The sequence below is a fragment of the Zosterops lateralis genome (genome assembly GCF_965231275.1).
Source record: "Zosterops lateralis genome assembly, chromosome: 13".
NCBI classification, from domain to species: Eukaryota; Metazoa; Chordata; class Aves; order Passeriformes; family Zosteropidae; genus Zosterops; species Zosterops lateralis.
Window position 1 is genome coordinate 4,069,774 of NC_139773.1, and position 144,179 is coordinate 4,213,952.

The 144,179-nt window shown below is 38.7% G+C and overlaps 1 protein-coding gene across 1 annotated transcript; it reads left to right on the forward strand.

The window, feature by feature from the left end:
• The first annotated feature begins 5,449 nt into the window (after positions 1–5,449).
• Positions 5,450–84,424, forward strand: VPS13C (vacuolar protein sorting 13 homolog C). Its single transcript, XM_083871025.1, has 83 exons — positions 5,450–5,671; positions 6,985–7,028; positions 8,019–8,061; positions 8,863–8,958; positions 9,685–9,786; positions 15,405–15,514; positions 16,353–16,412; positions 16,977–17,036; positions 17,788–17,868; positions 18,493–18,550; positions 18,847–18,974; positions 19,859–19,965; positions 20,609–20,780; positions 21,273–21,335; positions 21,911–22,046; positions 22,618–22,712; positions 23,329–23,471; positions 24,647–24,839; positions 24,986–25,100; positions 25,428–25,564; positions 26,282–26,408; positions 27,035–27,152; positions 27,494–27,623; positions 27,912–27,990; positions 28,685–28,824; positions 29,383–29,536; positions 29,944–30,020; positions 30,197–30,256; positions 31,603–31,756; positions 31,912–32,028; positions 32,946–33,049; positions 33,350–33,517; positions 34,239–34,543; positions 34,793–34,940; positions 35,626–35,734; positions 36,183–36,316; positions 36,625–36,781; positions 37,495–37,574; positions 38,378–38,437; positions 39,516–39,681; positions 40,678–40,794; positions 41,306–41,409; positions 41,789–41,956; positions 42,360–42,664; positions 43,020–43,164; positions 44,255–44,411; positions 45,266–45,393; positions 46,306–46,475; positions 47,054–47,292; positions 47,508–47,737; positions 48,491–48,583; positions 49,064–49,429; positions 50,068–50,157; positions 50,568–50,723; positions 51,763–52,027; positions 52,862–53,019; positions 53,904–54,025; positions 54,252–54,546; positions 55,916–56,305; positions 62,001–62,105; positions 62,647–62,811; positions 63,162–63,290; positions 63,858–63,991; positions 64,225–64,351; positions 65,291–65,526; positions 65,850–66,000; positions 67,059–67,199; positions 68,229–68,310; positions 68,394–68,463; positions 68,892–69,003; positions 69,307–69,420; positions 69,873–70,009; positions 70,283–70,364; positions 70,574–70,687; positions 70,931–71,006; positions 71,563–71,726; positions 72,247–72,292; positions 73,194–73,317; positions 73,997–74,111; positions 79,868–79,959; positions 80,934–81,057; positions 81,318–81,404; positions 82,771–84,424. The coding sequence occupies exons 1-83, from the start codon at positions 5,572–5,574 to the stop codon at positions 82,858–82,860; spliced, it is 11,145 nt and encodes a 3,714-aa protein (XP_083727151.1). The 5' UTR covers positions 5,450–5,571; the 3' UTR covers positions 82,861–84,424.
• Positions 84,425–144,179: the final 59,755 nt, after the last annotated feature.

Sequence of the window (144,179 nt, forward strand, 5' to 3'; positions counted from 1 at the left end):
TTCACCTTTGAATAGCAGATTTTGTACCCCTTGAAGCACCTAGACAGTGTACAAGAGGGTAAAGAAGAAAAAGAACACATTTGCATTAAAAACCTGCTCAGAAGACTATAATTCTCTGATTATGACTTAGTGGGTTATGCTGGAGTACTCTTCCAATGTCCAAGTGAATGTTTAAAAACCTGAAATTTCTAGGAAGGGCAATGGCTTGGCTTTGGATTAATAGATGTTTATGTGCGCTTTCACAATGAATAAATTCAAGTCCTTATCCATGAATGAATTTACACTTATAATTTAAAATAAATACGTTTGATGTAGACTAGACTACTATTGCTTCCTTCCCCACTTAAAGGCAGCATACTCATTAAAATAAGCACATTTTTATTTCAAGCAATTTTCTATCTTACTAGTGGCATTTTTGTCTTCACAGCATATCACTGAAACAAAAGCTATGACTCAAAAATTCTGTCCGATAAAGCCCTCATGAAAAATTAATGGGGATAGAACATGATAGAACTTAGCTGTTTTTTGAAGGTTCCCTGGCTAAGGATAAAATAGAGCAATATAATTTATAATCCAAACTTCAGCTGGTATGACACACACATGATCAATACTGATAAGATAAACTAAGCCTCATGGCCTAGGAATTTAATGCAGAAATGCAGATTCTATAATAAAACTTTCAGATGCCAATAAGGTGCAGTAGATAAAGGAAATGATTCTTCAGACTCCCTTGAAAGCCACCTGTCACAGTCGGATTGGCCATGGAGCTGTCCTCATCTGTGGATACAGCATTATTTCATACCGTGTGGTATTTACACTCTGCTGCCTTTGTTTTTTCTAATCACATGAAAGCTGTAAAGATCTTTGGGTCTAGGCTTTTAACTAAGGTTGGGAATTCCAATTTTTTAAATCTAGATTTCTCTGAAAACATATTATAGAAGCCAGTGAGGATAATTTTATGCAAGGTTTTTCTTGGAGGATAATGGGTACATATGTATTTATTTATTTATTTAGAAGCAGATGTGGCATTTTATAGAAAGAAAAAGATAATCATTGTGTTAGGATTTAGACAACATGTCTGGTTTAAAGTTATTCTGAGAAACACAGCTGGGGTTTCTACAGATGATTGAAGTTATTTTTATGAGTAAGACAGGCTTCTATTTGCATAGCATTTAGTTCTTACATATTTGTGCATGGCAAAGTCTTTTATATTTTATTGTTTCATCACAGAGGGAAAGGACACACAGTGAAACTATCACAGCTTTTTGCAGATGTCAGTTCTCCACTGAGAGCTGAGACTCTCCAGCTGTTACAAGGGAAAAGGGAAAGCAGATTGCTATGTGGCATCTTCTTAGTGCATCAGACATCTTAATAGATCTTAATCTGTTGGGTTTTCTTACTGCTAATAAGATTAGGTAATGCAAAAATTTCTAAGAAATGTCTTAATTGTTAGCAGTGTTCTAAATAGAATCAGTTGTTTTAACTATTTTGCTACTCTAGTTCTTCTAATTGAGGTGTTTATTCTAGTATTTGACAAAATTGTTTAAGCACCTTTTGCTTTCACTTATTGTCTATAAGTGCATTCGGTGCAATGAAATCTCCTGTGTGTTACTTGTAAAAAGATTAAAAACAGTGCAAAATGAAGTAAAAAAAAAAAAATTAAAGCAAAAGATAAATAAGGCTAACCCCAGTATCAAATACTACTATTTAACAGTATACTCAACATTTCTTTAAAAAAGACAAATTGGCAAGGTCATGAATATTGATCTTTTCCATCTGTTAGGTCCAAAAATATGTGCTTTAAGTATACAGTTACTTCTGCGACTGTAACAATCCAAAATTGTGACAAGGGAAATCCTCAGTAGCTGCAAGGAATGAAACATCCCTCATAATCAGAGTTGACAAGGAAGTGGCTGCTCAGAGAGGTTGTGGCATAACTGGTTTTTTGAGATTTTCTAATGTTGTCCTAACACTTTTGGCCAACCTGATCTAACTCACCACAAAGTCCTCTTATCTCTGTAGACTTTGTGATGAGAGCTGATGCAACATTACCTGGCTGATTTCCCAACTGCTAATAGGCATACATTCTGTTTAGTGAGGTACAGTGGATGAAATTTACCATCTGTTCACTTGCCAACAGTCAGAGGGTAGGAGCTGAGACTTTATAATATTAATGCAGTAAAATAGGAGAAGAAAGCTTGGCTATTGAGCTATCAACCCATGTACCCACCTCAGATAAGAACTGCTGTGGCCATTATTTATTTATGTATGCGAGATTGTGTAACAGGCAACTCTAAACAAATACTTGGTTGTTGCAGTTATTCAGAAAACTGAAGCTCTAACTGATGCTTTCAATGCAGATTTCTTGTCTTTTTTTAGGCTTCATATTTTTGGTAAAGGTTTCCCTAAGAAGTTTGCTCAAATCTTGCCACATAAAATAGCACACCCACAAAGTTAAGTGTCACAATTTTGTATTTATATTTTATTTTTAGTAAATTAGTACAGTGATGTAATCATCAGATCCTGTTATTTAACAAAGTGCTGCAATAATATAAAAGAAACTTTTATACTGCAACTAAAACATGTTTTTGATGACTTTCAGCTGAGTGCAACTAATTATTCAATTCATATTTATCAAACAATCATTAGGAAAAGGCGAGCAGAGTGCCTGGGGTTTTCCCCAGGGCTAATGAACATTATCTGTGTAATCAATGAATGGTGGGCAAATACCAATATTTCTGTTTGTCCTGGATCTGCTCTCCTAGATACAGAATTCATAGGTCATATAATTGCAGATGAGGGGGTTTGGGGGTTCTTTCCCTCCTCCCCAGCCCCTTTTGGACTGTTTACCTTTCTCATTGAGAACATACAAGGAATGGCACCTACCTACAGACAGAGAAGCAAAAAAATACTATTTTTGAGTGGTATCCTATCTGCAAGGGAGGCTCAGGCAGATTAACAAAGGACTGTTGGTAATAGGGATGCAATAATATGTGTCTTTTATTTTCAAGTAATATTGCAGGATTTAAACCACACATATGGTTGATAAAGTATTTAATAAATCTACTCACAGGTTTTCCATTCTTAATTCTATTTTATTTTCCTTTTATTTTTAAAAATCTATGTAGGATTTACTGAAATGGGGTGTCTGACACAAATGTGACTGGCTGGTGATTGCTTTCAGGTTAAATCACACTCCTTTGGGAGCATTTTTTGATTCACTAGATCTTATGCTAATGTTTTCTGGGAAAGCATAGAATTATTTAGGTTGGGAAGGATCTTTATGACTGAGTCAAACCTTTTGCCCTGCACTGCCCAAGCCACCACTAAACCATGTCCTTAAGAGCCACATCCAGAGGTGTTTTGAATATCCCCAAGAATGGATCCTCCACCCCCTCCCTGAGCAGCCTATTCCAATGCTTGGTAACCTTTTGGTGAAGAATTTTTTTCTAATATCCAACTTAAGCCTCTCCTAGGGCTACTTGAGGCCATTTCCTCAAACAAAATGATTTTGTAAATTAATGGAGTTCTTTAGAACAACACTTTAGTCAATCAGGATGTTATTTAACATAAAACCTACTTTTTGTGGTTTTCAACACCCTTTATAGTAGTGATTACTTTTTTTTTTTTCCTGTGCAGAAATGATGACCATTATGAAAAATGAAGTAGAAAATGGATATATCATCCTGGTTATATTGTATAATTATTAGAGAGAAAATTTACTACCATTGATATGCACAATTGTTCTTAAATTGACATACAACTGCCCATTACTTTTGCTTAAGCTTTAGTTATTCAGCTGTGCCTTGTAAATACAGAAATTAAAATCTTTCAAAGCTTCATTTTTAAAAATCACAAATGAAAATTCATTACCTGATAGAATGGCAGCAGGAGATTTCTTCACAATTTTGTGACATGTTTTCTTCCATTGTCTCTTTGCTATGATGGGAAAAGCCAAGACCCTACAAAACAATAAAACAAATAAATTGAACATAAAGGTACTATATATATATATATATATATATATATATATGAGGTACAGATACGGCCTTTGCCTCTTAACACTGTGTGAAAAGGTGATAAAACCTTTTGTGCTGCTTGCATGGCCTGCACTCTATGGTTTACCACATATGGTTTGACACATGCATTTTGATGAGCCTGAGTGTCCACAAGTCAAATAAAGTCAAAACAGTTCCTAGCAAAGCTCTCTGGATTTACCTTAACTGCAGCCAGAGGGAGCTTGCAAGCCTGAAACACAGGCTGTAACAGGAGCAGAGTGGTTAAAATTGCTGATGGACCTTTCCTTTGTCAAATATTTTCCTTCAACTTTGTGGTTTTGTAAAATCTTCCGGCACTAAGCTCCACAATGTTTTTGAACGCTGTTGAAAGCAATGTTTATCTCACTGTGATTATATTTATGGGGTGTTGACGTATTATCACATACTTTTGAGGTTGAATTCTATTGCTAATAGTGTTTTCTGCTCTCTGGAGTACATTTTTAGAATGAATGTGCCATTTTGAGCCACCAAGTGCCGTGCTTCCATGAATAATTGAGCTCCTGTGAGTTCAGAATGACTTTACAGAACCAGTTTGAGATTAGTACCAAAATTTGTTCCGGGGCTGACACTGCTACCAGCAGGTTCACCACACGGAGTGGCGTGTTCTTACCGACCTTCTCTGCAGTGCCGTTACCTCTAAAAAACCTTTGAGATTTTTTTCTCATTTCTGTTTACTTCCTCTGTGAGCTTCCTGAGCTGCTCGATTAGCTGTTTAAACAGTTCAATTAACACTTTTAAAGTAATAAATAGTTTTCTAAGGCACTGTTAGCACACCCAAGTCCTGTCAATCGCGGATGAACTGACGTGAACAATTAATTCTCCCCGGGACGGGCTCAGCACGGGCAGGGCCCCAGGGCGGCCCCGCGGCCCCTCAGGGGCGGGCGGGCGGGAACGGCCTGAGGGGGAGCCCAGGACCGCCGCACCGGGAGCCTTTCCGCAGCCCCGCCAGCCTCCAGCCCGGCCCGCACGGCTCCCCTGGGCTGCTCAGGAGCCGGGGCGGCGGTGCCGGGACCGTGCCCGCGGGTGAGGAGCCGGGACGGTGCCCGTGGCTGATGTGAGGAGCCGGGGCGCCGTGACGGGACGGTTCCCGCGGGTGATGTGCGGCGCCCTCAGCCGCTCCTCCCTCAGGCGGTCTCTCGGCCCCGCGAAGCGCCGGGGGAGCCGTGGCTGCGGTGGCGGTCCCGCGCCGCACGGGGGCGCGCTGTGCCGCCGCGTCCACCCCACCCCACCCCGCCCGCGCGCCCGCTCGGCCCCGCGGCTCGGAGCGCCGGCGGCGGGCTCGGGGTGCCCCGCTCCAGCCCGCTCTGCCCGTGCCCGGCGCCGCCGCCGCTCCGCCGCCCCGAGCCGCCCCCGCGCCCCGCGCTCGGCACCCCGGCAGGCGCTGTGCTGCGCCCCGCCCCGTCAGCTGACTGCCGGGGGCGCGCCCGCGCCGGGTCACGCCGCGCTCGCCGCCCCCTCCCCGGCGTTCCGCTCCCCTCCCAGGCGGGGGCCGCGGTGACGGGCCGCCCGCGCCATGGTGCTGGAGTCAGTGGTGGCGGATCTGCTCAACCGCTTCCTGGGCGACTATGTGGAGAACCTGAACAAGTCTCAGCTCAAGCTGGGCATATGGGGGGGTAAGGAGCCCCTTCCCTCCGCCGCTCCGTGTCCGCCGGGCCGCCGGAGCCTCCGCGGGCAGGGAGCGGGTGTCGCTGGCGGCGGTTGCCCCGTGAGGGGTTTGCGGGCCGCGGAACCGCCGCCCCTCTGAGGGAGCCGGGCGTTTGCGGCCCCCCGGGAGCGGCGGGCGAGTTCCGGGGCCGCGGCCCGCGGTGAGGACGGTGGGTGTGTGGCCGCACACGTCCCCGCTCCCCGCAGGACCGCCGGGCGCTAGTTGTGTGCCCTGGTCCCCGGCACCCCGCCTGTCCTGCCCTGGGCCGGGAACAGGGGCGCACGGCGCTGGCTCGGAGCGCTTCGGGCGAGGAAAGCCGACAGCGATGAAGCCCCTGTTTGTGCTCCTGTTCCTTGTCTCGGGAGAAGGGTGGAAGCACGATGGTGCTGTTGGCTCTGTGGGCGGGCTGATGGCGCAGTGCCCGGCTGGCGGGAGCGCTGGGTGCCGGTGCGGCTGATGGTGCGCTGGGGAGCCCTGTATTCATTCCCCTTATCCGTGTAAATAATGTGTGCTAAACAACCAGCATAGTGCAGGGACGTGGAGTAGCTGTCCTCGGTGAATGTATCAAAACATTTCCATTCGCCTCTGTGTAGTCATGCAGAAACCAGCTGAAGTACCGCCTAGGGAGGCTGGCTGCTTTAGGTGCCTGCCCTAGGTAGGTCATCACCTTGTTTTTGCTCTTGTCGTGGTGGTACGTATTTTAACATTTATGCAGTATTAATGCCTATACTTCAAATAGAATATAGCTCGAAGGAATCTGGCCTTAAAGCACTAAGGTATATTACATGGGCTTTCCTCGGGTATAATTCTGTGCCAGTGTTTCATTTAGAAATCCTGTTCTGTTGTCTGCGTCAGGAAGAGTTAATGTGTTTGTGAAAATAGGTATGTGTTTGTGTGCCTCTGTGATTCATGATTTTTCTTCTATGTGAAATCATGAAAAGCAAGATACCATTTTCCAGGTCTGCCCTATGTTGATAAGACTGTAGTTGTCATTCACACTAAGTGAATAGTAAGAAAGGCTTCCTATTATTGTGGATGTATTTAATAGAGCAGAAACATATAGACATCTAAGTTGATGATGTTTTTATCATCTCTTCCAACTGAAATTTTGTCTATAACCCATGTTTAGTGGCTCTTACAAATTACACATTTCTTGTGCTATTCTGTAACTGGAATAAGAGATTTTATTCATAAGTACTTGGGAGGATTGTGGTTGTGTTCCTTTTTCTAACGTAAGTAGTACTTGAAGTAATTTTTTCTGTACTTCTCTCTTCTAAACAGGTAATGTGGCCCTTGACAATTTACAGATAAAGGAGAATGCATTAGTAAGTATCCTAATAACTTCAGTTTGGTTTTATGGGTCTAAAGACTGAGACTTAAGATAAAATGTTGCTCACCGTAGTCTCATAAAAGGATACACTGTGTTCTTTTTTACTGGTTATTGGAAGTAAGTTCTTGCTTAACTGCTTCTAATTTTGCTCATTTTACTGGGACAGAGAAAGAAAAGCTGTGGTTGAAAAACAAGAAGTAACTTGCATTAAGTTCCTATACTCTTGTCTAGAAAAACAGATGACTTGGCTTGTTTTCATGTTCTTTAATTTTGCTACTGAACATCTATACTACTGAGAGAATCTTGCTCCAGAATTAAGTGTCTTAGTTTCAACTTCCCTAAAGAGAACTGTTACTCTTCTGTGTGTTGAAAACACATTGGGTCTTTATACAACTTGATCACTGGCTTCTCTTTGTTATTCTACAGTTTCATATTTTACTTGTCCATTTAATCCATTCCTGACAGCTTTGTTGTACTTCAAATCTATTGCTACAAATATCTTCCTATCTAGTAGATAAAAAGGAAGGAAGTCTTTCTTTGTATACACCTTTCCTTCTTATGGGGATTGATTCAGATACCAGCAGTTGTGACGTAGAAAAATGCAAAGTCATGTATGTGGCTGACCAGAGCTGAGACCAAGTCAAGAATGTAAAATAAGGGATGGTTCTGACAGCCCTACAATTACAATGTGTTAGATTTCCATGCAGAAGTAATTGAAGGGAGGCCAGTGTTGAGCACCACTGTAGAGAAGTAGCCTACGCTTTCTTGAAAAAGAAGGGATCAAAGGAATATGATATGGTTCACTTCTTCTCTTTTTTCCACTAGTTTGCCTGCCTGCTGTGTCTTATTTTCCTTCTAGGGTTTTCCACTAGAAAAGAACTGGCTTTTCATTTCTGTATGTAAATACGGTATTTTGCAAAGGTAATTTAAATTTATTTATTTTTACTACTTCTTCTCTTTAATACTTTATTTTTGTCATTTACAGAGTGAACTGGATGTACCTTTTAGAATAAAAGTTGGTCAGATAGGTAAGTTTTAGTTACAATGCAACTATTACAATGGACATTTTAACATAAGCTGTAAGGTCAATCTTGCCCCTGAATTTCTTTTATCAAGCTTCTTAAGTGTTGGAACCAGCATAGATATTCAGCATGACTGCCATCGATGTTATCTGGCAAACCCTGTTTGTCTAACTTTGCAGACTGGTATGAAAAACACATCTGAGAGGTTCTTCCTGGAGGCATGAATGATCAAGGGAGCTGTTTAGTGTAGGCAGAATATGTGTCATTCTTTAAAGGACTGACTAGGACTATGAAGAATTTAAGTTAAATTCCTGGAACTGACAAATATCCAAAGGTTTAGGAACTCTTTTTTTTTTTTTTTTTTTTTTTTTTTTTTTTTTTTTTTTTTTTTTTTTTTAATTTTTATTTTTATTTTATTTTTTTTTTAATTTTCTTTCCCTGGTGGTCAGCATTGCTTTTTCACATGAAACATTTGTAGTATATGTGTTGTATGTTTTCTTCTACTTCCTGGGAAAATCATATTTATCCCAGTGAATTGAACTTTGGTCATGATCTCAGGTTTTGATTTGAAGTACTCTGACTCAGACTGTGACTTTTTGCTTGAAACTATGTCTTATGTTTCTTCTGCATGCATTTTATCACTTCAAGGGCTTTATAAAATGTTCATGCCCATATGGTTTCTCCTGACCTCCTGAGGTGTTTAGGACATCAAGATATAGGACTAGTGCTCCTTCATGCCAGAGACGTTCTTTGGTCTAAGAGCAGTGGAGATGTTTCTTTTGATGTAACTGTATCTGCTTTGTTTAGATAAACTCACTCTGAAGATTCCCTGGAAGAATCTCTATGGGGAGGCAGTTGTTGCAACTCTAGAAGGCTTGTATCTTCTGATAGTTCCTGGAGCAAGTATGTAAACTTCTCAGCAACAGTTAAATAATGGAAGAGAAAAATACCTAAGGGTACCATGTAAATGAGTGTAGTTCATGTAAGCTACAATTTTTACATTCTGCTCTCTCAGGGAAGTTTCTAGACAAATGCTGGCAAGTTAGTAGAAGAAAGGTGAGAGAAAATGGCACCTGTTGCTTTTATGGAGGTCCTTGGCTGTATCCATTCCAAGTTCAATTCAACAGCCAAGTTTCCTCTAAAACATGCTTCTCCTGAATCCAGCTTTGTGGCATGGTTTAGATATTTAGTTGTTTATCTGCTTCTAAATGGTAACAGTCAAAGGTAATAATTCCATTAGTAGTGTTTGTAGGGAGAGGGAAGAGGTCAAAGAACTTCATTAGTTTTCTCTGAAATGAGAACCTCTGGTATGATGAGAAAACTTGCAAGTTGCTAGAGCATGAAATAAATGTATAGAAGAACTTAAAAATCTGTCTTATGTTGCACAGACCACTCTTAGGAGTCTGAATTTCCATGGAAAAATTCTCCTGTGAAATAATGCATCATGTTTAAAAACAACAGTTTTGGAGGCTGGCTGAAGTGTTCAGCAATGAAAAAAGAATTCAAAAAAACACTTTTGTCTCAAACAAGTTGTTTTGCATCATGGTGTTGTATATGGTATACATTGTTTGATAATGCATTTATGTAACTTGAGATTTAGGATTAATGCTCTCCCAACTTGGCTTACAGGTGTTAAATATGATGCAGAGAAGGAAGAAAAATACTTGCAGGATAGTAAACAAAAGGAACTGGCAAGAATTGAGGAAGCCTTGCAGAAAGCAGCAGAAAAAGGTACTGAGTTAATGATGCAAATCTCCATTGGAATTTGAGGACTTTGGCTGTGCTGTGACAGAAAAGTCCTGCTTTCTAATAGACTTAATAAATTTTGTTTTTTCAAGTATCTAGCTAATCTTTGAAAAGCTTTTTTACTCTAAAGCTTGAAAGAAATATTATTTGTTTGTTTACCATTCATTTATCCAGTCAGCTTCCATGGGAAATGGAAATTTATTCATTTGGTATGTTGGGTGGTTTTTTTTTTTTTTTTTTTTTTTTTTTTTTTTTTTTTTTTTTTTTTTTTTTTTTCCCTTGGTGCTCTAGGGGAACAGGACCATACAGAACAATAGAAAGTCTATTGTGTGAGGGGAATGTTACCTTGCTTTAGCACCTTGATAATAGATGTTTAACTGTGTGTTTTAGAGGTGCATGTGATAGGTTGTTCTTTGCTGAAAGGAATCTTTAAGGGGAACGGTAAGGCTTGTAAAGTTTTACTTCAGTGATAGTGCTTTTGTTTCAGTTTCTGCTGCACTTTTGTGATGTACTGAGTTTGAGCTGGTTTGGGGAAATGAGACTCTTGTGAGCAGGAAATAATTCATGACTCAACAAAACAATTGAGCATGAACAAAGGAGCCTTAAACTTTTGCTCTAGGTAATAAAAAGTGTTAAGCTCTCAATTATATCCTGCTAACTTGTTTTCTGGTGGTGATTTTTTTTTTCTGTTTGCTCATATTGTAGTAACTAATATCTTTAATAAAATTATGGTATTGGTTAGACTTGTTTGGACAGAAACCAAGCTCAGAACCAATGGCAGGTAACCTACATGTGTTGGAGGAAAAAGTTATACTGAAGTTTTTATCCGAATTGAGACCTTTAAGTTGGCTTGCGTAAAGGTTCTTAAGATGCTTTTCTACAATACTTGTAATGCTGCAACTCATGGAAGAGTTACTGAGAAAGAGATTATGCTTTCAACACTTGGATAAAAGATAGTTTGGTTGTAATCTCTTTGGTCATTTAATTTCTTTCAAACAGCAATCTGACAGTCTGGCTGCAAGGAAGAAAGCGGCTTTGTTTTATTTCTTGTCTTTATTATGCCAGAACATTTATGAGGACTAAGACAACTTCAGTGAATGTATTTTGCAGCCATTACTTGATATTGTAGTGAAGGAATGTTGGCTGAGATTTAACCTCAGCTATGTAGCACTTGGATCCTGTACAGCAGCAATGTTTCACCCAATGCTCTTTGCACCAGTAACAGTAGGATGAAAGGATAGTGTAATAAGGTGAACTTAACCTTATGGGTACTGCTTGAGGAATTCCAGTTCTGGAGCTTCATGTGTTTAATAGTGAGTCTGTGCATCTCTGGCAGTTTTCTTTTTCAGCAAAATCTTAGTACATCCAGTGTTTGTAATACTTTTGGAAAAAAAGTCATCATAGAAAAAGGGTACCTTAGTAGCTCAACTGTTTATATAAAGAGCAAGAATTAGATTTAGTCATGTTTTGCTGTTTTAAACTTTAAGCCTTGAGAAGGAAAAGCAAGAGGAACATTTAAATTGGATTATTTTCTACTCTAACTTGAGAAGTTCTGTTATCCTATGATCATATTTCAGTAGTAGCCGTTTGTGTTTGTGGTGCTGTACTAGAATATTGGACTCAAGAGGACTTGAGTGATCCTTTGCTTTTCCTAGACACAGAATTCTTGGAGCCCATGTTGCCCTACTGAACCATAAAATTCTAAGAAATTCAGCTCTCTAGGCTTTTAAGAGCACACAATAACTGCTGAAAATCTAGGTAATATATATTGAATAGCAACTTGTCAGGCTCATGAATTCTCAGCTGTATTTTCTTTTCTGATTAATACTTGATTTATATTAATGTGTTTAGAATCTTGTTTGGGTTTATGAGTTTAAATAGATCTGGAGGTATTTTCTTATGCTGTGCTATTCAGAAACTGAGCAAAATGGTCATGGCACTGTGTTGGTAGGATAGTGTGAGGGGGAAGTGGAAACTGCTGACACAAACTGATTAAACTGTTCTCTTTTTTCTAAGCTGTCACAATCTCTCTCTATCAAACCTCATATAGGGAGACCAGAGGCTGCAGGTCTTTTACTGGTTACAAGAAAAAATGTAAATTGCATGGTTTTCCTCTGTAGGTAATCACTGAAATTAGATATTCTGAAGTGGCTTATGCTGTCAGATACTGTTATGGTAATACTGCTGTGTCATACATTTGGTGAACTTAATATTAAATCGTGAGTTGATTTTCTTTTTTTAAACCAAATGCATTTTTTTGGTTACTTGCTGCCATGTGGACCAAGGCACACACTCACAAGATTCCTTGTATGGGTTGGAAAGTCTGGTTTACAAGGACACCAAGCCTGGTGGGTATGCATGGTTAGTTACATTTTATACATGCATGATGAGCAGGAAGTTTGGGTTTTTAGAAGTCCCCCTCTCCAAAATAGCCAAATGTTGAAGTGAGAAAACAATATTTGTTTGGTAAACATTAACATATTGGTGGTTGTAGAAATAAGATTCTAATGAGTGTGGATTCGAGTGGATTTTTGCAATGACTTAGTCCTCTTTTAATTGAGTGGCTGCTTCAGAAGATAAGGAGACCGCTTAGATTTCCATCAGTCATGTTGAGCTCAAGAATGTTATAAAATTCTGTCAATATTCTACTATAATTTTAGCTCTTTGGAGTGTAATTATCCTTTACTTAATGTGTCTGGGCTTAAGATAGTGGAAGTTCAGGCTGTCTTGAAACTATGGACAGACAAAGAGAACTCTAGCAGATTGAGGGCGTTTGCATGCTTTCCCCTGCTTCTCTTTATTTGCATTGCTCTCAAGTTAGACAAGGAAACAGCTGCCCTTGAAATTCAGAGGAACTGTTGTTATGTTGTACATGGTACATGCTTTATTTTTAACTTCTGAAACCTCATTTTCAGAAATTTACACTTGGTCAAAATTTCTTGCTTGAGCTGTTATCTGAGCACAGGTTTAAAGTGAGCTTAAAAACCACATATTTAGTTTCCCCATAGTAGGGGATGTGGGTGAAAAGGAGGAATATCCTGTTTCCTTAGTTTTGTCATACATGGGAGTGAAAACCTGAGACCTACAAGTTCAATAGTAAGTGAAAAGTAACCCTTTAAAGTAACCTTGATAAATGATTACTTGTACTGTTAAAAGGAACTATCCCATATAAAATGTTTCTGTTTGTCTAGTTTTTCCTTTTTATTATTTATATAGTGAGCACCCCGTCACCGTACCTGCAAGACAGGTTGAAATCTTGGCAGGCAATTTCCCTCCTTTGTTTGAACAGGCCTACAAATGATACCAAGTTGTTCCCCAGGGTTAGGTTAGTAGTGTTGTACTTGCTTCCTTCTTGTTTTAGTGGGATACACCCTTCTCGTGCTCCAACCCCATAAAGATAAGCACAGGCAACACTATTGCTGAGTTATTTTTACTTGGGTGGCCAGAGGGGGAAAAAAACAAGGGAACTCACCAAACTGGTTTTCTTCAGAATTGTGGGAAAGTATGAGCATCATTTAATTACTGAAATGGTTGTGATTGTGTGGGTTGCAATATGTGTGTAAATAATGGAATTTAATTTCATGTAAGGCTTTTAGAATCATCATTTTTGTATGTTTTTTTTGTGGTGACTGGATTTGTTTTTTCAGAGTGCTTTCGTATCATACTGTTGATTATCATGAGAATCCTATTGAAAAGTGCTCTTTGGGTTTCCCATATACATCTGTATCTTAAATTGAAAGTTATGTCCTTATATGGTGGAAGCCTCTTCTGGATTTGTATCTTATGCTATGAAAAGCAGTTCATTGTTTGCTTAACACAGCTGCAATTCTTGAAAAGCTTTTAATGAGACCTTCTAAGCCATTATACTTTAAGACAAGCTAAACCTTCCATATTTTCTTATGCTTTCCTACATTTCTACTTTACTAACTTGACTTTTATCCTTTTTCCAAAACATTGCTTGCATTGCAAAAGGACGTAAGCGTAAAAAGTACAAAAAGCATTTTAAGAGACCCTTTAAAGGTCGTGATCACTCAAAAGGTGGGTAAGAGTTACAGCTTTTAACTTTAAGGCTTCTTTTTGCTTTCTGTTTGGTTTAGTTTTTCATATTCTTGGCTGTCCATCCCGTGAGATTTTTTCCTACTGTTTGAAAGAGAGGATATCAATTGGAAAGAGCTCTTTTTGCTGTTGTTCTCTGGGTTCAGTGAGGCTGAAGAGAGTCCTTGTGTCTCTATTTGGATAGTTGTGCCTATTCCTTCAGTCTGAGCTCTCTGTAGCATTTACAGCAGAACTGTAAACTAGTGGCACTTCACTGTGACTGTTTGAAAAACTGCATGTCGGGTTACATCTGTTTGTCTGGTTTTTGTCAGATTGCGGTAACAGATAAAGGAAACCTGGAACTGATGCTGTAGCAATAAAGAGTCTTTTGTCATCACCTTTTAGCTCTCTGTTCTAAAGAATTGATTTAGTGCTATGACATATTTAAACAGGAATGAAATTGATGTTGTTCCCCAAGAGGATGATCAGTGTTTATAAACACCAAACTGTGCAGGTTTTCAGCATTAGCACATGTCTAAGAGTGGGTTGCTGTGTCCCATGCAGTTGTGTTGTTATGTATTTGGTCTTGGAGGAAGCTGCAGCTGCACACAGACTTGCAGTTGGAGGGAAAACCTTGGGGGACCCGAGATAAGCTTTGCAAAATAGCACACAAATTGCTGCTGGTGGCTGCAAAAATGTTAATGGTTCCTTGCACTTAAAGGTCATGAAGCTTTGATAAGGACTTATGCCTTTTTTTTTAATCAGTTAGTAGGAGAAAATGCGTGTTGCATGTAAAAGTGATACAATGTTTCTGTTTCTTCCGAGTTCCTGACTAATTTTTTCAATTGAAATCAAATGTTCTCTTGACTACAACTGTGTTATATCATGTTCACTAGTGAAGTCTTCTCATTTTTAAGCAGATTTCCTGAACCTCTGAGGGCTTTTAAAGAAAATCTCTTATTCTTTTAGCAAGATGTACAAAGTTAGATACCTGTGTTGTTCACTGTGCATTGCATATGTCAAAAGTTAAAAACAGTTAAATAAGCTAAGTCAAAACCTCTAGTCCTTGTTTTTCTCTATAGACATGACTATTTCTTCAACTTGAGCGATCTGTAGCATTTCCATCAAAAATGTATGGAGGGATTGTAAATATTCCTCCTTGCCTTTGCATGTATTATTCAAGAGTATTTTGTGCTAAATTACTCTGTCTTACTCATTTGCTTCTTGAAACCCCTCACTGAGGGACTTTAAAGAGAGAACCTTTTACCTTGGAAGGAGTAGGCAGGAGTATATTAATCCAGAACTTGCTGTGCACTAAACTCTTTTAACTGAAATTTAGACATGTGTTTTCTTGTGGTTAAGTTGTGCGCAGGCAGGTAATATCACATCTTCAGAATATGGATGTACAGAAAAGGAAAAAAAAATACAAACGTATAATCTAGATAAGTGAAAACTGAAATGTTATTTTAGAGGAAATTTTGAATTTAAATTGCTGTAGTTGTTGGTGTAATGAAATGCAAGATGCAATTATTACACTAAACACTGACTTTTTAAAATTCTTGTTCTAGACAAACCAAAGGAGGAGAAGAAGGATACTTTCTTAGAAAAGCTTGCAACTCAAGTTATAAAAAATGTGCAAGTCAAAATCACAGGCATTCACGTTAAATATGAAGATGATGTAAGTAACTGGGACATGTTGTCTTCATTTTAAATTGGACTTCAGTGCAGTTCTGATCCTCTAGTCCATAGAGAAACTGTATTTGCCACCTTGAAAAAGTTGCTGTGGTTTCTTCTGCACCTCTTGAAATAACTTGCCCCAGATATGACTGAATGCCAGAAATATGGAGATGTGAAACAGATGTTCTCTTTCCCCTTGTCCAGTGCTGCCTTGCTCACTAAATGTGGGCAGTGTCTGTTCTCACACATTGCTGCTTGCAGTGGACGTCCAGAGTTTTTCAGGGTCCTGGGAGAGTCCAGAATGGCAGAAGCTGATGGGTTTACAGATGGGTCTGAAGGCAAACTGTTAAAAACACTTAGTTGATAAACAAGAATGTTGGTTTATGTGAACCAAACTGGTATTTCTTACTTTACCTTCCTTTAGGAAAACAAATAAACAGTTTGTTATGAGACAATTGAATTGAAAAAAAAAAAGCACTGATAATAGGGTAATTCTCAAACCTTTCTTGGGACTGTTTTCAGAGACACTAAAGTTAAAGAGATCATAAAAGTGCATATGATAAAGTGTTGTAGCTGACTGAGACATGGTACTCTTAATTTTTTTTTTCCTGCATGATGATGTTAGAATCCAAAAGAAGATTTTCAGTTTGAATTGAAGTCCTAAGTCTCTAGTTAGTGGGTTCCTAAGTCTCTCTGTTAGTGGGTTCCAGTAATATTTCAGTTAGATTAACCAAGCAAAGGAAGTTGCTCAGAACAGTTCAGGATTTCAGTCAGCTTTAAAGGATACACCTGTCTCCAGCAAGAGAAAGAAATACCTGTTATTTTGTCTCTTTTTGTAGATCACAGACCCCCAGTGTCCGATTTCCTTGGGAATGACGTTGGGAGAGCTCAGTTTACTGGTAATGTGTGTGTGAATGTGTGTTCTGGTGTGTTCAGTTTGCTTGTCTTTGGAGTAGCACAAAGGAAAAGGAACATAGTAAGAAGATACAGTGACAGTGTGCATACAGCTGGAAGTGAAGACAATCTTTTATTCATGAAAATAGTACTGGCAGTTTGAGCAGGCAGAAGGAAGAGGATCGAGGAACATCACACTTTCTGAGACTTGGTGATTTGTTCTAATGGACTGAGTGACCTTTGAAACTGGGCAGTTTATGTCCAGGTGTAATAAATGAGGGCAAACATTGCATCATGATGATCAGGAATTTGGTATTTTGCCAGTCTTTTTGAGAAAGGAGAGAAAATTTCAGTTAACCTCGCTTTGCCTTAGCTATTAAGCATTTTCTGGGTAGGATGAGGAGTTGAATATCAAAGTATGAAAGTAAACTGACATATTTTGTATATGTTATCTTGATGTGTGTGTATGCAGAGAAACTGGATGCATTTGTTGCTTGGAAGCATAGGATAAACCCACAAATGTGTTAGCTAAGATGCACAAAATTGCTTTTATCACTTTGAACTTTTAGACAACAAACGAGAACTGGACACCTTCTATTCTGAATGAAGCTGCAAAAATAATATACAAGGTAATGTGTTTTGAGTTTTTTTCCTACACAAGTGAAAAAAGCAACTTATCTTTGAGACTAGTAAACCTGAGGCTTTAAATAAAGTTGGAAAAATAGTTTGCTTTTTGAATTTTCCTGTTTGTCTTTATTTTTGATGTATGTTTAAGCACAACTAGAGCACAAAAAACTGTTTTTATGTAAGGCATAAACTTAAACAAACTCCATAGTTTAAATAATTTCTCTTAAATATGATTGCTGATCCCCTTGTTCAGTGCATTATACAGCAAGCCTGCGTGGAAACTGTGATTTCAAAGAGGTTGTCAAATTGCCATTTCCTAATCTAATTTGTATTCCTAGGGTAATTGGGATTCTGGGAGCTAAGCAGTCTCTCTGTTCTCCTTGCCCACCTTCTGAACCACCCTCTGAGCCTGTGCAGAAGGGAGTACGCAGAGATCTAAGGAATTATAGAAACAATATGAGAAGGGTTTAATAGTCCTGGCTTCTTTATTAGGCCAAGTACCAGTTTTGTGCACCCTCACCCCTGTAACCCAGGGTCATGTTTAACAGATGTGCATGAACATGTGCTTAAAGAACTTGTAATTCAATTATTTCAAAATACTATTGTCAGATTAAATACATCTCAATGCTAATGCTTCATTTGCTGTCTAGTCTGCGTTCATATATTTTCTGTTTACACAAATGGAAAGCTAAGTTCATAGAATGAGTTGAATACAGAGTATGCAGTTTGTTGCATGTTTTCTTTCCTGTGCAGCTTTTGTGCCTGGACAGCCTCAGTGCTTATTGGAACATAAACAGCAAAATGTATTACCATGGCTCCCGTGAACAAATACTGGTAATGTAGAAGAAAATGCATTAATTACTATATTTTCTGGCTCTTGTAGTATTCAAAACTACACCACACTAATTTCTGCCCTACTCCTCACACTTATGGTCACTGTATTCAGGGTCATATGTTAATCCATTGCACTGCTGTCAGTAATATTTTGTGAACCTTATTTGTTGTCAACACCTCTAGGGTTTAGACATTATATATTTTTGACCCATTATAAAGGTGTTCTGTGTGTCCTTGTACAGTACTGCTTGTTTTCCTTTTTCTTTTATGCTCATCTTTGATGGATACCTTTATTTATTTATTTTGCCCTTAACAAAATATGTACTTAACCCGGTGAGCTTGGTTATGATATCAAAGACTGAACCAAAACTGTGAAGTGCTTAAAACCATCCAGTTATTAAGAAAAGCCAAGTTCATTTAGCATTGCCTGTCTGTGGATGTTTTCTTATTTTTTCTCTGAATTTCAGTCTGAAGTGAAAACACAAATTAATACACAGCTTGAATTGACAGCTGCAAAAGTCTGCAAAATACACATGAACTTAAGTTGGTCTACTCAAAATTTTAAGAGGTCTAAACAACTAATGCTCTTCAGCAATTGTTAGACAGTATTGTATTCCTTTACAGGATCAGCTGAAAAGAGGAATTCCCTGTAATGGTAACCAGCCTGAAGACTACCAGTACAGTAAGTAAGCTAGGAATGAGTGAATCTTAACTGTTCTGAGCATGTCAGTGTACAGCAGCCTGACCTGATCCTGCAGGCATGGCCATACTATCTTCATTTTAGAAAAAACATAATATAATAGAACATATTAGGGCTTGTATGCTTGTTGACTATTGTGGGGCTGTCTTAATTGTTGTTGGTAAGAATTGCATCCTGATGCTGTGGGGATTGAGCAGGAACGTTATCTATCGATGTGTTTCATCTATTACTTGTTATATTTAAGTAAAAGATCCATCTCAATTTTTTTTGTCTTCAAGTTTTCAGACCAGTGTCAGCCTCTGCAAGACTCTATATCAATCCATATGCAGAAGTAGAACTGAAAACTCCTAAGATTGATTGTAATGTAGAAGTACAGAGAATTGTCATTGAATTCACTAAGCCACAGGCAAGTTGGTTTGGTATTTATCACCCATTTCAGATTGTGATGAACTATAGTGTTTTTTCACTGGAAAACATTCTTCTTAGGGATTTGTGTGCTTATATGGCTGTAGAATTTCTAAACTGTTTAGCAGTACTGTGGGAAAAAAAATGCAGGATCTTTTCCCCTCTGTGTAGCAATCACTTCCTGGTAATTCTTAGACACTCTTATCTGTGGGCCCTCTGGGAACCACTTGATCTGTATTCAGCCCTTCCAGTGGCATTCTTTTCACCTAGAGAATGCAATCATGAGTAGCCCTTATCTTATTAAACTGTAATCCAGTGTTACAACTGCAGAGTTGCCAAAGAACAGACAAGGGTGGGAATGAATGGAGTATGCTGGCTTTGGCAACAAAGCCTGCTGAAGTATCAAGGAACTAATTTAGTTGACTCCTCAGCAATTCTGTGTTCTCATTTATTCAGAGATGCTTGCAATTAGTTGGCTAAAGAACCTTTTAGACATCTGATCATTGTCTAAACATATATATGTGTGTGTGTGTGTATATATATATATGATTCAGGACTGTACCACTAATGTAAAGGTATCTCTAAAATGAGGGAAACTGCATTGACAAATGAATATGGTTGGTTTGAGAAAGCCTGACAGGCTTTGTGCTGAGCAGGCTGGTAAAACTTCAAATTGTTGTTCTTGGGGGGACACAGAGGTTCCAGGTGGTGTCCTTTGAGAATAAGGGGTGCAGTTGGTCCACTTTCAGATTTGATGAAAATGCATGGACTTACATTTCTGTGTAGTTTGAGGAATACTGAAGGCCATGGTATACGTGCAGTTTGAGCACTGCCTTGCAAACAAAACCTGAACCTGTGCTAAGAAACTTATTTTCCTGTGTTTAGTACCTCAGCATGATAGACCTGCTGGAGTCCATAGATTACATGGTTCGCAATGCGCCCTACAGAAGATTTAGGCCAAATGTGTGTCTCCATAAACATGCCAGGGAATGGTAAGCTGTGTACATTCATGCATTCTTTGGAGTCTTCTCCAGTCTTTTCATTCTCCTTTGTGGTTAAAAGTAGTTTTAAAACTAGATCACATGCTGATAGAACTTTCACAGAGCTTTGATTAGCCCTTAGATTCAAGTAATAAAAGATGCAGTTGATGAAAATCTCACTTGCTAAGGTCAAGTCCCCAAAATCTGAAACAAAATGCCAATGCTCTCACTAGAGGTTAAAATGCAATTTTAGAAAGGCTAAAGAAAAGACTTGGCAAATGTTATGCAAGGGAAACATATATGTCAACTATAGGTTTTAAAGATTTGAACTGATAATGCATTTGGTTGGCTTTTTTCAAAGTACTAACTGATATTGATTATCAAAGTGCTTAAGTGCACTTAATGCTGAAACAGCTCAAATTTGCAAACATGCAGAAGTCAATAGTGTGAAGGTTTGTAGTTCTTCAGGCACTAAATGTAAGCCCTCTGTCCACTTTTCAAAAGTGATGTTGAAAACATTAAAATTTTTATAAGCCAAGTTACTCAAATCACAAGTGGTGGACAAAGTGTTTGCATACTCATAAACATCTACAACCTGTAAGTTGTAATGCACAAATGAAATGGGAAATTGTTCACAAGTGTGGAATTATTGTAGGTGGAAATATGCAGGTAACAGTGTTCTTGAAGTTCACATCAGAAGACATAGTCGAATGTGGTCATGGAGTAACATAAAAGAGCACAGGCAGCTCCTGAAGAGTTACAAAAATGTGTACAAGAACAAACTAACACAGAGTAAACTGTCAGAAGAAACACAGAAGCAAATCCAGGTATGAGTCTTTTTTCTTTGGAGGAATTGTATTTTGGTCCCTCTATAAAATAATTCTTTAGGTATAATTGAGAGTAATCCAGGTTGATGGTTTTACAAGGGCATAAGAGGTCTGTGAAAATACCTTTTCAATCTGAAGTTCTGTGTAACCTGTTGGGGAAAACAAAATAAAATACTAGTAAAGGGCCATTTAAACCAATCTATCTTAGGTTGAGGATTAATGAGCATGGATGCATTTAATGAAGTGCAAGAGTAATGTAGTTAAGAAAAAAACCCAAAAAACCCAAAAAACCCAAAAAAACTAGACTGCCTAACATCAGCTTTATCTACTAGTGAACTTCGCAGCTGGGGGTGGGATATACCTGTGATAGAAATGAGCAGAGCTAGAAATCAGTTGGAGGGTAAATATGAAGGAACTGGTAGAAAATTTATAGTGAAGAGAATTTCCTAAGTATGTTTTATCTGCAAATAATTTGATCGTACATTTTTGTAGGAGCTGGAAAGAAAACTTGATGTCTTCAATACAGTCTTAGCAAGACAGCAAGCACAAGTTGAGGTAAGGAGTAATTTTTTTTTTCAGTAATGGTGTAGCACGTCAAATAGGATGCTTTTGTCATGATGGTATTTTAAAAAAAATTGTGCTGATGGGTATGATAGGATAGGTAGGTTGGAAGACAAGTTTCCTGTCCTTCCAGGACAAGAATAAGTTGATTTCCAAACTGGAAACCAGTTCAAAAAAAAGTTCAAAAGTTTTACATGATACAGGATTGGTCCTCAGGTTTGTTACTACTAGGTTAAGGAATCTGCTAGATTTAAGGAATGTCATTGCTTTTTGTACTCTTTAAATGCTGATTTTTTGTATGGTTCCTACCTCTTTTAGTCTAAATGCTGGTGAAATGTCTAGAAAAAACTGTCTAAAATAAACGCATGCACAGATAAACAGAGACATGTCCCTCACCCTGGTCCTCTTTTTGCCTCTGTCTAGTGAGTCAAAAAGTTCTTAATTCCTTGTTGCTGTCCCTCAGTTAAATGCATGTTTAACATGCATACATACGTGGATTATTTACAGAAAAAAAAGTCATACTATAAATAATGTATTTTGTCCAATTTGTTTTCATTTCTTGTTTGTAGACAATAAGATCAGGACAAAAATTACTGAAGAAGAAAAGCACTGAAGCAGAAAAGAAAAGTGGAGGATGGTTTAGTAGTTTCTGGGGTAAAAGAGAATCTAGGGTTAAAGAAGATGAAGAATCACTTGTACCTGAAAGTAAGTGTAGATTGTAATGCACTAATGTCTAGAGAGATTTTATGTCTTCTTACATATTAAAAAGAAAGTGACTGTATTTTTGCTTCCTACTATGCAGGAGAGGGTATGGCATAGGCAGTGCAATGCAGTATTGATCATTTTGTGTCACCTCTTACTGAATCTTGAGCTGGCAAATAAGGCATTATTTTAAATTGGCCATAAGGTTTTCAGAACCTTGGTAAGGAGAATATGGCCATTATAGCTGTAGTGATAATTAGCAACAATATGGATACTGTTTGTGGTGATTTCCTGTCTGGATCAGAGGTTTGGTTTACTAAAATTCCTGAAATCTATTTTCATCCTGAGGAGCTATGGATACTTTTGTAATAGAAATTATATTGATTTCTGTGCCACATATGTATCAGCATATATGAAGACGCTTGTGTGAATTATTTTACAATGTGGAATTTAGTGCAATATGAAGAATCCAATGGAATGTATCAGCACAGCTTAAGTAGTGGGAGGCAAATGTGAGGAAAAGTGGTAATTGTTATTTATGAAGGTGCAAATTGTATGGGTTTTTGTTTTTTAGCTATTGATGAACTAATGACACCGGAGGAGAAAGCAAAACTTTTTACTGCTATTGGATACAGTGACAGCTCCCATCATCTTTCATTACCAAAGCAGGTAAGCTACCTATGGGATGGTTAAAAAAAACAAACCACACAGCAAATTAAGTGTAAAAATGCCTTCAGCTCTCCTATTATCCTGAGGAAAGATGAAATCTTCAAATTCAGGTAGGAAATATTCTTTGATTCTTTTGAAGTTGCTGATTGATGCAGTCATAAAATGGTACATATATTGGGAAATCAGAACCCTCTCTTGGCAAGGCCAAGACTTGACATTTAGCAGTAAGAACAACAAGGACATACAAGCTATATCTTTTAAAATGTAGTTATTTAATGGGATTATAATGCTTTTGGTTGATCAAGTGAGTCTTCTATTGAGTGTAGTTTAGCTATTCTTGCTTCAGGGTTTAAAAAAATTTCCTTAATGCTGAAAAGAGTGAGACTATATTTGCTTTGCATTTGTTGAACTACACTATTTTATGTTAAAGAAATTACTGGAAAACATTGAATGAAGTAAAGACTCTGTACTTTGCTTTCTGCATAGAGATGAATTTCTAATCTTAGTTGACTGGAAAAACTTAGAAAGACACACTTGAGTTTGTTAAAATGAGGAGTTCTGAAAAATGATTCTTATTGAGATGACTAATTTCAGTTTCCTCTGTTCTTCTCACTAGTATGTTGCCCATGTTGTGACGCTGAAGCTGTTAAGCACTTCTCTTACAATTAAAGAAGACCAGAACGTGGCAGAAATTCTAAAAGTACAGATAATTGATCTGAGTACCAAAATATCACAGCGCCCAGGAGCACAAGCCATTAAGTAAATGGATTGGTATTTTCTTTTTGTAGAAACATCTCTGCCCCTCCTCACCCCCCCTCCCCAGCTTCTTAGCTTTTCTTGGGTAGTGCTTCTTGTATATTGCCTTGTAAATTTACATTCTGTAACTGTACTCTCTTGTAAATAATATAATTTGGTAGATAACGTAGAATGGAAGGAAGCAGGGAATGCTGTCTGCTAGTTTCCATGAACAATGGCAACCTCTTTCTTGAATATGTGTCAAACTGCTGAATATGACTTTTGGGAAGTGAAAGCTAAGCCATGTGAAATGGTGTGGCCAACACACTCCAGCCAAGCTAGTGAATGTGTTACTCACTGCTTCCAGAAATAAAAAAATTATGTGTTTGTGCTGAGATCAGCCAGAGGATAAGATACTGAGACCTTCCTGTGTTCTAAGATTTTAAGAGAGGGCACACCAGAAATATTGAACAAAAATTATTGGATTACAGAGTCAATGAATAAGAGTTTTGGTGTCTGGAAAATGAATTTGTGCACTTTTTGCTTTCATTTGCAGTTCCTTCAGTTCAGGTTTCATACGTAAGATCACCAGCTCAGTCACTGACTCCTGAAATATTTTTACTAAAAAAACCATTCTGAGGAATTTTCAAGGTGCAGCTTGAATGCTGCACAGAAACAAAAAGAGCTTTGACATTATTTTACATAAATGCATGCCATATAATTTAGTTTGCAAGACTGAAGCAGTAGAACAGATAATCTTGCAAGTGTCATGTTTCTGAAAAAAAATGTAGTTCAGTTATCTCAATAGAGTCAGGCATATGACATTGATTATGGCCAAATATGTTGTCTCCCAAAATCAGGGATTTCAGTGGTGGGAGGCACAGGACCTGAAAATCAATTTCTTATGTAATAGGGGCTTCTAAGGATGAGTGAAGCTGATGTGGTTTGGTGGTGTTCAGTGTCTTTCTTCAAAAGTGTTTTCCTACAGACTCCTCTTAACACTATTGTCAGGGCAGTTCTCAGTACAGAATTCTCATTTGCACCAACAGAAATTTGTAACTGCTTTTTAAATCCATACACAAGAGTGAACATTCCTACACTTTTAATCTATGTAACATAAATATTCTGCCTTTCTTTTCTCTTGCAACTGATTCTAACCTTTGTCCAATTAAGTGTTTGTAACTATTCATCTTCCTTAGGGTTGAAGCAAAGCTTGAAAACTGGTATGTTACAGGCCTGAGACAAGAAAACATCGTACCATCTCTCGTGGCTTCCATAGGGGATAGCAGATCTTCTCTGCTGAAGATTGAGTTTGATATTAACCCAGAGGACAGTACAGCTGACCAGAGCCTTATTATTGAATCACAGCCTGTGGAAATAAAATATGATGCAGTGAGTAGTAACCAAAACTCTCTGGTATTTCTGAGTCCTATTTCTCTGCTTTTACTCTCTTGGCTCTGTCCAGATCTGATTTTTGAGTTTTTGTTGAGTGACTTATATGTATAATGCTAATTCTTTTCTTTTCTTTTTTTTTTAAGAGAACAATAAATGCAATGGTAGAATTCTTTCAGACAAGTAAGGGAATGGATCTTGAAAGATTAACAACTGCCACATTAATGAAACTGGAAGAAATCAAGGAAAGAACTGCTACAGGTAAGACAGTAACAAATCTCAGTGAAGGTGAACCCTTAAAATGTATCCATATGATTACTCAAATGCTTGGCTTATGTTTTGATTGATGACCAAATGGTAGGATTGGGATTTTTCCTTGAGTTGGTGCCCTCATTTCTGCTGGGATAGAGGTTTAGTGAATGTTTTGTGGGAAGAAGCATTGAGTTTGGTAAGAAATCAGTAGAATGCGATGAAAGTTTTGATTCAAGAGGCTTTATCTTTCATATAACATCTTTTTGTATGCTGACTGTCACCATTGTTTCACTTGTGAATAGCATTTACATTTCCATGTCCTTTCCTTTCTTTAAGGATTAGTTCATATTATTGAAATGCGGAAAGTCCTTGACCTGAAGATTAATCTGAAACCTTCCTACCTTGTGATTCCACAGACTGGTTTCTACCATGAAAATTCAGATTTGCTGATTTTGGACTTTGGTACATTTCAGGTATATAAATGACTTCTCTTATCAGCTCAGGGGAAGCAAATATTCTCTTTTAACATAGCTGTTGTCTGAAACCATCTTGCTTTCAGAAGGCAGAGTGATCATCTGTGTCAAAGTATTTTTAACTTACCGTATTTCTGACAAAATAGATTTGGGTCAGCAGTTTGATCAGGGTATCTTTGACATCCTCGTACTAGTTAACCCTCCCCAGGAAGCATGTTCATGGTATAATCATGATTATAATACTTCATCATTTAATATCTTTCATTTCCTCAGCAGAATACATGAACTTTTGTTTCCTTTTTTGTAAAATGATGATGTTTTATTAATAAAAGAGAATATAATTTTTTCTCTGAAGTTTGAAAATTAATTCCCTTGTTTCTATAAAATGGAAAGATTGCAATAATTTAACTTGATTTAATGACTGATTAAATACTTATTTTAGTTGTAGTCCATAAGTAAAATTATAGACTAATGTCTTATGTCCTACTGAAAATTTTTTTTCCATAGCTTGAATTAAGTGGAATGATAGAAGTAACAACAACAAAAAAAATCTACTTAGCAAGAATAAGTGAACTGTGAAGCAATTTAATGTATTTTCTCTCTAAGAGTCCAAATGTCAATTATTAACCCCTATGAATCATCTTTTCATCTTCACTAGAATGAATAGCACATGTTTGTTTTAAAGACTTAACTTTGTTTTGTTTGTTATGTGTTCAGCTGAACAGCATAAATCAAGGGAGTAGTGAAGCTTCTAACTTCTCATCTTTAGAGGAGATCATGGACAAAGCCTATGACAAATTTGATGTGAAAATTAAAAATGTCCAACTTCTTTTTGGAAGAACAGGTAACAAAACAACATAGATGGTGTTTATGCAAAAGATTGTCAAAGGCTACCTACCTGTAATACATAAATATGTTTTTCAAAGAAAAAAAGACAAACTAAAATCAGTAGTTAATGAACAGATAGGCTATAATACACATGGGGTGCCAAACTTTGAAAAAAATGGCTTACTTTCTCTTCAAACAGCTGCTCACTTTTTGTTTGGTCTTGTGCATCACTTTGATGGTAGCAATGAATGTAAATGAATAGAACTATTATGTTTGCCATCATATGCAGGAAAAGCACACCTAAGATTTACCTTCATTCTTCATTTAAGTTTAAGTTTGTGTAATCAACAGAATGTTAGGTTGCTGTTCTCTCTTTTATCTGTTTATCCATTTGTTTTTCTAGGAGCCAGTGTAGATACATCTTCTAGGGTAGGACTGGCTTTAGTGCTGCTAAGGCAGTAGTGTTCACAAATGGGATTAAAAGCTCTTAAAATACTTGACCTAAGTTATTTTAGGTTTATTTTGTTGGTGAGTGGGTATTTTTACCATTGTAGTGATGCCATTTGATTATTTTAATGATGCCTTAATTAAAGCAATTAGCGAGTGATGGTTTTTTCATCTTAATTTACTGGCCATTTTCAGGTGAAGACTGGAAGAAGGCTCGTTTTCAACATCCATCAACTTTGCACATTCTGCAGCCAATGGATATTCATGTACAGTTGGCAAAATCAATGGTGGAAAGAGATTCCAGGATGGCAAGGTAATATATTAATGTTGAAAAGACTCGTTTAGAATTACTTTGTAGTTAGAGAAAAGAAGTCTGTGTTTTACCTGAAGGTTCAGTTGCAGTTTGTAATTTGAAGGTATTAACTGAGAAACCAAAATAGGTTACTGCTGTTGGCAAAACCTTTTTTGGGTAGTGGTTCCCTGAACCCTTTGCTGGTTACTAAGTACTGCTTAAGTCCAAGCCCTGTTTTACTGCAGAATCCCTGGCTTCACTGTGATGTAGACTTTATATAGGAGTATCCATATTGGTAAGATTTAAATGAGGAATTGGTACCTTTTTGTATAGGAGTTTAATAAGTTGTTTTTTTAAAAAAGGTTTAAAGTGTCAGGGGGACTTCCTTTGGTGCATGTCAGACTCTCTGACCAGAAAATCAAGGCAATCTTTGATCTGATTGAGAGCATTCCACTGCCTCAGAAGTCATCCACATCACTTCCAAGCACAAAGGTAAGCTGACTACAACTAAAAACATGTGAAAAAACCCCAAACAAGCAAAATAACATTACTAGTGTCTTCATTGACTTAGCATCAGAACATTCTGGGCTTCCTCAAAGCACTGGTGGAGCCTTTGTCATTGTCCTGCTGGTTTCAATAAAAGTATTGGCAGAGCTGACCTTGCCAAAGAATGTGGGGGAGGCATTGTGGAACATTCATCATCAGTAAAAAACGTGAACATACCAAGTTATATAAACTTTAACATACTGTGTTGGTTATTTTTCTCTTCTTTCCCTCCAGGTACCAGCTATTCCCAAAATTCCCGGGGTTGGTAAAGGGTTACTTAACACACCCCAGTTGTTAGCAGAAATAGTGTCAGGTAAGAAGCTACAGATGTGTCTTTGTAAAGGTAGCAGGCCATAACTTAAGGAATAGCTAATATTTTCCTGCTGTTACTGATGTTAAAACATGTAGGGACAACAGAGATGAGCATGATGGGTCGTATCTACCCTCAAGTGCATAAGGAGATTTGATTAAGATGCTAATGTTACCTCAGAATAACAAACTTGCTTTTTCTAAGAAGCAAACCTGTTTTTTTTTATTATTATGCATAAGCAACCTCTTCAAATTAGTGAACTGTAAATACCAACTATATTAAGTTGTTCTGACTCTTTTGCATTAGCAAAGCTCTCCTTTTTCTGAGAAGGCAGAACTAGAATAACATTACTGAGAAATTACTGACACTCAATTTGAGTACACTGTTCTAGAGAAAAAATTCCTGTAGTAAAACCTGGAAACTTGTTTCCTGGAGCTTCTCTTATTTTTACTTTCTTATGTGTCCCTGAATGTCTAATGATGCCTTTAGACTCTAGTGCTGTCCTTAATAGGGCTTTAGTTTTATTCACTTCTCATCCAGTGGGTAAATGAGCAGTATAGAGCTAAAGTGTATTTTGTCAGGTTAGATTTAAAGTGATCATGCTGTTAAAAATGCAATTGGAATGGGAAAGGGAGGGTGGGATATTTAGTCCTGTTTCTGGAAAAAGTTTACTGAGGCAGTAATTTCACTTCTGTAGACTCTGAAGATGAATATTTCGATTTTGAGGAAAGCTCTGAACCAACTGAAAGTTCAGTAATTAAAGGAGAAGAAATAAGAAAAGAGGAGCCTGCTCAGGAGGAACTGATAAATCTTCAGCTGAAGTTTGAAATTAAACAAGTATGTTTGTAATTCTATTTTCCCCTACCCAAAGAATACTTTAAAAAGAATCCAATATTCCTTTACCCACTGTTCTCCAGATTAGTGCATGCAGGAACATGATCAGCAAGCAAAAAAACTGTCACATATACACATACCTATTTCTATGCATATGAGATATTTCTTGTCTGTTTGTGATGCATATAAATAAAACATGATGCATACTCACTGATGTATTTAAAAAAAAAAGAAGTCCCTTACTGGAGTATTTTTAGTAGATAAAATTAGTACCAACTCATAATTAGAGGGTAGGGAGTGGAAATTTTGCACTGGAGAAACAAAGTCAGTACCCAGGCAGGTCTCTTGCAAAAAGAAAATCCCCAAATATTTTTTGTATTTATATCTTTCACCATCAAACAGTCATTTCTTCTTTCTATTTTATACTCTCATATCTGTAAAAAAAGCAATGCTTCCAACAAAGCAGGAAGGGCATTCATCTTGCACATTTTTGTTGTTGGTTTAAATGGTGAGAATACTGCATGTGAAAGGATGGCATAACTCTATTTCTTGTTCATCCAGGTTTTAGTAGAACTCACCAGACAAAAGAAAATTGAGGAAACAGTACTTGTATTTGATGTAATGCATCTTGGGACAGAAGCTACTGACAAAACCTATAATTTATCAGCTGTATCTTACTTGAAGAAAATAAGCTTGGATTACTATGGAATTGGAGGTAATAAGCAATGGCAGAGAAGTGGGTTTGTGTGTGTTTGTGTAGCGATTAGTGAGAGCTCTCCTGTGCCTTGTGCTCACTGAAATGTAAATGTTGTTCCAGTTTCCCAGTTAATGTGCAGCTGTCCCCTGGCAGTGCTTGTGCCACTGATAACAGCTGATAAGCTCTGGACTCTCACCATAATTCTTCTGGGATAAATAAATGGCTTAGAGCTCAGTCTTTGGATGGAGAAGGGCTTTGCCGTTTTCGATTTGGCAAAGAGAAACCAGTGACTCATATTTGGTGGTGCAATGTATTTTAGCAAATGGTACTGAAAGTTAATCCCTACCTTCAAGGCACAAATTCTTTGGTTCTCTGAAAGAACAGAAATATCCTAATTCTTGTTTATCTCATGTGGTGTTTTACAGGTAAAAAAGCACCCATTCATCTAATTAGTTCCTCAGACAAGCCTGGCCTAGACCTTCTGAAGGTGGACTATGTCAAGGTATACGCAAAGCTTTTTAAAATTATTTTTAAAGCATTTCTACATATTCTTAATATATAGTCTATATATAGTCCTAAACCTACTATTCAGAGCTGGTTGAATTATTTTGTATCTTCTGGAGAGGACAGTGACTGGTTGGAATTAATATTAACATTCATGCAAATCATTATTTTCAGGCTGACAGAAATGGGCCACAGTTTCAGACAATTTTTGACAACACTGAACAGATGATCCAAGTGAGTGTTTGCAGATTTTATTGCTTATTTCCTCTTGATTTGCTTGCTCAGAACAGAGGAGTTATGAAGAGTTGTTTTGCTTTCTTGTTTTTCTGCCTTCCAGCAGGAGTTTTCATTAGTTGAAATGTCCTTGAAAATTTTTATACCACTTAAGAGCAGAATGTTTGTCTGTAGAACTGCTGATAAAGTGTCTGTGTAGCTCATGTAGGTGAAATTCAAACTGCTGTAAGAATGCACCTTCTCGTGCATCAGGGATCATGACATTCAGGGGCCCAGTATGGGAAACTGTAGTGGAGTCAAACAAGTCTTTCCCTTTCGTGTAAAGTAATCTGTATTGTGAGTGCCATGTATTCAGAACTCTGTTGGCTATCTTTTATAAGGAGTCTAAATCCATGTCTGAATATGTGTGGTGGTTGTTTTTTTTTTTTTTTTTTTTTTTTTTTTACTAATGGTGTATTTTTGAGTCAGATTTTAGTCTAAGGAAAAAGACTGACTTGAGGCATTCATGAAATAAAGTGCAAAGGATGGTGTTTTCTGTGATAGGTCCTTTCTCCTCTTTATACCTTTAGGACATTATTTTGCCTGCCTTATTTTAGTGTGAAGACTGAAATATTTCACTTATTACTTAATAGTTCTAGAACATCTATAGATTTAATCTTAGGGCTTTAGTTACTGAAATCTTTTTTGCCAAAAAGCAGTTCCTGAAGCTGCAGCAGGAGATGAGAGTTCTAAAACTCCAGTGCTACTGAGTTAACTGTCTTCATACTATGGGCTAGTACTAATGTTAAGAGAACCCAATTTTATGTCCATCAGCTAGAGTTGCTGTTGCCTTGCAGCTCTTCAGTGGGACTTCTGTGCCTGGAAGAATTACATTTGGGCTCTAGTTCCAGCTTTAAGTACATTCAAGTGGACAACTTTTATTAAACTACACAGCAGGCACTTACTTAGCTTTTGGACTCCGTAGTGGATTTATTGAGGAATACCCAAATTCTAAATATTTACATGTCAGCCACCTGCCATTTACCTGTGCTGGTAGTGCTGTTACTGCAGGAGTGTTCAAGCCCAAGGCTGTGTTTGACAAAATTAATTTTGTATCACTGTGCTTGTACTGAAGAAGATATAGGTTTGCAGTTACAGATGTAAGAGCTGGGTTGTTGCTAGGTTTCCTTATTTTCTAAGCTTAACTTCTTTCTACTTTACAGAAACCTTTTTTCTTTATGATCTGTTGCTGGCCACACATGCAGCTTCTCTGTTTCTAAGGAATGGTTCTGTTGCACTGGGTGCTTTTGCACCTCTTACACTTGTAAGTTACTGTTTGATCATGTGGAGTCTCATGTTTTCAACAGGTAACTTTTTCGTCATTGAACCTCCTGTTGCACACAGAGGCCCTTATGTCTGCTGTCAGTTTTCTAACAGCCGTTAGTCCATCAGGCGGTGAAAGAAGTGGGGAAATACCATCCAAAGAAGAAAAGCAAGAAGATGACTCTAGATTGAAGAAAGGTACAGTTGTGATTATCCAAATGATGTTTCTAGGAGCATGCATTATATGCTGGCAAAGCAAATCCAGAGAAACATGATTAACTTTTAGAAATAAAGGTAAAGATGAAAATATGACTCATAGGTACCTTGAAAATCCCACCTTCTCTTATTTCTAGTGTCTAAACCTTCTAAGGATAAGGATGTGTTTGACTTCAAGCTTTTTGCCAAGCTGGATGCCTTCTGTTTAAATATTTGTGACGAAAAAAAGAACATTGCAGAGATCAAGATACAAGGTATTGAATTCTTTATTAGAAGTAACTGCTCTGGTACTTTAGTTTCAAAGCAACTACTATTAATTGGACTAAAAATAAGGTGCAAACATGCAGCATCTGGTTTTATGTATTTGTTTGTTTACTAGTTTTGTCTGTGCAAAAATGGCTTGTAGTCTTGTTTTCAAAGTCAGCCTTAAGTCTGTCATAATGTTTTGGCCTCCAGCTAGAAAGATGTGCTATGTTATTACTCAGATAATTAGGTTCATCCTTTGAAGGAGTTTGATTATGGGTGGCTTTTCATGTACGAAGTGTTGGATATTTTTATGGTACACCATAAAATTATTTAGGATAAATAATAACGTTGGATAAAAAAAAAGCCTTCAAAACATTTTCTTTAGTTTTTAACCCTCAGGGTTTGTTTTGGTTCCTTGTTTTGGTTTTGTGTTCTTGGTTGCTTTTACCCCTCGTAAGGGCTATTAATAATTCATTGAGAGAGTTTCACTTCTGACTGACTTTAGCTGCCATCCTCAGCATTCTTATGAATATTTAAGAATGTGTGATATGCAAGATTAGTACTGCAGTTCATCAAGTCTTTTGCTTGTGCCCATCTATAAATCATAGAATATATTCACACGAGATTATGTATTGTATTCAAGTAGTTCAGTATAGTAACACCTTTTCTGATAGAAAATTTCAATGCACTCACTCAGTAGCTTACTTGACTATTTTTCTATGAATAGTAGCTCAGTTGTTTCCAGAGATGGTTGCTACTGAGATAATATCCATCTTAGAAGTATTTCTATTTTGTTTTGGTTGAATCTGTGGTACAGTCATTCTTAAAGCTTTGTAACTTTTCCTCACTTCCTCTGCTGGTGTCCCCACCCTGAAATAACTGTTACTTCTGCTGTGCAAGACTGTTTCTATTTTTTACTTTGCAGGTCTTGACTCATCTCTTTGCCTTCAGCCAAGTCACACTGTATTCTTTGCCCGACTTAAAGACATAGTTGTCACAGATGTTGATTCAAGGACCCTCCATAAAAAAGTACTCAACTACAAGATTTTAACTTTTACTTGATTCTTGGTTAGTTTGATGTGTATAAAAGTGAAATGTTATACACATTCCACTCCTGTAAAAGTATTTGATTTGTCATGAATAAGTATTTTCAAATAAGATGCATCATAAAGAATAATTCTCATATTACAAGAATGGATGTCTGAAAGGATTAGAAAAAGTAGTAATCTAACTTGTAATCTGATAGGCTGATGGTATCTTTAGTTCTTTGTTTTAAGTGCCTTTGTAGAAGCTGCTGATGGCTGGTGGGTGTTGTTTCTATCTTTCTAGGCTGTGTCTATAGTGGGAGATGAAGTTTTCAGTTTCAATCTGACGTTGAATCCTCATGCTACTGAGGGAGAAGCCTACACTGACATGTCAAAAGTGGATGGTACTGTATGTTTGAAAGTGGGCTGCATCCAGCTGGTGTACCTTCACAAATTTCTCATGTCTCCCCTGGTGAGTCTTATTTCCCTTTGGATGTTTCTGCAGCATTCTCAGATCAGTCTTCTGGGCTGTGCCCTCAGTACAAGTGGTAGTTTCAGTTTCTGAAAGAGAAAGGATGGCTTTAATTTTTTCTGTGTACTATTAAAAACTTTGGTAAATAACTGGTTTAAATTTCATTTGGGTCACTTCCCACCCTCAGCTTTGGAAATAGAGAAAAACTTGGTGCTGTTGAGGTAGTTTGTGGGGTTTATGTTTGCTGCCCTTTCCACCCTAGCAAAATTCTGAGGTCATTGCAAACATATCAGAGCTGACACTAGAGGCAAACCTTTCTGCAAGATAGGTGTCATGATGCCTGCAAATTAACCATTGTAAATGTCAGTGTGTTTGAGTACCTTAAGGATAACTTTTTCAGTAAAGCACCAGTGAGCTTTCTCTCATTCAATAGGTTCTTTAATAGGAATTCAGTAGTATCCAAAGAGGGCAAGAGGGGCTCTCAAAATTGTGTCCCTAAAAGCTAATGAGCTAAGGAGTCTTGTAGCTAAGGAAAGAAGGAAAAATAGAGAGGAATTTAAAATTAGTGGATTGCACTGGTTAGTACTTTTTTGACTCTTTACTAGCGGTCATGACAGAAGGTCCTCAATTGTCTTGGTGGATGATGATGTAAAATGAGAAAGTAACCTAGAGTAAAAACTGTTTACAGACATTTCTCCTTTCTCTTCAACTGCTTTTCTAGACCTTCTTGAACAACTTCCAGACAGCCAAGGAGACCCTGAGTGCAGCTACAGTCCAGGCTGCAGAGAAGGCTGCGACCAGTGTGAAAGACCTGGCCCAGAGGAGTTTCCGCCTGGCCATGGACATACACTTGAAAGCACCAGTTATAGTTATCCCCCAGTCCTCCATTTCCCCCAATGCAATAGTCATAGATCTTGGCTTGATTAAGGTTCAGAACCAGTTTGTCTTGGTGTCCTCAGAAGGCAGTTCACTCCCTCCAGTCATTGACAAGATGGATGTGCAGCTGACAAAGCTGAAACTATCGAGGTACAGTGACTAATACTCTGTAGAACATTAATGTTCTTGCCTAGAAGTCATGGTTGGTACTAGTGTCAATGTTTGATATTAAAATGCTAGCCTTTGTCTTAGAGCAATTAGATCAGTAATAAGATCAGAAACTCTTCTACTTAGGAAGGTGTTTGGTGCTATATTTGAGATTTTAAGATTTTTGAAAATCAAACATGTGACTTCCAACTTCCCAACTGTTTTCTTTTTTTTTCTTTTCTGTGTTTCAAGGATCACTTTGGAGACAGATTTGTCACATCCAGATATCCAGATACTTCACCCTATTAATTTAAGCCTGTCTGTGAAACGAAATCTCTCTGCAGCTTGGTTTCAGAAGTTACCAGTGTTGGAGGTCACAGGGTATCTGGATACAATGAATGTAAGTCTTGTGGAAAGGTGGTGATGATACTTACTGTGAGAGCAGCCCTTAATGTTATTTCTGGACACAAAGGACACAAGCTGCAGATTTTTAGTGGGTGTGGAGTGGATTTCAGCAATGTAACAGTATTTAACCCCACCTAGATGAATGCAGTGGTTTGAAAGGATCACATAAATGGGTCTGTTACCAGTTCTCTGGGCAAGAATTCTTTAAAGTGTTTTAGGTTTTTTTCTTTAAAAATGGATTCTTCTTGAGAGGAGTTTAAATTAATCCAAATATTTGCTTTATTAACTCCCTACTTTCCCATCTCCCTTGAGTGGGGTAGTTGTTTTTTGTGGTATTTTATGTACATTGAAAGAAAGTACCAGGGACATCTTGGGTGAAACTGAAATTAAAATATCATGAAGGGGCATATCATTGACAGGAATGTATTACAAGCATAGGTACATTAAATGCTGCAGTGTTTATTGATACAGCACTGGAGGTCAAAACCTTTAATCTCCTCAGACTTTTAAAATAAGTGGTTAAAAGAATTTCATTTTCTTACTGAAGGGATGATTCTGCTGACAGAATAGCTGTAAATAAGCACTCTTCTTGCCAGGAAACATTGTTCTGCTTTGTTAGCAGGTGATAAGTTCAAGGAACAATGTGTTTTTCCTGAGAATTGTGATCTGCAACTTTTCAGGTTGTGTTAAGTCAAGAGGATTTGAATGTCTTTCTCAAAGTGTTGACAGAAAACCTGGGTGAAGCAGAAGAAACTCAAACGGATGCCAAATCAGTGATGCAAAAGGAAGGTCAGAGATGGAATTTGTTTGTCGTGAATATTAATTGTGTTTGCTTTCAGAAGTAAGGAAAAGCATTTATTATCTGGAAAACAAGTTTAGGTCTGAGAGTATGGTGATAAGCTGAGTGTAAGTGATAAACTCTTAATTTTGCAAGGACAGTGTTCATATTTTGATACTTAAAAAAAATTGGAAACGTTACAAGACAAAATTTGGTAACTGTGTTAGCTGAGTTGTCAAGGAACTAGCAAGGTATTGAGATATCAGAGTCATCTTGTTGCCAAAACATGCTTCTATTTCCTTTTCATGCTCTGAAGTTTAAGGCTCTGCTTATGGTAATGTTGCTAGCTTATCTTAGGTGAATGTAATCCATCTAAATGAATAAAAGAATTGGATGTGTTTCTTGAGCTAAACTAATGGTGGCAATTTCAAAGGTTAAGCAATATATTGAATTTTCCAGGTAAAATGAAAGAACTGGAGAGATCGGTTTTGATACAGGATAAGAGTGTTCCAGAAGGAATGCTCTCTGAAAAGAGAAAAATAACAGGAAATGAAGATGTAATCAATATGCTACTTAATTTTGAAATCAAAGAGGTATGTATCCATCCATTATTCTATCTGAACCCAGTACTCATCTATTTCTTAGAAATTATGGGCTATAAAGTCCATTTTAACAGTTTAGCTTGCCAACAAAAAGAAAACAAACAGGAGGAACAGAGCAGGGGCCAGGGGAATCTGTAGCAAATTGGTTGTATAGGGTCTTTTTATAAAAATGCAAAATGTCTAGATTAATATTATGTTTCACATTTAACTGAGGAGATAATGCCTGCTTATAACTGCCTGCCATATCTGAACAGCTTCACTGAAATGCTGAACTTATTTTTTCCCTTTCCATATTCAAGGTTGTAGTAACCTTGATGAAGCAGGTTCAGAAGGAGAGATATCCATTACATATTCTAACTGTGCTACAGCTTGGAACCAAAACCAAAATTAGAAATCATGAACTGGCTGCAGCAGCATATCTGAAAAAAATCACAATGAGATGCACTGAAATTAATGGTAAGTCTTCTAGACAGCTGATACAGTCAGTAGAGTGTGTGCAATTGGATTTATAGCCAGAGGATAACATGTCCTAATGAGAGAGGGGGGAAAAATTAATTTAGATAGAATTAATCTGTTTTACCTGATACCAAGTTTTACTGTCATTGTTAGAGTTAATGTATTTGAGTGAGTTGCATACTTTGAGGAGGAATGGTGTTCCTGAGAAGTATTCCAGCTGTTTAGTGTGTTTTGATGAGCTTCTGATTCTGTGCTTTATGACCAGTCCTGGCAGCATGGGAAATGCTGCCTTGGTTGGTCAGGTAACAATTCAAACTGACAGTGAAGGCAGAACTGAAATAGCCATTTATCCAAGGTACAGAAGTAAAGCTTTGAGTGTGAAAACATGAAGGTAGGAATGCAAAGAACTTCCAATTTTGATCTTGTTTCAATAGCTAGATAAGTTATTTTTTGTTAGTTTTATTTAAAATAAAGTGATTATAACACTTAACAAGATAATGTTATGTACAGCTTAATGCAGGATGATGATGCACAAGATAATGCTTATGTGCAGTACTTTTTCTCAGTAAAAAAAAAGAAGCTGTTTACTTTCACTCTTTCAGCAAGAATAGTGTCTAATTAGTATGTAATAGAGAATTAGCATGGAGACATTGCATAGGTGGAGTAAAACTTGTGAGTGGAAACACTTCACATTCTTATTTCTTTATTTGCAGACTCAAAAGGAGATCCTCTTTGCATTCTTAATTCCTCAAGTGAGACAGATGAACATCTTTTGAAAATGGAATATATTAAGGTTTCAATACATTTTCAGTAAAATTGCATGGGGAGTAAAGTAAAGCTTCCATACTTAGCCTGTAGATTTGTATCTAAAACTTACCCAGGCCTTCTCCCAAATACCTGGTTTTCAATTTGGCATTTAATTTAATTCCATACAGTGCTTGCTTCATAAGTCAATGCTGTCACTGAAATCTGTGTGGCAAGACAAACATTAGTTTGTGTTCTGTGTGTACAGGAAAAGTGAGGACCTTTGTGACACTTAACAGGTGTGATGGTCTTTGCCTGTGTAGGTCAAGAGTGACTCTGCAGGTGATAAAACTCACATTTGAAGAGTGATGTGTTGGTAGCTCAAAAAAGGCCTTCAAAAATTGCATGAATGCTTGGGAATCTGATTGGTTGTAGAACCAGTGGATTCCTCAATACTGTTATCTGGAATGGCATCATTTACATAGTAAAAAATAAATTAATTTGTACTGGCAAAGTAATAAGTATAAATTGACCCACTTTAAATGGATTCTATATGAGAGAAAGTTTTGTAACTAGCCAGCTGAATTTTGGCAAAATATATGCCATGAAATGTCTCTGAGCAGAGCATTGTCAGTACCCCTTTCTGGTTGTCTTGGCTAGTGCCTTATTTGAAGAATTTGTTTGTTCAGGCTTCATCACTTTGTTTTCTTTTGCAATTGGAATAATCCTTGTGTGTGGGCTAGGTTTAAATAATTCCGTTAATGAAATTATTCATAATGATTATTAATTTTTGGCTTATTCAATAGAGATTGACTGTGTCCCTTTTTTTTTTTTTTTTTTTTTCCTCTTTAGGCTGATCCTGATGGACCAGACTTTGTTACTACTTACCAAAGCACCAAGCAAAACATCAATGTAAGTACTGGATGTTTTTAATTTGTTTTTAAACTTTTCGAATCATAGCAGCTGTGTTAGTTGTTCCCTTTTTTCTTCTCATTGAAGAGAAAAAAAAAGGAAACAAAACCAACCCAAAACCAAAGCCCAGACTCTCATCATGAAAACCTACTGCTTTGTATTTAACTATTTCAAAGACAAATCCAGGTAGATAAAAAGTATTTTTTTAATGCAAATATTTATTGTAATAGTTTTTTTAAACTAAAAACTATACTTTTTTTTCTAGTTAGAAGAATGTCCTTATGAATTTTAGCTGAGGCCTTTAGCATGTGCTTTGTTTCTGGAGTGACACAGTTGTCAGAGAGAGAAACCAAGGCCTTCTGTGTCTGAGCTTGTAACAGTAACAGTGAAAATGAGATGTGAGCTGAAATGTCCAAGTAGCATTCTCAGGGGTCTTGAGTGCAATTAGTCGTTTCACTTCTCCTAAAAGCAACTATTCATGAGTAGTATTCCAGGGCTTCAGTGACTTCTGAAATAAGGATGCCATTCTGCTTTTAAAATGTTTCCTTTAAAATAGTTATGGTGTATCGAGCTGCTTCTTGATGGCCTTTTGTGGAGTAAGTGACTGAGGCTGGGTTTCACTGAGTAATACTGGCAGGAGTAGGTGCTGCTCACATACTCCCTGTTCTGATTACAAATTTTGAATCTTAGTGGGGTTTTTTTCTGTTGTTGTACCATATCTACTAAAATATCTTCAGACGTGGTTTTGAAGTTGTCAACCAAAGTGCTGAATGAAATGCAATGAAATGAAATGCAGCAGAACTAAAGAGTGTCCTGAAAAGGCATAACCACATGAGGCATCAATTTTTAGATTGGCACAGTTCCTCTGTAGCTGTTTTAAGCTTCCCTTCCCTGGCTCCCTCATCTGTTCTGGAGCTTGTGAGGTGTGTAGTTGAAGGGGATGGAGATAGAAGAGTCAGATACTTGTGAAATTGAGCAAGAGGCTTTTCCCCTTAATCCTATGACAGAAACTCTGAGTGTTAGGGTATAAACTGCTACTAAATAACAATATTACTTTGTCTCCTTGCCTTTGTTTTAGGTCATGTTTTCATGTTTGGATATAGTACTTCACACAGAGGCTTTGCTTTCCATCATGGGTTTCCTCACCTTCAGTGTTCCATCGGGTGGTCTTCCCAGTGCTGATAAATCATCAGAGCACAAGCCTCAAATGAAAGAACAGGAAAAAGGAAGTGCTCTTAGACCAGGTAGTGTCATATTAGAAAGGCTGTACTTTTGTTGCTTAACAGCATCTCACCTTCAGTTTCAAAGGATGTTATTTCAGATGAAACCATTGCAGTCTATTTGGTGGAAAACAAAGCATGCACAACTGTAAATAGGGAGAAAATAATGTTATTTAAAAAAAAAAAAAAAAAAACAAAAAAACAAAACAAAAACAGCAGACATTCTTCCTGTTGCTTAATTTTACAAATTCTCCTTGCTCAATGTAACTTTTCACTGGGTGGATTCATTTATTTGAATAGATGATGTTACAGTGTGCAGTCTTTCCAAAGGTTTATTGTCATAATCATGTAGATTTCCAATCGAGGGCTCTGAAGAGTGTTTACATTGCGGGAAATAAATACTCCTCTGGGGAAGCAAAGAGAAGTTCTGAAGTGCAGGGGTGGTGTATTTATTTTAATTACAGGTCTCTGTAACCTTGAAAGAGTAAGAGTTTTTACATGGAAGCTCCTGAATATTTTGTCAGGTCTGGTGTTGTTGATTCTTGTGCTTGTAGTGTTGTTTGTGAAATTCAAGGTTTTCTAATCCTAAAACTATTGGGATTGAGTCCAGTGGCTGTTGCATTTTGTGTTTGTGCAGTGTTGCTGCAGCTAATATGCCTAAATTGGCTTTGCTACTTGACACAGAGGAGCATTTCTCATGTGAGAGTGTTTCAGATAATGTAGTGTATACTGCATTCAGGAAGTGATGCATGAAAAGGAGGTACTAATGAGGAGAAAAGACAACATCTTTTTGGCTTTTTGCCTATGTTGGTTGGTGACAGTTCATGTGCCTGAAGGAAACTGTTAATAAATGACTTTTTTCACATTTTGACTAAGGATTATCATATCTTTTAGGGAATGACTGCAGGTTGCTTTCGAATAGTTTATATATATGTACAAAACTACTAATCTAATACTTGTTTTAAACAGTGGGCTTGTAATACTTGAACTCCTTGTATGTCTCTTGTGTTTCCTGTCCAGTGTCTGGTGATGCAGCCCATGATGATGTCTGTGAATTAAAACTCACTGCAAAGCTAAATGCATTCAGTATTACAGTGTGTGATCAGACCTGTAGAATTGCAGACATTAGAATACAAGGTAAGATTTTTTTATTTAAATATTAGACAAGCTGGCTGTAGCCAGAAATAGGCTGTTTCCCTCCGTTCACTTCTAAAAGGCCACTGTGTGCACTGCAGATTTCTCTAATGTGTTCCAATATATTTTGATTGTACGAAATAATCTGCAAGGAAAAAAAAGTTTGACTCAGAAAATGAAGACAATTTCTAAGTGTAGTAACATTAAAAGAAGTGAAGGAACTATGTTTTAGATAACACAAACTTGCCTTTTTTAAATAGCTAGATCTTAGACAGTGTTGGGGAATTGTACTCTAGTCTTAGAATCAAGTTATTTTGGCAACTTTGTCATGTGCAGTAAGGCCCTGAGTTCTTTCTCAGCTTTCATTCTTACATACCAGAAGACTGGATTCTAAGCTGTTATTATTCTTTATATTCAGTAATTATTAATTAAGGGGCTTTGGTTTTTTAGCAGAAGTGTTTACTCAGAAATTTTTGGAGTGCATTTATTACCTACTTTCTTTTGTTTCATTCAGGAATGGATGCATCTGTGGCTATGAAGCCTAAAAACATTAAAGTGTTCTCCAGACTTGAGGACATTGTAATTACAAATGTTGATCCAAAAACAATCCATAAAAAGGTGATGTATTGAGCAGATTGTGAACAGCTGAAGAGACACAGTCCTTCAAGTGATTTAGTGCAGCACTGTAATTTAATTTGCTGTTTAATAGAATACAATGTACGATGTAATACTTAGCAAAATATATTGGTTAATTTAGTTTTTTTAAATTACGTTTGCACTGGTATGTTTAGTTCTCAGTAGCAATGGTTAAATATTAAATGGGCTAGAGATAAGCAAATAAGAAGAGGCATATACCATAAAATAGATGATTGTTTTCTTTTGTGCCTACCATATGTCCAAGTACTGCTGATAAGTTGCTGTTGATCTTGTTGGGGAAATATTTTTTTTTGTTTCAGAACTACCTGGTAGTATTAACTATGTGTACTTAATCTTCTAGGCTGTCTGCATAATGGGAGATGAAGTGTTCAGATTTCACATGTCACTTTATCCAGATGCCACTGCAGGGGAAGCCTATGCTGATATGTCAAGGGTGGATGGTAAAATGTCTCTGAAAGTGGGCTGCATCCAAATAATTTACCTACATAAGTTCTTTATGTCTCTCTTGGTAAGACATTAGTTTAAGTTTTTTGCTTGACATTAAAAGGTTTTTTTATGAGATAAAATGCAATCAGCTCTTTTTTGAGCTGGTGGTGACCTGATATGCAAGCACATAGAAGTATTTTGCTGAAAAGTTGCCATTTAAGTTGTACTGCTTTACAGAAGAGTGCCAAGGAGAATGATGACAAAAGAAATAATGAATAGAGCTGATAGCTGTAATAATATCTTAAGAATTAAACAGTTAAACAACATGTAAGCTTATGAAGCGAGTGTGGTTGAATTAGGGATTTCATACTTATACCGCAGGTGTTAACTTTTCTTAAATTTACGTTTTGCTTGGGGTTTTCCTTTTTTTGAGAGGCTTATTTCTTTTCATGGAACTCTTTCTTTTCTTCACTACCTATGAATAGAACTTCCTAAACAATTTCCAAGCTGCACGAGAAGCCCTGACTGCAGTCACAGTCCAGGCAGCAGAAATGGCTGCTTCCAGCATGAAGGACTTTGCTCAAAAGAGCTTCCGCCTTCTAATGGATGTCAACTTGAAAGCCCCAGTCATTGTTATCCCTGAATCATCAACTTCATGTAATGCTTTGGTAGCTGATCTTGGCTTAATCAGAGTTCAGAATGAATTCAAGCTGGTGTCTTCAGATGAATCTTCTCTTCCTCCAGTCATTGACAACATGGATGTGCAGCTGACTCACTTGAAATTATCAAGGTAAACATGGAGCTTTTTCCTGAGCTGCAATGTCTTTGTAAAGGAAAGTGTGTCCATGTTTCTCTTATTTAAACATGGAATGCTATGAGAACATACTAAACCCAAGCAAAAAACCTTGCCAAGCTAAGTTTAGGAGTGCTTTTAGATAGAGACACAGGTCTACAATCTCTAAACCTTCTTGGAAATATAGCACAGTAAATTGAGTTCATCTGGAGTGCATAGATGGGTGTAAGTGCACATGAGCTTATTCTTAAGTTATTATTACAACTGTAGTTTTGCCACATTAATATGATATTATTTGGCATTCTGCAACTAGTCAAAATTTTTCCTCTCTTACTTCCACTGTCTTCTTTAGGTGCATCATATCCACAGATTCACAACCAGATTCTGAAATTCTGCGTCCTGTGAGTTTGACTTTACTGGTGCAGAGAAATTTAGCAGCATCATGGTATCATAAAAGCCCAACAATTGGTATTAAAGGAGATCTAAAACCAATGCAGGTAATATCATGACTAATAACAGCTGTATCAAAAGTCACATGGAGTCTCAGAATAGTCCTCAGCTTAGTTAAGGAGCTTGTAAACTCATTTCAGTTTGTGTCCTTTACAGTGTGTTCAAAGACTTCTAGCTTGATTGTCTAGTTTATAGATTTGTTAGAATTTTGATATTGTATAATGAATAGTTTTGGTGTGGCTGCATGCAAGTGGAATAAAATGGTTTTATTTATCTGGAGGTCCGTTGGAGCTATCCATTAACTCAACAGTCAGTAAAATCATTGAGGTCATCTGTTGAGTTACCATTTAAAAACAAGATTTAACAATTCAAATAGTTTAATCTGTAACATTCAGGTTATGTATCAATATATGTATAGTAGATATATTAGAAATGAAAGGTTATCTCTAATACATAAAAATTTAAAATTACCTTTGCAGAGGGAGAGCTCTACTTTTTATTTTCCTGCATTAACCGTATGGGTTTAAATGGGTAAAACCAATCTGGGGCACCTTTTCCTTGTTCCTGCGCCTTTTTACTTGTTCATTCCTGTTTCTGTGCTGTGGCCAAATGTCACACTGGGGAAGCACAGAGGAATAAGAGATTTAAAGGAGTACCAGTAAAATTAACCAAATGTAGGAGAAATACTCTTACTCTTGCTTTTCTGTGATTTTGTAACATTATTGTTAGATACATATTCATTAAGTCTTTGAAGGCCTATTAAATGACAGTTGCTTTAGGGTGTACAATGCAAATCTTGGCTTTAATGTTTTCTGGTCACGTTTTTTTTGATTACTGAATTGTTGAGAAGTGCTTGTGTTTATCAGTTACTCCTGTTTTTAATAGGCAAAGATCCTTTACAAGTCTAGAAAGTGTTTATCATATGAACTGTTATTTCTTGCTGTAACTCCTGTTTATAACAATTAACAAATGATACAGGAAAAAAGGGGAAATCATTTAGATTGTTTTGGGCAGGATAATCTTGAATATCCAGTTTCTTTCTGCTGGAACCAGCCTATTGTTTCTCCTTAATGCTTGCATACTGTGTTGGAAAAATGCTGTCACCAAAAATGAGCTTATGGCTTTATCACTTTACAGATTGCACTCAGTGAAGATGATCTAACTGTTATCATGAAAATTTTACTTGAAAACCTTGGAGGGGCTTCTTCCCAGCCAAATACTGTGCAAGAGTATATTGAGGATATGCAGATATCTAAAAAAGGGAAAGCTCCACATGAATCTGGTGGCTCTGAGGGTATGTTCAATTCAAAGGCTGAATATGTGTAGGCAGAGGGCTGTTTGCAAATTCAAATATCCTATTTTTCTGAAGCACAACAAATTGTTTTAACTGTTAGAAATATATTGTATCTATGAAAAGATATAAATAAGAACATATGCACTTAAATGGAGTGCGAGCTCCTGCTGGTCAGAAGTTTTTGTGGTGTGTTTGTTTTGATTCATTTCTCATATGATTGTGTTCTTCAGTTTATATCAATCACTCTTCTAACTGCATGTGGTTAAAAAAGAAAAAAGAGAAAAGCCAAATCATCTACCTCAGAATGTAAATGCACAATTATAACAATTAAGGAAGATATTAGTATTCAAATAGTGTGTCGATGTAAACAGTGCACGTCTCTGGATGAAATACTGTTAACACTTTGCCAAAACCTATTTTTTCTCCAAACTTAACATTGTCAATGTCAAAAAATTGCTTTTTAACCAATAGTTGAATTGGCCTACTGTGAATAGAAATGGGAAGGAAGAGTAGTGCAGACTCGTTGAGCAGACTTGGTACTTTGTCTTGTTCTTCCTTAAAGTGAGTGAAGAACTTCTGTAAACTATTAATGGCTTCTTTTAAGGTTCTAAACCACTCTGTGCTGGATAATTTTAGTATGCATTGGATAGAACAAAATTAAAAGTGTGAATTATTTCAAGAAGTCTTCTGGATTTTAGAGCTTTCCCTCTTTTTGTGATTTTTTGATCTTAATTTAGAAAACCCCAAACACCAAACCAACCAACAAAAAAGACAACCAACAACAAAAAGCCCCAAAACCAAAAGCCAGCCCAGTGTCCAAAAGAAATGTAAAAATATCTTCTTTTCACTGACAGGTGCCCTTGTTGATTCTGGACAAAAATGTGTTTCTGCAGTTGAGTCTTTGGAATGTTATACATTGCTTAAATTTGACTTCAATTTTGAGTCCCTTTCTGTAACTCTCTACAGCAGTGACACGACTCAGGTTTGTGACAAAGCTTTTACCACTCAGGTGGGGTGGGCAGCCAAGGCTTCTCACATGGACAGAACTCAGGTCAGGAAAATGGAGTTATATCAGCTGCATTAGCTTTGGAGCTTTGAGCTTTCTTGGGCAGTGTCCTTAAGAAGAAGGTGTCTGCATTTCTGAAAGTCACACTAAGAATATTAATAGAATACTAAACCATCAAAACCACCCAGCATTTGATTTGATCATTCAAACTTTGGTTCCAGTTACCCAAAATAAAACAAATATTTGAAAAGCTGGAGTTGTTAGCTTAGACAGTGCTAGTTCTATGCATGGTGCCTCTAGAGTTAGTAAGCAGATCCAAGTTGTATATGGCCCATAATTTCCTCTCGCTCCTCCCTGAGTGTGGGCAATCATGGGCATCCTCTCTGTGCTGAAAATAGAAGAGAAAGATGAAAAATGTTTTCTTGTTTTTATGACTTTATTAAGCCTGCTTTGTGTAGATGTGAAGGTGCTTGCTTTATATGTCTTTGTGTACAGTGAATGTTATTTGTGTATAATTTTTAAGATGTTCATGTGCAATGAGCATCACAGGGAAGAAAGACACTGTAATGGGATTTTATTTTAATTTCACTGTCATATAATTCCCACTTATTGCTGAGATATTCTTGTAGATGAGTTAGTGTGATGAGAGTGGAGGGATCCTCTGGTAAGGGCTCTAGAGCTCAAATACCAGCAAGTTTTTTGTTTGCTCAGTGAGTTTCTTGAACTCATTGATATGAGTGGAGGACTGATGACAGCGACAGGCTGATCAGATCCTTCAGTTCATGGATGATGATGCACAAGGGCAAGGAGCAGGGAACAAGGGCTAGCAGCAAGGGAAATGTCTCCTTGCTTTGTTCAGTGATAATAACCCTGCACTTTGTCTTGTAGCAATCCCTGCTTTCGGTGCACAGTGACAGACTGCGCCTTGGAGAGCTCCGGCTGCACCTCATGGCCTCGGCTGGGGAGATGTTCTCAGATGGCTCCATGGATATCAGTGTTAAACTCAAAGCATGTACCTTGGATGATCTTAGAGAAGGAATTCAGAATGTCACTGCAAGGTAGGTTTGACTGCATCAGAAATTAAAAAACTCCAGCTTATGATGAAGGCTTTTTCCTTGTTTTATACTTTGCTTCATATGGAGTTGACAAAACTCAGTAGTGCTGTCTGTTGTGGCCTGTAATACTATGTGCTTAAGCAGTGAACAATGTCATTTTAATAATGTTAAAGAAGTTTCTGCTCTTTTATGTTGATTTCTCCGGTTATCCAAAAAAAAAAAAAAAAAAAAAGAAAAAGAAATCTTGGAGGCTGGCATATTACAGTAAAATGTAGAAGAGCTGAATGGAGGGCACCCAGCCTCAACTAGAGTTGTGTCCACTGAAACTTCAGTGGGATTGTTATGTGCTGCTCTAATGTGGTTTCATGCTTACTTTCAAGAGTGTAGCACACTAGTTTTAAATTGAAATTACTCTTCTGATAGAAAAGCCTCTACCCTCTTATTTCTGGAAGAAACACTATTTGCTTGTGTAGTAATTCTTTATAAATGCCATGGTGAGAAAAAATGGCCATACTTAATGCAGCTTTGTAGATATGTGTGTTATGATGTTTGAGATGTTTCTTATTAAACTTGTTTTCCAGAATGATAGACAAGAAAGATGACACAAATGACATTTCCATGATCGATATAAGATACAAGCAGGATAAAAATGGAACTGATGTTGTTGCTGTCCTCGACAAGCTGTACATATGTGCTAGTATGGAATTTTTGTTGACAGTAGCACATTTTTTCATTAAGTCAATGCCAGTATCTTCAGCTGAAAGATCTGCACAGTTCCAATTAAAGCAAGTTGCTTCTGGGAAATCCAAGGCAGCAACAGGTCTGTGAAACAAATTTCCACCACCTCCATTTCCCTCCTTGGCAGATTTCATTCTGAAAATAACTAATCCAAAGGTTTTCAAGATGCTGTCTTGGTATTAGAGTTAAGAAATTAGTTTATTCTTCAGAATGTGTAGATTGGCCACTGACACAGTAGATAGTTTTCCTCTTTCTGGTTTTTGTGTTCAAGGTGGGGTTTTCAACTTATTTTCACAGAAATGTCTGTACGGCCAAACATGACAGTAAAAGCTGTGATTATGGATCCAGAAGTTGTATTTGTTGCTAATTTGACCAATGCTGATGCCCCTGCCTTAAAAGTTTCCTTCCAATGTGACTTTTCTCTGACATCTGACAAGCTTGCACAAAGGATGACTGCTCAAGTGAAGGCCTTCAAAGTGTTGGCATGTGCCTTTCTCAAAGAAAAACAAGGCAAGAATGTTACTACGGTAAGGAAACCAGCGTTTCATGATGAGAAAAGTAATTAGAACTGGTTGCAGGCATGTCCCTTAGCTGGCATACCTGTAGCACTCAAAACTCTCAGTTTTCATGCCATTGATTATTCAGAAGAGAGGAGGGGGTCTGTGCCATTTGAAGGTGAAGCTTTCATCAGTAGGTGCAGGACTTGAGCACTTGGAGCTCTGTTTAAAACCTGTGCTGTGCATCTGTAAATGGCATTAAAAGTTTCTTAGTGAAGAAAACTGAATGAAGAGTTTTGAAGCCCAAAACCTTTTTCAGTGTTTTTGACTGCCTGGTAGTTTCCTTGTTGCAGTAGAGTCCTGAGCAGCCTTTTGTCCACAACTTCATCTGCACATTCCTGCCAAGGGAGCACCGAGCCACAAAGGTGGCCTGTGTGCTTCATCTCACATCTCATCTTCCCTTATGCATTTAGGTTTTTTAAGGATTCAGGGGTTTTTACTGTGTTACCACTGTCTGTGTGTTGGGTTTTTGCTTTGTCTGGTTTTTAAGCATTGTCAGACGCTTTTATTTCACTGGCTTTTAACCTTTCAGTACAAAATGGTGCTTGTGCAAATTGGGATCTGGGGTTGTTGCACTATATGGAATGTTTTTACTCTGAAACATGTTGTTGCTTCATGGGATCAGTTCCCCTTTGGCCTATGGAGTAAAAAAATACAAGATGAACCTTATGGAAAGGTTACATTTAAGCAGTCACCTTAATAATCAAATTGGTTTTCACTCAGGTGTTACGGCCATGCTCTTTGGTCATGGAGAATATGGTGCACACTTCAGGGTTACAGACTGTGGCAGTAACAGTAGAGGAACTAACAATTAAGGTAAGATTATTAAACTGTCTTTGGAAGAACAGCTATGTTTCTCAAGATGCACCTTGTTTTTTGTTGTTGTGTGGGTTTTTAAATTTTTTAAAATTTTTATTTTTTGTTTGCATTTTTTTTATTTACATTTTTTATTTCCCTATTAGTTCAATTCCAGAGATACCCATTTTAGAACTGCTCTGTGTTGGAAAAACTCATTGTGTGTTCATCATTTTGACAGTCCCTTGACCAAAAAGGAATCCTTTAAATATTTCAGATTCTACGATTCCTCCTACCAGTTCCTTCCAAAGTTAGGAAATAACTCTTCCCCCCGCTGTTGCTGCTACTCTTTTTGGGATAATTTGAAGGAAAGGAAAACAAGAGGAGGTCCATGAATGGATTTTTTCCTTTGGAAATTAAGTTGCATCTCTTAAAAGACTTTTCATGTTCCATTTGTCATAGATTTTGTGTTTTAATAGAAGATATATTTCTTTGTTCAAGATATCACCAATAATTTTGAATACCGTCATGACCATTATGGCTGCCCTAAAACCCAAAGCAGCAGAGGAGGCTTCTGGAGGAGCAACTGAAGTTTCTGAGAATTTGTGGCAAGTGAAGCCTATAGATGAGTGCAATGCTTGGTTTCTTGGTGTTGACATAGCCACAGAAGCAACAGAAGCTTTTCAGGACCATGAACACATTCTGAAGCAAGAGAAGTTGGACATTGTAGTGAAATCGGTTCAGGTGACCTTGGAATGTGGTCTGGGCCATCGAACTGTCCCTTTATTGTTACTGGAATCTACATTTTCAGGTGTTCTTAAAAACTGGTCCTCACTGAGGGAGGTCACTGCTGATACGTCACTGGAGGTATGTGGGGTCAGAATTGGCAGCTTAAAACACTTCTGCATGTTTCCTGAGTTCAATTAAATTTTTAATACAATTTATATGTGCTGAACTAATAATAGGTTTAAATTGTAATGCTCTCAGGAGCAATCAGGCGAGTAAGCATCCAGAACCATTGAGTCCACAGCTGCTGTTCAGATTTGCAGTGATGGAAGGAAATTAGAAACTTGGTGTTGGCTGTGGGTTAGAAGAATCATTCCAGTGGACCAGATTCAGACTATAGTTAGCTCAAACTAATTATTATTTCATAGTACAATAAAATACTTGCGGCATTGAAGTTCCTGGTCTCAAAGTCATGCTCTCAAACCATGTGGGAGGAGATAAGAAACTTGATTATATTAATTGGAAGTGCTAAAAAGAAATGGTGTGATTGGGATGCTTGTTGCTCTCAGAGCAAGCCAGGGAATGAAATCTTCAAAAATGGTGCACTTTATGAAAAATATATGATATAATACACTTCTATGTATTAGTTTTTAAAACCACTGAAAGTTAATACTAGACCTCCAAAACATGAAATAAAGATTTATTGTTTTCTTATTAATGTTTTTCGTAAGAATTGCATTGTATTTAGATACCTTATTTAGTTTTGATTATTTCTTTAGGTTCATTATTATAATGAAACCTATGCAGTGTGGGAGCCACTTATTGAACGGGTCGAAGGAGGAAAGAAGCAATGGAATTTAAAGCTGGAGGTATGTGAAGATACTTGACACTATGTGAAATGGTATGAATAGGCAGCTATTTTTTAATTTCTTGAATGCTTTATAGGGCATTGACTTTTTGAATGCTGTTGCTTGAAGGAGCAGTGCAGTTTTACATGAGGGAAAAAATCATTCTTTAGAGATCTTATTTTTTTTTAATAATGTGAATTATCAGTGCATGGACACAATGAAAGGTGTAACTATACAGAAAAGAGAAACTAACCTGCCTTCTATGTTGGTATAAAATTTCCCTGTTTGTTTAAAGCATCTGAGATATACAAGGCAAAGTACTTACTTAACTTGTGAAATTGTCAAGTGTAAGTCGAGTAGTTTTTTCCTGTTTTGATATAGGAGAAAGTAACCTATAGATTTGTAATTGTCTAATGAAATTTTTCTTTTAGATGAAGACTAACCCTGTCCAGGAGAGAAGTCTGCTGCCTGGGGATGATTTCATTGTTATTCCTGAGCCACAAACAGCAATTAACATCTCTTCAATGGATACAATGAATATAACAATATCCAAATGTTGTCTTGCTGTTTTCAGTAACCTAGCCAAGGTAACCCCAACAGGCAGAAGGTGCTCATTTATGTGCTTCCATAGGAAATTCTGAGTTCTCTTTGTTTTAAGAACTATATTGGCTGCCAGTCAATGGCTGTTCTGTAGCTCTGACAAGTGTTACCTGGAAGGGCTGAGGAGTTTTACTCAGATGAGTCCTTTAGGCTCAGCAAAGAGGTGATGTTATCTTTTGAAAGAATGAACTTCTGTGTTAGGGCAGCAAATGTGCTTATCGACGACTTAAGGAAGTATCATTATGTGCAGGTTAAGTGAACATGAAATGCTCTAATAAACACAGCTGTTTCCTACAATACTCCTTCTGAAATATTAAAACAGAAATTTACTTACTTTCCATATTTTCTGCTTAATTGAATACTAACAAAAGTGTGCATTTTAGGATAGGCCTTTAAACTGCGGGATTAGAATGTCCTGTGTGTTAAAAATACTTTTTACCCCCATTTTTCTCGTGAGAGTAGGTGTGCTTATGAATGGTCAAGGCTGCTTTCCACTCCTTTTTTTTCTGGAGTGAAGAAATTTTGGTCACTAAATCAGGCTATTTTTACAGAATGTGACTTATGCCTGCTTATTTTTAAATTCTAAATGAACAGCAGTTCTCTAAGTACTTGCTTACGCTGTAAGTCTGCATTGGCAGTCAGTTACTGTGGCTTCTGTGTAACCAAACAAAAGTTTGTTAGTACAGTTGTGATTGAATTTGGAGCTTGGACATGTTCCATCTCCTTCTGACTTCGATGTCCCAGATATAAGTTGGTTCTCTTACCACCTAAGATTTAGAAAACTTCCCCATGAGGAACATTGATGCTTGTTGTAGCATCAGCATTTGCTGCAAATCACAGAGTAAAATTAAATTCTCTGGAAGTAAGCTGTATTTGCCTGAAATACTACTATAGAGAATATAGGTTGTGGTATATATAATTCCTTCCATTTTTAAGAAGGTAGTCGATGGTAGTCTTTTAAAGCCCTAACAGGAATGTTATTGTGGCTATTTATGTATTACATATTGTATATTTCATTATTTACAGGCATTTTCAGAAGCAACTGCATCCACCTTTGACTATTCCTTTAAAGAGACAGCACCTTTCATAGTGAAAAATGCCCTGGGTGTTCCTCTCAAAGTGTTCCCTAGCTCCAATTTTCGGATAGTGGGTTCAGTTGAAAAAGAAGACGTGAATGAACTCAAACCTGGTCAGAACATGGAACTGGAATACTCTGTGTTTGAAGCTCCCCAGCGAGGGAGGTTGTCTGCATTGTACCGACAGGAAAGCTCTGTCTTCTCTCTAAATTTAGGTATTATGCTGAGGAGCACTGTTTTGTAATGACAGGCTGTGCGTGGGAAGGTGGGAGGTAAATTCAATGGGATAGAAATTCAGGTCAAGTGTGTTGTGTTTGGAATTACCTTTGAATATTGATGCCAATTAAAAAACAACAACAACAACAACAAAAACAACCAAAAAACACCACAAAACAGGTACTAGGCTTCTGAAAAAGATGGAAAATTCCTCTGCTCCATATTTTCAGAAAGTGAAAAGAGTGATGCTTTTTTCTTCCCCTTGGGAGAACTGGAAGACATTCTAGTGGAGTAGTCATTGATAGATCATCTTAGAGGCCCCTGTGACATAGGCCTGTGTGTTCCAGCTCCTGTTAAACAGGATTTCCATTTCTGCTATCACTACTTTTATTTGGCTTTCTGTAGTTACCCAGCTACTACTTGAGACCAGTTAGGATTCTGTGTTTTCAGTTTTGCCAGGAAATACTCCTAAGAAAACAGGTTACAATAGCTACTAGTACGTAATCATCTAAGTTTTTCCATTTCCATCACATCCCAAATGAAGGTACTTGGCCATGATACAAAGCTTGTTTTGTGTTCATTAACTTTTATAACTGCTTACAGTATTTCCCATGCTCTGTATAAATTATAATCTAAAGTTGTGGAGTTGAGGAGTATTTGGACCCTAAAGCTCTCCTTCAGTGGTACTCGAGCACAATTTAAGGTGCTTTTGCCAGAGGGTACTTTGGTCCTGGTTGCTGCTGAGTTTTGAGAAGCTTAAGCACTGTTCAGATAGGAAATGGTAATGTGATTTGTGCTGCTAATAGAGACTTTGGTCTGTGTTTCTGGATCAGAACTCCAGGGATATAAGGAGGTGCTCAGCATTCCCGTGGCCAAGCCCGGCCGCCGCCTGTACAACGTCAGAACTGCAGCCGGTGCCTCAGACTCCATCGTTGTGCAGATTGATGCTGTGGAAGGAAATAAAGTCATCAGTGTGCGCTCCCCTCTGCAGGTAAAGACCCAGCACAGAAACCAACCCCTGAAAGTGTCAGATTGTGCCCTTTTCTGACCCAGAGATGGAGCAACTGAGAGGTGTTTTGAAAACTTTTATTCCATTTTCAGTCTCATACGAAGGATGAGACAATACAGGTGTTACAGTTCATGCTATCACAATCAGAAACCAACTATTTCCTAATTACAATACATTACAATGTTTCTTGACCTGTCAGCCTTTACCACATGATGTTGTAAATGCCTTAAAGCCATTCATCTAAAATTACCCCTCGTGGATCCTATTACAATGCATCTTTCATAATTCTGTTTGTCCAAAGTATCTCGTCTTATTTGCAAAGCCATCCTTTAAAACTTGTTTCTAGTTCCATTTCTCTCAACAATATCTGGCCTATTCTGTAGCATTCTAAGTCAGCATTTATCATCTCAAAGTTTGCATGCAGATGCATACTATCTGAGCCTTCTGTCAGGCTTTAAAAATTCTCTACAGATCCATATCCCACATGAAAGCACTGCTCTTCAGTGAGTCACCTTCCTTTTCTTCCTTAATGTATTTTTTTGAGATCATGCTTCTCCAAAATACTACTTGAAGGCCAGTTACTAAGTGTATTGCTCTATTTGTTACATGAATTTCCCTTTTCTGTTTGGCTTTTTAATATCCTCGGCATTGGGGATACTTTTTATTCCACATGACATTTTAAGCGTGTTTTTCAATTCATGAGACTTGAATAGAGTTTTCTCATAGACTTATATATTAAGACAGCTCAAGTCTGTTTTCTAGAATATGGTTAAATCTACTAATGTTGGTTTTCCTTGTTACTGATACTTTTTCCTTGAAAAATTTGTGCCATAGAAATGTAATGAAAAATTACTCTTTGATTCTAGATCAAGAACCATTTCTCAATTCCATTTGTGATTTATGAACTGGCTAAAGGCTCCAAGTCGCTGAAGCCAATTGGCATATCCAAGCCAGAAGAAGAGTTTCATGTTCCTTTGCATTCATACAGGTACATTTTCTCTGCTCTCTAGGCTAGTCTGTGTGATACTGATGCACAAACAGAGCATTAATTTTGAAACGTAAATTTGCAATTTACTAAAACTCCAAAGTGCTGTCTTGATTAGGTAATTAGTGTGCTGCAAAAGCTCTTTAGCATGTTAGCTATGACCTTAAAATGGATGAAGTTAGGTGTCAGTGCAAAGCTACTGTGTACAATTGCTGCTGTTTTCCTGCAGGTGCCATCTGTATGTCCGACCAACGGGAATATTTGAGGGTCAGTTCAGGGAGTCCACAACTTACATTGCCTGGAGGGAAGAGCTACACAGGAGCAATGAAGTCAAGTGTTTGTTACAGTGCCCAGCCACTGAGACCAGTTTCTTGCCTCTAATAATCAGCTCAACAGCTGTACCTGATGAACTAAATTTTATTTCAAGTTCTGTAGAGGAGTTGGATCCTGCCTACATTATCCACCTTTACCCTACACTGACTGTGAGGAATCTTCTACCATACTCCTTGAGATATTTACTTGAGGTAAGTTACTTCATGGTTTTATTTGTAAATCCTTTACTTAGTTTTAAGTAAGAATACATTTACTTAGAAGTGAAGGTGAATGTAGTGTGGAAGATGCTGAATGTTGGGTTTTTTGTTTTCTATTGTAAATCAGTGAGGCAGATATTTGATTCTGAATGTTTCGGGGATTGTTTTAAATTTGTGTGTACCTGGATGCTCTGCCTTGCTCCTTTAACAGGAATCCTTTACTGGATTATTCTTTTTCTTTTACATTCTTCTGAGATTCTGTTTGTATTTTGCAAGCTGTCTTTAACTTCACAAGAAGAGGTATCAGAGAAAACATATGTCATTTTTAGAGCTTTTTTTTCTATGTAGAAAATGCAAATTCTCTCCATTCTGACACTGTTTCTTTACTGATCACTATTGTGAGGTCTTGCTTGCACAGATGGGAAGAATCTTTGAAGGATGCTACACAGACCATTTTCCTGTCTGTTCAGTACTTTCAGTACCTAGTATTTCTTCATTAAGGCTGAGTGATTTTAGTAAATACATCAGGTGTGAGCACTTAGAACCACCATCCTTGTTTGTTCTGTTTTGTCCTACTTGCATAACTGGCTGTGGCATTCATTTAGATCTTTCTTTCACTTCTATCCAACATCCCAATGGCACTATTCCCAGTTTTCCTCATCTCCATTGTACTTCAGTACTTGGACTAACAGAATGTAGAACTGAGTGCTGCTGCCTTGGCTGAGGAGCCAGAAACCAGTAATTCATATCTATTTCTGAAGTCACTGTACCTGTACAGGGGTTTGTGCTTATTGTCTTTACATCCCTGGGCTAATCAAGCCTGGCCACTATTCCATACAGTAGAATACACTGTTTATCATTAAAAATGTTTATCAGTAAAAATTAGGAAAGCTACTGTTGTTGGATGCTATTGTCGGAGCAAAGTTGTGCTACCAAATAGTATGGCAGAACTGGCAGGTTTGTACCTTGAGAGTTTTTTAGTGTGAAAAATCCTGGCTGTACCTCTGCAGCATAGTCCAGTGCAGTGTTACACCCAGTATTGTAAGAGTATGAATAAGAACTCATTGCCAAAATCCTTTGGAAATCATGGAGGAGAGAGGGAGGGAGTAGAAACAGGGGCTGTGTTAGAACTGGTCGCCTTCCTGAAATCCAGAATTAAGCAGTTTTTACTGCTCTGCGAGTAAAATGCTGTTGATCTCAAATTATTCAAAGGCTCTATCTCAAGTGAACGTAATTGGAGATTAGGACATGGGTTACTGAGGTATCTGAAATGTACATCCTACAAGAGAATAAAATGCTGGTTCTTCAACACCTAAATTTTATCTGTTGAAAACTTAATTTGCCTTGTCTAATTCTGCTACAGGGAACCGCAGAAGCCCGTGAATTAACTGAAGGGAGTGCTGCAGATGTTTTTCATTCAAGAATCAGTGGAGAAATAATGGAGCTTGTGCTGTTAAAATATCAAGGCAAAGACTGGAATGGCCATCTTAAAATCAGTGAGGGCATGTCTGAGTTCTTCCCCGTGCGTTTCACGTCTCACTCTGCCTCAGAGATGACAGTGGACGTTTACATCCATGTGAGGCGTGTCGGGAGCCACATGGTGCTGTCTGTGTTCAGCCCCTACTGGATCATCAACAAGACTTCCCGTGTTCTCCAGTACCGAGCTGAGGACACTCATGTCAAGCATCCAGCTGACTACAGAGATATTGTTTTGTTTTCATTTAAAAAGAAAAATATCTTCAGTAAAAACAAGGTATGATTGCTTTAGATGGCAGTCTTTAGGCCATGCTCTGAGGGGGAAGAGACATGCACATTTTATATAAAGAATACTTTTTTCCCTTAGTTTTTAAGACTAAAGGCTTTATTTTGACTGCTGCTTTCTTTGATACTTGGACATTTAAAATGCACACTGTAAATACTCTGTTTTGTGTTAAACACATTCCTTTTGTTTTGATTTTGATGTGATGTTTACATGGTCAAGTGAAGAGTATTGCAGTAGATGTATTTTTGGAAATGGCCCTTCGTTCCTTTTAAATAATTTTTTACCTAACAGTAGTTGAAGAAATGATTGAAAAACAGTGTTCATTTGATTATTTTCTTCCATCTTTTCAAGTTTCTGAAGCATCTGTCCTGGGTTGCAGTGTAGGATGTACACAAAGTATTTATTCTATCACCATCTTCATGAACTGTTGAAACCAGGTGGGCTAGGGTTTTCCCAAGCCCCCTGCCTTTTTCTGCTAATGGCCCATTAACGCCTTTGGGGTGTTTTTCTGCTAATGACTTCTGGAGTGTCTCCTGCTAATGGCCCATGAGTCACAGGTAACTCCCTCCAGGGGTTATCTCTGTTAATGGGCCATCAAGGACCCATTTCACACTTCTCATGCTATTGTGAGGTGCTCTGCCAAGGGGGAGGAGCCAAGCATTCTCACCTGGATATAAGCTGGTACGTGAGACACTGCAATGGGCACTTACCCACTGGATTCCCAGAGGACCAGAGCTCCCAGATCTCTCTACAGGATCACTGCTTCAGGAAGAGCACTTCACCTGGACTGCTTCCACCATCCTGCTCAGGTTGTATTCTGACCCTGTCAGTGATTCTTTGTGTTATTGCATTTATTTTATTTTATTTTTACCTTTTTACCTTTCTTCTCATTAAATTATATCTCTGACTTGGAGCCTCTCACTCGTTTTGTTTTCAAACCACAACATTTTTTTGGTGCCCAACGTGGGGCAGAGGCACTGAGAAAAGTCAGAACTACAGTTTTGTATTTGAGAAGACACATGTTTGCTACGATGCTCAACATGCTTACATGTGTCTTATATCTATCTCTCTATATTTTTCCACACATGGGGCACTATGTGCCGGTCTTAATGCTCCTGTGTAGACCAGGGTATGGTACTAAAATTGCCTTATTGGTCTATTATGCCCATTGCTTGATAAACCCCGAGGCAATGAACAGCATTCAAAATATATACCCAGTTTTAGATTCGTTTTCTGGTCTAGGATGCTACATCTGGGGCCTCAACAATCTTACCCAGCCCCTGTGGGGAGGAGTAAAGAATGATTTTTTCCAGCTTTTCAGGCATAACACAGCAGTTTTTGAAAATATGGAGTACCCTCTTGATACCAAGGATAGTATGATGTTGTTGTTGTTCCTGCTTTCTCTTCTCTGCACAGCCTTTTGTTTTTTCTGCACCATGCTTAGGATCAAAACACTATCTGGTGTGATACAGTGTGTTCTTAAGGAAGAGGAAGAGGGAAAGAGAAGCAAAACAACCGCATCATCATCTACACAGACCATCGCAGAGGAGAAAGAAGCCAAAAGTGAATCAACAGTGTCCACGCCTACACAGACCGATACAGAGGAGAAAGGAACCAAAGGCAAGACAACAGTGTCCTCATCTACACAGACCATTGCAGAGGAAAAAGAAGCCAGAAGTGAATCAACAGTGTCCACGTCCACACAGACCGATATAGAGGAGAAGGGAGCCAAAGGCAAGACAACAGTGTCCTCATCTACACAGACCACTGGAGAGGAGAAAGAAGCCAAAAGTGAGGCAACGGTGTCCACATCTATGCAGGCTGTCACAGAGGAGAAAGGAACCAAAGGTGCTGTCAGCATCTCCACACAAACCGTCACTGAACTGGAACCACCTAAACCAGTAGCCGTTGCCACCACTCAGAAGAAGAAGTCAAGGAGCAAATCAGTCCGTGTAGTGACTGACGAGGATGCAGCAGGACCTTCGCAGCCAGCAGAGGAGACAGAGATAGAGATCATCACTCGCTCTCTATCCCTGGGTGAGTTGCGTGACCTGCGAAGAGAATTCACCCGCCAGACCAACGAGTCCATCCTGACCTGGCTGCTCCGCATCTGGGACGCTGCAGCCAATGACACCATTCTGGATGGAATTGAGGCCAGGCAACTGGGATCGCTGTCCCGAGATGTGGTCATTGACCAGGGGATTGGGAAAACCCAAGAACCTCTCAGCCTCTGGCAGCGACTGCTGACAAGTGTGAAAGACAGATACCTTTGTAAAGAAGACCTCCAAGTGCACCAAGGCAAATGGAGCACAATAGAACAAGGTATCCAACGCCTGAGGGAATTGGCTGTGCTGGAGATCATTTTTTCAGAAAACGAGAGATTTCCTAAAAACCCAGATGATGTCCAGTGCACATCACGAATGTGGCTGAGACTTGCACGGCTTGGACCAGAGATGCACTCACGTTACCTGGCAACACTGCAATGGAGGGAAAGTGAGAACAAGGTGGGTGTCTTGGCTAATAAATTAAGAATTTACGAGGACACTGTCGCCCCAGTCCGCACCCATGTCTCGTCTGTGGAAACAAGACTGGCGGAGCAAGTCCGGAGTTTGATTGAAGAAGGCCACCAGAAATTAAAAGAACTTAAGGAAGAAATTTACCATATCTCACCAGAGCCAATGAGAGTCTCTGCCATTAGGAGCAGGCGTCCCCCAGCCAGGGAGAGAGGATATACACCACGGGGTAACCTCTGGTCTTTTCTTAGAGAGCATGGAGAAGACATGAAGAAGTGGGATGGAAAACCCACTTCCGCTTTAGCAGCCCGGGTACGTGAACTGAAAAGAGGAACACCTACCACAAGAAGCCCATCTAGAATCAAGGCTGCCCCAGTCTCTCAGAACTCCAGACGGTACAGGAATGATGATATGACTGATCCTCTGGAAGGGACCTCAGAAACATATGTACAGGAGGAGATCAATGTATGCCATGACCAGGAATAGGGGTGCCCTGCCTCTAGCCAGGAAGAGGAAAGGGATAATCGGATCTACTGGACTGTGTGGATCCGATGGCCTGGCACATCTGACCCACAAGAATATACGGCGTTGGTTGACACTGGGGCCCAATGTACCATGATGCCATCAAGGTATGTAGGAACAGAATCCATCTCTATTTCTGGGGTGACAGGAGGGTCCCAGGAACTGACTGTATTAGAGGCTGAAGTGAGTTTAACTGGGAACGAGTGGCAGAAACACCCCATCGCAACTGGTCCAGAGGCCCCATGCATTCTCGGCATAGACTATCTCAGGAATGGATATTTTAAAGACCCGAAAGGATATCGTTGGGCTTTTGGAATAGCTGCAGTTGAGAAAGAAAACATCAGACAGTTGAATACTTTGCCTGGTCTCTCAGATGACCCCTCTGCTGTGGGACTGCTCAGAGTCGAAGAACAACAGGTACCAACTGCCACAACAACAGTACACCGCCGCCAATACCGCACTGACAGAGACTCTGTGATTCCCATACATGAGATGATTCGTAAACTGGAGAGCCAAGGGGTAGTCAGTAAGACTCATTCACCTTTCAACAGCCCAATATGGCCTGTGCGTAAGTCCAGTGGAGAATGGAGACTGACGGTGGATTACCGGGCTCTGAATGAAGTCACACCACCACTGAGCGCTGCTGTGCCAGACATGTTAGAGCTTCAATATGAGCTGGAGTCCAAGGCAGCAAAGTGGTATGCGACCATTGACATTGCCAATGCCTTCTTCTCCATTCCTTTGGCAGCACAATGCAGGCCCCAGTTTGCTTTCACCTGGAGGGGCGTGCAGTACACCTGGAACCGACTGCCCCAGGGGTGGAAACACAGCCCCACCATCTGCCATGGGCTGATCCAGGCCGCACTGGAGAAAGGTGAGGCTCCAGAACATCTGCAGTACATCGACGACATCATCGTATGGGGAAACACCCCAGGGGAGGTCTTTGAGAAAGGAGGGAAGATTATCAAAATTCTGTTGAAAGCTGGTTTTGCCATTAAACAAAGTAAGGTTAAAGGGCCGGCTCAAGAAATCCAGTTCCTGGGAGTCAAGTGGCAAGATGGACGTCGCCAAATCCCCACAGAGATAATAAACAAGATCACTGCCATGTCCCCACCTACCCTGTGCCTCATGCCACTGCCCGGAACACCATCCTGGGCCTGGAAAAACAAGTCCTGTGGAGACACGGCACCCCTGAGAGAATTGAGTCAGACAATGGGACCCATTTCAAAAACAGCCTTATAAACACCTGGGCTAGAGAACATGGTATTGAATGGATATATCACATTCCTTATCACGCACCAGCTGCCGGAAAAGTTGAACGGTGCAATGGACTACTAAAGACTACCCTGAAAGCACTTGGCGGGGGAACCTTCAAGAATTGGGAAATGAACTTAGCCAAAGCTACTTGGATGGTCAACACCCGAGGGTCTATTAATCGAGGTGGTCCTGCCCAGTCTGAACCCTTGCACACAGTGGATGGAGATAAAGTCCCTGCAGTGCATATGAAAGGCATTTTAGGGAAGACTGTTTGGATTAATCCCGCCTCAGGAAAAGGCAGACCCATCCGTGGGATTGTCTTTGCTCAAGGACCTGGTCACACTTGGTGGGTAATGCAAAAAGATGGGGAAACCCATTGTGTACCACAGGGAGATCTAATTTTAAGTGAGAACAGTGTGTAACATTTTATTCTCTATGTGTATGCATATCTTTGTAAGAATGTATTGATTTGGATATGATGTAGATGGTAATAGAATAAGGGGTGGATTATGTCCTGGGTTGCAGTGTAGGATGTACACAAAGTATTTATTCTATCACCATCTTCATGAACTGTTGAAACCAGGTGGGCTAGGGTTTTCCCAAGCCCCCTGCCTTTTTCTGCTAATGGCCCATTAACGCCTTTGGGGTGTTTTTCTGCTAATGACTTCTGGAGTGTCTCCTGCTAATGGCCCATGAGTCACAGGTAACTCCCTCCAGGGGTTATCTCTGTTAATGGGCCATCAAGGACCCATTTCACACTTCTCATGCTATTGTGAGGTGCTCTGCCAAGGGGGAGGAGCCAAGCATTCTCACCTGGATATAAGCTGGTACGTGAGACACTGCAATGGGCACTTACCCACTGGATTCCCAGAGGACCAGAGCTCCCAGATCTCTCTACAGGATCACTGCTTCAGGAAGAGCACTTCACCTGGACTGCTTCCACCATCCTGCTCAGGTTGTATTCTGACCCTGTCAGTGATTCTTTGTGTTATTGCATTTATTTTATTTTATTTTTACCTTTTTACCTTTCTTCTCATTAAATTATATCTCTGACTTGGAGCCTCTCACTCGTTTTGTTTTCAAACCACAACACATCACAAAGTTGTGGGCATTTTTCCCATTGATGTGTGCTGTCCTGAGCATTAGTCAGTGAGGACTACTCTGCTTTGGTACCTTTTACTATGTCTTTCCCAGAACTCGATCACAGATTAATAAATCAGAATATGGATAGCGATACTACATTATTAGATTGTCCTAATTTATGGAAGGTGTTAAAAGCATTGCAGTGTCTTTAGATTGCTCTATGTGATATAATTGCACTCCATAATGCATTACCTACAGAATGGAAATGAGTTTACTGAATTACTTTGCCTGTTGATGTTTTTTGTGTGCAGATCCAACTCTGTGTTTCAACTAGTGCTTGGTCCAGTAGCTTTTCCCTTGATACTGTAGGAAGCTATGGATGTGTCAAGTGTTCAGCTAATACCATGGACTATCTGGTAAGATCTTTTCTCAGTGATTTGTGAAGCTCTCTTTGGGTTCTTTTGCTTTGACTTCTTTTCTACAATTGTGTAGTACTTGGCTGTTTGAAAACAGAATGATGAACGTGCATAGTGGAGATGATTGTTCACAGTTTGCAAGTGTTTAGATTTGCACTCCTAATTCAAGACTACATTTCCACAACTGAGCAGAGTAAATAGATGTGAGGAGCTGTGTTTTCATGTACTCTTTAACTGTTTTCTGATGATAATGGTAATTTTAAGTTGTCATGACTTACTCTAGAGGCATTTCTGGTGGATTTTCCCCACAAAAGCTACAGCTGCAAAATGTTACTGCTAAGCCTGTCAGTTTACTCTTGTGTTAGTTGTGTTGCATAATCTGCTGATTTTACTGCATGTTTGGTGCTTCAGGTGGACAGAGCAGGAGTGTTGTGTGTTAGGTTTTGTAATTACACTGATATTGGCTTTTCTATTTTTTCCATCCTGACTTTTCTTCTTAGTTTGTTGTTGATTATTTGCTCAAATTCTCTTTGTTCAACAGGTTGGAGTTAGCATCAAAATGAGCAGTTTCAACCTTACCAGGATAGTTACCTTCACTCCATTCTACACAATAGCAAACAAATCTTCTCTGGAACTTGAAGTTGGAGAAATTGGTCCTGATGGTTCTCTTCCAACTAATAGATGGAATTATATCTCAGCTTCAGAGGTGATGCTTTTTTTCCTTTTGATATCATTATAGGCAAACAACTGGTGTTTAGGTGTCACTTAAGGGAAGAGCATTTCTCTTATGGAAGCTGTCTCTTCTGGTGGCATGACATGGATATTTCACATCCCAAGGGAACTTGAATATTACAGGTTGTATGTGCTGGTACATTCATCAAGTCCTTCAGTTTGAGTAACTCAATAGATGTAGATATGTTCATCAGGAGATAAGATAAGAGCTTGGATAAGAGCTAAGGAATTTGAAATAGTCCCACAAACCTGTTTGTTTTACTGCTGGGTTACCATATTGAACATAATGAAGTGTTAAAGTCATGTGTATTTCTTGTCTTACAGTGTCTTCCATTTTGGCCTGAAACCTCATCTGGTGAACTTTGTGTAAGAGTAGTTGGCTATGAAAGGTCATCCAAACCATTCCTCTTTAAAACCCAGGATAATGGTACTCTGCTGAAACTGGAAGAATTGGTGAGACTGACTGTGTAGCCTGTTGTTAATTCTCCATTTTAGCTCTATGGTAGCTTGGCTCAATGAAAGCATCAAAATCAAAACCTTGTGCCTTAAGTTATGGGTACACTGCCCTTCATTCAGTTCTGTTGCATGAAAAAAGTTATGAAACAAGTTTACTGTGTTGTTAATGTTTTCATAGCTGTGTAGTCAAATTGATTTATTTGTGACAAGCTTCTAGGAAACTGAACAGCTCTATTGCTATAAAGTTACAATGGTATACTGCATCTCTGACATCTGGGCTTTTTGCAGAGGGTATGTCTTGGGTGCCTTCAGTTTGTTTAAATAGTTAACAAAATATACCTTTTATTTTAGGATTTCTTGATAAGCTATTACATGTTCGAGACACACAGTTCATGGTTAAATGAATTTGACTCAAATGAAGAACATTTTAATTTCAGAACTCAGCCTAGCCTAGCATTAGGGAATGTTACCACGTTCAGTAAAGTCTTTGGATATAATGCTTATCAAAGTTCTAACTTGAATTAATGCATAGAACAAATGCTGGGCCTTGTCTATTCCTCTCAGAATGGGGGCTTGCTGGTAGATGTGAATGTCTCGGAGCATTCCACTATGATCAGCTTCACAGATTACCACGAGGGAGCTGCCCCAGCTCTGATTGTTAACCACACCCCATGGGACTCTCTCAGATATAAACAGAGGTATGTGAAAGAAGCAACTCACCATTGCTTATTTAACCAGGGGATATTCTGGTTAAACATCACCAAGGGCTGATGAACCTATAGGTGGACCTGTCTGGGGTGAATGGCTCAGGCCCTTCATGCCTCACTGTGGGAGAGGTGGAGTGTTTAGTACTGGGGTTTGCTTGCACCATTTCCATCAGTACTTTTAACCAGTGAATGTTGTTATTTTCTCCTTTTCTTTTAACCTGCAGTGGATTACAAGAGGAAATGGAGTTGAAACCAAGGCAAGTATGCCTCTTTGCCTGGACAGATCCAGCCAAACCGAGAATACTGACTTGGGGCTACTCTCAAAATTTTGGTGAACATGACCTACTTAAGGTAAATTTTGTAAGGGGAGAAGTAAATACTGAACCAATTTAGGACTATTCCAAAGTTAAAACTATAGAGAGAAAGCTTCCTCAGTAACTTTGCATCTATCTCATCCTGTAGGAGATTTATAGCTACTGTCAAGAAGCAAGATTTTAGATGTATCAATTAAATAAAGTCCAGTGTGTCTGTCTTTAATTAGCTGCCCACTTGCACCTTACACTAAAATGAATTCTTCAGAAATGGCTTGGTTTTTCTGTTGAGTAGCACAGAGGTAACAAAACTGAAAAATATTAGTAGCTAAAAGAAGGGACAGGAAAGCAAACTTGAGTTTCAGTTGTGCTGGAAATGGTTTTAATTTCACACACCTGAATTCAGACAGAATCAGTTACAGTGTGCTTTACTGTGTAAGCACTTCCAATTTTTCACATTTAAAAATAGTTTTAGTTTAAAACAAAATTCCTTGCCATATAATTATGGTTACATTCATGATTCTTTGGGGCTTTTGAGAAAAGAGATTTAATTACCTCAATTTTGCCTTACAAATTAAAAAATAAGGAGTATCTGCTTTTGAAGAGCAGAGATTTCAGTAAAGTTGTCTGCTTTTGCTGTTTCATGGTATATGATTTATTGCTTTCCTCTGCCATTGTGAAGATTCCAAGCATTTTGCTTTGCTCTGAAGACCTTTGTTTCCTAATGATTTCCAGTATTATTCTAAACCACAAATATTGCTGGAATATTTAGTTTATAAAAGGGGAAAAAAATATCCCAATCTCCATCTTCTTTCCAGTGTTAGAGTGTAAGGTGCAACCAGGTCAGGACAATGCATTGAAATGAGCAAACAGGAAAAATACTGAGTTTTGGTTTGTATTTATCTGCAAACTTGCTTATAAACATAGAGCAACATCAGGGATTTACTCATGTAATATGCTTTTTTTTCCCCTGATACAGGATGACTGTGGCCAGTTTGCTTACAATGCAAATATTCAGATCCACTGGGTGTCTTTCCTGGATGGGCGCCAGCGAGTACTGCTTTTCACAGATGATGTGGCCTTGGTTTCCAAAGCACGACAAGCAGAGGAGCTGGAGCAACCTGATCAGGAAATCAACTTGTCAATCCACAGTCTTGGACTTTCTCTAGTTAATAATGAAAATAAAAAAGAAATCTCTTACATAGGAATTACTAGGTATTGCACATGAAAGTGTATATATTCCTTTGAATAATCAAAATTTGGCAGCGTATTATAATTTTAGCAATAGTGTTGAAGGGGATATGTTTCAAGTTAAATTAAGTGGAACTTTTTACATTAAAATTAAGTTTTGCATTTACTTCTGTTTTTGAATTAGAATCAATAGGAATTAACTGCCTTCTTTTTTTAGGTTATATTAAAAAAAGACACAATTGGGATTTTTGAGCCTGAGAAATTAGAAGAATGCCTTTTACATGATTTGCAGGCATAAGAAAGGTATAGGTACTCTGAAATTGTTAACTTTGTTATTTGTCTTGCAGTTCTGATGTTGTTTGGGAACGGAAACCAAGGCAAAAATGGAAACCATTTAATCAAAAGCAAATAATCCTGTTGGAACAGGCATATCAAAAGTATCTCTCCAAGAGTGCTTTCCAAGGTCCTGGTTGGCATAAACTGGACAGCAATACTGAGGTTTGTATTGAACTTCAGTGTTTAAATGCTTGGAGAACAAGTGCAACAGTTAAAACAGATTGCTGGTTTGCTAAGTTGGGATAAATGCTGTGTGAAGAGAAACAGAAACAAGAGGCGAGATTTTTATTTAAATAGTTACACATTTTACACACTAGAATGGTTTTATCTTGTGGTGATACTGCGGCAGTACTGAGGTATTATCCAGGCTTGTATTATGAAGCAAGAATTTCAAAGGATTTTTCTTTTGTGTGGTAGAAAAGATTGCTTGGTGTCTGCATGTTAGTTGTGAACCTGCATTTGTGGTATATACCCTAGGTTCTTCACAGAAATTTTGGTTTTAGCTTCTAAGTAAGGTGCAGTTCCCATTACTTGATATGGTAAAGGAGTCCGCAGTGTTCAAGGACTCTTGAAACTAATCCACTTACCTGAGCTTTTTCAGACATTAATTATGCATACCCATATTCCATGCATAAAGAATGTATTCAAATGGCTAAATCCAATTCAATAATTTTATAGTACTTTAGTCAGGCTTGTTTCATATATCATCCTTTCATTTGAAAAACATGTATATACCCTCAGCTCTTTGAATACTTGAGTTTTGACCACTGCAGTAGTGCATTTATAGTACATAGTATCAAATCTTTTATCTGTAGGTCATTACATTTCACTCTCAATAAAGAAGAGCTTTATGCTTCTGCTTCTCATAACTTCAAAGTTTCAGCATCAGGGGACAAACATCAGTTGGGAAAGTAGTCAGCTACATATAAATATCTTTATTTATGCCAGTGTAATATCTAACTCATGAAGAAATAGCTACTTAGATGACACAGAGGTTCCTGTTTGGGACAACCAAAGCTGCAATGAAATGTCCTTGTCAGACTAACTGGTGGTTTTCACTACTTTCCATGCAGTTAATTAGATGGAGAAACTCAGTAGCCTTGTGATCTGACAATAAGGAAGAACACAGGGTTTATTTGCTAGTCTGTTAACTAGTAATGTACCATTTTATTGTTTCCCAAATTAAAATGAATCTTAGCTTTGCTTTCCTGTATTTGCAGGTGAATTTTAGCAAGTCTCCAATGGAAATGCGTCTTCCCGTCAGGTGCAGCATCCGCCGGAACTTCCTGTCAGGAATTCAGGTTGAATTCAAGCAGTCGCCTCACCAGAGGAGCTTACGGGCTCAGCTGTACTGGCTGCAGGTACCAGCCTTCCTCTGGTTTCAAAGCTAAACAGACACATGAAGGCTTGGATTTTATTCATTTATGTGAAGAAGTGTCTCCAGATTTTATGCATGTGGTGCTTTGTTCACTACATCAGAGTAGCAGGGATGCTGTGATGGAAAAGTAGTGCAGAACTCTGATCCCTGGATTTTGCAAGTAGTCTGGAAAGAATTCCACAAAACTGTGTGCTGATGTAAAACAGGGTGCTATGATGGAGAGTTGATTTCTAAAGAGCTGTGTTTTGGTGTTTTAAAACAGACTTCAACCTTTTTTAGAATTTACTGTATTTTTTACACAGAAGTGTAACATTATTTTACAGAGTATATCTAGGGGTCTAGAGTCCTTTACAAAAAACGCCTGTCTAATGGGAAGTAGAGAACAGACATTTAAATATGCTAAAGGGTATGCTGTAATGTATCTACATGTAATATTAACACTGAATTACTGTGTAACACTTGCAGCAGATCAGCACAGTCTAGTCAGTGCTAATAGTGTGGCTAAATTTGCCAGTAGAGCACTTTAGCAGGTACTAGTGAGAAGTGTTCAGTGCTGGAGGGAAATGATGTTGACTCATCACTGTTGCCATCTTCATCTCCATTTGATGCCCTTCACTGGGAAGCCTGGTGCTTTTTCTGACCAGTTAGTGGGGAACTTTGCTCTTTCCTTTTATCTTTCATTTTGTTTTTACTTTTGCCTGAAGGTTGTTTTCACTATACAGTCAATGTGTGCCATCAGCTGCACACCTTGTGAGTGAGTCTTTGTGGGTATGAACCTCTCCAAGCATCCTTTGTGCAGCACTTGAACCATCTGACCTTTTATCCCTGAATGAGTAACATTCTACAATAATATCAGAGTAATCCTTTTGCTCTTTCCTCCTTGCACCTAAATAAGTAGGACATTCCTCTTGAGCACAATTTATAAACAAGTTACTCAAGCCTTCTAAAATGGGAACTGTGTTTGATTATCATGTCATTAAAATATTCCTGTAATTATACAATAATCTTTTAGGTTGATAATCAGTTACCAGGATCGATGTTTCCTGTTGTGTTTCACCCTGTAGCCCCTCCCAAGTCGATTGCTTTGGATTCAGGTAAGAGAAAGCCTATAGTAATATCAGATTTATTCAGCCTTGAAAGCAGGAGCTTGGCCATTTAAGTGTTTTTTTCTCTTTAGAACCGAAACCCTTCATTGACATCAGCATCATCACCAGATTCAATGAATACAGCCAAGTCCTGCAATTCAAGTGAGTGTAACAGTGTATTATAATTTGATTTTAGAGATGTAATGTATTTTAGAAGGGAACTTTGTTCTAAAGTTTGTTCTCCTATCCAAATCACTTTTGACTTCAGATTGAGTTTTTAAATATCTCCAGTAAAAAACATCATTCAAAAAGGAACTTACTTTTAGAAAGTGAGGACTGACCACGTGAAGAGAATGTTATGCAAATTCTTTAATAATCAGAATTATTTCCTTCCTGAATTACATTACCAGAGTTGTGTGTCTGTTGTGCAGTGCTAGCCAATAAACATTTTTAACTATGAATTGACAATTGATATTGTGGATTGTAAATCTTAGTACGTGACATTGTGTAGCAAGACTTCACTTGTGTAGGCTAAGCATGTAGTATTTAAGTTAAATTTATACAAGTATACACTTTTTTTCCCATTTTAGGTACTTCATGGTTCTTATCCAGGAAATGGCTCTGAAAATTGATCAAGGATTTTTAGGAGCACTTAGTGAACTTTTCACTCCATCTACAGACCCAGAAGATGAAAGACAAAGGGTAATGTATGAGAGAAACTGACTTTTGTGATTGTGATTGAGGAATTTAAGTGACTATCAATATAATATAAAATGGAAAAAACATCCAGAAATTTTGTGTTTGTTATGGGTTGTTTGGGGTTTTTTTGCTATCTCTGGTGTCATTAGTACACTCGTATTTAACTAGTTAGTTAACTGTAGTTAACCATGATTATTTTTTCTGCTGTTTATTTATATATATAAAAAAACTTATTTAGATAAAATATGAATAGTTGTGTTACATATGTGGATGAGATTAACTTATTTTTTTTTAATATTAAACCAGTCTAAATTAATTCAGCAAGATGTGGATGCACTTAATACCGAGCTAATGGAGTCTTCCCTGACAGACCTGTCAATGCTCAGCTTCTTTGAACATTTCCATATTTCTCCAATTAAGGTATGCAATAGAGAGATTATTGAGAGGTTAATAAAGCATCCAATTAATTCATTACAGTAAATGCATCCCTGGTGGGGATTTTACATTCTCTAGAATTTAATACTTTGTTGGAAAACTTCCTCTGTTGCCCAAGAGTACAAACAGACTTTTAAGTATAACTAAGTGGGAAGAATCAATGGGTATTATAGTGTTGAAAGCCAGGTGAAATATTGGATAAAGTAACGTATGATAAATTGTATTAAAATACTCTTTCATGGGATTATCTTCATGTCTCTTTTGAAGCAGTTAAATTTTTTTGGAGCAAGGCAAGAAAAATCATCAGTAGATGAAATGATAGCTTTCCTCAGCTTTCATCACTGAATTGTTTACATGGGCACCACACGACCTGTCCGGTCTGGTTTGGCTTTAATTTGGTCTTGATTTGTCTTGTTTCACTAATTCTGCCTTGACAGTTGCATTTGAGTTTGTCTCTGGCTTCTGGTGGAGAAGCATCAGATAAGGGGGAACAGATGATAGCCATCCATTCTCTGAATTTGCTGTTGAAAAGTATTGGAGCCACTCTAACAGATGTGGATGATCTTATTTTCAAGTAAGTGAATAAAATTGGTTGGGGTTGTTTGTTTGGGGTTTTTTGTTTAATACTTTGACTAAAGCTGCTGTACACTTAACTGGATCCATGGTGAATCTGGCTGACTGACTAGTATAAGTTTATACAGCCTTAGGGGAAAGGGAGGAATGGAGGGAAGATGGGATTTGGGATCCCTTTTAAAGCAATAGCCTTCAGGATTCTCTGAAGGAGAGCAGAGAAGTGTTTGAATGAGGAAGGGTGTCTTTAACTAATGTATGATTACTTGTCTTTCAGACTTGCTTTCTTTGAAATCAAATACCAGTTCTACAAGAGAGATCAACTGAGGATGAGAGTTATTAGACATTACAGTGAACAAGTAAGCCTATTTAATCAAGCCTTTGTGTGAATTTTGAGTATGTGTCTTGAAGATTTTATTCTTCTTCACCAAATACTTAGTTGGGCACTCTTAATACCTTACTGGGGTAGTAAATTAAAAATGAACTAGGCTTAGGTTCTGACATGTGTGACAACAGCTCATGACACTGCTTTTATTGTTTGCTTCTTTTCTTCCCTCTCATCATTTAGTTCCTGAAACAGATGTATGTTCTTGTACTTGGATTAGATGTTCTTGGAAATCCATTTGGTTTGATCAGAGGTTTGTCTGAGGGAGTTGAAGCTTTCTTCTATGAGCCATTTCAGGTATGAGTTCTTGATTCTTTAAATGTGTATTTATAAAGGGCTGATTGACTGTACTGGTAGGATTATAGTTTGTTACTGTACTCCTGAACAGGCAGGCAGCAGTAATTTTTTAATGTGAATTTTAAAGAAATAACCTATTCAGATGGCCTTAATTGCATCAATGTAAAGGGATTGCTAGTTTTTTCTCGAAACAGATGCATCATTGTGTAGTTTTCTGCTATTCCTAATAAATTTCATTTTTAGGGTGCTGTTCAAGGACCTGAAGAATTTGCTGAAGGCTTTGTAATTGGTGTTAGAAGTCTTCTTGGGCACACAGTGGGTATGTGTCATAATGTTCTTTTTTGCTGAATTCCCACATGATTTTTCCAGTGGGTATTTAAGGTTGTCATACCGTTGCCAGTGTTTGTGATACAGATCATTCACCCACAATTTACCTGAAACCATTTAAATATCTGTTTGTAGACTGAGCAACCAATGTGAGAAACATTGCATACATAACCAAATTAGTAACATCCTCTGGATAAATAAGAAGCATAATTTTAATGGTCCTAAAATGTCTGGAGAAGCCTGAGAAATGTTCTGTTACAGTTAGCTTAGATTTTTATTTAGCTGTGTCTTGACAGTAATTAGAGAAAACACTATTTCATCCATTATGTGACATGGAGTGAAGTGCTGGAAGTGTTCCCTGTTTCTGTACGTGTGGATATCAGAGCAGATTCTGGAGTCTCCTCATGGACAATGTGTGGCTCTGTGTGAATTCATCATATCTAAAGTGAATATGAAGGGAAATTGCTGTGAACTTGGCTTCTAGTGTATTGTCTGCTCTTTAAGCTGTGAAAGCATAGTGACTTTTGCTCTCTGCTCTGTTCCCTCAGGTGGGGCAGCAGGGATGGTGTCCAGGATCACTGGAACTGTTGGCAAAGGCTTGGCTGCCATTACTCTGGATGAGGAATTTCAGCAGAAAAGGAGAGAGGAAATGGGTCGGCAGCCCAAAGACTTTGGGGAGAGCCTGGCCAAAGGAGGAAAAGGCCTCTTAAGGGTATGGATTTGGAAATGAGTGCTTGGTGTGCCGATGTGCTTGAAAATTGAAAGTTTGATATCTTTTTGTTGGTTAATTAACTAAACAGAAGAGACAAACAGGCAGTGGGTTTATAGGAGACTCAGTGTAGTGCATCAATAGTGTTTGAGGTCATGTTTCTGGTCAACCTGAGGAACTGAAGTTAGAATCTGGATCTTGAACAGGAAATAACACCGATTTCTCCTGTGAATTGTATAAATAAATAAATAGTTGCTCATGTTCCACAAATGTTAGGCAATTAAAGTAACTGGGCCCTTACTTGACCTTGTAGTCAGTTATGTCATTCAAGTCATTCCCTCAGTTATACTTTTTAAAAAAATATGAAGAGAAAAAACAAAGCCCAAACCCCCAGGCAAACGGTGTTTCTGATACTGACCTTTACATTATAAAATATTAAAATAAGGTTGTGAGACAACAGGTTGTCCAGTTGGACTGACAGCATTCCAGTTTTTCATTGGGAACTTAATTGTCTTTGTTTTAGGGTGTTGTTGGAGGTGTGACAGGCATCATCACTAAACCAGTAGAAGGTAAGCACAAAGGCTGCACTGCACTGCTTAAGTGGTTTCTCAATACTTTAAAATTTAGTTTGTAGTGTTAAGAAATATCAATCCAAGTATGATGATGCTAAGGTATAGCAAAATTTCTCTATTTCTTATTCAAATGTGAATTTACATGATGATTTCATCAAATATCTTTATATCTGTTATTTACTTTACCACCTTTTAAACCTTTGTGTGAGTTAAGAAGAGGTTGTCTCTGATATATTTTGTTAGGCCTGCTTTAGTACCCAATTTATTGTCTGAAGCCAGAATAAAGATAGTAAAAATAATAATGTAAAAATCACCAGCTGAAAAATAAAAAATGTCTCTTATTAACCTTCAAGTGGCAGTGATTTAAATGTTGGGAGTCAATTGTAACTGTATTATTTTGTAGCGTTTGAGTGATACTTTGATAATGTAGTGCTTGTCTCTTGGGAGGGTGACCACACCTGCTTTCTGAACCCTCCTTTGGTTCTTCCATAGTTATATATCATCAGAACCATGTAATTTTGAGATAGAAATAGTTAACTTCTATCATACTTGTGCATCTTAGTATCTTCAGAATGTTTTGTTATTACTGTCAACTTATAAAAAATTCAGCTGTTGGCCTGTAGTCCAGACTGAAAGTGTGAGAAGGAGAATCTTGATAAGATCTCAGTCCTGGGCCCTTCAGAGGCCAGTAAGGTGTTAAGTGAACAGTGATGTGTGGGCAGACCAGGCAGCACTGGGAGACTTTCCACAGACAGCTTTTTGTACAACAGGACTCTATGCCATCAATGGCTGTGGGCTGTTTCCAATACAAAACAGTTCCCCTGTAGTACTAATGGTTTAATTCTGTGGCTAAGTAGATCATGAAAACATTTATTTTTCTGTTTTTATTCTTTTTAAGGGGCTAAAAAAGAAGGTGCAGCTGGATTCTTTAAAGGAATTGGAAAGGGGCTTGTAGGAGTGGTAGCCCGCCCCACGGGAGGCATTGTAGACATGGCAAGCAGTACCTTCCAGGGAATTCAAAGGTAACAGTGCAAGAGGAGGTTTTGAAGTATTCCCCCTGTGTTGGACAGCAGGTGGTAAAGTGCTCCAGTAGTGCCACACGATTATTTGTTAAATACAAAAAGCAGAATGATGTATGAGCTTGAGAAATGTCCAGTAGCAAATATATTTTAACAATGGTATTTTAAGATGATGAGTAAATTGCTGCTTTGGGGAACATGTTGCAGTGTTGTAGTCCAGGTAGACAATAACTAACCTTTTTTTTTCATTTTGCTCCTTCCCCTGAGGAGAATTGTTAGTTAAATTTGCTGTGAAAAACAGACCACTGAAATTTTCAGAGTAAAACTTCCCAGCCTGAAATTTGGTTAGCAGTGCACATCAGGGGCTGCTTGTGTTTTAATGGAACCTTTGGATAGTGTGTTAATCAACTTGGGAACCCTTAGTAAATTATCTGCATTTGGGAATAAACTTCTCCAGTTTATTCTATAGCTGTTTAAATGCCTAGTGCAACTTTTTTATTATTATTATTATTATTATCAGTGTGTCTGTACTATTTACATCTGCAGGGTACCCAGGGTATGTAAGTGGGATGGTGTAGCAAGTGAAAGGGTGACTTCTTAAAGATGTACTGGTGAAACTCATGATTGTATTAAGCTTAGAAATAATTAAGAATTAACTAAAAATAATGTTGCACTCTGGCAGGGTGGCAGAATCAACTGAAGAGGTGTCAAATCTCCGTCCCCCACGCCTCATCCGTGAAGACGGCATCATCCGGCCCTACAACAGGGTGGAAGCTGAGGGCTATGATTTGTTTGAGGTATGTTTTGCGTTGGAAACACAGTTACAATTCTCTAACCTGCAGGGTTCCATAGAGGGTTAAGTTGCAATCAATCTGTAGCAGTCAGTATCTGAAGTAAAAATTACCCCAGCTTATTTCATAAAGCAAGCCTGGATAGCAGGGAAGGCCCAGTGCCTGGAGTAAGCTGAATGCAAAATGGAAACTGCAGCATTGCTGTTATATGGTTTCTCCATTTTATGTTCTGTAGTCACTTCTCATGCTCTGGGCGGAGGTAGTAGGATTAAGAATTATTAGGATTAAGATTTAAATATGTGAAAAAAAAATCCCCAACATTTCGATAGTTCCAAAGTTTTGTCTTTATAACAAAGCTGCGGTGGGTTTACAGACTAAGCAACTTCTTAAAAAGATTAATAGACCTTGAATTGTTTGGTTGTATCAGCAGTTAAAAAAACTGCATGAATTTTCAAAATACCACTGTTTGGTTTTTTCCTTATGTTGTTCATAATAGCAATCTGTCATAGCTACAGGCACTGTGTGGACATTTAGCCTGCTTTCTCATGTGGATGTGCCTAACATATGGAACATGAACAACATGAGTTTTCAAGTTCTTGTTAGTCAGAATCTGGTTAATTTGTATTTCAGGCTTTGTGTTCTTATTACTTATCTTTAAATGCTTATTCTGTTGCTAAAATGTTAAAGTAAATTAACTGCCTACATTAACATTTTAAGACTAAAACTTGAATATTTGCTACTTGCTTGTACATGGTCTTTTAATCCTTATTCCGCGTTCTATTTCTAACATTTCTTTTCTTTCTCCTTCTCTCCTGGCATGCAGCAAGAACTGGAATAATGGAGTAAACATTTTCCATATTTCTTGTCTGTTTCTGTTACGGTTTTTCATCTGCCTTAAGTATTTAGATAAAGGGCATGATTGCATTTACCATCCCCTTCTTGCCTATCTTTCCTGTGTAGCAATTGAATAAAATGGTGTTTCATGTTGTCCAGGCTCAGAAAACAAACTGGAATAACCATCTTCAGTAAGATTAGATGGGAGAGACAGGGAGGGTTTGTTTCCTGTATATTTATTTTTCTGAGGATGTTTAGCTCTTCATGAATGGCAGCAACAGAAGGCACTTGGACAAAAGATTCATGGTAGGTTAGGTCCTGAGTTCATTTATTTATTGGTGCACTCCTAGAGGTAGGGCAGTGGACAGAGGGGCAAAGCAACATCTTGAGCAAAATTTGAAATAATGATAGTGAATGGAATTTACTTCTGGGAAAATGCTTGCAATTTCATGACCCAGAAGCACTGTTTTCATAGAAATGCTGAGAAAACCTGTACTTGCATTTTCTGTCCTATGCTTTAGGCCTGTCAGCAACTCATCTGCTGACCCACTATGCCTTCAAGTTACTGCTACTGGTTCTTTGTGAGCTTTGCTCAGTTAAAACAGACAGCCAGCTTAGTTGACTCTGGGTTTTATTTACAGAATCTTCAGTAGCTTTGCTCTTCAACATAAAAAAATAAGTGTAAACTTTCAGCTGTTAAGAGGAGTTTACACACACACACATATAAAAATAAATATATATCTATTTCTATACTAAGCAATGCCATAAATTTCATTACTAGTACAGCATCTTAGAAATTAGCAAGCTAAGATTAACAAGCTGTTGTCAGAGCAAATTTTTTTGTCTATCATATGGGAAAAAACTTTGAAGAGAACCATCTTTGCTGGTAGTGCCTTTTAGAATGTAATGGTCAATTTAAAAATATTAAAAAAATATTTCGTGAATTTTTTTAGAGGATTAAATGAAATTGTGATATACTAAGCAGGTCAAATTTTTTCTTCGTGAGGGTTTTTATTTATTTATTTATTTATTTATATATTGTTTGGTTGATTTTTTTTATTTTTTTTAAAACTATGTTTTTTATATCTAGCAAAAAGGAAAATGTAGCACGATCAACACAGAAAATTTGATATTATGGAATTTCCTCCACATCCAGTATTGTATTTTTCCTAAAGGTGTAGATTGGAAGTGGATACAAACCTCTGTACAGTGCACTAAATACAGTTTGTTTCTTTGAAAAGTCACTTAGTGGAATGCAGGAGAGGTTTAATAAACTGTTCTTGATTTTTGTGCTAGAGGTCAGTGTTGGGAAGGCTTTGTTTTCTAAGTTAGCAAGCAATGTAAAGCAAGACAGGACAGTGTCTTTACATGGGATTGGATATTTAATGTAAAAGATGAGTCAAAGTCAGTCCTATGTGCATTTACAAATTTAATGACAGTAGGTCCAAGTGCTGGTTATTTTTGGATCCAATTTTGATCCTATGCTACAAGTATTTAACCAGAACCCACACCTTCTCATCTACTTTGACTACCCTTAATGCATATGTCCCTTGAAAAGAAATATAGGAGTGGAAACCGTGTAAGGTTACCTTAATGAATAGATGCCTCAATACTGTCCAGTGATTGGATGGAAAAACATTTTACTTAATTACTTTTGTGTGAAAGGTAGGCATTAGAGCTTGTCTTAGAGGAGCAGACACGTAGGTTTTAAAAAAAAGATACTTTTTCCACAGGAAAGTGGGAGTTTTGGTGCAAACTGGGGATCATAGCCAGGTGGAGTAGATCAGTTCGGTTGTGCAAACTTGTTCATGCAGCTCCTTGTTCCAGAAGTGCTGGATCTGAGTGTGGGCTGTGCAGGATGTGCTCAGCAGCTCACAGCCTGGGCAGTCAGCTCTGCCCTGGTGCAGCCTGTACCTCAGCTCACAGGGCACACCATGTGTGGTGTGAGACATAAAAGCACAGCATAGCTGGAGAACAAAGGAATAGGGCAGCTCGAGGAGGATTGTTTTCCAGGGAATCACTTCTCAAGAGTTTTAATCACGGTGTGAGGAGTGTTTGAGGTGAGGTTTGCCTGAGCAGGTGGTGGGAGCCTGTGCTTGCAGGGGCTGTGCCCAGCCAGGGGCTGTTGCTCACCCAGCTCCTCGGGGCTGCCATGATGTCACTCATACATTATTCAATGCCTGTGGCATTACTTTGTTTCATTTCCCAGTTAAAGCATGGAGCTTTATAAAGAATGCAGAACACCTCATGAATAATTGAGTCAGGGTGGTGAGACAGTGTTGTGTGGCAGAGCATAGACTGTGCTGGAAACTGCAGATTCTATTTCTGCTTCACTCACTGTTCTGCTGTGTAAATTTGCATTGGTTCTTTCATTTCCATGTAAAATAAGGATGAGTTAACTTCTTCAAAGTGCTCTAGTATGCTCATAAAAATAACAGCTTTTATAAAGATGTCTAAATTTGAAGAGTGTGCAGATCATGGAGTAATTTACATCAAGTGCAATCCCCTTTTTACATAATGCCACCACCATTGTGCTGGCATCTATCAGGTGTATTGAGAATAGCTCTGAGAAATACTGCATCTTTTAGGCACAGGCCTCAGTGGGAACTCTTACTTTGGTAACATATTGCATATAAAATCTAAAAATACTATTGGGATTGTTTCTGAAGTTGTGAGAAACAGGCTTTCTCTCCAAAGCTTTGAGTTTGAATAGAGAAACATGCTTATGAATAAATCTGTTTAAATATGTGGCATGTCTAATTTCTTCATATTCAACAAAAGGATTCAGAATATGGATTTCAGCCTTTGAATTACAGTCTTCACATGGTGGTGGGTTTTCTATTTCTTCAATTTTTTACTTGTTTTTGAAACAGCTAAGGTTCAGGTATAAAATGTGAGTTCATATTTTCATTTTAGTCTTATGCTGCCATGTTTCTTCTAATGTTTTGAAGAGACTTTGAGATAAGCAGTCTTTCTGGCATCTTTGTTTCCTTTCATGTACATTGTACAGTTTCAGAAATTTTTAAGATGGTCAGAAAGGGATATTTTTTTATAGAAGATGTTGGTTGACCCTATGCTTCTGGTTGCTGAAAAATGCTGGATTAAAATGTATTTCAAAACATAACATCACTAGGGAGCAAGTCCAGGAAAACACTATACTGTTGATTTCAGCTCTTGAATATTCATCCACTTTTGAGATTAAAGGATTTTTTGGAGTCAGTTGTGATGTATGATGATGCTTTAAGATATTTGTTGAACTTTTGAATATATGAAAATAAAATGCAAATATAAAAAAACCTCTCAAACCTTCTTTTAATTAATTACTATGTAAACTGATCTTTCAATTTTTGGTTACTTAAGCTGCAGAGTGTTAAACCTATTAATCACAGACAGATAACTGTGGAGTCAAGTGCAGCCTCTATTGTCATCATCTCAATGGTTTTATGGGTCCATCTAAGGAAATAAAAATGAAATAGCTATTTACAAGAAAGAACTAAAAGCATACTGAATTGTTAGTCCTTCCTCTTTCAGTTATTGTTGCTAGTTTGAGAATTGAGGAATGAGAACTTGAGGAATTTACTGTTATAGAGCCTGAATTCCACAGGAACAGCTGTAAAATGAACTGAAAATCATCTACCTTTGCTCTGAAGAATATCAAACCAATTTTGGGGCATCCATTTGCTAAAGGTTGATTTGAAATGTGTGCATTCTGCATCCAGGCATTCTTCCTTATGATTCCCATGTCCTGCACAGGAGCTGCCCATTTGTATAATAAAAAAGGTGTTTGTATTGACCTGGAGGCTACAAGCCAATATGCATTGACTTTATACTTATATAATTGTCTTGCTAATTAAACATTGTTTATAAGTGTCTTTTTTGAAGACTTACTGCACATTAGGAAAGCCAGTAGTTGACACAGATTGATTCTCATACCCACTTTGAGGCTGGGCTCCCACTGCTAGCATATTATTAATTTCCTACTTTTATCTTTTTCTGCATGATGTTTTGATGTGTATTCCTTTCCCACAAATATGTTCAGGTATCACCCTGTGAGTCTTGCTGCCTTTTATCCAGTGGGATTTATTGGGAGCTTGATGTGGGGCTGACTGTGAGCCTGGCTTCTGTGCTGGTCTGTGTTTTTGATGGAATACTGTAATCCTGGTGACATGCTCTAGGAAACATTATACTTTAGTCCAAGAGTATGTACAGAATGGGAAATCTGAAAAAAAATCATGAATAATTGCCAAAAAATTCCTAGGAGCACTTCAGTACCTTATTTCAAACCTTTTTCTGTATTTGTAGGTTGTCACTTGATTGTAGTTGTCAATTCAATATATGATGAGTAATTTAATCTGCACTTTCATACACCTTTGTATTTTGAGTATTGAATACTCATATCTGCCCAGTGCTTCAGGAGCCTGATCTTGAGGTGCATTGAGAATTTGTATCTTGAGAGTTTTTTGAAGGTCTGAGTCATGTACCTTATAAAAATACATGACCTTTGCAGGGTTTTCACTCTTGAATGAAGCCTGCAGCATGGGGTGTAGCAAAATGAACATTATTAAACAATTACTAGCACAGAAAAGAAATCAAAGCTGAAGAAGTACTCTGATACAGCAGTGTCAGTGTTCTGCCTTGGGGTGGAACAGAGCAGACTTCTCAGTGACTCAGCTGCAGGACTGAGAGCACTGTGAGAACCTGCTTTAAAGAACTGACAGTGAGGGAACTTTTCAGAAGGCTTTTGAATTCTAGACACCAATTTGATTTGTGAGTTTTGGTAGTTGGTTTTTTTGTTTGTTTGTTTGCTTGGTTGGTTTTTTTTTTTATTTTTATTTTTATTTTTTTTTTAATTATTTTTTTTTTATTTTGTGATTTTTGCTTGTTTGTTTTTGTACAGCCCCAATAAGTATTTTCTGTCTCTGTTTCAGAAGTTGCACATCAGAAAGTTGGAAAAAGAGGTGTATCGACACCACTGTGCAATTCCAAGAGGCAGAAGATCAAACCTTATTGTTACCAACAGGTATTAAATTCTGAATGCTTTTTAAGGGCTTGACATGATTTCAGCCTGGGGATTGGACATCTGGCTAGGTCTAAACTGATTGTTATTCTCTGCTTATCTATTTTCCTTCTCTATTTTCTTCTTGATTTTTTAAAAATGTTTTATTTTGTTTCCTTAATGGAAAATGTAATTTAGTTGTGATGTCAGTGCTGGATACTAGTTTGGGAAGACAATTTACTCTAAGATCAGTGTCCTTTTCATCATAGTGGAGGGAAATATTCTTTTTTTTTTTTTTTTTCTCTTTGTTTTTGATTTTTCAATTTAGGTTGTTTTAAGTGTTTGCAGTCAAGCTAACCATTTGATAATACTTGTTTATAATCTTGTTAATTCAAGAATATTCTAAGTGAAGTCTGAAGTCTTTGTACCAGCATGAAAATTATTATTTTACTCATCTGACAAGTTTTAGAGTTCAAGATATTGGCATTCCTGAGTTTGAGGACTCAAAACTTTCTGATTACATGTAGATAATGAAAAGGATTATGATCTCCACAATACACAGGTCACCAGTTTGCACCTTGCCTGAATGGATGGGAGAGGCTCATCCATAATAACACCATGGAGGCTTCCCAGTGTGTTTTTTAAATAATGACCAGCACACCTCAGAATTCAGGCTGCAAATGGACAAGATTCCCAGGCACTGGCAAAGGCCATGAATGATGATTGGGCAATTGAGTTGTTTGCAGCCTTGGATAAATGTACACTCCTCTCCTGATCCCAGTTCTTGGCCTGCTCATACTGGGTGATGTCTTACATCATCTATGACTTTTAAATGCCAAGTGTTTGTCTCAGAATGTATTAAGGAAATATGAATCCACTGTGACTTAAATCTGAATAGATAATCCCTCTTAAACAAATTCTTTCATTTTGTTTAGTTTTTCTAGTAAAGTTCTAGTCCCAGGGAGAAATTGAGTATGAATTTTTTTTTTCTTGAACAGGAGAGTCATATATGTGAAAGAAGTGGAAATCTTAGGCCATTTAACAACAGAGTGGGATTACTTATTTGAAGAATTTACACGCTATCCCTCCTATGAAGGAAATATTTTAAAAATCAGTGTTTTGGTAAGAAGATCATGTAAATTTTCTTATATTTAATACTCATTAGAGGTCCATACATGCTTTTAACTTATTTATGGTTCTAACTGCTAACTAAGGGACTGTGGGACAGGATTTACTGAAAGTTTCTTGAAAATATGACAGTTGGATTGGACAGAGACTATGTTGAAATCTAACCTGAAGTTGGCATTCAAGCCATTCAAGTATCAGATTCTGCATTCTTGTTTTGTGAGTCATCTGAAGCACATTTTTGTTCCTCTCTGCAGCAGGATCAAAAGATGTTCCAAAGAAGGGACAGTACAGGTCATGAATGTGTAAAGACAGTTCAGCTTCGGGACGAAGCTACAGCAAGGGTATATTCTTTTTTCTTTTTTTATTATTTTAATCTTCCTTTCTTACGTTATTGTTGGCAATTGTTGAAACTCAGCATGTAAAAAAGATGGTAATGTTCAGAGACTTGTGAGAGAACAGGCTGCTGTGCCTGGGGACCATTTACCATAGTTTTGTGTTGAAAAATTTGTTTTACCGAGAGTATGATGACACCAGATAGTCCAAAGCATTCAAGAGAGTTTATGCAATAATAATTTAATGTTGAAGCTACGTAGTCTTAATGTTTGAATGTTAAAGCTCATTAAAGGAAAACAATTCCCATATCTAAAGTACTAGGTTGTATTAAACCCCCTGTAGTCTGTAGGATTCCACATACCTCCTCATTATTCCAGGATCATCTAAGGCAGGACAAGTGGACCTTGGATGAAAAGGCTTATTTAGATTCCTCCCTCCTCCCTCCCCACATGTGATTTTTCTACCATTTATCTCTAAATATTTGTTCCTGTTGGTGCTGGGGAGGCTGGAGTATTTAGTGAGCCTTTGTTCTGTGGATGTTTGGATCTTGCAGGTAACTTACCTGAGGTGATCCAGCAATTTGGATAAATTCCAGACAACTTCAAGAATAGAAAAATTTACCTAGGAAACCATGGGTGTTTCTGTAGTTGTTGTATCAGGTGGTGAGAGAGGAGGTGTTCTCCCTGATAGCAAATGTGAAATCAATTGGATCCACAGTGTCATGGAAGCATCCTTGAAATTGTAGCTGCAGTAAATGGCAAGTCAGCAGATGGAATCAGAATCAGGGCCAAATTGCTGCTATTAAATTGATTGAGCCTCCTGAAAGAGTGGGTTAGACTGGGAAGGAAAAAAATTGCTATAATTTTGAGGCATTTTATATACTGGGAGAGTCTATCTTGGTTCTTTACTGTGTCTTGTGTAAAAATGTTCCTTCAGCTTTCTCTTACAGCATGTCATCCAAATCACACTTGGAATTAAGCAATTTAAATTATTCTAGTTTGTATCTTAGTGTCATGGCCAAAGCTGGAGCATTGCACAAGCACACAGATCACACTAGAAGGATACTTCCTCATGTTTAATTACCTTTTTTTGGTATTATTTCCTAACTGCACTTCCCTTTGCTAATGTTTCTGCTACTATCAATACGTTACAAATCCATATTTCTGCTCTCAAGTGCAACACTACCCGTTTACCTTTTGTGGATTTCTGTTTCTGTTCACAAATATTGTGCATGTGAATCAGGAGCCATGTATCCAGCTTAGATCAGCCTCTGTGTGTTTACGTGTTTGTTGAATTAGCTGTGTTTTAGTATCATCTTATGGAAGAAAAGTTCTACCTGCTTTAACTGTTTTTTGCTTTCACTGTATTTTACAGAGGGTTTGTTGTGCCATTCAGGAAGCCCAGACAACACGAAAACAAGAGAAGCTGGTGAAGAGAGCTTCCTCACAGCTGAGGAAACCTTAAATACTCTCTTGATAATGACAGGATTTGTCATGTTTGATGTTTGGTATGCAATTTTCTCCCTAAAATTGATTAGAAGCAACATGGAAATATTGGGCAAAAAGTAAAGATAAAATATCTGAGGTCTTCTTTCAAAGTTAACAGCCATTAACACTAGTTTTAGAAGTTATGCCTCTATTGGAAACAATGGATTTCTAAAATATGCATTTCAGTTTAAAAATTACAATTTTTGATAAAATGTTTTCCCACTCTGAAATTTTATTTTCTGCCTTCTTTAATGTCAGAGATTCTAAAATGAAGTGGGTATCTTATTTGCACTCTAAGGGTATGGTTTACAGACTGGTGGTGGTAATAATTGTGGTTCTGGTGTTTTTCCAGATGAAGTACTTCGTTTTGTGATTGAAACAAATGACAAACTCTGTTTTAGACAACATTCTCCTTAAATTACTGTACACAATTTAGCTTATATAATTTCATCTCTGAGCGTTTAGTATTAGAAGAGACTGCATTGAAGCAATGTAAGAATGAGTATATATGAAAGAAATAGGCTGTATGGTAGAAATTGTCTAGAAATGTTTACTTTGGAATGTTGTCACACTGTAAATGAAAATCTGCACTTTAAAAATGGAAAATATTATTCACCTGTCAAATGGTTTTGGTTGTGTCACTGTAGCCTAAAGAATTCTCCAGGAGGAACAGCACACTGGGTTTAACATTGTGTGTCAAAACCTGAAATCTAAGAAATTAGCTCTCCATATTTCGCAGTATAGTTACTCCATTGGAAGAATGTCATCTCATTAAGGTAAAACTCACTTTTGAAGCAACGTTTCTGTTGCAGTTTCTCTTCCTGAAGGCTGTTGGCATTCAGTTTACCACAACATTTAAACACTTAAGTGTGTGCCTGGTGTGAATAACCCCATGAACTTCCTTGAGACAAATTCCATTAACACAAGGCACATCCATAGGTGACTGAGTCAAGGACTAGATGAGTGAACAGATTTGAGTTCAGTGATCAGTGAACTGGGAGCCTTTGCTCTTAGTCTTTGGATATCATTTAAGAAAATCAGGGTCCTTGTGAAAACTCATCAAAATTTGACCTTACCAATTTCCTTTTCTTGCAGAGAATAATTTCTATTTCTTACTTCTATTTTGTAGTTGATAATAGCTGTAGATACAAACTTGATGAACCAAAATGACAATATTTTTCTACATATCCGTACAGTGCACCAGGCCTGGATTTTTAAACTCTACACTTAAGGGCTGATGCATTGTATAAATGCACTTTTAACCTGTACCTATGAGCTCACCAAAGTTAGAAAGCTTAAGACATATGAAAGTAAGCTGCCAAACACAGAACTTGCAGAGAGCATTGCACACGTGATTTTATTCTTGTTATATGAACATGGCTATTAATCCACTTTGTTACATGGGAAAAAATGCGGTACAGCCTTTAATTCTGTGCTATCACCTATTTTCTAGAAAGCTGTGCACAAGCAACAAATAAATTAGCTGTCCAGGTTGTATGTATATCAAGTTTATGTTTTTAAAAAAATGACAATAAATTTTTATATGCAAATATTTGTACTATGATTTAAAGTATTGTTGCTTCTTAAGTGTAATATGTGCTGTTGTTTTGCCTCATGTCGCTGTATGAAAACAATCAGAGTATCAAGGTATTGCGGAAAAGCTTCCTATAGCTCAGCAGTTTTTACATCTTATTTTCTGACATTTAGGGACAGTTGTATGTGTACTGCCTCTTAATTCATACTTGAAAATAGATGTCACTTTAGTCTACTTGGTGCCTCTATAATGTGCCTCTTTCTAGGTGAATTGGAGCTTAAAATATTTCTGTAGATGCCTTTCTGACTCCAGTCCTCTGCTTGATTCCCTTATAAACTTCCTCATGTGTTGGTAAATTTTCTGGCTTGAATTGCAAACAGTAGATATTTTATTCTCTCACTTTATATGTGATTAGGTTCAATGAAGAAATTTCCTATTTAAAATAGTCAAAGCAGTAGTTTTTATTTCGGAATGCACATCTTTGCAGTTTGGGTTGTCAGCTGAATTTGAACTGGTAGATGACCTCCAGCTGGAGGATGAATGTATGGGCCTGATATTTCTGGGTCTGAGAGATTTTAGCCTGCTGGCAGCTGCTAACTTTTTCCCAAGGAAAAATTTCTCAAGAAAGCTTCTTCTCTAAAGAATCTTTGCAAACAACTCTCCTTTCTCAGAACAATCTTTCTCCAGGTGGTGTTTTGCTATTTCTCTAGTTTAACCAAAGGGATCAGAGAGGTGTTGCTCCTATTTCACCAATCATGTTAAGGCTGTATGGGAATACCTTATAAAAGGTAGTAAGAATTAGACAATAAAGCCTTTTTTCTGTTCTCTTTGCCTTGAAATATTTGGAGTCTCTCATCTTCCTTTTGTGTCCCACAACGACAATGAATGACCTTCTTTACCACTTGGATCAAGAGGACATGAGAGAGGAATTCCATTTCTTGCTTAAATGAAGATGGATATTTGGGATGAATAGAGGTTTCCAGTACTTGTCCTGGGCTTGCCTCTAGTATTCCATTCCACTTTACCATGTCTCCTCCTGTCTTTGCTTTTTTTTAAAGTGCCCTTTGGCATAGCTGCCTCCTCTGCAGCTGCAAATGCTCTTGACTCTACCTGAGCTTTGCTCTCTTAACTTCGGGAACTTCCTTTTCCCGTTCTCTGCCAGTTCTTTTCCCTAAGCTGGTGCATTTTCTGGAAGTGCTGGCTGAGGAAGTTAAGGAACAAGGAGAGTCTCTTGTCTAGTCCCTGTCTGTGTGCCCAGCATAGGAACAACTGCAGAATTACATCCTGTTAGTGTGGTCTGTTGGGGTAAGAGGGCAACAGTATGTTTTCAGACAGTCTTGAGTGGTGAATTTCAACCAGATGCTGTGATGCAGGTGAAAAGCTTTTTCAAAGGTTTTGGTGGGATTTTTTTGTTTGTTTGTTTGTTTTGTTTTTGTTTTTGTTTCTTTGTTTTGTTGTTGTTGAATGTTTTGCATTTTGTTTCATATTTTTAAAGTATCTGGCAACAAAATGTTTCTCCATACCTTAAAGATTTTATGCCTCTGTGAAGCTTTGGGGATTTTCAGTATTACTGAGCTCACCAGATTGCCAAGCTGTTGACATCTTCCTGGCCTTTTCCTTTCAGTGAGCACCCAGAAGCTTTTTGCTGTCCCAAGGGCCATTTTTTACTGAATATTAAGTCAGTAAAATTAGTGTTAATTAGAACTCCAAGCATCTAGGTCAGGCCTGGGTCCTTGCTTTGCTTCAGTTACTCTTTTGCTTTCTGTCTCATCATAGGTTTCTCCAGCTCTTCAAAAGCTTTTTTTTCCACAAGGTGTGGATGAATGTTTAGTCCTTGAGACTGTTTCTGAGCCTCTTGCTCCAGCTGTAGCCTCCTGAAACCCTTCTGAATCTTGCTCAGTCCTCTGTGCTGTGCCCTCCCTGCCCTGGCGTGCTCAATTGTCCCCTAGGTAAAGAACAGTACAGCTTTCCTCAGTGCAGATCTATGACCTAGTAACCATTTTAAAAAGATACCAGCAGAAAAATGATAATATGAGTCAAGCTGTTTCAGTGATAAAGACATTAATATGCTTGTGCTTACTTTTTTAATTCTTAAAAAAAAAGAGAGAATGATGTGAGAACTTTTGGAGTAGATAATGGCTATATGTGCTTCTTCACAGGATAGTGCTATCAATTCCACTGAACTGTGAGCTTTAAGGAGCATTTCACTTTGATAATTTTCCTTGAGTTTCTGCCCAGTCTGGAGACAAGTAATGTTAACTGTTCAAGGGGATTTTAGGCTCTCTTTCAATGAGAATTTTATTGGATTTTATTTAGACTTTTTCCCTCTCAAAGTGAGCCTCTATTCATTGACTACTGCCAGTCATTCTCTACAGAATTACAATAAGCCAACCACTTACAAGTACTTATGTGGAATTTTAAAGAAACAAACAGCACCAGACCATTCTTAAAACCCTTCAGATTGTGGAATATCATTGCAGATCTTTGCAGCCTGAGTCCAGGTGGTCCTGGGCAGCACTCTCTGCCTGACTGTGCCTGGACTGTGCAGGCTCAGGGGATCCCTGCTGATCTGGAATTCTGTCACAACAGGAAATCTAAAATATCCTCTCTCCCCCCAGCACCAAAGAAGATTACCCAGGATATGGAGTTTTGTGTTTCCAGTGATAAAGTCTATGCATCAAAAGAACTTCATACCTCTCACCATTTTCTTAAAATTTGCAGAGCCTGGAAGATTGTTTGGTTTTTATAGGCACAGAATAAGGAGCAGTTTAGTAGTAAGAGAATAAATAGTTCTGAAGGGGGTAAATTGTGAAGTTGAAGGAGGGTATAAGTAATTCAGCTTAACAATAAAGTACCAATGTTCTTACTTCATTGCTGGCAGTAAATAAGCTTTTGTTGTAGTGCAGTAACAGAGATTACAGTAGGTATATCTTCATCTTGGGCTATGCTTGGCAACAAGGATTATTTATATGAAGGTGCATTGGGTCACTCAGAAGATTTAAAAATAAATTTTTAAATAATTTTAAAAGTGTAAACTGACTTGTGAAACCTTTTGAAACAAGTTAACATCTGTTTGAAAAAAATAATTATTTCAACAGGTTGTAAAGTCGCACTTAGTCAAACCTGAGTGTGAAGACTTAATTTGGAATAGATGCCAGTGGACTGACCAGAGAAGTTTTAATGTAAGAAACAAGCGGAGGGATTTGAGAATCAACACATACAACTGCAAGTTTCATTGGAAAAATCAAAGCTTTTTTACTCAGCTTTGTTTACAAGCTGTTAAGCTTGTTTATTAAGATTTCCTGGACAAAGGTATGCTTTGGAGGGAGAGGGCAGTTCCCAGTTAAACCTGTGATGCCACAGAGCAGGAGAAGGACAGATGGAAGTCGGGGGAAGTTGTTTTACAACTAGATGTCTAATAAAAATTTGTTCCAGTTATATGAATATGTTTTTAGTTTACTAATGATCCTAATGCAATTCCATCCCTTGGATTATGGATCTTAATTGCACAATCACTAAGTAACAGTGAGGCAAATACACAGATCTCCAGACTTCAGCATTTATTATCTCTGTGCTGCAATTTGCTTCTGTTGTGGATTTTTCTAGATATTTGTCATCAACTAAGGTGGTAGCTTAATCTAGTTGCCTCAGTTGTCTGAGGGAGAAAAGCTGAAATATGAAAGAAGAAATAACTCTTAAAAGGAGAAAACTCACCTGTTGAAAGGAACATGTGAATTTAAAACTTGATTCAGTTCCCTGTATCCTCACCCTTCCTGTAAGTCAACAAGTTAACCTCTAGTTTGACAACATTTTATATTATTTAATATGAAATGAGATTGTTAATTGTTTATCTTGATCTGGTCTTTAGATTGCAAAGAGGCCAGGGGCACAAGAGAAATGGGAGGAACCCCATAATATTGACATGGTAGGTTGGGAGTGAAGGAAGGTGAAAGCAGGATAGTGATAAATCCATAAAATAGCTAGGTCTTTAGAGCTAAAACAAAATCATTAAAAAGCTAATTTGGTATCCCACAAATTCATTTTTCATCAGTAATTGGGAAAGCACCTAGTTGTCAAGACCAACAGCAGTACTTGAAAACAGTAACTTTGTTAGATTTTAACAAGAAAAAGAAATTTCCCCTTGGATTTCATTCAGAGAGGTAGAGCAATTCTCTGATAGTTTACTGGAGTCAGCAGATGGAGCACTGGAAATGCACTTTATTGCTCAAATGACAACACTCAAATTCCAGTGCTGTGTGTATCCACATCCAGCTTCTAGACTGTGCTGTTTATCAGAAGCAAGTACAGTAAAGATATTCAAGTCTGCAAAACGCTTGTTCAAAACAAAAGGCTTGAAAAGTAGAGAAGCCGTTTGTGTGCTAAATAATGGAGTAAGTTTCCAGGGATTTGAAACGTCTTCCCATCAGGTGTGACATACATTCCTCTCACATATAGTAAAAACTTTACAGGTAAATCACTGAGCTGTGCAGGTCTGAGAAATGTGGCCCTGAATCTGCCGTTGGCTTAGTTGATGTATGAGGATTGGATTGTGCTTATGAAGCTTCCTCTTGTGTTTGTGTCATCTTCACCTCTGGCTGTTGGAAAAGAAACTTGCTGTTGACTTTCCAAGATCTATGATATTACACTAAGGTGCTCATAAGCAATCCAAAAAAGACTTCTGCAGCTGATCCCATAGAATTGTTGCAGGTTAATTGTCAGCAAAAACAGCACAAAGGAATATAATTGAATAACAAGAAAATGCAGGTTTAGTATAATGAGAAACTTCCAACAGTTGAACAGCTAACTTTGTAGGACCTTCTCCACACTTTGTATACACCAACCTTGAGTAACTGATGCTGATAAACATCAAGAGTTGCTGATAAATATCAGAGTAAGCATTCTCTAAGTTAATGTGGAATTTAAAAAATAAACCAGCATATTACTTACATCAATTTGAGTGAATTGCAAAGATGCTTTCAAGTTGGACATTGGCTGTAGCAGAGCAGAAATCTCTGTGGAATGACACAGATGAGTGTGTCAGGGTTGCAAATGAAGGGATGCTGCTCTAAGTTGTTGTTCCAGTAGTAACCCACAAGGTGGGGGAATGAACCTTTGTATTGTACTGCTGTTGTCTTACATCTTTCCTGCCCACCCTTCTCCTGCCTGGATACCGCACTTTTAAAATCACCTGCTTGATGTGGTCAATGCAGAGCATGGAGCAGTAAATCAGAGCCTGTCAGAAGCTTTTCAAGATGTAAATTCAAATCTGGAGTTCTACAAGTGTTGAAAAAAATACTACAATGATCATTCACATGTTATTTGTACACAGAGTAATAAATAATCTGAATTGGTGCAGATTTCCATGGGTACAGATTTCTTTAGTGGGGAATGTTTTAGTGTGAAAGCTTTTTTTGTGTAGTTTTTCTTACATGTTCATTCTGTTAATGGTATTATTGATCTGCAGCTGGCTGTGTAACAGGCAATGTCCTATTTTCCCTCTCTGTATCTGATAAATTCAGAGATCTAAGGCAGCTCAAGAAGCCATCAGAGAGCTCTTTAACAGGATTGTGTACATTGTGCTGTTTGGCTAAAGTTAGTAAAAATCTGATTTTTCTTAGTACTTGATGGTAGATATTACACCTGTTTTAAATAGTATTTAAAAATCTAAGAGTAATACTTGAAAACAAAACAAAAATTAAAAATCAGAAATATTATCTCTATTTTGGTCTTCTGCTTCTTGCTTTAGAGGCTGCCACTATGAGCTGCTGGTAAAGATAATGAGTCCTCACTCAGCTTGTGTGGTTCAGTTGTGGGAGCCATTCTCACACCCCTGAGCTTCCAGGGCTCAGAGTGTCATGGATGTTCCTTTGCAGCGTGCAGGAATTTAAGATGCAGAAGCTCATTTGCTTTTTTTGTGTCTGTATTATTTGTTGTGAATCTCTGTTGGGTTTTAGGATCCTTTCCAGTTCCTTCTTTCTAAAGATCTCTTCCCAATTCTTTGCAAAGTAAGGCCACCTAAATGTTTAATAAGTTGGCTGGTTCTTTTACAGGAAAAAAAATATTTAGTGAGAGAAAATATTCCTGGTAAGGCATATGGGAGAAAAGACAGTCTTGATTGTAGGGGAATTACACATTCCAAACCAGGTTATTTCTGGTATTACCAGGCAGAGAGTGCTCTCTGTGCTGGATTCTGAGGGCTGCTCAGACCCTGCTGCCATCACTCACAATTTCCAACCTTGTAGCATTTAGGGTTTGCAGGTCAGGGCTGAGAACTGAGGGGAAGGCAGGAAAGGGGGAGATGAGGCACTTGCACCAACATTGCTGCCTTACTCCTGTTGTGGACTCTGCCTAGCTGCTGCCATCCCAGCCAGGGGGAGAAAATCCCTTGGGCTTTGTGGCCCATCTAATGGATCCTGGGTAGCCAGCAAGGAACATAAAGATGATATTTTATTTCCCAATGTGGCCTTTTTATTAATGGAATTCTCCTGGAATTGTGAATTGTGCCTGTCTTGTATCTGCCCTTTTTCAGGGAAAGCTTTCAAAGCCAGACTGAGGTGGCTGTGGTAGCACTGACACACTGGAGATAACCTGAGTAACAAATTCTGGATGGCCTCTCATTTCCTTCTGATAATTTCTGTGGCCCATGCCTGACTAATCTAGTGGCATTTGGAGGATCTAGGAGCTTAGAACAAAGGGAGAATGGAGAATGAAAAGTAGGGAAACCTGGATAGGCCAAGAGACTTGAGATTGATGGTCTGACTCCAGTGCTTGCTCTCTGTGATCTGTCTCACAAAGTTTAAAACCTTAATGTAACCTAGATGTCATAACATTTATATTTGACTTGTATGATGTTCTTTAAAACTTTGTTTAGATAGAGGTAACACTTTTTTTTTGTCATAGATTAAAGTCAGTGGAGGAGTTCTTCAAGTTTGATCTGTAGATGTATTACATATTCTAGCTCTTACATTGGCTGTTTCATCGCCAAAATTAGAAATGCTAAAGGATTAGTAGATATTTTTTTAACTAAAGTTGCATGCTGAAATGGGGAGTTTCATTTGAATTACATTTTAATTGAAAAGTGACTCCTTTCTACAGTGTTTCCATTTTGGTTGCCACTGAAGAATTGAGTACCAGAAAGGAAATTTAAAAAAAAAATTATCTGGAAGCTGAAACAGTCTGGTTTTGAAGTGTTCCAGTGTTGTCTGAAAGGGGGTTCAGAGGCTTTAGTGCTCCTGTTCTTTTCAGTGTGCTGAGGTTTCCGTCTGGGGCAGATTGATAATGCTCCCATTGGCAGAGTGGAGTCAGCAAAACACCCCAAAACCAGAGGCAGGAAGCCAAGACAGGAGGGGGAAATTCTAGCAGAGAGGCTGTTGGCAGATTATTGATTAATCCAGCAGCGAATCCACAAGTGTGTGGCATTTTCAAAGGCCTCTGCCACAAGAGCAACAGCCAGGCAGTTAAACCTCCAAGTCCTTGCAGTGACATTAGTCAAACAGATGCCAGTGGGCAGTAAACAGGCCATGATTTAGGATGCAGTCAGCAGTGCACCTAGTGAAGATAAATTGATACCAAACCTTTGCAGGGTGAAGTCTGTCAAAGGTGTGAGTGTACCTGTGCCCTTGGGGGCAGGGCACATATCCACTGGCTTCCCGAGCAGATCTGGGGAGAGAGACACATTTCATGTTTCATCTTCACATTTCATGTTTATAAATATACAAAGAAAATGGTGTGAGAACTCAGCGTGTCTCTGAGCTGGGGCCACCTGAATTGCCAGAAGTTCAGTTAAGAGACTTCTTGTGCATTTCTGGTGGAACCCGAGATAGATTCAGTTCATGAGATACAAAGCAATACAGGGCAGGAGAATAGCATTGCCCTTGCAGCACAGGTGAATGCCTTTATTACCAGCTTTTCTTGAGAAAATGTGCTCCTCTTTAAGCATCCAGGTGGAGATCATAGCATAAGTGATTGCCTGCCTAATATATTATTCATCCCTTCCACTAGGCCTATTCTGTTACAGGTGATAAAAGTTTGGGAAAAACCTCTTAGAATTAAGACAATTACAAACCCCATTTTTAGCATTTACTCTGGACTAAAATGGGGAGGGGGAAGCACAATATAATCTGACATTTCTTTCATAAAGTTACAGTAAATGTTGTAAGAGTGGATCATAGGGAAAATGACTTCTGTGTTGAAACTTGTAAATACTAAAATATTTGTGTGAATGATGAAGGTGCGATGTGCTAGTGACTACTACTTTGTATTGTCTGTATCAGAATATTGTGGTGATGTTAGAATATGAAATTAAGAGAGTTTTATGTCTTTTACAATCCTGTCAGCTTATAGAAGCTAAGTGACATACAAGATGAGGTAGCTGAGACCTCCAAAGAAGTTGTGACAAGAATAGTGTATTGTGGAGCGTAAAAACTGTTTTGAGCTTGGAACATTGGAATGCCATGAGAGTAGCAGACTTCTGCAACAAGACATATGGAAGGTATCTTAGCCACTTGATAAGCAATGCTGCAGCCACTGCTCACAATCATTTAAAGTTTCCTTTCCCAGGTGGTTGACTCAGGCACTTGCTTTTCACTGAGAAAGGCAGAGCTGGGGATGACAGTGCTGCGTTGGGGTTGGTGTGCAGTTGCCAACATTGACTTGGAGGGTGTCTTAGAGCAGAGTTTTTATGTGCTTTTGAAAGCCTCACCCTTAAACACTCTGGCTTCCCATCTGGCAAGTAGGATGGCAATGCTTTTGTAACTGACTGGTATTTGATGTTTAAAATTGTCAAGTAATCAAATGTAATTAATGTAAATACTGTTAACTCCAGTTAAATCTCTGTTCAAGTGATTCTGTGCATTGTATGAGCAAGTATGTCACTAACAAGGGATGATAGATGTTTGTCGGTACTTTGATGTTTTACAAACATCAGAAAATATTAATCCCTTTACACACATAACATCTTGGCTGATGCTGAACTAAAACATGCCAAATACATCAATCCATACACCTTGCCCCTCATTTCTGTAACAGAGTTCCTGTGGGGCACTTGAAAATACAATAATAATTGCCGCACAATATTTTAATAAAAAATTCCTTGAAATCTTAACAGCTGGATTATGTCAAACTTGATTTTTTTTTAAGAAATAGATTTAAAGACAAAGTGATTCTGTGTTATCCAGACCTCCTACTCACTGCTTGATCAGATCTAGTTCTCTATTACAGCACCACACAAAAATTGGAATAGTTGTTTTTTGAAATGTATTTTTTAAATTCTAGTAAAAGCAAAAGACTAAAAGTTAAGAATTTTATGCAAAGCTGATTGAATGTCTTGAGCCAAACCTGTCAGGGATGGCACAAAAATTAAACACACTGGATTGTTAACCTTCCAAATAACGTATGCAAAAATTTAGGAAAGAGCGTTCCTGCTCAATTTACAGAAATGAAATATTGTGTCACTATTTTGTTACTGGGAGAGAAAGCAAGTTAGTTAAAAGGGTAAATATGTTGACACATTGATTTAAACAAGAGTTGCTTGGGTTGAGTTAAAAAGTGAAATCAAACCGAGACACTTCTCTCCCTCTTTCATCAATGAAGAATAGTGACCCGTCGGTCAGAGCACCAGCCTCCCACATTTCATGTAACCATGTGCTGATGAAACTTTTCTTTCTTTGATTGTGTCATGAAACCTTCAAAACTTCGTGGTTTTGTCCTAATGGATGCTGAAGGAAAAAGTGAAAAAGGTATTACTGGAACAGGAAATTAGATTTTTTTGCATAGCTGTGAATCTAAGCTGGGTTTTAGATTCAACCTGCTCCTCCTACATTTTCCTATTAAGCCTTAGGAGAAAAATTGTCTGCTGAGTGTATCAGTCTTTGCATGATACTGTGGAATGGAGAACATGAGGCAGTGCTGAATTCTCCTCAAGATACCAGTGTTCTAGAGAGGCTGGAGCTATATTTCTCTTGTGTGGGTGTTTGAGCATTTGAATTGGCCATCTGTAGGGACAGCAAACTGCTTAAACTTTGTTTTCTTCTTTGTGAGATATTTCTGTAACAGTCTGAGAATTAAAACGGGGTTTTGATCTGCAGAGGAAATGGAGATGGCTAGCTGTTCCTTTTTAGAAAAGATGCAATGCTTATCTGGAGAATTTTCCTAAGAAATTTAAAAGGATAGTAAATAAAAGCAAATATTTTTAGGTTATATTTAAAATCAAAACTCTATTTTGTGCATTTGGAAGTCTACATTGAGTTAGTTAAAATCATAGCTCTGTGATAATAAGCAAATTCCTCCAAAGATTTTTCACAAAGTTTAAAAAAAAGCCTTAAACTTTTAGAACCCAAAAATTAATTACATGTGTTTTACTTGTTTCTGTCTTCACTACTGTCAGTCCTAAACCGGTGAGCATTGTTTATTATCCCTTCAATCTGACTCAACGTGCTGAAATTCACTTTCTAAGGCATTTATTTCATATATAAGCAAACTGGCTTCTGCTCTGATGATGCATAGTTTTCCCCAGGCTTATTTCTAGTTCACAGTGAAGCTCAGAGCATTGCTCCTGTGTGGAGTTTCTACAGGTACGTGTCCATTAGTGAGCTATCAGATGTGTAAAAGCTCCATGGCTTGCCCAGCCAGTGCTTAAGTTCAAAAGTTTTCATGAAAAGCCTCAATTACAGAGCTTTCTGCTTGTGACAGTTCCTTATCTATCTCAATTGTCTTTCTTTGCAAAGAGACAATGATTTAAGGTTTGCTCTAAACATAATGTAAATGATGGATGGTACCTGACAGTTGCCATTGTTTATCCAAACAGAATATTATGTGCAGGAAAGTCTGAACAATCAGTCTGGGGTTCACTTCTGTTTTGGGCTGAAGCTACTTTTGTACACAGTGTGCATTTTTCCTCTTGACCACCTAGAAAGGTATTTTTCAGTAGTGTTCCTTTTCAGTAGGAAGTGTTAGCACTGGCAGTTCTCAGAAAGAAGTTGTGATATCAAATTGTAGCTATCTTGCAAAAACTTTGTTGCTCAGAACAAGCCTGTGGAGGGGCTGATGCTGTTAATGAAACCTGATGATAAAATTTAAACTTTAAAAACAAGTTTTCTATGGTTTGGTATTAAATTCCTCCACACAAGAACCTTGCATTCTATCTGTGTTCTGTTAAACCACAATTCATGGCAGCGGCTCATTTTAAGGAAATCCAGAAACATTGAGAAAGAACCAAGAGTTGTCTTTTCTTCTGATCATATTTATTTGAAATTTAAGTACCAGAGAGAGACAACTGCTGAGTAGTTATTTTTGTAAAAGTCCACATTTTGGTTGCACATAGGCAGTGAGAGTGGAAGCTGTCTCAGGGAGACAGTGTTCTATGTGGAACAATCTGTTTGTAGAAAATATCTTGCAGGTTGGATCCTGCATTAGCCTCGGGAGAGAAGCTAGCAATCAGGTGCCATTTAGAGGGATTAAGGAATTAAGTTCTGGTTTGTTTGCTTTGTTTTTGTTCAATGTTCATGTTTATTTCATGAAGTTCAATTAGACTGTAGCAATTCCATCTTGGGTAATTTTCTATCAAATCTGTGAAAACAGGAGCACATAGTGACTGGGTTTGTAGGAATATGAGCTTTTGAAAACCTATAAAGAATTTCCTTATTTCAAGAGAATGTTTGTTACAGCAATGGCAGCTGAATTTTGTGTAATAGGAACAGTGCACTGGTTTGGAGATTTCATCACTCAAAATGGAGGTGAACTTTAAAATCACTTTTGTTTGTGAATAATTGCTTTGTTTCTGGTGATCAAGATATACTGACAGTTAAAAAAAAAAAGGGCAATGTTTTTCTATGAAGACAGCAAGTCCTACATGCACACCAAGCATATCAGAGCAGTGACACTGTCACAATAAAGCAAATACACCACTTAAGTTTCACAAAAGCTTTCAGCATTAGCTGATGCTTAATCTGTTACAGAAAGAACCTTTGAATTTTCTGCTATGTTGCATCTGAGAGAAGCATGGTCAGAATTTTTATTGATTTTGAGTAACTCCAAACTACTCCAGGGGAGACAGTAAAATGCCAGGTTCCACATTTGTGATGTGTTGGGCTCCCACCCAGTATGTTTACAGCTGGATGTGAAAAATGTTCTTTGGTTTTGATAGGAGTAGAAAGGAGTGCTACTAGAGCTTCAATGCAGCTTTCAGAATGATCTCATTAATTATGGAGGGATGTGTAGCCATATGCTCAAATGGCTGACTAAGCTTGAACATCTCCCAGTCCTGCTGGAGCCCTTGAAGGTTGTTGAACTAAATGTAAACTTCTTTTTTTCTACCCTACTGTCCCCCCCAGCATTTGATTTACCATAAAGTCCAAATCTGATCCAAATCTGAGATTTGACACTGCACTTCCAGTGTTGTTTTCACAGTGAAGAGCAAGAACCTAAGTGGGCGTGATGTTTGAGCTGGAATCTGATTGCATTATTACAACTGAGGCCTTCCTGAACCTGAATCTCAGAATTCACAACAGCTTTAGTGTTATTAGTTTCCTCCCCAAGGTAGATCCTGGAGGCCTTTCAATAAATACCTACTTTGTTCTCTAGCTCTGTCCAGTCTCTGTTTCAGGTCAGCCTTCCCACGGCATGTTTAGTATGAGTTTGGTCAGCAGGTACTTTGCATCTTATTTGATTATGAGGAGTTATCTTTCATTTGTCCTTAGAGGCTGCTTTTGCTGCACAATTCTGCCTTCTACTCCTAGTTTTTGCCTCTTATCTCTTTCCAGCTGTCCACCTTGAACATGGCTTCATTCTTGCTGTTACAGGTATCCAGTAGCTGTTTTACCAATTGTCAGGGGCAGTGATATTGTAAACCACCACCAAGAACATTGCATTACAGCTGGAGTTGACAGCAGATCCCTGGCAATTCCCCCAGGTGCCAGTCACTGCCAGTGACTGCTTCAGTAAGTGATCATCCTGCTGCTGCAGCAGCTGAATGTTTCCCCACAGTGTTTGTTATCTTGTGCCATCACCACTGTTCATGCAGTGAACAAAGCAAGTAAGTGTTAAAAAAAAAAAACTCCTTAGCCTGGTTCAGTTTCCTTGTCCAAGGCACAGCCTGGCCTTGCAGACGGTGGCACTGGCACAACCAAATGGGCAGCCTGGGGGCAGCAGGAGGCAGCCAGGTGGAAACCCTCCTGGGGTCAGGATCAATAGGAAGGTGCTGTCTGCAAGCATATCCCGGGCATTTTAACAAGTTAAAATGGTTTGGTTTGTGAACAAAAGTTCTCTGGTGTGTGATGAGTTGTTTTCCTAATCAGCCATGATTGTTCTGTATGTTCTCTTTATGAGTGATGTCATATAGCAGAGAAAAACCAGATTACCTCTTGTTTTCTCCTAGTGGAAACAGAGTGCAAGAACTTTAATTTAAATTAATTAAAGCATGAAGCTGGAGAACAGAGCTAAAAAATATGTCTGGAAATTGAGGATCTAGCCAGAGAATCAGAAGTCTTTTAGTAGATACAGACACACCAGGGTATCCAAAACATAATGATTCTACCCACAAAAAAATTACTGCATTTTGCAGTGTGAAAATTTGCAATATGCTATACCTTTTGTGGCGAAGAAATACAAATTTTGCCCCTGTAAATTGATGCATTCCTGTACAAGTTGAGATGAATATGCATTAATGTAAATAATAAGATAGGCAGAACTTGCCATGAATTGTTTTTTTTTCTTTTTTTGCATGAGCTTGAAGTGTGCCATAAATATCATATTCAATAGTGTTGACAATTCCAATAAGTTCAGAGGCACTGTAAGGCAAAGCTGCAGAGCACCAGAGCTGAGTGTCTCCTAACTGCTCTGTAAGGTAAGCTGCAGGGTAATGTCACTGCTTCAGGGCTGGAGAACATGAGGTGACAGGAGGATGAAGATGAATCAGCTGTGGCCATAGTACACCCAACTGCCTGTCCAGCGCATGTTTTGTGGTAGGAAACTTGCCAAAGATGATTTAGAGAAGGGGTTTGCATGCTCTGATGTGGGAACTGGCAAGGGACAGGTCTGATTTCTGGTTGAAACAAAAGGTGTATTTGAAATATAAATTCATCTGGTAAGACATCTGGTGAATAACTTGGAAACAGTCTAATTAGTACCTGTGGTAATCTGTTCCATAGCTCATATTCCAGCTGTTTGAGCAGCTCTTTGTGTGTGTGCAGAGATGATGCAGGTACTGAAGGTGTTCTGCAGTGTACGATCCCAGTGACTTCCAGCCTTGCTGACGTGTAGTGTGGCCATATCTGAGCCATAATTCATGTTTGCCTTTCTACTGAAAAAGCAGCTCTGAAGCTTTTGTTCACGTTCAGCAGCAAACCCAACTCAGTTGGCTCTACAGTTTCTCTCAGTCCTCTGCCCTGCTGCCCTCTCCTCTTTTTCTGCTTGCCCACATGCACACCAGAAAAGGCTGCTGAAGATACGGGGCAGTCTTCTACTGTCTCTGTGTAAAAGCTGTTTTATTGATAGCTATTTTATAGTAATATGTCAGATGCTAAGTATCTGTTAAGCTGACAAGGGCCATTTTTAGCTGTCCTGATGGTGCCTGTGGTGCAGATGCTGGTGGCAAAGCAGAAAAGTGACACAAGCTGCTCTCCATATCCAGCGGGAGGATTTTGGTAAGTGCTGTTTTACTGAATGAATTTTGATTTTGTTACTGTGGCTGACACAGGAACCCGTGGCAGAGCTGCTGTTTCAGTCACCCCATCTTATTCCCCCCAGTGTCAGTTATCACCCCACAGGGAACGGGAATGAATTTGTCCTGATGACTAGAGACAATTAGAAACAAAAACAAGGAACAACCATCCATTCCCAGAAGTTACTGAAGGCATTAACTAGTTTCACAGGCAATACCCAGTGAGTGAATTAGGTGATGCAAAGCTTGCTGGAGATGATAGTTATGAGGTGTTAGTGGAGTTAAAAGTGTGAGACCAAGTAGATTCCTGAGCACAGAGCTGGTAATCTATTTGTGCTCTAACTGTGAATAAATCAGGCAACACCAAGATGAAACCTGAGCTACTACACAGTGCTTTAGTGGCTTGTCTACATTACATGCATGCATCTATTACTGCTAATAGGAATTAAGTGAAAACATCAAGGGAGGCTGAAAAATGGTTTTCCTGGTGTCTTAGTTCTCATTCCACAATCTAGTCTTTTGAAGCTGGTTTGGAGCCTGAAGTCAATTCTATTTCTCTGCATGTGCATGAAGGAAGCAGACTTGGCTCTAGAGAGGTCAACGGAAGGAACAGACGTGTCCTTGCATTTGTGCTCCTTGGAGCTTTAGAAAATGTTCCTTTTTCCAAAAAGAAACAGGGACATGGAACACAGGGGAAGCTGCTTTGTGCAGCTTTGAGGTGTCATGAGGCTTCTTCTTCCTGTCCCCTGTCCCCAGACTGGAGTGAAAAATGCAAAATTCAGAATCTCTCTTTGTGTTAATGATGTGCAAGACAAATTTGCAATGTTGTCTGGCATTTCTTTGATGATATGTGTCAGCCTACTTCCTTGAGGAAAGGAATCCAGTTCAGAAAGAAATACATGCTCTATCAACAGGTATAAAAAGATAAAAATGAGAATTAAGCAAGAAAGTGATTTTTAAAAGGTCCTTAAATATCACTGCTTTTCCTTAGTAGGATTTTTTATTATTATTTTATATATAAAAATATGTATAAAATGCAGTTACTTATTTTATGATATTTTAAAATAAAAAATTCTTGCTCAATAATTTAAATAAAAATTCTCTAGGGTAGTGGTAGCACAAAGAATTTCTACTGTAAAAGTTCAACAGTAACTTGAAATGCATCTTTGCATTGTAGGTCAAATATTTATGTGTATGTTGGTCACTTTCATTAACTTGCAAGGTCCCTCAAATACTATGATTTTTAATGGGATCTCTTCACAGGTGAGCTACCTGTAGGATGTTTTATTGTGAAAAGACCTCAGGCTGAACATAGATCTAAAAATCACTAATGCATGAATATTGTTACCATCAAGCAGTGTATTCCTTGGAGTTCTGGGTTATTTGTTAAACAAACAGTGAAAGTGAATCAAAAGTGAATGAAAATATGATCAGAGATCAAAACTGAGGAAGTTTGAATCCTTACTTGACCAATTATTTTTATAATCTTAGCAATACTGTTCTTAAAAGCATTGATTTGTCCTGGATTCAAACTGGATTAATATCTTAAATGTCATTCTTTAATGTGAGGGAGTAGTGGTGTAAAAATGGAGGGAAATGGAAAAAAAAAATAATATGTGGCTTCAGTTTTTTTAACCTGCAGGTATCCTAACTTTCTAAGGAAGTTACCACTGGTTTGTCTCCAGAAAAAAATGTTATCAAGTGGAAATATGCAGGATATATGAGGAGTTTTAAAACTTTCATTTTCTTATCTCACCAGTTGTTTCTTCATGTAGATTGTCCAGAGGTCTTTTCTCTACTGTGTGATGCAGTATATTAAATTGCATGGAAAAGAGAAAAAGCTCACTCAAACTTTTGCTTCATGATTGAGAGTCTTGGGTAAAAATACTCTTGGTGACTTCAGTCACTCTTTTCTGATTGTTGCTGTACAGTTTACTCCTATATACATTCTAAACTTTCAGATGCAATAAATTAAATGTCTGCTATACTCTGTTTTTAAGAAAAGCTGAAAATCTTTATTAAATAATGCCCACAGGAGATGTATTTGCCTTTGGCTTAGCCTCTAGCTTGAAGATTGTCCAAAATTTGATGTTACTCAAGGAACATGGTTTTGCTTTGTTAATGCTAAAACATTTATACACATTGTGTGTTGGCCTTATTAATAAACTCTAGTTGTGACTATCTCAAACTAATTTTCCTGGTACTGCTAAAATGGATTTCCCAGTCCGTGAGACTGCACACTTACTCTAAGAGATGCAAGGCCTGACTGCTGTGTCATTTGCATTATTATTTCTGACTTGGGATATTTTATGTCTGTTTGTGCCAGCTGAGTGGCAATAGCTGATGTGAGGGAGAGTTTCCTGTCTGGAAAGGTCACCTAGGATCTTTTGTCCTGTGGTGTTGGCCAAAAAACCCAAAACAAAATCCAACTCTGCAAAGATCCTAGAACCAACCCTGCTTGCCTGGCCTGGGCTGTTGTGCTGGATTTGACTATTTTGAGTAATCTGAAATCTGCCCTTTAATCCCAGTGTCTGGGCTGTGTCTCACAGAACAGAAGTGAGCTGTTCTAGAAGTGGCTGCTAAGTGAGATAGTGGGGTGACATTTCATCTTAGCTTTGGGATATTATGGTTGCATCATAAACCTCTCTGTCCCAGCTAGTTTGATTTATCTAAGATTTGGCTTGTTTTCACAAATGGGCATAATGATAGCCATTAGTATTGGCAGGATTCAGCAGCTGCAGGTTTCCTTACTTAGAGCAAAATCCCTGGCTATTTTTCCAGTAGATTGTGATCTTCATTAATGCAAGGTCATTCTCACTTCTTCTTTCATTTCTCCCCATCCCAGCAGGTTAAGTTGAATAAATAAACTAAATTAAATAAATGATCTTTCCTTTTCAGTTGCACTTGATATGCCATGATGCTTCGTAATTTTGAAAGTGCCTTTTCTAAGAGATGGCTGCAAACAGCAGGGAACCGAAATGTAAGGTCGTGTCTGTCCACATTCCTTTAAAAAAACCCTTTCCTGGAGTCTGTTCTCTTCCTAACACCCCAAGGCTCCGTTGCAGGGGAGCTGGAGAAGGGGTGTGCCTGTTGCAGTTCTTCAGGCAGACAAATGCAGTTTCCATTGAGTAAATGCAAAGATATTTGGTGCCTGAAATGCACTGAGCAGTTGTGTACCATGGTAAAATACCCTTCCAGCTCTTTTTGAGGAATACAGAACAAGGCTCATTTAATAATGACAGTAATAACATGCAAACATAAGCCCAGGTGTGCCCAGGTGGGCCAATGGCACCTGGCCCGGACCAGCCATGGTGTGTCCAGCAGCACAAGGGCAGTGACCCTCCCCTGTGCTGGGCACTGCTGAGGCCACACTCCAGTGCTGTGGCCAGTTCTGGACATTGGGGGGCTGGAGCAAGTCCAGAGAAGGGCAGGAGAGCTGGGGAGGGTCTGGAGCACAAGTCTGATAAGGAGCAGGGGAGGGAGCTGGGGGTGTTTAGCCTGAAAAGAAGGAGGCTCAGGGGGATCTTCTCCCTCTCTACAACTGCAGAAAGGAGGGTGTGGTGATGTGGGGATTGGTCTCTTCTCCCAAGTAACAAGTGACAGGATGAGAGGAAATGGCCTCAGGTTGCACCAGAGGAGGTTTAGATTGGATATTATGAACACTATTTCAGGAAAGGGGTTGTTGAGCATTGGAGCAGGGATGTGCTGGAGTTACTGAAAAGACATTTAGATGTGGTGCTTTGGGCCATGGTTTAGTGGTGGGCTTAGCAGTGCTGAGTTAAAGATTGAACTCTATGAACTCAGGGGTTTTTCCAATCTAAACAACACTATCATTCTATGACTCTAAATGGTTCTGTGATTCATGCTCTTCACCTCTCTAGCTGGTTAGAGCATGAGAAAAGGTAAAACTGGGAGTTGTGGCTACCAGGGGTGTCAGCTGGTTTGCAGCCTCTTGATGCTTCCATGCACTCCTTAAGCAAGAGAGGGGACTCAAACAGATTTGTGTCACCTGCAGCCTGGGACAAGCTTTGTTGCAGAAGACCAGTTGGCCAGATTGTAATCCATCCAAGGTCTCACTGCAGTTCTGAAGTCCCTCCTGTGTTTTTCCTGCGGTGCAGTACAGGTTTACCAGTCAAGTGGTCATGAGCAGTGATCTCAGAAACAGCTTACAGAGCTACACAAATTTCTGGAGGTGGAATGACACATTCTTTTCCTTCTCAAGACAGCAGCAAATTGTATGATTTGGATGAAAGCAATAATTAATTCAGAAAATGTTTTTATCTCAAAATAGCTTTTCTACTGCTTTCTAAAGTCTGAAACCAAGTGATAAGAGGTCAAGGAAATACCTGCATCAGGGATTCCAGCTATTTAAAGTTCTTTGTTGAAATAATTGAAAAAAGTCCTGGTGAAAATGAAAAGTTAGTATCAATATGAGAACATATCTTTCTTAGGAAGTGACAAAATAAATGGCTGTTAATTCTTCCATCTAAGCAGGAAATGGTAGTGTCCTTTCATGTAGTGTATTCTCTGTTCACAGAACATTTGGTTAAAATAGAAAACCTGCTTAAAAGGACACAGTTTAGTTTTGACTTGAAGTTAAACTAGTTTAGCAACTTTTGCAGGGAACTCAGATAACTTCAATGCCCTGTTCAGGCATTGTTTACTTGACAGGCTTGTAACAGCTACACTGCTTGAGCTCCTAGAAGACAAAATTTGTTTCATACCTTGAGGGTGCAAAGTCCCAGGGCAGCAGATGGCCCTATGATTATTATTTCCAACCTGTCTTACCTGACCATTCCTTCCCTGTATGAACAGCTGTTTCACTCACTTCAGTGCAGCCCAGCCCGAGCGGCTATTTTTCTTCTGCCCTTTTCTTTGCACACAACATAAATCTCTTCTTTCCTTTGACCTGGCCTGCAGTTTCATCCACCTGTGCATGCCTTCAGCAATGTCAAACTCTTGCCAGATCCACTTCCCTTTTTTCTAGATAAATTCTTTCGAAACTAAACTTTTTTTTTTTAAACAGTGCCAAATAGATCGAGTCTTCACTTCTTAGATACTCACCCTGGGAGTGCTCAGTGGGTGAGAATTTAGTCCACTTCCTCTGTTTTAGTGGACTCAGCCCAGTTATTGAGTGGCGTCAGGCCATGAGTGTGTTAACCAGTGAAATGGGCCCACATTCTGGAACTTGCAAGTTTTTAGCTGTGCAAAGCACTTCATTTAAACCAGTGAAGTTGATTTTGTCTCTAATATTGTGAAGGCAAATGTTCAAATTAGAACATGTCAAAATTAAGATGTTCCCAGACAACCTCAGGTTGGCCTCTTTATGAGAAAAGGCACTTATAAGGTGATTTTTAATTCTGTAATTACATACCTTTTCTGCAGGACCTCATTTCACTTACTGTGCAGGATACTCAGAGCTCAACAAATGAGCAGTTTTTCAGTGTTTCATTTTATCCTTATTTCACAGGCTCATGTCCTATTTACTATGCAGTACTCACACTGTACTGAATATGGAAATAATGATTTCCATGAGGAAATTCATCATTCACAGTTCAGAATTTATTTTTGGAATGCCACTTTTAGACAAGGTGGAGGCATTCCTTTCAGGTTTGGAATGGACAGCTGGGGCAGGCAACAGTCTGATGCACACTTTACTGGATGATGACATTTTCAGAACCTCAGTTACCCATCTTTTGTTGTTTTTAACTGCAGGGACAACTCTTGTAGTGATTAACAGTGCTCAGATTCTGTGGATCACATTACTCAAGATGGACCCCCCATAAAATATAAAATAAACAGAAACCACAGAGTTTCTGCCTTGTGTAATTCACACAGCATCACAGATTCCTGGGGACAGAGCCAGCAGCAAAAAACAGAGTAGGAAACATGACAGGAAGTTTGTTCTTTTGTGCATGATCTTTTTCTCCTCAAGCTTTCCAGATCCTCTCAGAAAGGAAGACAAGGCAAAGGGATGCTACAGGCACCAGCTGTCTTCCTTTTTCTCTGCAGCATATTTCCTGGACACTGTAATTTTATTCCCTGAGTTATCATTTTGTTCCCTGCTCCTGTCACAAATTTAAGGACTTGCAGATAATGCACACAGGTGAAGAAAACTTGCTGAAGTTGCACAGTGGATCCAAGCCTCTTTCAATCTCATTTTTTTTAGGTTTCAATCCTATGGAAATTTTCCTGTTATCACCTCCTTCAGTAGGTAAGAATTCTCATGCCACGGTGTAACAGAGTAACTTATAGCACAGCAAATCTCTGTTGTTGTTGTGACTCTGTGCCTTTCTTTTATTATATGGATATTTCTTCCCCTCAATCAAACGTCTTGTTTCACAACCAAGTGTCTGGCTTTATTCACTTTGAAACGCTGATAGCAGTTTCTTTTAGGTAACTCGAAATGCAAATTAGGATATATTTGAAACAAACTAATCCCTAAAAAGACTTGATGAAGTACTTGTAAGCTTATTTTTCTGAAAGCTGAGTCAAGTCCCACTTAAACATCAAACTGTCTTCCTGCACACATTCTACACAAAATAATGAGTAAGTGATGCTCTGAAAAAGCATCACCAGACACACTGCTGATTATGTTCTGGGGGTTTTATTTTTAAAATAGAAACAGTGTTTTACTAGATCTAATTCTCTGTTGCGAGTAAAAATATGTGTTCCCAAAATAGGAATATTGCATGGTAATTTGAAGATCTAAAAGATAGTAGCTTTAAAAAAGGAGAAGTTGCTCCTGAAGAAGTGTGTAGGCCAGCTACCTTAAGCTAAAATCTAGCTAGGTATGTTCTACCTGTAGATCTGCTTCTCTTTGAATGCAGAAATATTTACCAGGAGTGCTAAACAGCTGTAGAACTGAGGGGGTTTATGCAAATTTGTAATATAAACACAGTTTTATTCATTTCTCTGGAGGGAAACCCCCACTTTCTGCAGAGAAAATTGGGGAAGAACAGATAAGTTTGCCTTTAGGTTCTAAACAGAAGATCTGTACATCATTCAGTGTCTGCTCTTCAGGATCTCTGGAAGATATATAATGAAGAAGGTGTTTAATGGCACATACACATATGAAAGTTAGCAGGATCAAATTTGCCTATTTTTGATAAGGATGGTAAATTGAAAAGTCAAAGATGATGCACAAAGGCAAAAGAGCCATTTTAGTAATGCAGTTGGTGTGGTTTATTCCTTTCATCTTTCTGGAGATAGAAATAAGAGTTTATATTGATAGAAAGAAAAGGTTGTTTCCTGTCGTGACTGGATTTAATTTCCTGTCTAGTAATATACTCATCTTCCATCTGCAAGCCCCTGTAAACCCTCGCAGATTACTGCAACGTGAAAGGCATCTGGTTCAGACCTGTGAACATGAGAGAACATCTTGCATGTTATTTGAGCTCTGCTACTGTTTCTAGGAAGACAAAGTTAATTTTCTCTGTGCTGTTATACTGTGAAATCATAGGTGAAAGAGCCATAAATGGTGAAGAGGTATTAAAATTAAAAAAAACCCATAACTTTTAAAAATAACTAAGATAGGAAAACAGAACAAAACTTTAAATATTCCACTGCATGTACAAAGTTGTTTTTTTCAGGCTTAGCTGTTGAAATTCAAGTGCCTGTTGAAATTCAGTTCAACAGAGATCTTTAATAAGCACACATGAAACAATTTACAATTAGAAATATTTTTTGACATAAACACAGATTATTTATTTTTTCCCAGGAAGGACAAAGAAGGCTGAAAAAAAGGTGAGTTAGGTTTTACCCTGCCAGAACCTACTGCCTTGAGGTGATGACAGATAATACAGTTCCTACTTGTAGAAATAGCTATGGAAATGTTACAGAAACCATTAAAAGTGGGAATAAGAACTACATTTAGAATATTTCTCTTACTCAGCAAGCATTATCAATTAATTTTCACATTAGGTTTCACCCAGACCATGATTAATTTTCTTTTTAGGACCACAGATCAAAAATTGCTTTTGCTTTTCTTAGGAAGTTACAATATCAGGACAGCAAATCCTGGGGGCCTGCTACCCTTCCTAACATATTGATTCAGTCTGGTTGTCTTGAGTTTTGAGGTAACTGTCCTTAAGCCACTCAGGCACAAACTTGAGAATTCCTTAGCATGAAGGATATTCTTGAACACCTCTCCTTAATATTTCTGGAGTCAAACATTTTAGCAGATAACAGGGCTGTTTATTTGGCAAAATTTGATATAATTTCTTGGGTATTTCTAAGAGTCAAATGTACATTATCAGTGTGTTTCTTCTGAAAGCAGGTGATGAAGTGTATGGACAGGGACATACTGTCCACAGAAGTGTGGACAATAACTAAAGTTGGGTGTGTGAGATTCTGGCTCTGTGTGTTGGCAGGAGTAGAGTTCCTCCTCAGAGCACCATGTGCTATGGAGCAACCCTTCCTGACTGGGATCCTCTGCTGCACTGGAAAATTGATTGTGAAGTCTCACTCACAACCCTGTACAAAGAGGGTGGAGAGATCCATATGCTTTGTGAAGAGCATATGATGAGGTTTTCATGCATTCTTCATGCAGCAAAAGAACTAGAGTGGTTTCACAGTGTGAAAAATTTGATTATGCTAAATGAAATCAGTTCAAAATTAATTCACATTCTTCCTAAGGTCAGGCTTATGGGCAGAACTGACATAGAGGAGTTTGCTCCTCACCTGCTGAGTTTAACTGCCAATCAGATGTTGGTGGCTCCCAGAGGAAGAGTCTGCCCTTTTTGCTGGCAGAATCTTGTACTACAGCTTTATTTCCTGAACTGCACTGTTACTGGACAGCAGCTGGGAAATGAGAAACTCCTCATTGAGGCTTACACATGGAATGTCCTTGTGAGGTGCTGTTGAACTGACTGAGGTCTGCAGAAACTGAGCTCCTTGGATGCCTCTTACCTTGGCTTCAGTGAAATTTTCTCCTAGGATTTTACTAATTTGTGTTACGAGGATCATGAGCTATCTTGACTTAACACAATCATACCAATGTGTTTTACATGTTTGCCCTGACAAACACTGAGCCAACTTAGTCTTTTCAAGGTGCAGAAAACAGAGGACTGAGTTAATAGGAAAATTCCAAGTTAATAATTGAATCCAAATGGATTTGTCTTAGTGGTTTAAAAGTGGGAATTTAAACCTCTCTTATATTGCATCTATACTGTATCAATACGTTAGCATAAGATAGAGGTAAGAATTAAGAAGGAAAAATTTAACATTAGAAGTAATATCAAATGAAAAAATATAAATTAATATAAATGAGAATTAGGAAAATAATAATAAAACCAGGGCACCAAACTTTTAAAATAAGTGTTGTGAACTATTAAAAATAATTGATGTTAACGGAATAATGTGTGTTCTCAGTTTTTTGAGGCAAAAGTTCCCTTTCTGAATTGAAGGTCAGAGTACTTGCCCTTTAAAATGCCAGTTCTGTTGTACCATTTCAAACTTTCATTAAGTGGTGAAAATGTATTTAGGAAGACTTCCAGTTCCATAATTTAGAACCTTTAAATTTCACAGGAGTGAAATTTTAAAGGGGAAAAGTACTAACAAAGCTACTTTTGAAACCTGGATCTGGGGTCTGTGTTGCCTTGAACCAAGTCTGTCTTGAGGGGTAATTAGTTATCCTGTCGGTGCCTGTTACAGTCATGGTGTGGAGGTTAGAGAAAAGGGCAGGGGAGGAAATTAAAAAATTGTTTAAAAACTGCCATCTTATCAATGCCAAACTGGTTTTTGGTCTTGTGTATTCTGTTAAACTCAGGGATAAACTTGTCTCCTGGAGAAACCTCTCCATGAGACACCATATGTAAACTGCCTACAGTTTTTTCCCAAAGAATACCTCAAATAACAAGACATAGCTTAATCCTCCCCTCAGCCAAAGAATGCCTCAAATAACAGTACATAGCTTAATCCTCCCCTCAGCTTCCTTCTTAAACTACTTTTTCACTTTTAAAATATGATACCAAAATTTGCTGGACCCGAATTCAACCAAGATGCAGCCTCACCTTCTCCTACTTGCAGTAAAACATGTTTGTAGCTTTATCCTGACTGCATCTGTGGAGGGAGTTAGTGCTGCTCTGAGAAGCTGTGCTGCCTGGGTAGATAGCCCTGTCACCCTGTTATCCTGATGTACCTCCATTGATACTGTTGACAACGGAGAAATGTGTGTTACAAAACACTCACAACATTTCCTACCCCAGATTATTCTGCTGGATGCAGCTCTCTCCAATCAGCCTGTCTCCTTTCCTTGTCTGGAAATACAAAGGCACACAGAACATCGGAGGCTGATAAACTGTGATAACAGTTGCATAATGATTTTCATAAAATAACTTTTGCTGTAAAAATAGCTGCTCATAATTGCTTTTGGGATATTTGAGTTTCTGATTCTTCTTGGAATTCATTCTAATTACTTGAGGTACTTTTTGGAGAGTTGGTTTTTTTTTTGGTGGTTTTTTTTTTTTTTTTTTTTTCCTCTGGGCACAATGATAAACAGTTTGATACTCAAATGTGCAGATAAAACACAATTGATTACACAGTATTTTGTTGTTCAGCTGGATGCATATCACTCATGGCTGCAGGACAAGACAGCTTTGAATCTCTTGGGAGTTACTGAACAAGATTAGTATTTTTATTTTAATATTTTTTTAAAAAATTACACTTCCAAAGAAATCCATGTAGCTGTAATAGCCATGAGCTGTGAGGATTTAAATGTCATCATGTTCCAGCCCTGTAAGAGGGGGTGTGTTGTGAGACATCCTGAGTGCAGGGTAATTGGAATCAGGCAGGTTTAGCTGTGTCTGCTGTGGGAAGGGCTTTGCAGAATTTATCTTATCTCTGCCAGTAAACCCAGTCCCATCAAACAAAAAATACAGAATTATAGCACGATTTTCTGTTATCAGTTGTTGACATGCTGATATAGATTAGAACTTGTGAAACCCAAACTGTTGAGGGTTTCAGATGTCTCTGTGTCTATTCATAACAAGTCAGTTCTGGCAGTACATTCCTTTTGCTCTATTTCCTCCCATGGGAAATGTACCATTTCCCTTTATGAAGTTTTGGTTTATAGTCCTGGCTTGGCTTTTTGTGATTACCTCTTGAATATTGCACCTCCATGCAGAAGGGAGTTGCTGAGTGAATTTGATTTATATGAGGATATGAGGTTTTGGCTGGAGTCTACACTTGCCTTTTTTTTTTTTTTTTTTTTTTTAGCTCAGTTCTTACTTTAAATATACAGTAAGTCAGCTTATCTACTGGTGGCCATATAGCATCTTGTATTTGGGAGATTTTAACAGTTTCTGTGGGATGTACACAAAAGTATTGCCAGCTTCTGGAAGTCTTCAGTGCTGAACAATGCTGTTCTTTTACAGATCTTCTTTTTGTTCTTTTCCTGCTTCCTTTAACAGACTGGTTTCTGTGTATCAGCTTGATGCTACAGAAACTTTAATGTTGCCAGACATCATGAAAATTACTGCACTGCCAAAATCACAGAAACACAGAATTGATAGGGTTGGAAAGGACTTCTGGAGATCATCCAGTCCAACCCCAATATAAAATATCTAATTCCTGGCATAAAGTATGAATGCCTTTCCTTTGCTGGTCTTCTTAAAGTACTATGTCATATCTAAAGCAAAAAGTGCTTTTTGGTTAATTAATTATTAAGCTTTCTAATCTTTTATGAGCAGCTACTGGGATTGTGGTAGTGGAGTAAGCAAATAAAGTGTGCTCACTTGTAGTTTGCACTGACAGCTGTTTTGGGAGCAATAGAACAATGTATTTTGTGCTGAAAATAGGAAATAGGAGCAGCAAAGACTGGCTGATACTACCAGGCTTTTTGGAAGTTTAAATAAAACTAGTAAGTGTATTTACAAAGGTAATTTACTTTCTTTGATAGGAAGAAAGTATCCAGCATATTCAGAAACCCCCTTTTTCTAACAAAATGTACCTACTTTTGAAATCTTACAAAAAATGCCAGTGCAATTGCCATCTGCTCTTATTCTGTTTGCCTTTTCCATCTGGTTACAAACATATCCCTCTGAAGAAACAGAACTTCCCTACTAACTCATGGGTCCTCTAGCCCAGCTCATCTATGGTAGCACTTGCATGATGATGTGACCTGTCAGGAGTTTGACCAAGGGTGGGTTGTGGCCCTGCTACATTATTGACTCCAGGAGAAGGAAGTGCTGAGCAGCACTGAGTGAGAGTCCAGTGAGGATGTGTCCATTTGGAAAGGATGCAGTGGATGGTTTGGTGAAATGAGTTTCCATACCCAAAGCTGTTTGCAGTGCCTGCATTGGCCTATTGTCATAATCCTGAGCATCTGCTGTGGGGAGCAGAAATGTACAGAGGAGATTCTCTTTGTGCCTTTATGTTTCTAGTGCTGGCTAGTTGTTAGATTGCTGAGAAATCATTAACTATGAACTGTATTTTGAGCTCCGCAAGTTTCTGTTCACTTTTCCTCTTTCTTATTTAAGGGAAGTTAGTCTGAGCTCTTCAGTTTCATACATTGTTTTAAAGTATTAAATTGATTTACTTTACTCTCTGCCACAGTAACTGGAAATAAGGGCTATTTTACAATTAAATTTGCACCAGGGTTTTCAGTTCCTCATCCGTGGCAGAGGGTTTACAAACTGGTGAAAATATGTGCTTGACAGTGAGCCAATAATTTATGTGTCCTTAGGAACCTGGCTGCTCATTCCTTATTTCTTCCAGCATTCATGTTTTACCTCTTGCTGGTCTTGCCACACTGTAGAACAATGGCACATTGTTATTTTTGACAGGTGTTCTTAGTTTTCTAAGGAGAAGGTTGGGGGAGGGGGTGCAGCAGGTGTGTGATGTTCTCAGATCTGCTCTCACAGTTGACCCAGTGGTGTTTGCAGTAACAGATACCAGAATACTATTTGTACCTCGGGATGTAAGACTGGAAAGTCTGGCCTTCACCATGGCAATTTCAGGATGGTACTTGGGCATCCATAGGGAACCAAAACCTTAGCAGAGGACCCTGGGGACCTCTGAAATAGATTCTTGTGCCTGTGAAATAGATACTTCTTCTTTTTTTGAGCTCACTGGGACTACATCTCTCTGAGGGACTGAGGCTTTGTTGGCATCAAACACATGAATGAAAACCACTGCAGGAGCCATCTAAACAGCCATTGAATCATCTGTGTTTTACTTGATGAATACCTACTTGAGTAAATCACTGTGACCAAGAAATTACACCTGTATCTTCTCCTTCTGATGTAATTTGTGGTGCAGTTTTCAAAAGCCTGGCACCATCCAGTTTGATGTGAGAGTAAGGGAATGGAATCTGCTGGTTCAAATTAATCACACCAGGTTACCTTTATACATAAAATGCTATGTAAATAATTAATGTGATGATATACCCCTCCTCCACCTCTACTCTTCCATTGATTCCCTTAGTTTCCTTCTACTTTTCTTTAAGGCAATGGTCCCAGTCTCTTCCTCCAGTTCAATCTGGTCAGTTTTGTCCTGTGATTGAATAAGAGACAGGCTAGCCAAAAGCCTGGGCTAGTGCATCCAGAATCATTAATTCAGTCAGTCAAACAAATGGGAGGCAAGAGAAGGAGAAGCAGTGACCAATTGGTCACATGGCAGGGGATCTGCCCTGGAGCATGGAACACACTGAGCTCAGCCCCTGAGCTGCGTGGTCACAAATGCCAGAATGATTTCTTAGCATGGCCCTGGCTGTGGTAGCTCATGCCAGCCTGCTGAGCAAGCTTGGCCAGGCTTCTTGAGATTCACAGATAAGATTTATTCCTGAAGCCTGACCTACATGAGTGTGTATCTAAATGTGTGAAAGCTGTGATTTGATGGCAAGCAATGAAAGGTCATAGAAAAAGCAGGCAATGCATTTAAATCAAAATGATGAAGCTGGGTAATTTCATTAGCAACAGTTGTATTTACTGGAAGTCACAGATGGTGCAGTTTAGCTTATGGCCAATTTGTTAAGACAAAATAAGTATAAAGAAAGAAATATTCCAAGTGAGAGGTGGTTAAAAATTAAATAGGCACCAGATGGCTCAAGATTGTCCTTCATAGAAATTTGGTGAAAGAAGACATAAACAATCCAAAAGCATTTCTGAATGGGACACTTAGAGGCTGGCTAGTCCTTTATCAGAACTAGGTTGAAAAGCAGAGCAATTAAACTTCCCTCTTGTGTTAACATTTGACATCCCAGCAAAATGTTCTACGTGAACTTTCAAATTATTTTCTATCAGATATATTCTTTAAACTGAGAAACGAGATAAATGGAATAACTAAGAAATGTTTCAGCCTTCAGCTACCTTTAAAATAACCTCAGCTTTTATTTAAGATGAGGAGAAATTTCATTGTGCAGTGTATGTTTATATATCTAGATGTATGATGCCTTTATGCTCAGAGAAATGGCAATATTTTAGTTCTTGCTTGCTTTGGAGAAACGTTAGCAATTGTTACAGTTCCCTGATGATAGGTTACAGCCCTAGAGTGTATTTGAGGGGATACAAGTTTCTTTTTCTGGGCTGCAGTGCAATTATTTACCTGGCCCTGGAAAAAATCACTTTCCACATTTATACACTTTATTTATTCACTAGCACACATAGTGAGGTTTGGGAATCAAAAGCTATTAATATTTTTTGCTTAGTGGTGAGCACTGCTAAAGCTGATCGTTAGCATTGACACCTTTGAACTCTCTTGTAAAACAAATAACAATACTGATTCCCCATGTTTCTGGGTGGATAACATGATTTTATTTTATAGAGTGCCTTGATTCTGTTTTCCACTCATGGGCACATTTTGTCTATGATAAAGTACATCCCTGTGCAATACCAGCGAATTTAACAGTCAAAAAAAGAAAAAAAAGAGAGTAAAAACATTACAAATGATTCCAAGGAAAAGGAGTCAGCATGTGCTCTCTGGTTTTATATGGAGCACTAGATATAGGTGATATCAGAGACACAGCAGAAATCTCTTTAAAGCAAGCTGCATATATGGAACTGGTTTTCCCAGGAGTGGGAGTGGGGGTGGAAAAAAGGAAAAGCAAAGAAAAACAGCCTTGAATGAGAGAGGCAGCTGGAGACTGTGTTGACTAATTAATGAGCAACATACACTTAAGAGCTTCTACTCATCCTGCACCAGCTTTGCACATTTTCTACTGCATGTTACAATCTCTGGGTATGAAAGCTCAGCAAGTGGTGCCTGCTTGCAGGGAAAAGGCTACACTTGAAAAAGATGGCTGTACTCACTGAGGGGAAATGAAAGCATTTACAAACGTCCTGGAAAAGCCTGGAACACTCCAGATGGGGAACATGATTTGAAGAATTTCACAATTAAATCAACTTAAAAGAAAAATCAGAAAGGATCCAGGAATAATTTTCCCATGTGCCAAGGTAACAGTAATGGACATGCACCAACCACAGCCTTGCCAGGGAAATACATTCTGCCATAAGAAAGATATTTTTTGGGGAGGGGGGCAGCTCAGTTTGGTGGGTTTTTTGTTTTGTTTTGTTTTTCAGCTGCCAGAGTTGCACCAATAAACAGGATGCTGATTTACAAGCATGGCTTTGTGTTGAGAAAGACCATCCATGTGAGGGTAATAATGATTTTTAAAAGATACTCTTTAAAGACAAAAATACAAAAAAAGGGATTTTGCTAACCTTGACTAGAAATAGCATAGACTCTTTATTTTATGTATTTGCAGGGCTTTCTGTGTGAAAGGAGAAAGGGGGAAGCGTGGAAAGGCAGGCTAGGAGGAAATCAGGATCTTTAAAGTGTGCACTCTGAAAACTTTGTATTCAGCTGCTGCCTTTAAGTTATTGCTGCTCTTTGCAAAATGGTTCAGTGAGTCTTTTGCTGTTTCTGAAAATCTGTCCCTTCCTGCCTGAGCTAGGCCTGCTCTGATTGTGCTCAGGGATGGTGAACCCCACAGTCCCTGCTCTGGTGAATTCTGACCCTGACACTTCTGCACCTGCCACCCCATCCAGCACACCTTCCATCACCCTTCCTGTTCCAGCAGGTGATCTTGGTTCACAAACATGGGCATAGGCAAACCCAAATGTTCCTGACCTCACAACTGACTTGGTTTTGGGGCTGGAGACTAACCCCAGTAACAGAAACTGCAGTGTGTGATTTGGTGTTACCTATGTTTGAAGCTGATCATGTAGTCCCTTGTTGCCAATATCCTTTGTCAGCAAAGTGTAGGAACAGGAGCACAGGGGGTGGAAAAAGAAAAAAAAAAAAAAAAAGACTTATGGGTGAATGACAAAGAAGAGTTGGGGCTTTGTAGGTAGTTGAACAAATGCAGATACTCTGAAATTTATGTCAACTCCTTGTTAAATGTGGTAGAAACACTACAGCAAAGAAAGTATAAAGCTGGCATATTACATAGCCAGAAATTTGTAAATGGAATGAATTTTCAACTCCACATCCTATTTCCTACCATAGCTGTTTCATGATTAAGCAGATCAGATGCTTATAAGTTTTTTTAAAAAATGTTGGAGGTTGAATTTAAACTAATTGAAAACTCTGCTACATTCTGCATATCAGAAGAGAACAGTTGAGGCTGAGTTGTAAAAGGCTGGTAAATGCTGTTCCCCACTATGGATGGAAGGGGAGTTAGAGGTGGTGTTCCTGTCCTGCTGCTCATTTGTGGTTACTTTCTGCTTTTGAAATCCTCTATTACTTAGACCACGTGTGGGTTGTTACTCCTTGGTATCCAAAACAGCACAAGACAATTCTTGATTCTTGTTTTTCTTACTGCATCTTTGAGTATTCAAACTTCTTTATGTGACTAGTTTTATTGATTGTGCTGTCTGTTAGGTGAATATGGATTTTCCCAGCAAGCCTAGGCCTTCGAATATTTTTATTATGGAAATTTTGTTTTCCAATGTCTATCATCTGTCCCAGAATGGTAACATAAGGTAGGACTCTTCTTATAAAGATCAAATCAAAGGTAAAGATGATTTGAGAACTTCATGTATTGAATTGACCAACTTCTTCACAGCTAGTGGATTTGCCTGCTAATGGTAGTGTTTGACTTGTGCAGTCAAAACTGAAGGAAAAAATGTGCATCCTTGTGGTTATTCAGACTGTCTGGTGGGCAGCATCATAACGAGTCCCATTCTGTGCCAGCAGAATAAAACTCTATTTAAATCTGTTAAGCTGAAAGCACCTGAAAGGAAATATTGGTCCAATTCCTCATTCCCAGAGGTGCTTACCAGCAGCTTGATGTGGCAGGAACTCTCTGTTTATAGCCAGAAGAAGGTTCAGGAGCCTGACTGAGGAGCTCAATTTAGGTGAGTTATATGAAAGGTTTTTTCTGATTACTTTGCTAGTGTGGGGGATATGCACACGTAGCTGAAAACAACAGGGGATTTCATATACATCTCATTTGGTGCTGTGTGGATTCTTGTGCAAGGAAAGCCTTTCCTGGCTGATGTTTAGTCCTGCAATAATTGTTCTACTCAAAACTCACTTTGAAGGGTTCTTAACTTTGCATTACTGATTCTATTAATACCTATTGGAGCCAAGATTGTAAAGCTTTTCTTCTCAGGGCACAGATTTACAAAAAGAGTTTTTTCCCCTTTTCTCAACAGATAAGTTATGATTTTGTCATTTGTGGTCTATAATTATAATCTTTGATCAATAGGAAATTCTATTTCTCTATATAGGTTTGTGTGTCTGGAGTCTTCTCAGTTTCACTGACCTGAAACCTGTAGCTTTGTTCTGTCACTGAAGCTCCTCCTGTGTGCACATCAGCAAAGTGATCTGTAAAATTACACAGTTATCTTAAATGTCCATTATGTTTGGAGTTTTGCATTAATGGGCTAATATTCACTAGCTTTGTGTTCAGCCTGTGCTGATATGTGTAAAACCAGGTTTAGGGTCAGAGGAGCACACAGGACCTGGAAACCACAGCATGAAAAGCTTGCAGTTCAACCTTTGCTCCCTCAGGGGCTGACTCAAGCTCAGTTATAGCTCCCTCCATTCCTCAAAATTCATCCTAGTGACCCATTCAGAACTGGCAACATTAACTAGGAACATAAATCCTTGAGATGGAAAACCTTGATAAAAGAAAATTCATAATACATTTCATAAATAGAAGTATATAACAACAAAAGTTTTCCAAAGTCCACAGAATGCAGTATTTGAGAAATTACAGCAACTCTTGGATGGAGGTAGATTGATCCAGCAAAATAAAATTTGTAGCAATTGAAACCAGGTGGGAAATTATAGGCAGGCAGAATAGGAGGGCAGTTCATGTTCTTAGATTGCCCTGGCACATTCTTGCTCCTGCCCATATCTCAGGAATGTTGATTGGTTAAAGGAGAAGAGTTTGTGAAGAAACATCTGGATCCAAACTCTGGAGAGACCTGGTTTGCTCCAGGGGCTTGTGAAGCCACAACTTAGAGCTCAGCACGAGCTGCCAGGTTTACTTTACCCCTCCTGCCCAACAGAGGGGACATTTCTTTTCCTTCTCTGGAGGTGTGTGCATTTCAGTAGTGCACCATGACTTGATTTGATTTGATTATTTTCCTTTTCTCCAGTTAGTTCTTTTTCAAGATGAGGAGATCAAATTCATCATGACAAACCATACAGAAGGACTTGTGTGGAGATGTGTGAGCTGGTAGATACAACAGCAACTAAAGCTGTCAGCCAGCCATAAAACCTGACATGTGATACTTGGTACTTTAAGAGCAATTTACATCTTCTAAGGACCATACTATATAAACACTAATTAATCTCTAATTAACTTATCTATATGTATTAGCCAATTAATCTCTAATTAGTTTATTTGCAGATTCTTTCACATTGGGAACTAATTTAGGTGAGGCATAAACCTCCTGGGACTAGTTGTGATGTCTCAAAGAGGTATAAGTCAGGAGGATGTATAAATCCATTCTAATGCAGTCATAGGGATAGAGCAGTGAAGAACTGCTCCAAGGAATGTATAAATAAGGCTCTTTGTAAGTTCAGAGAGAGATGCTGTGCAGTGGTGAGAGGCAACATCAACATGCTCAGAATTAATTAGCCAATGTTGATGGGGTTTGATTACAGAGTTTGGTTATTTTTAAAGCTTATTTCTTCACAGGGTGACAGATTACTAGAGGATTAAAAGCATTATAAGGAGTGTACAAAAGTGGCTACCAAACGCTCAGTGGTGGGAGAAGAGTGGGGAGGGAAAAAACTTCATGGCTGAAAATACCTTCAGAGTGATACTTCCAATGCACCTTTGGCGTAATGATCCCAGGTCATAAGCTCAGCTATGTTTTAAAATTACAGAAACGAAACCAAATCTGGTTTTCAGGGATGGCAAAGGCACGGTGTGTTTTGCAGTTATCCTGTCTCTGGATGCTGTGTGGATGAATGTGAGGGAAGGAGCTCATTTGCACAGGTTGTGACTGATTTAACTGGGCCCATGATGTCCATTTCCAGTTTCTTTGCTGTGCACAGGACAGTTTAACTCTTCAGAAGCCAACTGACCACAGTGATGGCACTGCAAGGGCAGGCTGGCCCTGCCCCTGGATGTCTGTCCCCTTTGGAGCAGCAGCAGGAGAAAGGGTGCTCCAGCTCCTGAGCATTTCCAGAAGCATATTTGTGTCTTCAGGTCACAGTATAAAGTCTGAGCTTGGGCAGAGCTGTTATGTGCCATTTTATTTGCTATGCCATTGGGAGAGAAAAATCTGTTAGAGAGTTCAAAAGGTGCTCAGTTCAAAAGCTCCTCATATCACTTCTGTTGAATTAGTTAAATCAGCTGAAGCAGCTGGACTACCTCTCACTAGGACTGCAGGAAGCAGACTGCCAAATGCTGACACTGGTCATGAAACTGCTATTTTATTTAGATGTCCTTGCAGCACAGAGCTATCTGACATCATGTTTATAGCCTGCATGCAATAGAAATAGAAGAAATTGTATAAATTTTTGGAGGTAGTGTTCAGATTCAGTTGTAATAATTCACTGTGTTGCTTCAGGGCTTCCATACTGCTTTGGGCATAAAGCTGTATTATGAATTACAGCACACAAAGCTGAGTTTGACCTACCAGTTGATGCATAATAAACTGACTTAATTCTGAATATTAACTACATATTGTGGCCTAGAGGTTTTTTCGTCTCTAAGTGTAGTACTGAATTATACAAGAATCTTTTTCTCGTGGGTGAAACCTAAATATAAATACATTCCTAGTATTAATACCACACAGAAATGTGCCAACGGCAGAATATTTTCATCCTAAATATTTCTTATGGCAGCAGAAAATAATTCCTGAATGTTGCCAAGTGCAGGACATCATTATTGAGACTTTTCAATAAGTAAGCATCAGGAAATGATGAATATCTGAAGGATTTTTTAGTTGTCACTGGGCACAGAGAAATATTCTGGCTGCAGTGGCATATTGTTCCTTGGGGTGTCCAGACCTGCCTTTCCAACATGTATTTTAATGGATCCTAGCTCAGGTCTAGAATGTTGCCTTAGGCTGAAGCTTATGATAAACAATTTCAGCCCTGGTGAAGATGTCTAAAATAATAAAAAAAAAGATATAAAAAACCATCTGAGAATTTCAATTCCACTCACAGAATTTTTGCAATGGATCAATAATACATGATACTATAATCTGCAATATACTTGCCCACTCTTAAGAGATTGAATCAAAATGTGCTCATTTTATGTGAAAACATTGCTGCAGAAAGCTACAGACTAGTTCTTCAGATTACTTCATAAGTATTTGACAAAACACAAATGATTGTAAAAAATCCTGGGCTCCTATAATTTTTTATTAAAAAAAAAATCCTCACATGAAACTAGAGGTAAATGTGTGGAGATAATATATAGGATTTTCTGTGAAGTTCTTTCTGCATTCAAAGGGTTTTTCCAAAAGAAGTACAATAACAATATGAGGTGCAGGTATTTTATATTCTTTATGGATTTTATCTCATACATAACCAGCTTTTTGCTATTTTTTTTTTACTTTCAACTATTCATCAATCTAATCAGACTTCTAAGAACTGTGGCTACAGCAGTATAATTTCAGGTTTGGGTTTTGTTCTTACAATTTCTCTGGTGGTGTTCAGCACCAGTCGTGCTGTGCCCCTCTGCCAGCAGGAGGCACGAGCTGAGCTCTGAACTGCATTAAGTGTCAGGATTTCTCTCATTTTGTGAAATGAGATAATCCAGGATGGTCCCCAGGGAAGCTGTGACCTCTGCACATGCCCAAATCTCCCAGGTGATGGATCCTCCCTGGGGATCTCCTTAAATCTGCCAACTAGTCTAAAAAATCCTGACACTGGGGCAGAATAAAATTCTCCAAAACGCTGGATGAACGATAAAAGAATTTGAGGGGATGTTCTTCATTATGGCAGCTCAAAAGGAGACATGAGCAGACTGTTTTCACCTCTGCTACCCTCCTGCCTTGGGAGAAAAGGAAACAGAGATGAAGAATGTGGAGTTGTTTTGCTTGGGATCTTCCTCTTCCCTGTCCTTGCTGAGGAAGGAGGAGTGAAAATACCAGACCCCCAAGCTCTGCCCTCCAGCAAGGTCCAGAGCTGTGGAATCAGTCAATAACCACCTTTAACAATTTGATCTGAGGCAACCTGGCCATCATTTCTCTTCAGGTACCACAGTGGTTACTAATACCTGACAGCTTTTTGCTTTTCCTTGCTTTAAACAGTTCTGGTGGAACACAGGTGATGCAAATTCCTCTTGAATGCTAAAAAGCATTTGAAAAGTTGTGATTCAAGAGTACATCAAATAGCAAGTAATAAAAAAATTGTTTTTAAGAAAAGAAAAGCTAATTTAAAAATATTCTGAAAATAGTCTTGAATTGGTTTTTAACTACTTAGATGTCACACACATACCGAATTTCTTTCTGTACAATTCCTTACAATATTTTATCCTGGAATTAAACCCAGTGATATTATTTCATTTTCAGCAGAGTCCTGGTGAGAAGCATACAACAAACAGCAGCACCCCCAAACATTTCCAGATACACACTTCATCCATCATAAATATTTAAAATTCAATCATCGGTTGAAACAACTGCACACTTCCTTTGAGTGATCAGCCACTAATAGCTTAAGAACTCTGTTTTTTTTAAAAAACAAATCAACGACAACTCGACAAGTGTTTTTTACAGACTTCCCTCTGTTCAAGCCCTTCTCTCTGTTTTGCAGAAGGGAGAATCACAGTTTAGCTCCATCTTCTAACAATCCAAGCAGCAGCCAAATTAGCTCAACATCTGGAACTTCTTTCTAGGGGTTGTTCCCAGTTGCAGCTGTGTTTTGGAGGCAGGGTCCGGGTTTTCGACTAGGTCCTTGACTGTAAGAAATGATGATATGAATGATTGTATGGTTTTTCTTGTCAGGGAACACAAATATTCTCACACACAGGAAGAATATTTTGTTATGAATGATAACCATGAGAGCAGAAAAGCTGAGAAACAGATGTAGACAAAGTTTACAAAAAGCCAAACAAACTTCTTTATTTTTTAGATTGAAAATGGAAAATCTATTGTAAAAAACCCCTCCAAATTCTGCCCATTTGAGTACTTCAAACTCAGTGCAGTTACTTTGCAGGAATGAAAGGTTCTTGGCTTTGCTTTTAATTCTTGCTCACAGTCACTGTTACTTTAAACCTCAAGCTTATGCCTGGCAAATTTTGAGTGAAGCTCATCAGTGGCAGCAGGATAAAATTGTAGTGTTGAGTTCTTGTCTTGGCTCCCTCTTGCCTGGCAGGGTAGAGTGTTGGTTTGTTCTTTTATTTATTACATGTTGGCAATTGCATTTATAAGAAAATAACAGCTGATATTTATGTGCTATCTGAATATATGTAGCTTGTTACAGTCAGATTTCATCTGTTTGTGCATTTATTTAAAATTATATGTGTGAGGCATCTGATGATGTGGCTGTATCTACTCTTGAGTGCATTCCAGGAGGGTTGGGATTTCCTCATATCCTGGATGGTGAAGAGACAGAGAGACTCTCCTGGAGTATATGAGGCCTTATCTTTTAGCCACAAGTCCTTATTTTTGCACTCTTCCAATCCAAAGCCTGCCCTGAGTCCCAAGATTCTGCAGTTTCCAGGCATATGATGGAGTTAATGAGGCACAAAGTGAGCTCATGTCCTTAATTCTGCCTCCTCTCTTGCTGGAGAAGAATTCAGTGAGTTGCTGACACTGAGCAAGCCCGTACAGATAAAGAGACCTTGATGTTTGCAGAGCACTAAAGGCTCTTTTTTTCGCGTTGTGAGCACGGTGGATCACCTGTTCCCCTCACACAGGTCTGGGTGTGCCCCTGTCTGTGCTCTTCACAGTATTCTGCAAGAGTTACTGCAGGACAGCTCCTGTGCAAGATGCACTCTGGCTGCTCTTTTGGGAGATTGTCCTGTTTGGAGCCATTCACCAGTACTGGGACTTGCAGATGTTTACAAAACATGCCCTAAAAAACAACGAAAAAAAATATATATGGCATGAAAAAGAGAATCATAAGTTAATCCAGCAAAATTGTATTAATAACTTCCCAAAAAGTAGTAGTAGGCATTAGCTCTTCATTCTTTCATGAGGTTCTGAAGTTTTGGGAACTTGTCATTTGTGAGTTATCAAGAACTAGATCTGCATTTGTTAGATTAAGCTGATCTCTGTTTCCAGTTCCAGAGCATCCAGAACAAGTTGCTATGAGACATTCTGTGTACACCTGGCATTGAGGGCAGCCCTGTTCTATCTGAATGCTTTATATAATAGGATAATACAGGTTGTGGAGAGGGGAGACACAGATGGAGCCCTCTCAGCACACACTGGGACTCTGGGAAGTTTGCTTTAAACCCCAGGCAAGTTCTCTGCCCACTGGATGGCACAGACCTACTCCTAAGAATTAGGCAGTTGTAAAAAGAAATGCCTTGGCTCTTTGTGTAAGGCCTTTTCTGTCTGTATCGGTGCAACTGTGAAGTGAAATTTGGATAAAATTTGATCTCACTGGCAGGTTGTGAGCCCCCAGGAGAGCTGTTTGAATGCTTTGAGGCCAGGGTGGAGTCCACCAATACTGGTGTAAAGGAGCCTTAACTTCTCCATTCCATGTCAGCAGTAGTGGCCTAACTGGGGAAATGACCTCCACTGGTGCTCTTTAGATGGAGCTGATGATGTAAAAAGTGTGGAAAAAATTGTAAACAGAATAAAGGAGCCCCTGGCACTGGTAGAAAGTCAACTGAAGTTGACTCAGATACTTCTGGGACTAAAACATTGCTGATGGGTGTAGCTAAGGTCAAGGAAAGGTAGTCTGAAAGAGGAAAGATTCCTCCAGTCCTTCCTGATCAACAAAATCCTGACCCTTCTTCACTTGCACTAAGGATCTGTATGACTCCTGTATGTGCTTGACCTAAGAAGATTTGTAAAAAGCTGTGCAGTGCCCTCCACCTTGGCAGAAGGGGCTGCTGGAATCAAAGGCAGGGTAACTGTTACAGCAGGATAACAAAACCAGTGGCATTCCTTTAAAAAATCAACTGGGTTTTTTTTTCCTCATGAATTGAAGCAAAATCCTGTAGCAGTCAGTGGGTAAAATATTTGCTGCCTTGTGTTGCCTATAAAGTAAAATATTTATAACATTTATAATGTATTAGATGAAAATTGGGTGTCAAGTGGCACTGCAGTTTCCACAACTGCTGACTCCAGTACTTGTCCAATAGGTCTGATTTGCACTCTGGGGGGCTGGTGCAAAAGACAAACAAATTCCTTGTGCAGTGCAGGATTTAATTTTAGACTCTTTGCTACTCTGTTCTGTGTCTTCAGACTTTATTTGTGTCATCATGTAGATCTTTAAATGGTAGCCCCTGGATGGGGGAGGAGGTCTCAGGTAAGTGTCCAAATATCATTTCCTACAGTTCTGGGTAACACCATTTGCACATTTTTCTGAAAGACAACAGGGAATGGTCCAAGAGCTTTAGATGTGCCAGAATGTGGATAACTGAGATTTCATATAATCACAAATTTAACATTTCTTCATCTAAGTTTTCTTTAGCAGAATTCAAAGGTAGCTAGTAAATTCTCCAGATATAAACCTCCCAGTAATGATAATTTCTACCTGTCCTCATCCTTCAAAATACAGAATTCTCAAAAGCAGCATTTGGTTTTGAAGTATAATCTCTTACCAGGGACTGGAATTAACACATCCCTGAACCTCTTCTTGTTTGTCTTGTGGTGCTGAGGCAGAAACACCCAGTGGTGGATATTGACTGTTCTGCCAGCTGGAGGCTGACACTGAACTTCATCAGGACAGAAAATATGGGGGAAGTGGAGATGCCCAAATGGTGAGAGTGCTCATAATGTCCAGCCCCCTGTTCAGTGTGGTTGACAGCTGAATGTGAGACAGAGCTTGCACGACCAGAATTGTTGACTGTTTCTCAGCATGCCATCAGCAGAGAGACTCCTATGTATTTTTAATGATGTCTCTCAGCTGTTTTGCAGGCAGCTGCTGACACAATGCTTTGGAAAAGGCCATGGGCACTAACAAGGAGAGATGTGCTCCATGGAAGTGACTTGGCTGGTAACAGAATCAGGATCTAGAGCTGCTTATGGACATGTGGTTGGAAGTCCTCAGGCATTCCCCTGTGAGGCACTCTGTTCTCTGGCAGGGAATTCTGCTGTCCATGATGCAGGCAAAGCTTCACTTTGCTTCACCTCTCTAGGCAAGCCGTGGGAGAGTTATAGCAAAATCAAAAATGCCTATTAAGTTGAATTTGCTTTCTAAATACCATGTATAAGCAGCTCAGTGAATGAGTTTACACTGTGATTAAACAGCGTTTGAAGAGGAAAAGATGCTGAAAACAGCAAATATCCTGTTGAATCTCATATAGTAATGGTAAAATAGTGCTGTCATATCAATTCCTCAAGACATTGAATGTAGGTTAAAAATCTTTAAAGACTGTGAAATCAGAACTTGCCATATTTGTTTTGCAATATTATCTGTTTATTCAGAACAAGATTCTTATATGGAATATTTGTGAATGTAAATGTTACCTTTAAAAGACACTTCATGATTTGGGTAAAGGTAGTCTGCCTACACAGAGAAAAAATTATCTCATGAATGATCTCCACAGAGATTTAAATGGTAAACTGGTATTTCTGAACTTTAAGAAAACAGATTAGGTAAGGAATTCAAGGCTATGAAATATATTAGATGCATTATACCTCTAATTAAAAAATAATAGTGACAAAATTTGAAAGGAAAATAGGATCATAACAACAGGACGTTCCTTGTAGGAGGGAAAGAAAATACCTTTTTCCTTTTAGTTGCACAGCATGGTTTCAGACCTGTAAGCCAGAGTGCTGAAATACAAATTTAGATACACAGACATTGACAGAGGTGACAGATTCTCACATCTGGAAAACTGAATAACAACAATTCAGTTCATGTAGAAGGATGAAAATTATGCTTTCACTTTTGATGCATGGCATGAACTCTAGATGAGCAGATACAAATTTCAGCTTGTATGAGTTGACTATTAAAAAAAAAAAAAAAAAAAAAAAAAAGAAGAAGAAAAATACCAGCTCAGAGAAAGTGCCTTTTGGTGAATCCTAAAAGAATTCTCATGACATGTTTAGATTTTTTTCCCATGCTGCTTGCAGTGTTGATCATCTATGGTGGAGTAAGTGATAAAGTACCATCTGACTGAATGCTAATGTCTTCGAGCTGTCAAGTAGTAGATTATCCAGTTTGTTGTATACTGTGCACATGTGCACCTGCTAATTTGAAATGCTGATCCACCAGAGAGAATCTTGGCTGCCCGAGGAGTCAGCTCTGACCCATTTCTTTGATATATGACTTGGTCTGTCTTTGATATTAGCAAAGAGGTTTTCTATCCACTTGTAGTTTGAGCGATAATAGCTTAAGGCCTGAACACTGTCTGTGACTTCCACTCTATTGTGAGAATCTGTACACCACACAAACCCAAAATACAGGGAATGTACAAACTTCAAAGGAAAAAGAAGTAAGGAGATAGGAGAAGCATCTTTTCTCCAATCCTCCGAGGTTAGAACAAAAAGCGATCTACTAAAGATGAGCTCACAAAAAATGTCAGGCTTCGTATGTTTAAAATAGAAAAATGTGACATTTTTCCCAGATTAAAACATGTTAATAGGGAAAAATTGCAGCCATAATAAATATTGTATGAAAAGCTGCCAAGTAACAAAGCCTTGACAAACTCAGGAGAACAAGGAACTTCAGTTGATGCTGCCACTTTATTTTCACATTATATTCTATCTACTCTTTCTGTGTATGCAGAACTCTTCAATGTCAACAGGAGTTTGGCATAAGGGGCAGATTAATTTAGACATCACACTGATACTTGTCTTTTAGAACAGTGTGTGGCCCTGTGGTGCTGTTGCCATAAGATAATACACTCTTTGTGGTCCCATGTAGAACCTGTATCCTGTGTGATCCCTACAGACATCTTAATAATTTTCAAATTTTGATTTTTTGTGACTGACCAAAAAGACTGGGGGAAATGCCCTGGCATTTACTGTCAATAGTGATTAATTTTTTAAGAAGTAGTTTAAAAGAATGTATCAATTTTGAAATAAAAATGTGTTAAAATATAGGAAATGAAGCAATATTATTGAGAGTCATTCAAAGGATTCAGACTTTGCAGAAGGATTTGAAAACCAAATACTTCAAATTGTTTCAGTTAAAAGTCAACTGGGTCTCATAAAAGCAGTGAATCAGCACTAATGCTTTGGGCACTTAAAAGTGAATACAACTAACTGACATCCTAAATGTGGAATGTCTTATAGGGTTTCAAGCTGGTTCCCTTTCCACGGATGCTCTCACTGGTGGAGTTCAGCTGGCTGAGCATGTGCTCTGAAGAGGGAATTTCTAGTTTGCTCATGATTTGGGCATGTGCTGGTCAGTTCAATTACCTGTGGTGTGTGCAGAAAGCAGCCTTGTTAAAGGTTCAAACACAGATGTTTTGCAAGCATCCAGAATGCCCCAGCTGCAGAACCTGGAGGGTCACTTACTGGTTTGTCCACTCCTGCTTGATGCCTCCTTTCCCAGATGTTGACACTCTGCCAGGCTGTGACTGTGTATGTCAGGATGCTTTGTTCAGGTCTGAAACGTAAAACTTACTGCTGAGGCTGCACCTTGAGTGCTGTGTCCAGTTCTGCTCCTCAGTTTAGGAGGGACATTGAGTGCTGTGTCCAGTTCTGGGTGTTTCAGTTTAGGAAGGACATTGAGACCCTTGAGCACGTCCAGAGGAGGGAATGAGGCTGGTGAGGGGCTGGGAACACAAACCCTGTGAGGAGCAGCTGAGGGAGCTGGGGTTGTTTATCCTGGAGAAAAGGAGACTCAGGGGTGACCTGATCACTCTCTACAACCCCCTGAAAGGTGGCTGTGCTCAGCTGGGGTTGGTCTCTTTCTCCAGGCAGCACTGACAGAACAAGAGGACATGGTCTCAAGCTGTGCCAAGGGAAATATAGGTTGGGTAATAGGAAATAGTTTTTTACAGAAAGGGTGATGAAGTATTGAAATGATCTCCCCAGGGAGGTGGTGGAGTCACCATCCCTGGATGTGTTTAGAAAAAGACTGAATGTGACACTCAGTGCCAGGGTTTAGTTGAGGTGTCAGGGCTGGGTTGGACTCGATAATCTTGGAGGTCTCTTCCAACCCTGTGATTCTGTGAATACCTGTTTTTTTTTTTTTTTTTTTTCCTGGCCACAGGAGATAGCAGCTTGACCTCTTTCCTGGTACATTTCCATACTAGATACAGTGGTGATCCCTCACACCTTACCATAAATTCTTGTCTTAAAAATTGCTTTGTATTTATTTGTGAAACACTTCTCTGTAAGTCCAGCAGAGCTGTTGTAGAAGAGCTTGCACAAGTTTGTGGAAGAGAAACCCTTGGAACACCCAGAAACTGCTCTAGCTCAGGAAACTGCTGAGCTGCCAAGACCTGGTGACTCAGGTGCAGTCAGTGCTCCAAAGCAGCAGCATTTTTGCCTAATGTGCATTTCTCCTCTGCTTTCGGTCTCTGTTGAAAGCAGGAAACTGTGACATGGGCCTTTGGACTGGGGGCAGTTGCCTTACATCAGTTCTCGGTGCTGAAGGAATTACTCTGGCTTCTTCCCACCATGTTCCATCTGGTTTCAAGGCCAAATGTGAGGAAAGCAAACCAACTATTCAATAGGGAGTTTTCAGGAAGACACAAATGTAGCTGTGCAATTGGAAAAATGACTTGAAAGTTGGACAGAGGCAGTTTTGTGACAGTGGCAAGAAGCAGTGCTTTGAATCACAATAAATATAAGGCCATCCTCTCTATTCTGTGCCTTATTCTTTTAAAATATCCTGAACACTGATTACATTTGCAGTATTTGGTTAAAATCTCTCAGATGTAGGTGTGTCTCTGGAAGTTTTCTTTCTCTTCAGTAATTTGCCTTTTGCTTTTCTGGTGTTGTGCTCTAACCATAAAAGCAAATGAAAATTTTATATTTCTGAAGCAGTGAAGTACAAAATGCAGTAATCCACTGATTAGAAAATAAAAAAGATATGGAGGTTAAGTTCGGAGGGATAAAGAAATGGTGAACCAACAATGAGTATATTAGGGTAGTGCAGTAAAATACAGAAATTAAATTTCATATACATATAAGTTCAGATAATTTTTTCTTTTTTTTTTCTGCTGTAGGATTAAGGGAGTTGAAGGGCATAAAACAAGTCATATAAAGACTGTTTATTCTTCCCAGAAGTGTGTGGAAATGCTGTATACATTTTACTAGAAATACTTAGTTTTGTCCCAGTGCTTGGTAAGAGATGATATCCTCAGAGGTCTGAACTGTCCACTCTTTTCTTCTGCACAGAGAACTTGGAATCCACATTTAAGTATTCACTGTCTTTCTGAATTATACATGTAATAGTCTGCTCAGTGAAATGTAAAGCCATCATAATAGTCTTAAAACCCAAATGATCCAGATTCACCCCAGAATGGCTGACTGAGCAATTGTAATAGCACTGCTTCTGTGTGTGAGGATTAGCTAAATTCTGCTCCTTTTATCCACAAAGCTGGATGAATGTGCAGTGTTGCTGTCCACCGCCTTACTAGAAAGAGATCTGTCTTGCTCTCTGATTCTTACTGCTCTGCTGTACTGACTCATACCCTTCTTAAAATACCTCATCAGGAACCCAGTGCAGTCCCCAGAGCTGAGTTTCAAAGTCTGTCTGTAAACACAGCCACGTTTACAATGTGGAGAGCCAAATTTCCTTCTCTGTGTGACAGATCATTTGCATTATGTAAATAGTGAGTAATTCCTGTAAGGAGGGATTCAGTTTTGATACAGAAACATGGTGCAAGTTTCACAATCCTGTGCTTAGTGAGCTTTGCTTTTCTGCTGTTGGGGAATAATGTAAAGTGGTAAAGAACAGACAGGAAGAATTTACAAAGGAGTTGAAATTGTAAGTACAGACAACTCTCTCTTCTTATCTCATTGTGCATAGTTCAGGTTGTTGCCCAACACAGAAACATTAAAAAGCTATCTATTATTATTTTACCTTTTACAAAGGTAAAATGGGGAGGAGGAGAGCAGAGAGAGAGAGAAATTATGCAGCACAGGCAGGGGAGCAAAGGCTTTTGATACTGTACTTTCAGACTCCAAACTTAGATTAATGAGGACAGAGCTTCTTAGATTGCTTTGGAGTACTGAGCACAAACCTCATCTGAAAGGAAAAGGACACGTTCAATGTAACCTTCACTCCATAATTCTGAACAAGCTGCTTGCTAGTAGTGTAGAAAATTTCAAATGTCTCTAAATATTAGAGCATCAAGCCAAACAAAGAAAGAATAACTTATTAAGGTGTTAGCACAATGTGAGTGACCTTCTTGATGTGACATTTTTCTGGCATAAGAAACACCTCCAGCAGATGTTTAGTAGTTAAAGCTATTTGAGAAGACTTTCCTGCAGAAGTGTGAGCCAAATCATTTAAACAACATACAACAGGCTCTCTACCCACACAGGTAGCAGCAAATTTTTATGCTAAGGGTGTATAAGAAAAAGGAGGAGCTTCTTTCTGTCAGAAGTGGAGATGAAGAGCCTTTCTCTGCTGCCTCCCTTGCTGGCTGTGTGCTCTAGGGCAAACATACCCCATTTCTCCTACCTCAAAAGTCATGGGGGTCTTCGGGTTGTTTTGTTGTTTTTATTTCACATCATGTTGGTTTAAAGATTTATCCCTTGTCTCTGAAATGTTTTGAGCATCCCACTGAAAAATAGGCCCAGTCTTATGTTGGAGGGCAAAAGCAGCCTGTCCTTGTCTGAAGGGCATCTTTACCCGAGGTGTTATTTTGTGTGTTGTCAGTGTGACACGGCATAACCTTTGTGTTGGCAGAAGGACACTTGCAATGGGAGGTCGTTCAGAGCTCTGTAGGAAATCTGTTTAGCCACGAGGATTTCAGATTGGAAAGTATCCCTTGGTGTGTCTGCAGAGGGGAATGAATAATCCTGTGCTTGGAGGATGAGGAAAGACCCCAGCCCGGTGTGCGTGTGGGGTCAGTCACTCCCATCCCGCAGAAGCCAGGCTGCTAAAGACCAGAGAGATGGAAGAATGCCTTTCTCTTTGACCTGGAAATCCGCTGTGGACCTCAGAAACCCCTTCTGATTAGCATGTCTTTGAACTCGATACATTCCCGGGAAAGCTCTCTGGGTTTTGACCAATCCATGGCATTTTTATTTCCTGACGAGGAAACTAGAACTGATCAGGAATTTTCTGCAAGTCTAGATGTCCTGTATTTTGTGGGAAGGAGGAGAGTGGATACAGCTTGAATCCCTTTAGACTGCTGTCCTGCTCAGAACGTACCTTTAATGAGCAGCTCGCTGGAGTCTGGTGCCTCTCCGGTTTTGCCAGTGCCCTGGAGGCTCTGCTCTTGCCTGACATATTTGCATATGAAAGAATTTCAGTATTCGAGTAACACAGTAGATTTTTCCTCTCTGGCAGGAGAAAGAGCAGAACACAGTCCACAAAATTCCATGCACCGTAGCTATGGCACTTCCTTGAACTGGGTTCCAAGTTCAAAGGCTGTGCTACCAGGGTAAGTACTGGTATAGTCCCATTTCTGCTGCAACTGCCTTGGCCTTTTCCACAGCCATGGTATCATTTCATTTTTTGCAATGTGTTTATAGGGAGATCTGCTTTGACTTGCCTGATTTTCCTAGATTAATTTTACATTGTAGGCTCTAAATAAGGGAGAGAAGCACTGCTTTCTTCAATGAATAAATATTTTCAAGAGAAAATTTCAAGTGACACATCCCATTCTTCTTTTATAAATGGTGAGTGGTGAAATGGCTTCAGAATAGGAGGGGAAAACAGAGTCTTTTTCTCCGTGTAAAAAAAAGTGAAATGAAAACCAGCTGCAGCACCTGAATAACTCTGCTAAAGAACAAAAATGATTTTCAACTAAAAAGCTTTAAGTAGTGTGGAGAGCATAGCAGTTTGTATATGTAATATAGGGTTTGTTTGTCATTTTGGATATTATCTATTCCCAGAGAGAGGGAGCTGTGTTTAAGTGAGGTCACTTGGCAGTACAGAGCCAGCATCCATATCTCCTGCAAATCCTGTTAACAGAGAGTTTCTTGTCCTGGGAAACAGCAGACTGGGATGTGTCTACCTTGCACACCCTCCCCTCCCCAGCAGAGCCCCTGTAGGAAGGTTTGCTGCTTTCCCCCTTGGTTTCCATGGGTGCTCTTTGTCCCCTTTGCCCACAAACCTCTGTCTGTAGCTGAGCAGTGACTCTCAGAATTGCTGGTGGCTTTCTCTGTGAGCCCAAACGTGTCAAAATGTCTGATTCATGAGCACCATCAGAAATCTAGAAGGCTCTATCCAAATAATTTATATTCTCTGTTTGGAGATGAGATGTTTTCTGCTTGAATCCCTCAGCCTGGTAAATGGGAGAGAATTTCTTGAGCTTTACAAACTGAGCCCATTGGCCACACCAGCTTAAGGCTGGAGCTGCAATTCCAGTTACAGAAGTGACTGGGGAAGGAAAGGGGCAGGTGAATTGTTACATATGAAGTGTTGAAACAGAAAAGCATAGAGTGGTCCATGACAAGCATTTTAAAGAATGTTGCTCTCATTTTCTAGTTCACCTCACAAATATCTTGACTGATCTGTTCTGGGCATGGAGAACTGCAACTGAATGAAGCCTCAGACTCTGAGATACCTCCCAACACTTGTAGTCACATTGATATCATTAATTGTTTTTAGTTTCTTGCATGGTGCACTTGTTCTTGTATGCTCTTAATTGAAAACTTCCCCAAAGCATGGCATGAGGCAAAGTGGCAGGCATCATTCTTACAGCTTTTTTCTTTGAAGTATTAAACTTATTTTTATTTTGCTAGAAGAAAAGCTTGAAGTGCAGGAGCAGGAGAGTGATGAAAGAAACTTCTGACAGACAGAAATGCAGATTGTAATCTATAAAATCACTGCTGTTGGATGAGTAAAAACTATCTGTAGCAGTGCTACCCTGGCTGCTGTAGCCCTGTGTGTGACTGTCCATCAGTGAAGCTGCTCTCTGCCCACCCCTGGCTGAAGGCTGCCTTAGGCCAGGTGAATATACTTCTGAATATACCTTACTTCAGGATTTTTTTCCCAGCATTGTATCTCAACTTGCTGGAATTTTGTGAAGTTCTTGGCTATCACCCTCTGGAAATAAGTTGTACAACCTAATTTTAAATGAAAAAGAAAATTATTTTCCTCTAATTGTTTTGGAGAAATGTATTCCTAACCAGAAGTCTTCTCACCAGATTTCTGTTTATTTCTGTTTACTGTGGTCAAAATAGCCATGTCTCCCTGCATTTAGGTTGTCTGAGGATTAAACCCCTGACTCTTTCAGCTCCATATATGGTGAGGATTTTTTCAATGCTTTTGATCATTCTTAGTATTTACCACTCATAAAGCACTCCGTCACGTTTTCCTACTTCTTTGCAAAGTCAAAAAACCCCAATCCAATAAAGGAGATTAGATTTCTGAATTACATATATGGAATCAAAATCGCTTTCCTAATTTCTTTTCTGTATAATGTATTTTGCATCTTTGGGTTTTTATTATCTTTTGTTTGGGATTGTTTCTCTGGTCAGTTATCTGCAAAGATGTACATGTCTGTCACAATGGAATGCAGAGCCTGTGAGATGCTGCTGTGATTCAGTTTATTCCTTCCAGTCTAGAGTATTTGGCATTTAATTGCATTTGGATCTCATGTTTGACAATGTTGCTTGCTCACCAGGCTCCCTCTTAAAAGCTTCATACTCTTCCTGTCATGATTAACCTGAATAATTTGGTGTAATCTGCGTATTTTGTAACTCCATTCACCTTTGATGTGGCAGAGGGAATCTGGGTTGGAGCACAATACTTGAATACGTTGGAAACCACCTCAGGAACTGAGTTATCAAGTTAGTGCTGCTTAGCTGTGTATGGAGGACAAGGTTTTTTTCCTGTAATTTGAATTTGAAGTTAAAGCCAGGATATAAGATTTCACTGTTCAAATGTCATTGCTGACATGCAGCTCAAAGAAGATTTGGGGACTATAATGGCAGCTTTCCTGTTCTTTATATGATTTTTTATAGAATAGATTTCTAAAGAAGTGATTCAAAGTGTCAGGAACACTGACACTGTTGTGTAAGAATCCCATGTTGATTTTCTCAGGTCTTTAAGAGGGAGGCTGTGTTATTGTTCTGTTTGTAAATGATGCTGCTGCATTGCTCATTTCCTGCTTTCCTGTTGTTCTTCTGAGACTCTTTTTGAATTTGTGAACAGTCTGTGGTGTACTTAAACTGATGCAAGTAAAGGAATTGAATTGGTGAGAATTATTTAAAACTCTTTAGCGTTCCAGTTGAAGCTCAGTACAAGAAGTGTTTAAGATCATATTATCAAAATGTCAGAGAATCAAAGGTAATTAAAAGCCCTGATCTGGATCCCAGGGAAATCAAGAGAAGCCTTGTTGGCTGGAAGTCAATGGTTATTTGTAAGCTAGAGAAATAACAAGTTTTAAAAATCTGCAAACAAAATAAATTAAATAAATTGGTGACATCTTGATTCAAAGTTTTTCTATCTAAAAGCATTCACCTGTCTTTGTTTGATTCCCTCTGTTGTTGCATATATTTTCATTTTGTATATGAAGTAAACATTAGTATCAAGGCATCTAGTCATGAAGATCTAGTTATACAGAGGTACATTTAATTCTGCAGAAAACAAAGAGCAATGCTTTGTTTTAATGCTCTTTCTGTTATAAACTCCAAGGACGATATTTGTGACTCCACTCGGGGAAAAGAAATGGGAGAAAGTAAAACAACTGTGTTCAGATTTTATTGAACTTGAAAGTGTAACTTCATTCTCTGGATCATTCCATATTTTGTGTATTTCATTTATTAGTATGTAGCTAATAATACCTGAATAGTGTAAAGATAATTAGGAAACATGAGAGGAAAGGGTTCTTATAGAAACATGAACCCCGTGTAAAAGCCACATACATGAAACAGGGCTAATGCTTGGCTTTCTCCTTTTCCCTGAAATTGGTTGCCTTAAAATTGATTACAAGGACTCCTGTTTATCCTTCATGGCCACAGAACAAAATATTTGCTTTTAAAGCTTGAATGTACAACCAGAACATGCTCATGAGCATGTACCTTACCAGACATAAGGGAAAGAAGAAAGGAAAGACAGCGTGTCTGCATCTCTTGAGATACCCTCACATTCAGATAGATGATTATGGCATACTTTAAAAATGCAGCCTTTACAGAAGGCCTATCTTTCCTTAGACCAGGAAGCACAGCTGGAAGAGGAAAAAGGCCTTTAGTGACAAAACCTTTTAGGTTTCAAACTTTTCTAGTTGGTCTAGTAGAAGATCCTACCTCTCCCTCTGTTTTTCCTGTGTTTTGCTAAGGAAAAAGTACCAATATGTTGCTGGACTTCAGCATTGAAGAGGAACTGGTTTTGCTTTATGCCAGTGACCACAGAGATCTGCTGGGGGCAAATGCAGGTAACATTGTCTCTATTCAGTAAATACAGTGAACAAAATAATTCAGTCAGTTATTCCAAATGGAAATATATGGAGAAGGATCCCATGTGAACAACTGTAGTCTATGTGGTGAGTTTATCACCTTGCACTTGGCTTTGTGCAAGCTATTGAGAACTCCATAAAATCCTGGAGGAAGTCAACCCCCAAATGGTGAAAGTATTGGCTTCAACTGAGTTATGGGAAGCCAAAGCAGTGTGGCTCCTTGAGAGTGGCACAGATAATGTGTCTGTTGGTTAAAAGTACTGAAAGAGCAGCTAGTCCCTGTATTTATAATCTGAATTACCCAATTTCTTCCACCTGTCCTACAACTTCCCCAGGCTTTGGCAAGCAGCATCATTCAGGTTTGCCTTTGCTGCTGTGGAGGAGTGGAGTGTCTGTTCTTGCCTCACAGCTGTGTGACACCTGGCTCTGAAATCCCAAACTTGTCATTCTGTGTGCAGCCAGCAGGTCACCCAGCCGCGAGAGTGCCAGGGTGGCTCAGACTCTCCTTCTGCACTTCCTCTCCTCCTTCCTCCAGATCATCTCCCTGCCCCACCCTGCTTCCCCCCCTCCCAGTTCCTTTCCTCAGGACTTTGAATGAAATACTTCGGTCTAAAAAGCTTGAGTGAGTTGTGAAAAGCTTTTTATTACCTGCCAGAAGTCACTTGTCTTTGCAACTCTTGCAAACTCTTCTGGTTATTTTTACTTGCAGAGTGTTTTTTCCCCCCATTCTTCAGCTGCTGGGCAAGATGGCGTTCATTTGGCTTCAGTTCTGACAAAAGATAAATGAGCTTTGGGCCCTCAGTGATTCACTTTGGCTGCCAGAGGGTTCCAAAATAGCAAACTATTTTTCATAACTGCAATGTGATATGAAGTGAGTTGCAGCAGGTGCTCTAACATATACTACAGCCGTCTGCAGAGTGGGGAATTCATTAAAGTTTCCTCATTTGTCCAAAAAAGTCACCTTTTGGAGTGGCTAGCATTCTGTCTTTGCCAGCTGAGGGTACACTCTCCTGAAGCCAGAAGGAGAGAGGGGGTTTTAGTGGTGTGGGAAGTACATATTGAAATGGAACTGTGGAGTTAATTTGTTCATCTTGGGAAGAATCATTCTCACTTAGTAGATTCATCATTTACTTTTCCCTTCAGTGTAATTTGATTTGCTGTTTCTCTCTGGGATGCAGATAACACGGATCCATGATTTTGTTGGCCTTTATCTTATTTTTAATTGCATTTCAATGTCTTTTGCTTTATAGATTTGCTGCAAGTAGCAATTTGAATTGTAGTTCTGGAAAACAATCAAGTATTTAGCAACTGACAGTGTGCTCTTGATAGAAAACTTCTTTCCTTGGGCTCCCAGTGAGGAAATCGAGGATGCCAGCTAACCTGATAATTCAATGTGCTCATTACATTTTTGTTTAAAGATCTGTATTTTCTTGTAGAAAATGAGAATAAATTCTCAGAGGTATCAAAGCATGTCAGAGCCCATGCAAACAAAGCCCAGAGAGGAATTTAGAGGAATGGGCTGTCCTAAAGGCCCAGCACAGGTCCCTACCTGCAATCCCAGTGACATAAATAGAATACCATGTAACCACTCAGGTCCTGCAGAATCAGCTCCTGAAGAATTTATGCCCATATAATTGCTCAGACATGGAAAATGTAATAAATATTAATGTTATTCTCAAGGAACAGTTTCCAAAGAAGAAATGCACAGATAAATTTAAACTTATGCATATTTTAATCCATAAAATATAGATTTTTCTTAAAGTGCTGGAGTATTTAAGGTTTATATATAGGCGGTATTCAATACAAATGTTTTCATACTGAGTAAGATTTATGTGGTCATGTATTGTACCTAGAGGTCCAGCTCACAGTATCATGTTTACAAGCACATCTTAACCAACACACATCTTTCCTCCTTGAAATATGGAGCACCCAAATAAGTGAATGTTGTCAGAGATGTAGAGGCCCCCCTTGCACTGCAAGCACCAGCCATCACGGCTTCTCTTATGGTTTGTGGCTCTGTTTCTGCTGCCTGGCAGGAAGTCAGTGATCCCAAGGACATTGCCAAAACTCACCTCATAAAACCTTAATAAAAAGTCTCCCCTCTGATGCAGTAGGGTAGGTAATGGATGGCTACACCTCCTCCCATGGGCTGAGCTCCCAGAGTGTGGTTCATTCTTTCTGTAGGATTTGTAGTACGATTTTTCACTGCAAAATTTCCTCTCAGTGGTTTTTTACTGCTGAAGAGCCATGGAGAAAAGAAGAGGCTACAGACAAACTTGCAGGGAAACTGAGCCTTGTACAAACTGTTTGTAATATTTGTTTCCATCCTCAGCCTCCAATGGAGCTAGAAAAGAAATCTCTGTTACAGATTCATCACTCCTGGCCTTCCAAGGAAAAGCTATAAAATCAACCTCCATAAATCCCCAAAAGCTAGAAGCAAAGCTGGGAGAAAAGCCTTGATTTCCCAATTATGATTAATAGAAAACACGTTTTAAAAGCATGCTGGAGAGGAGTGGTGGTCAAGACTAATGTCTTCAGGCTTCTATCACATGATATAAATCAAAAGGGAAAAAAAAAAAGGTTAGAAAAGCAATAAGGCAAAGCAGTTGTATTAATGAAGTGATCTGTGGTCCAGTGTTTATTCAGCCTGTTAGGGTTTCTTACACCAGCACCGTTCATTACTCACTGCTTGTACTTGATTAATGTTGACTTTGTACCCTCCTTTTCCTGCATTGATAATGCTGTGCTTCCCCTGAGACTCACCAGGCAGAATTTGTCCTTTGGTAGATAAGAGAGAAAAAGGGAGAACAATAAGAATGATCTTTGGTTTCATCTTTTCCAATTTCTCCCTGTATGTGGATAGAGGCTGGATATATGGTGTGTGATCAAGAGCAGCTTCTAAACAGTCTAAGGATTTAGGCTTCTTGAGTAAAGAAAAAATCTTGGCTTTTGTGGAAATGCTGTTCTTAACCAATTTCATAGAGAACAGAATGGTGAGCTCATCTTTTGAATCAGAATTCTCAAGCTAACTGCTCTTCAGGTCTCCCCCAGCACAGTTTTTGCATCTAATATGAAGTGTAGAAACACATATTTCACACGATATCCATAAGTGTTTTGACAGATGAGATCTGGCAAATTCTTTTTGCACTGATTTGCAATGTTAATTAGAACGGGAAAAAAAAAACCAACTCCAAAACTTTGGCTCCTGTGCTGAAGCAACAAGTGGGAATTGCAGTGCAGTGGTTGATGTTTGCAGGAGGCACTGCCTGAGCCCAGTGAACTCCCCCAGCACTGATACCTTTGGAGCTCTGGGTCAGCTGTGGCACTGGGGCAGCACTGGGTGGCACTGGGGGATTTTATTTTCAAATTAATTTCTGCCTGGAAGTTTCTTGCGCTTTCCAAGTGGATAAATCAGAAATGCCTGGTAGCATTTTGTACTCTACTGCATGCGGAAAGCAGGAATAAGAGAATGTTAGAATATTAAGCTCTTAAACCATTTATTCATTTAAATATTAATGAATACTAGAATTAGAGATGCCCAGGTGCTTGTTCTTCAACTCAGATATGTTTATTATGTGGTGTTTTACTTCCATAGTAATTATTTTGTAATATTATCTGCATATGTAAATTGGATGCAACTAAAAAAAACCCAAACCCAAACCAAAATTGTGTGGATGTTTTCCTTTATTTCTGGTATTGACAGCTACACTCAAAGTTGAAACATCTAAATTAAATAGATCACATTCCTATTTGGCAGATCAAATGTAGGATATTGTGTCTGTAATTCTAGAAAAGAACTATTTGCAAACAACTCATAGAACAAAGATTATTACAAAAACCAGTGATTTCAGGTTTTTGTTTTCTTCTCATGTAGTCATTGGAACTTTTAAGAAAATCAACATAATCTTTAAAGTAATAATTGTTTCAGTATTACTCCATTTCAGTTTTTAACATTTCAATCTTGTTTGATATTTTAAGATTGATGCAGTGGTCAAACTGCTCTTGAACAGACATTGTTGTGTTTGAGTGATTGCTGTAGTTGAATTCCCACTGGTGAGTGTAAAGAGCGCAGATTTCTCTTCTTACCATGCAGTGTGTAAAATCTGCTCAGCTCCAGGCTGTCAAGTTTTCAGAACAAAAAGGACAAAAGCCATTCCCACACTGGTGATTGCCTCAAAAAATTAATGGAAAATATGTGTGGTAAGGCTTGTTGCTGTGTTTGGTTTTAGTCAGATTGATTTATTTGAGAGGCAATATTGATAAATGATGAGCTTGATAAGGCCCTAAAGCAGCCCCACTTAACTGGCACTGTAGGGTGGTGATGCAAATGTGAGACGCAATGATTGGAACAGAAGGAATGAGGGATTTTTTTTCAGGAAATAAGGGGTTTCTTAGCTAACAAATTCATCCCAGGTTTAATAAGATAGTATTTTTCCAGCTGGTCATCTCAGCTCTTGTCATCCATATATCCTTATCTAGAGCTTGACAAACTGCTGCAGTCCCTAAAAGGGAGCCTGACACACACTGAGATTGTTTCCTGCTTCTGGTGTCCCTCATTCTTGTTAGAGAAGGAGCCCAACCCTGCTCCTCCTCCAAGCAAGGAAATGTCTGTGTGTATAAATCATTTGTCCCTTTGCTTTTTTTACATTAGAGTGGTACTTTCCATTCAAGAAATTAATCCTTTCACATGTGTGTGTGAAAGAAAAAGCTTTGGAAAGTTTGTGTGTCCATTTTGCTGGCTTGGTATCCCTGATCCTGTTGTACTTTGGGGTGCCCATTTCTACAGAGAAATGTGGAAGGGACTATAGAGAACAATTTCTTCTTCTGGTCTGGACATATGGATCCCTGGGAAAACTTTAAAGATCAAACATTTGAGTAGCACATTTTCTAATATTCAGTAAATTCCCAGGGCAGATCTATGCAATGCCACGTGGCCTGTCTTTGAAGGTCGTGGTACAGAATGTGGATTTGGGGTTTGAAAGTCAGTTGTTCACCACTGCATCCCTGTTAACAACACTTTCCTTTCCACCTGTTTCTCTGCCTACAGCCTTTCAGAGCAACATATATCATAGTCTTACTTATTATTTGAAAATAAGAGTCACATCATTTTCTGCACCCAGTCGTGCTCTTAGATTGGAAACAATGCCACCTGCAGCTCTAAATACCCTCCTTTCTCATTATAACAACATCCTTAAACCCCAGTCATTTTAGGTGTTATCAAAAGACGTTATCTACAGATGCCTGCTGTAGTTAATGTTGCATCAGCGTTTTTATTTTAAAGACCTTTTTCTCAGGCCTATAAACAGGCCATAAAAACTTAGGTGAGGCAGCCACTTTATACAGGAACATTTTGAACTGTTGGTGAAATTTGATGTTAAAGGAACTCTGTCAAGCATTGCTAAACTACCTATCAATAAGAACATCTCTTTTCTATTTTAAATATAAGTGAATGATGAGGTTTGGAGGATGTTAATGTTAAGCAATCTCCTGCACTGCTGGAAATCTAACAACAACAGGGTGGTGTTCAGGCTGTCTGAGCTGACTTCTGCCTACCACAAAGAGAGATGCACTAAGACACAGGGGAAGAGAAACAAATCTTCATGAGGGATGAAGCAGATCTGTGAGCTGTAGTCTAGGCTTAATTTCTGTGAATCAAACTGGAAAAGGATGCAATTCAAACCTAAACTGATTAGTTTGATTCCCCTCTGTTTTTAATTGAACACTAAACAAATGAGTTGTTAATGACATTTAACTCAGATAAGAAAAGTGTTTGACAAGCAAGCAGAAAGGCCATTAAAATAATTTAAGTCCTTTCCAGAGGCTTTGTAGGCAATTGTCCTTCAGCTGTGGCATTGGCAGACAAGCCTAACATCTGCAAGTGTGTATTTGCTGCATACACAGATCCCTAGGAGCTGCAGATGCGCTTCAGTTCACCTGTTTTTCAAAACTAAGGCTCAACATCCCCCCTGTTCAGGCTATTCTGGCACTCCTGGTGGTTAGATTTTGCTTACTAATATGTGCTATCTGACAAACTTAGGTTGAACCAACTTCAGGTCTTCTTAAAATGTTGTTCTGAGAAATTGCATAGTAACTGATGGCTAACTCACTGCTCACTGGATTAGTGCATTTTGGAAGAGAGGACTGCTGCCAAACATGCCCTCCTACATCCTCAGTTTTGCCATGAATTCCATGACTATGTCCATGTGTCTGTACTGGAAAGGGTAGTGATCCATGGCACATTTCTGCTGGACAATTGGGGATCTTCAACAAAGCAGGAAAACTTGTCTGTTATACAGGATCCTCTTGGTTATTGTCATCTGTGTCTTTGCTGGCACTGCAGTGAATTCTTTATGGAGGGGACATCCTGAACAAGGAGCCAAAGTGCTGTGGAGCAGCAGGTCTAACCTCAGGAATTACTCTGGGAGCTCTTTGCTGTTGGCTATGCTGTGATTTTGAAGATTGAACCTTCAGTTAGAATCTGCTCCCACACTGCTCAAATTGAGGATACTTTTGTTTCACCAGAGCTATTTCTGTAGGGCAGCAAGGAGCTGTGCATTCCCTGAGAAAGCCTTTTACCATGATAGATCCCACACAGAGGCCTCTGATCCTGTCTCAGGAAGCAGCCTGTCTTCTCAGGCTTTTCTGCCTCATCAATCTGCATTGTCTAACCTGCTACACCCAGACCTGAGCTCCAAATGGTTTCCAAAAAGTGAATGAAAGGATGAGGCCACTGTTGGTCCTGTCAGCTCTACTTTGTAAAGGGCAATTAGATGACAAACCGATTAGTTTGGGAAACAGATTGAATACATTTATAATGTAGTTATATGTTGATATTCACATCTCCATTGTATCTACTGCATCAATGCAGTGTCAGAGTCAGAGCTGCCCTCGTTATATGTTTTGAATAAAATTTGGGTGTTACAAAAAGCTTTTATGCAATTCATACTGTTCATAGTAGAAATGTGGTTTCAACAGAAGTAACCCCCATCTCTGGCTAGCAGAATTATCCTATTCAAATGATAGTGCTGCTCCTCGAGAATAAATTGTGTGACAAAGCTAATATTACTTTTTGGCTTTATATTAAAGTCATCTTCAGAGCATGAGCACATCCTAGTATGAATATGCATTCTGAACTTCCTTTCTCTGTAAATTCCAGTAAGAAATGAGATATATGCACTGCAGACAGAGACATACACAGCAGAGTAAGATAATGCCATCCTTCAGCCCTCAGCTACAGCAGCTATACTTAACCTCCAATACAAAGCAAATTGCAGAGTCCAGTGAATTAGAGATCATTACGGGTCAGAGAGAAATTGCTTTAATATCATGATGGTTCTCTTTGTTCTCAACAGATGACACATTAAAATAAGAAATGGAAAGGCTGCTGTGAGCTGGTTTCCAGCCATGAAATATTCTTCTGTGGAATCCCATCATTATGCCTGTTAGAAATACTGTTTTTTTCTTGCTACAGTGACACAAGGAAAAGGCCTTGAAGAAGATTCCCAAGGATCTGGGTCCTGTTCCATTGTTTCACCAGTGACCTAATATGTGAAAATCCAGACCCCAGAGACATTTGTGCTCTCTGTGTCTCTCTTTATCTTCTCATTCTGGCTGGGTAGTGCCCGTGTCAAAAACTACCATGGTGTTTGTGCATTGTACTGGAAAAATCATAAGTGCTCCTGTAAAATTACTTCTCCATGTTAAAAAGCTTTTTTCCTACCTGGATATTATACAGCTGTGAATATGTGAATATTCAGTTGTTCTGTTGCCAGCTGCTGGAATAATGTGGTCCCCAAATTATGAATAATGAACTCAGGTGTGCAGCCTTTCTGAGGACTCTTTGGGCTTCCTCAGCAGTTTTCTTTAGCTGGGCCTCTATCAGTTCTCCTGTCAGTCCTGTGACTTGCACAGATTACAGGCACACACATGGATGTGCCAGGTTTTGATTGCTGATCCTGGAAACTGTATCAGTAACAAATCACATTAATAATCCTCTGAATCAAGGCAGAAACAAACCACTGGAGCAGTCTGCAGCTGTGGGTACTGACTTGTGTCTTGTATTTGAAGCATTTTAAGGGAGCCTCATCTTCAAAACCTGCTGGACCTGGAAAGATTTCTCCTTATGTGCAGATATGTATGTTCAAGCTGCATGGATACTGATGCTGCTCTGCTGTCTGGGGACTTCTAAAAGTTGAAATATAAAGGCCTTGAAAATTATGTAAAAGGATGCCGCTCTCTTCCTGCTCACTTCTCAGTAAGCAACAGAACACAGCAAACTGATATTTGCTATATCTATTCTCTCTCCCATGTTCTTTTTATATTGCACTCACCTCCAGAGTCCAATCCAGCACTGTGTAGTAACTTGGTGGCTTTTGAAATATTGGTCCTAAAGTACTCTCCCTTAAGCTTGAACCTAGAAAAACTCCAAATGATTTAAAGTGGTACATGCCAAACAAATATACAGTGTAGTTTATTTTTGTGTCCCCCTCTTTTTTTTGGTTAATTTTTTAAATTTTTTTTTTTTGTCATATCCTGTCTTCTGTTGAGGCTTTATGTTCCTAAGAAAATGATTTTTACTGTCCCTCTATACTGTAGGAAGTACAAAGCCATTTTTCTGATTAGCTGGGCATGGTGGTAATGAGTTAAGATCAGTAAGAAGTATGCTGGGAAATGCTGGCTGATACATGTGTGTGTATCACAGTGCTCTGGATTCAGATGGACTCTCACACTCTCTGTCCTTGTCTCTCTCCCTTTCTCTACTTTCAGTGAGTGTTAGATTATGTGAGCAGACTTTAAATTCAAGTGGAAGTGCTATTACAAAGTATGCTGAGCAAGAGGACAAAAAGCAGAACACTTGGCTTTGTTGATGTTTTGATCTCTTACTTTATGCTATCTTTGTAAAGAAAAAAGTGCAAATATCTGTTTGATTAAAAACATGTTCTCTCCTTCAACAAACGGTAGTTCAAGAGTGCCTCTCCTGAGTTTATTTTCTGAGCCTGGTTTCAGATCAGATGATAGTGAATTGGGCTGCAAACGTGAGGCTGTGAGGTTTTGTCAGATAACCTGGAGGGTCCCAGGGCAGGTCTTCTCCAG

Coding starts and splice junctions, on each gene's coding strand:
- VPS13C (XM_083871025.1), top strand. CDS start 5,572: ATGGTGCTGGAGTCAGTGGTGGCGGATCTGCTCAACCGCTTCCTGGGC. Junction 27,153..27,493: donor AGAGATTCCAGGATGGCAAG/GTAATATATTAA, acceptor TTTTTAAAAAAG/GTTTAAAGTGTCAGGGGGAC. Junction 35,735..36,182: donor ATCAGTGATGCAAAAGGAAG/GTCAGAGATGGA, acceptor TGAATTTTCCAG/GTAAAATGAAAGAACTGGAG.